The sequence below is a fragment of the Scomber scombrus genome, chromosome 1 (genome assembly GCF_963691925.1).
Source record: "Scomber scombrus chromosome 1, fScoSco1.1, whole genome shotgun sequence".
Lineage (NCBI taxonomy): Eukaryota > Metazoa > Chordata > Actinopteri > Scombriformes > Scombridae > Scomber > Scomber scombrus.
Genome location: NC_084970.1, coordinates 6,960,064 through 7,104,242, shown reverse-complemented (window position 1 = coordinate 7,104,242; position 144,179 = coordinate 6,960,064). Strand labels below are relative to the sequence as shown.

The 144,179-nt window shown below is 40.2% G+C and overlaps 1 protein-coding gene across 1 annotated transcript; it reads left to right on the top strand.

The window, feature by feature from the left end:
• Window positions 1-36,605: 36,605 nt before the first annotated feature.
• Window positions 36,606-94,607, top strand: adamts18 (ADAM metallopeptidase with thrombospondin type 1 motif, 18). Its single transcript, XM_062415051.1, has 24 exons — window positions 36,606-36,707; window positions 37,028-37,109; window positions 38,372-38,685; window positions 52,650-52,947; window positions 54,185-54,399; window positions 55,357-55,440; window positions 55,557-55,716; window positions 57,601-57,706; window positions 59,225-59,362; window positions 59,456-59,609; window positions 61,748-61,843; window positions 63,055-63,203; window positions 70,081-70,253; window positions 71,357-71,487; window positions 72,380-72,503; window positions 72,796-73,040; window positions 81,030-81,150; window positions 82,488-82,614; window positions 88,018-88,222; window positions 90,324-90,518; window positions 92,416-92,486; window positions 92,639-92,804; window positions 93,926-94,121; window positions 94,492-94,607. The coding sequence occupies exons 1-24, from the start codon at window positions 36,606-36,608 to the stop codon at window positions 94,605-94,607; spliced, it is 3,768 nt and encodes a 1,255-aa protein (XP_062271035.1).
• The last annotated feature ends 49,572 nt before the right edge of the window (window positions 94,608-144,179 follow it).

Genomic DNA, 144,179 nt, shown 5'->3' with positions numbered 1-144,179 from the left:
AGCTCAACAGGGAAACACAAAGAGGGAATTTGATGTTGAAAAGACTGTACATGTGTCAGATATCCTGATATGACTAACTCAGACTGCTGAAATCTCATATAAGCTTCACATCTACTTTTAAATGACAGTGTGGACACACTGGATTTTGTCCTTCATCACCTCCACTGAAAGCATTTGAAGAAGATCTTTTAACAGTCAGTATGAACAGGAGGAATGATTACAGCGAGGAAAAACCTCTTTCACTGTTCATATGGACACCTGACTGTTGTTTTAAGACACACAATGGGTGCATTAAGGTTTGATCTTCCACTGAAATATAGCGACTAAAAACGCCCAGCTTTTCTGTTAAGTCTTGTGTGCAGTAATGCTTACTGAATGTGGGAGAGAGTGTGTGAGATTAACAGGATGAAAAGATATTCCTATTCACACACTCCCTGTCCTCCCCGTCAGTCTATGTGTCAGGTTGGAAGCAACTGTAGATGCTATTACTCATATGAATATCCCAGCACCACCTTTCGGTCTGGATGCTTCCCAGACAAGTGTTGCTCTTCCTGGGGAAATTGAATCCTCTCCTCTGCTCAGAGCTTGGCCCAAGCGAGGGGTTAATGCTTTCTGCACATTGACAGAGGAGGACGGCAGGAGGTGAGGAAGGAAGGTGGAGAAAGACAGGGAGGAAGAAGGAGACGGCAGAAGATTAGCTGAGGAAATGTGAGAGGAGGTGGCAGACGTGCGGCATGACAGAGGGATGGTGTGTGGTGACGGGAAATTTGAAAGAGTAGGAGCAGGAAACAAGAAGAGGAGGAGGAGGAGGATGTATGACATTCATGTCCGACCTCCTGCTGTGTCTGTATCTCAGCAGCAGCAGTGGGTCCAAACTGAGGACTATGTGAAATCAGTGAGGAGAACGAGGGAAGTACCACAGCTCGTGACCCCATCAGAGAGAAACTCCTCACAACGGGGGGCTGACAGAGAGGAAAAGGGAGTGTGGGACAGAAGTGAATTCAAGTCAGGCAGAAGGCTGGAAAGAAACCTGGCTTGCTCCTCTCCGAGTCAGGGAGGATGTGGTTAACACGCAGGAACGCTACAGTAAATTTTACGATAAAGAGAGGAAAAGAATTCCTGAGACACGCAGTAGGAATGCTATTCCTTAGGCTCTTTGTTGTATTATCATAGAGAAATGTGTTATAGTGAGCTTCAGTTTGAGGATTATTTGATTGAGCAGTTTTGCACAAATAGAAGGATCCTTATTTAGTCTAATTATATGTTCGGTCCATGTCTGACTTTACAGCAGATAAAGTAATAGCGGCCACGTTTACAGCAGCAAATATCAGCTTTTTAGTCACGTTCTTACTTCTGTTTAAACCTGCCGTATGATTTCTTTTTCTCCAGCTCAACAGAGAGTTTTTAAGTTCTGCAGACTGAATCAAAGAACAGTGAAAGCACATGAATAAGATCAAAACTGTTCACGAGAATACTTCATCTTCAATTATACCGAAGTTCAATCAGTTCATTATGAGCCCTGCATAATTGTTCTTTGATAGTTTCTTAGATTTCTCTTTTTGCAGAGACACACAGGGTCTAACCATGCTGGCAGTTTAACTGTCATGTGTTTGAGTAAAGATATACTTCTTATATGTCAAAGTGCATGTGTTGGATTTCAACAACTTTCCCCATTTCCCTTGCTACAAGGATAGTGTCACATATAAGCAACATTTTCACTAATATAGGAAAAAATATCAAAAAGAAATGTTGCACTAATTATTTTTTACATTAACAGTGGATCAAATGACTATGTGTAATGTTAAAGGTGTTCTGATAAAGCTGTTTCACACCTGTCCAGCACTAAAGAGCAGAAGGTTAAAGTTAGCAACTGGCTTGAAAACACTATGTAGCATTTAAAAGCTAAATGGTAAATGGACTGTACTTATATAGCACTTTTCTAGTCCACTCAAAGCACTTCTACACTACATGTCACACTACACACATTCATACACTGTTGGCACAGCCATTGGGAGCAATTTGGGATTAAGTATCTTGCCCAAAGACACATCGACATGTGGACTGGAGGAGCCGGGAATGGCACTGCTGATCTTCCAATTAGTGTCTAAAGAGCCTGATATTTCACTCAAAAGTTGGTGGAGATTAAGCAGAGGCAGGTGGCCAGAAGCACATCTAACAAATGAATTTAAAAGTTCCTCCTTGTCTGACAAATGTGTAAATTCCCCAACATATTCACCACATCAACTTTATGAGGGGACAGTATGTCACGCTGTGTTTACAGCTTGTTGCACTGCCAATATGTGGCCATAAAAATCGATTAATGCAGGTTTAAGTCAATCTCATATTTGTACTGTATGAAAACGAATAAACTAATAACTAACAAAAGCATGCACAGTAGTTGTTCAGTGCATAGAGAAGACCTTTGCCTAAAAAAAACTTTGTATCATACAACCTACACACACAGAACAATACACATGTGTAATATATAGAAAACACCTTTGCCCTCTTCAGTGTGCGTGTTGTACATGCCACAATAACTATTGCAAAACCTACAGAGCAGCTGTTTTTACTTGCAGTGGCAAACAGTTGAAAAGGGCAGCTGAACTTCCACCTTTTTCCAGAGGTAAAATAGCTGAACTTGCCCTCTTACCTATCTGGTCAAACACAGGGTACATATATACGGCTACAGCTATGCATTTAGAGGGATAAAGAAAGAAAACACACTACATGGCAAGGTCAGGTCAAAGCTCAAAAACAAACAAGTTTATACTGCTAGTAGCAAAAACAATAAAGGTAATCATTAAAAATTTTGAATTGAATTGAATATTTCTACAAAGATGTAACACTGTAAGATTCTTAAAGGAGCTATAAAGGTGGATATTTCTTCCGTGCAGGCAGAGTCCAGTTCAGTGTGCACACAGTATGAATGGTGCTGAAACAAGGGACCCTGCACCCCTCCTCACACCCACACCCCACACCCCGACCATGCAGTACTAAGTCTACCCTATAAATCAGTGTCGCCCCGGGGCAGGACTGGCTGTCTGCTGAGCTATCCGTCTTCCCCAGCACCCACCAGGAAGGTGACATGCTGCTTCAAACGGCGTCACATCTGCTAGTGTCATGTTGGTGCTTGACCAACACCGTCAGCTGATCACAGCTCTTTTTTTTACATCCATTTCTCTTCTTATCCACACCATCTTTATCTCCGTCTGTCAGTTCATCTGTCTGTGTCGACCTCCCTGACTGACTGTCTTTCTGCTGCGCTGTGTGGTTCCCTCTGTATATATTTATGTTTAAGATGAAATGTGATAAAACTGGTACTGATCCCTGTGGGAGAACTGACGGGGGGAAAAAGTGACAGGAAAAAAGAAAAGCAGATAGCATGAATGAAAATAGAACACAAAATATATCATAGAATACACCAAAAACCACTTCTTTAAAACTTCTAAATTCATGTATTGGTATATGCATGAAGCCTACAGCATGTATATATATACAAAACTATACATATGGAATTATGTTGTAAACAAAAAAGTGTTAAACAAGAAAAATATCTTCTTTATTTTAGATTCCTCAAAATAGCCACTGTTTCCATTGTTAAGCTGTCATCAAAGCAAAAGCACCCACGAATGTAGTAGGTGCAACCAAACCTTTAACCTTTAACTACTTTTCCAACAGAAAATCCAAATGTTTGAGATTTCAGATGTAATTATTCTCTTTTTGTGTTGTGTGTGTATTCTGCAGTTGATCAGACCTCTGACACTACCAATGAAGGTCAACAAAACATCTGATAGATCAATAAAGCAGCACGGACATGCAGCCTTGTTTTTCTGCTTCTGGTTTACCTCCAAGCAATACCAAAAAGAGCCACAAGATGGTGATAGACAGCAACAAATTGAACAGTTGCAAACAGATGGCAGTGATGGTTCATAATTTGAAGTGCTGTATGACGCCTTGTACAATGATATCATTTGATATTAATGATGTGTAACAACAAAGACAATTATATAACCTAACACAAAATAAAGCCAAAACATATATTTCCTCCAGAGACAAAGAAAGGGACGTATCATTTTGTCAGAAGCTCATCTCTTTCAGGGTTTTGTTGACTTATGAGTGCAATGGTGTATACAAGCTATACTATTAAAAACACAAATAAAACAACTACACATTATCATTATTACAGCTGCTTTTAACCTGTATGTAAGCTGACCTGCAGTGTGTAGGCTTGTGTATATATTTTAGACTCTTATAGGTCTAAAGCATTAACCCCTCGCAGGTTATATGCAGGGGACCCGAGGGAAATTCAGCTTCTCTCATCCTGCCCTCTTCATTTGCTATACTGAAGTCAAATCAAGAAAATTAAGACAAAAAAGAAAATGGAGAAAAATATAACTGCAAAATCATATTTTCTGTTGAAATCTCTATAAATAAATAAATAAATAAAACATGCATAATAATAATAATAATATATGCTCTATAAATAAAGTTTATAGAGCCCTTTTCAAAATCCAAGTTACAAAGTGCTTTACAAGGCAGCAAAATACACAAATCATAAAACAATTACATTTTAAAAGAGAACAAATAAAAACAATTTAATGAGTAAAAATCAATTCAATGGAAGAAAAGGGCAAAAACAGACAAGCCATATTTAAAGGAGATAAAAGCAATTCAAGGAAAATTAAAACTCAAATCAAATCAGGAAAGGCTCTCTGATAAAAGTATGTTCTCTCCTTTTGCTACACTGACAACTTATATCCTCAAAATGCAAACGTGATCTGGGAAGTCACTTTCTTTCAAACAATCTGTGAGCACTGATAATGACATATTCTTGTATAAAGCTGTTTATAAATGATTATCCCAAATCTGTGTTCTTTCCTCCATCCCCACCAGCTTATTTCTCATGAAAGGATGAATCATGTTTTAAATAACTAAGTGCTATCAACCCATCCTCTGCTCCTCTTTATGCTTGAAACCTTTGTACGAACTTGTACTTTTATAGCTGCTTTTAACACATTGGACTATACCTTTGACGGGTTGTAAAAACATGAGTGGTGCTCAAACCAATTATATGATACAATTTTCTCTCAATCAATGACTTCTCCCCTCAGACAATCAACAGTGGTGTGCCTCAGGGCTCAGTCACCCTATTATTTATTTTAAACGCTTTCATGGATAACCATCATAATCACAACATGTTCAGTTATGCCATTCATTAGTTTTCGGTATTATGCATGATATTTAACTCTTTATGTCATATCAGATTACTATTATTAATGTCAACTGTGACTCTGGTAGCAACAGATGGATGACTTGGTTAAAAGTCTATTGGCTTTCTTCAGAGGAAACTGTTCACTTTCTACTCAGACACCCAAGTGTGTGTGTGTGTGTGTGTGTGTGTGTGTGTGTGTGTGTGTGTGTGTGTGTGCGTGTGTGTGTGTGCGTGTGTGTGTGTGTGTATGTGTGTCTGTCTGACCATGTGTGGCTACTATGTGTCCTTATTGCAGACACGGAAATGGTAGGCGGTGGATTAGGGGTGAGGACTAACAATTATTTGCACTGGTTTGTAACTGTTTTTCAAGGCTCTTCTGCCCCATTTTCTCTCACATGCAATAGTTTATGGGGGAGCATTTCCCATAATGCAAGTGGAACTCCAATATCCTGACATTCACATGGTGTAAGACTGCATACTGACCTCCATACAAGAAAAATAGACATCAATATATATTTATTGATTTTCAGAAGGCTACTAGATTGAAGAGATTGACCACGATTAGTAGTATCAGGCAGTTAGTTGATGAAAAAAACAGTATTTACATACTTAATATACTATTGTTTCAAACGTATATCTTGATAAATCATTTCCACCACAAACATGAAATCTGTCAAGCGTATGGAACCAAATCTGTTGCATGTCTGCAGCATTTGTTCCATGTTTCCAAGTCTGTAGAGAAGCAAAGTGTCTTTTTAGGCTAACTGGGATGCAGACAGTTGTATTTGTAACTGTCAAAATGATGCATTTGAAACCTGTAATATGCAATAGAGCTGAAAATGTTATGTTTGCAACACATGTTCAAATGCAATATCTGGTAGCTATTTTGTCAGCTAAGGACTTCTACAGTATCATACATCATTCTATTCTTCTGTCAGGAGAAACATCACATTTCGAGTTGAGAAATAAACTCCACGGTGAAACTAAGCTGATGTGTTCTTAAGTTAATGACTAATAAGCCCTCTCCTCCCTATGTACTGAGTACCAGAGAATGAGAGAATATGCCACATTTGCATCCCCTGCTTGCCTTGAACGTTTTAAGTGCTTTAATTTCCTGGTCCTGTGCACCCTGAGAATTGTCTGCTGCTAATTGGTTCTTTAGTGTGTATCAAAAGCGTAGCTGCTGTATGCATGCTCTAATAACAGCTTCATTATACACTGGTTCTTTGCGATGCACTTTTGTTGCTTTACAAAGCGCTGTTTGCCAACAAGGGTGGCCTTGAGGCAGCAGGAATGCTATGAATAACTGATTAAACGGCCGTGTTTACACTGGGGTTGTACAGCTGCCTGTACACTGCCAACACTGTGCAGCTTTTGATTGGAATAAAAGTGCTTCAATTACCATACCACTCAATGAAATTCTAATTTTCTTTGGACAGTTTTTCTTTTTAATCAAAAGGTCATTCACAGAATTCCTCTGAAATATGGACATCATCTTTACTTTATGTTGGTGTTTTTTATTTCAGAGGTCTCAAACCTCCTGCAATCTATAACATGATGAATTCACTCAGGTAGATTGTATAAGGACGATCTTTCTTTCTGTACATTGTGAACTGTAGTTTTGCTGCAGCATTTGTGTCCAAACATGCAGAGGCCTCAGTTTGAACTTTGTCTCCAAGAGCTGCAGCGGTGTCAAACATAAGCAGAGTGGCAGACCGCTGTTTGTGTATGTATATATACAATGCTTATGCATACATTGATCAAAAGCTTGCTGTGACATACTCCTATACTTATATTTTTGTGAGTGATCAGCATAACCAAATGTTGCCAGGAACCATACGTTTTAATGTATTTTTGTGTGCTTGAATCTGTGTTTATGTTTATACATAGGTAGTGGAGAGTATGAAATGTTATGTTGCACTGACTCATACTGTATATACTGTAAAAAACAATAGGAGGCCAATTTACCAGCTTGCAATTGATTTTACAAACTGTTTAAGCTATGTGAGCAGACCCCAACAGAAAACACTTCTGACCGCATCCAGGTACACCCATCAGTGATACTGGGTGACACACACATAGTCATAGGCTGAAAAGTTGCCAACATAGGGACCTTCTGCAAATGCACATCATTTATTAGCATAAGTCTAATCTAATATCTAATTATTTACATAAATGAGCTTCAACTGGAACTTAGAAATAGGGATGATAATAGTATACACTGCAAGAACACAGGAGATAGACATTAGCTAATGACTTTTATCTGATTTCTCTTAGTTCCCACACATTTTTTAAAATTTTGATTTTGATTTTTTATGTTTCAGTCAGTCAGTCAGTGCACAGAAATAGTCAAAGTGTGTTTTGTTGGGTTGGATTTGATTTGTAATCCAACATAAGAAATGCCAGAATATGGCAGCTTCTTGTGTGGTTTGAGTTTTTTTTCAAATGAGCATTCACTCATTTGACTGCAGGTCATGGCATATGTGTTTCTCTGTGTGTCATAGGCTATGTTTGGGGATACATTTCAGACTCAATACCAGTTAATTTGGGATGGCTTGTCCAATTGAAGACAAAGGCCATGTCTCCAACTGGGAAAATGCACATTTTTGGGTCAGCGGATAAGGTTAGGGTTATGGTCAGGCAAGTAGTGGTTATGGTTAAGGGAAGTAATTAAGTTTATATAATGTCTAAAATATGTGACCTAGGGCAGATGTGGGGATTTCTTTTATTAAAGGGGATGCTGACAGTCATAGAACTTCACACTTACATTTGATGGTTTCCTAGGTGATCTCATTAATGAAACAGTGCAGCCTCCACACTACATCATGGGTAGGAAGGAAATGAAAATAAGAAGCCCCCATCACATGTGATACAAATGTATTAATATATAAATTTGAATGCAACATAATAAAGAACTTGAACAGCCTATTCATTATATGTGCTTATAACTGACTTTGGTGACTTCTGTTTGTATTTTTCTACAATTTCTTTGCAAACTTGTTATATACTATATGTATATGTGTACTGAAAACATTTTTTTCTCATGGATGTGTTCTAAAAATATTTACTCTTGTATGGCACACATCTGTCTGTGTGGTATAGCAGGATGGATGTTGGAGGCTGGGCAAAATAATGCCTGCATGAGTGTGTTTCTGTGTCTGAGATGATGAAAATTGCATGGTTTGATGTTCGGCAGCGGTGTGTGGGAGGATGTGAGCGGACACGCTTGCCAGAGCACCCTCAATCCATGTAACCTCTCACTGTTGGCCCTCCACCTTGTAGCAGAACTTTTACATGGAGTATCTGTTTCACGTTTTCAGGCCAAGGACTTCGCGAAGGCTCATTACTGTATCCGTTCTTCGCTATAGAAAATTAGCAAAACACCCCGGGCAAGGGATACGAGTCTGGGCATTAACACTCCCACTGAACAGATTGATCATTAAAAAAACCATGCTGTAAAACAGAGTGTAAACAGTCATTACCCCGAGCGATGACTGAGTCGTAATTTTCACAGGGATTTGAGGAGATATTAGGTGGAAGTCTGGCATATTTAAACTCAATCCTTAGTTATAGTGAAAACAAATCTGAAAAGATTTGTAAACTTTTTGCAGCACATACACAGACACACAGACACACACACACACACACACACACACACACACACACACACAAACACACACACACACACACACACACACACACACACACACACACACACACTCTCCAAAGTGTTCACCATCAAGACCCAGCATGTCTTGATGTATACAGTAATTTAAAAAGGGTTGCTGCAGGCGGCAGCTTAGTTGAAAGGAAGAGCACTGATTTGAAAGAAAATTCCTTGTCCGCTTGGATGTAATGCACTTGAGTGCTGTGAGATATATGCTAAAGTTGAAAGTGGAGCTTGTTAGTTCCACAAATACAGGTCTGCTTTACGAGGGCGTCGCAAGCTTTGGGATGCACTCAGCTGAGCTAAGATTGTTAGAAACTTTTCTTCTTTACACTTAAGGCTGGGAAGTTAAAGATTAAGTGTAAAAGATTAGGATGTGCACAAATCTGCTGCGTCATGGATGGCTAATAAACAAGAGAAAAGCAATAGAAAACATCCTGACTGGAAACTTCACAAATTGGCAAGGGATGTGTGCAGCCCGAGACAGGAAGGCTCTGAAGCGGGTGATTAAAACCACCCAGAACATCATCGGTTTCCATGCACTGAGCATCAATGATATTGGTGAGGAGCCTGCACAGAGCCCAAAGGATACTAAAGACAATACCCATACCAGCCACAGCCTGTCTACTCCTGCCTGGCAAGAGATACAAAATGATCCTTTGTCATATACCACCAGACTACGGAGCAGCTTCTTTCCTCAGGCTGTGAGACTCCTTAATTCATCCTTTGCACTCTGTACAGTATAAAAATAGTTTTATTTTTTATGCATTTTATTTAATCCAGTCATATCATTTTTGTTTTTGTGAGTAGCATAAAGGGACTACAAACTACTTTTCCTTATACAACCTTGTGTTGTAAAATGATAATGATAAATGAATGTTGAATCTTGAAAAATTAGCCAAATAGTATATTTCTGTGTACACCTGTAATTGAAAACATATTCCTGCCAATTATAAAAGGTTTTTTTTCTTTTTTTTTCTCGGACATTCATAATATTTTCTGCAACAATATTCTGACAATAAATGAATCAATCATTTTTTTCATCTTTTTGCCTACGACATAGGGATTTATCTGACCAATCAGAATGCACTTTGCTGGACACTCAAACTTTCAACATTGCAGATGGTGTGATTGTTTTTGTAAGCTGCTTGGAATTTTTTTTTGGAGTATTGATGGTTCTGAAAGTAACTTCAGAGGAGCAGTTATCATGGGTATTTACAACCCAGTCTCTTCAATCTGCATACAAATAACAACATTACAAGTTCATGTTGCGAACAGTGCTACCCCAAGTCCAATTTTGCATGCATGTGATACGCCAATTCTTCCCATTAACTTGTGACCATGGTTTGGATTAAAACCACTTTGTTAGGTCTAAGGAAAGATCATTGTTTGGGTTAAAACAGTAAAAAGCCCCAGAGTCAAGGTAAAAATGTCCTGTTTAACAGCACTAAAATACCCTATATGACCAGTCCAGACATCACACATGTAAAGAATATCCAGTTTGTAGTCTCAAATACTGCTCACCTTTTGCTTGTCCAACTTTTTGTCAACAAACTATCAAGTCATCCGCCCATCTCCTCCTAAAAGGCCAAATTCACTATATAAATAAAACAGTCTCTTTATCTTGGCATCATTTAAAATGTGTCACTTCCCCTGTCACTCAAACATAACGGCACGAAATGTCATGCAAAAGGCTTAAAATGATAAGAAACTGCCATTTGATGAGTCCAGGCTGGTATTTATCTTTCCAAGAAATGGACGCTTAACTCTCTGAATGTAAGACCATTACACGAGAGGCACAAACTGGTTAATGCTAACTACACCTCAAACTCTCCCACATGACTTCCTAAAGTAGGTCAGAAAATGGCCATGGTAGAGCTTTAACTCCTTCACCAAGCAGTGAATCATTTTCACTTTCATTAATAAGAATCAGGACCACACTGTATTTCACAGAGCTATTTTATAGAACCTTAATGTGCACAACTGCATCATGTGCAATATTAAATTATTAATTAACCAATATTAAAATGTTAAATTTGCACCTAAAAATGTGTCCTTCCCAGTGTATAAAGATCATACACAATATCTCCTCTTGATATATGAGTTTATGAATTTGGGGGATTTAGGAATTTTAAAATACAGATGGTAGCATTTATATTTAGTTCTTACAAACTGTAGCTTTATGGTCAAAAGTTTTGATTTGGATTAAAATTTTGGTCAGAATAAATCACTCATCAGATAAAAAAAAAAAACCTGCAACTGTACAGCGTATAATTAATAATCTAAATTATGGTTCTTAACTGTTTCAGTTCCAGAGTCGGTCATGTTATTAATTACACCTGTGATATTTCTATGACAAGTCAAATACCTTTAACTGTGGAAAAGGCATCCAAAAAAAACGTTCCTGGTATTAAATTTCTAATAAACAAAATATTTTTTCAATGGTGACAGCCTACAGCAAAGTGTGCATCCTTGGAATGTACACAAGGATAAGGCTTGAGATGATGTCACGTCTAGAGCTGTAAGAGTGTGTCATTTTGCCTCCCCACTGTGAACTCAAAGAAAAAGAGAGATGGAGAGACTCAGCTGAGCAACAGAATGGCCACTCATTCACTCCAATCAGGGCGGAAAATCGAAAGACAAGAGACCCCTTCCCCTGCCCGCACACACATACACACACATATACCCACACATATACCCACACACACACACAAACACACACACACACACACACACACACACACACACACACACACACACACACACACACACACACACTTGTACACTGATGATGACTGGCTTCCTGTGGCCCTGGCAACAGTTCAAAGTGGTTGGTGTGATCAGACGAAACAAGTTAGGCCTCTATTGTAACAGATGACTAGAAGAGCCATGTCACCACTCTGAAGCTCCCCGCCACTCCGCTATATGGTGGGTGGGACTTGTCAAAGATGAGCTCATGTGCGTGGCGGTTGCTCTTTGTTGTCATTATTTACTGTTGCTGGTGTTTGGTTGCGCTGACATGCAGCTTCTTTGTGGACAGATGAGAAACCAGGAAAAGTCTGTAAAGCCACCAATGTTACTGTCAAGTTCGTCTCATCCTTTGGAAGTCAGAGGCTCCTATTGTTCTCAGCTCACGAAGACATACTGCTGCCTTCACTAATACATCATGTTCAGTGCATTGCAATTTAGCTCAAGCAGCGAGTAAAAGTTTTTGTCAGTCCCAAAAAATGAAAAAAATATCTTTGCAGTGTGTGAGAAGGGTATAGATACAATTAATCTTACCTTACATTTTTTTAATTTAATTTCAGTATAATGCAATGCAATATAAAGAATTTGGATTGATGTTTTTTTTTAACCACACAAATATAGCATATATACTTGAGATGCACTGAACAATGTTTGTCTGCTCTAACATAAATAAGCTATAAAAGTTAGCATGTTTGGCTAACTAACTTTAGCTAACTAAATTTTTACTTTAATTTCAATACAATGCAATGCAATATAGAAGAATTTGGATGGATGTTTCTTATTTTTACCCACACAGGTTTATAGCATATATACTGGAGATGCATTGAACAGTGTTTTTCTGCTCTAACATAAGCTACAAATGTTAGCATGTCTGGCTAACTAGCTTAGTAGTTTTAAATTAAATGTTACTTTAATTTCAATACAATGCAACACGATATATAAAGACTTCGGATAGTGATGTCTTTTTTCTTGTTTTTTTACCCACACAAATATAGCAATATTTGGGATGCCCTGAACAGTGCTTGTCTGCTCTAACAGAAGCTATAAATGTTAGCATGACTGGCTAACTAGCTAAATTGTTGTAAAATTTAATTTTTACTTTAATTTCAATACAATGCAATGTAGTAAAGAGTTTGGATGGTGGTTTCTTTTTTTTTTTAACCACACAAATATAGCAAATATATCTGAGATGCACAACAGTGTTCCCTGTGTCATCTTTCCCAGTGGGAATTGGCCCTGGATATCCTAGAGTACATGCTAACATTAGCAGCTCTGTCCTGCTCTATTTGGGGAAGTTTACAGGTTCAGGGACTCTAGCCAGACTTGTTATCCGCAACAGCATTACATTCACCAGATACATTAGATCTGAAAAGCCTTTTCTCTTGTAACGTTAAAGTGAAATTGTACCGCTTGAAATTACAAACAATAAAGCTTAAATCTTCTTGTCTTTCTTGTTCATGTACTGTATGTAAGCTGACGTTAAACATGATAACAGGGTTTTAAAAGAATGTAATACAATTCAGATAGATTTCCCTTACCATACCAATGTTTCTTTCCATCACTATCAAAGATGCTGACCTTTGTGCTTTAGCCTCAGAGTGCGATAGGATGTAAGAATGGAATGGAGTGAAAATGGATGAAAAGTTGGCTCCAAATATGAAAAATTCTAGCTACAGTAGCTGATAAAATCTGACAGTCGATGAAATGAGAAGCCTTCCTTTGTCTACCTCTGTCTGAAATCTGTCTGACCCATTACTTTGAAAATTAACTAAGAATTTCTTCCAGTGTTATCATTGTAAACTGATATGTGCAGTGTGAAAAAGAAAGCTCAACAGGCCTAATAACAGTAACCATAATCATAAAAATGAATAAGGTGGGCGGCTTAAGGAACGGTCAATTGAACAAAACTTTTAGCACAAAGGAGACATCTAGGTGGAGATATAATTATCTCTTCACATTCAATTTGGCAGAACAGAACTACTTTTGATATGGTTGCAGCTGCGGGGATTCTGGCATTATTAAGTCATGTTAGGACAAAAAGTAAAAAAACATGTCATATTTAAAAAGATGGATTATATTTCATCAAAGCAGCAGATACACTATAGCTCCTGTAAGCTGTTCGTGCACAGTATTTTGCAAAACAATGGCTTTGGGAGGTCAAAGCTTAATCTAGGTGCATCATAGCTGTATTTACAGTCTTCATATTACTTAAAGGGGATAGAAAAACACAAAATAACACCAATGTTTCTTTTTAAACTTGCCCTAACTGCAAGTTAGTTAAGAACTTGCTGTCTCTTGTAGAAACAGGAATAATGCACCATTATCAAATTGGTGGTTAAACTACCTTCATTAGTTGACTCTATGAAAGATTGCGGTATAGACCTCAAGCTATCTTGGCTGTAGTGTGTATGATGAGCCTCAGTTCTCTGTCTCTTTGATACTGATATTAAATCACGTTCAGCCCAAACCACTGAAGAGAGAAAACCTCCCACAATGCAGGAAACCTGAAGTTTCTCTCCAACAATAACTCACTGAACATCTTCTGAATGCTCCTTAAATCTGAATTAAAACATGTCCGATTTTATGTTCAGGTACTTCACATGAACAAGGGTGAATGGCAAGGTAATGACTAGATGAAATAGAGTCAACATGATGTTTTTCACACAGTGTTTTAATGTTCATGAGTCCTTTGGTGTCTCGGTGCTGCTGTTTAACTGGGAGTGAATTGGCTGTGGAATCTTAATTGAGAACTCATCTGTTAAGTGTGCTTTTACAGCTGCCTCGGCTCAGAGTGTTACAGTGATTTACTGATGAGAGACAAGACACATTTCTCTTGGTCTAAAACAAGACTTTCAGATGTGCCCTCTAAGCAGAGACACCAACTGCCTAAATCACATGATACAGAACATCTCCCCTGACACAGTAAACATATAACATTTCATACAATGAATACAAAACTGTCACAAAGGTTACATGTTATAGACATTAATTATACATATGAAAAGACTGTTTACATGTCCAATGGGATTCTGCCCACACTAGATGTTTCAGATTCTTCTCTAAAAGCTTATCATCTATACTGAGACACCAAGACAACAGGAGATATCTGTTCTTCCTCCTCTTAATTGTGCATTACAACCGCTAGTAGGAGCGGGCATTAAATGACGCACCTTTCTGACAAACACTTGGTCTCAGAAGTTTATGATACTATGAGACAAGATTTTTTTTTACAACTTGCATTATAAAGTAATATGAACAGAAGGACCTTGGTTAATATTAGACAAAAATGTGGTTTAGGTTAAATGTTAATAAATTGTGTCCCGTCACTGTTGACTTTTTCTATTGCCCGACATTGATCTTTCTTTAACCTTAACAAACATACCATAAAAAACCATAATCATGCTGTACTTTTTATGATCAGACATTGTATTGAAAAAGCGGATGGTGCTGGACGAGTTCAGTATAAAAACTTCACATTCACTAAAACCTTCTCCTAATTAGATGGCAGTATATTTCCCTCAAAATGTAGTGGCTATTGTAACTTAGTTTATAAACTTAATTTATAGGAAACAAGGTTTAAATGTAAATAGTCGCTCCCTTGCACCACATTAGTTTAATGTCAAAGTACTTCTTGCTAGTATCAATGCCATATAATTCTTATACCTTTCTTGCACTGTTCGCATGGAAGACATTCAGCTTATTTTTTACTTAAGTTGGCAGACAAAATGAGGCATAAGACATATATTTCAACTGTTACTTTGATCAAAAAAATGTCAAGTTTTCATATTTGTGCCCACTGCCACTTTCCTTAAACAGAGTGGAGGTCAGGAATTGGGACCCACCCTAAACAACATTTGCATTTAGACCTGCTTTCCACTCCACTGGCATTCAGTAAGGATTAAAATAAATGAATCCATCTGTGAGGAATCTGATCCCCGTGTTTCAGCTTTCTTAAAAACAGCTTGTGGACCAACTGCCTTTAACGTCTCTTGGATTTGATCTTATTGTGAATGTTTCCTTTCCGTCATCATTGTTCATATCCTCAAAAGAATCCCTGTCAGAATTCACAAATATCTCAGCATCCAACACAAAGAAAATTATCTTTGGTAATTGGCAAAGGCTTGTTCTGATTGTAGTTTATTACTGTGTTTTTGATGTTTCTCTGGCTGCACTGCATTTGGTCTTGCTGGCATGCCATACTTTGTATATCAGCAGGCAGGGAGATATGCTAAATGTTGCAAATCTATGAACTGATGGTCAAACAGTGGCAGGTAATGTAGCTGAAGCTGTGGGAACACTGAGTTGTATAAAGGTGTGCCAGGAACAGCTAAAAACCAATGTAGGTCAGAGATGCTAAGTCACTGCACTACATTACACGCAACCGACACTAAGACAAAACTTTAAATTCATCTTCACAACTTCTCAATTCAGCGCCATGATTTTTCCATTTGGATTCAACCATGCCAAGCCAAATGGAAAGCTGGTCATTGTTTACCATGCCGTTTGTAGACTAACAGTTGCCGTTTTGTTTTCTTGCCACACAAGCCTTCAATTCAGGTTGGCAAATTGCGAATGCGCCGTCCATCCTGCACAAGTCAGCACTGTACTGGTCGTGTTTTGAAGTCTTCTTCACTGTCACCGCCAAGCTTGATCAGCATACTGGCCTACCACAGAAACCTCAACTGTCACTGTGTCAGACTCCCAGCTACGTGACATCACTCATGTCAAGGTAAATGATGCACTTGCATTAATGCTGTTACTCTGTTTTGTTTTTGAATATGAAATACGAAAAAAGAAATCTAGTGACAAGCTTCCCCTGGATGCAGCAGAGATTCACAAAACTGCGCTATCAAGTGCTGTGTCCCATGATTGCTGTCTTGATATTGTTTTATTCATATACATTAGAAGACAGCATCTCATTGTCAAAAGCAACAACAAACTCCTCAGATTTGCCTGCAGGATAGACTCAACCCACTAAACAAGAGCAAGAAGGGAGAAGAGGGTTTTTTTCCAGCACCAGGGAGGTGAAGATGAAAAACACTTGTTGGCTGCTGTTTATCTGGATCTGTTGCTCAGTTCATTATGCAAACCCCAAGGCTATATGCAGATGATAAAAAAGATGTGAGTGTTGCATATTATTTCTGGAAATCAGTCTGCAAATAACTTCGCAACAATCTCACAGGCACCTGTTGAAAGCTTTATTTCGCATCCTTTTATTGGAGAAATGCTGTATTTTCTACTATTGGTTCACTTTGTTTCATCACTGACTTTAAGAGAACTTTCTGTGCTTGCCCGACCCCAAAAAACCTTGAGCTTTAGCTTTTGTTAACTCAGCAGGCTTGAGACCACATAGTGAAAAGACTGCATGGTGCAGCAATATCCTGCTCTGTATTGTGTAGGTTGAGTAGGGTCGGGCACAATGAAGAGTGTGCGTGTGTGTGTATGAGTGTGTGTGTGTAATCCCATTTGAAATGATCTCACCTCTCTTCAGGTCACTTCATCATTGAGGCCCTCCATCTTTTGTCCTCCCCTCTCCCTCGCTGTATTTCCTTCTGTGTTTTTCTTTTCATTGAAAAAGCAAATTGGCTTACCCAGCACACACACACACACACACACACACACACACACACACACACACACACACACACACACACACACACACACACACACACACACACACACACACACACACACACACGGAGTGAGAGGAGAGGAGATAGAAAAGTCAACATCGCCGGCAATAATCCAGCGCTATCCTCTTGGAGGATGGGGTGTCAGGGGTTTGTCTTTGCCCATTGTCCAGCTCTGGAGGCCCGAGACAGGGGAGGGTTTCCAGCTTCTGCCTCCAGACAATGGGGCCCTTGGAGGGGCCAGGACTGACAAAGTATGGCAAGGTCTCTGGTTCTGATAGAAGGGGTCAGAGAGGTCATTTGACCTCACAGCGCAACTTGTTTGACTTGTGCTTTTGGGTGTCAGAAAGTGATTGTTTTTGATTAAATTCTGTTTAAAGTTGAGTCAGGTGAAGCACAGGGGCTTGATGGACTGAACACATCCCGTCAAACATATCAGCATCAGAGATTTGGCCAATTATAGCTCTCCACAGCGTCCCAAGATTTCCTTAAACTAAAACTTCTCAAAGGCTTTTACAAAGATTTTTTCCCCTAATACAGCGATTTAAGTTTCAACTCTCAAACAAACTATGATCATTTTGCCAACCAGACATCATTTAACATAAAATAAATGACATCCCTGTGGTTTAAAGTTCTCTTATGCTCTCTGCTTCCCTTCTATTTTGTGGTGCATTTTACAAACAAGCAAAATTATAAATACATCAAAGAGTGGCCCTTCCACCCTCGGCCCGTCAGAGAAGCCACAAATTGAGATCCATATGGCCTCACAGAAGTCAAAGGATGAGATTATCCCTAGAAAGACAGGTTCTAAATACGGCAGGCAGACGTGCCTTCCCTCCGTCGCGCCCGGTGAACCTGCTGGTTTTTCTTCTCCTGGCCGCTTGGTGTACTTTTACAAGAGATGTTTATCCTTAAAAATGCTGGTTGAGCTGTAATTTTGGGTCGTCCATCCGTCTCTCTGTCTGTCTGTTGGTCTCTGGGGGAGAAAAGAGGTTGTGGCTGCTGACCACTCGCACAGACTTGGGGCTGAGCTGCTCACACAGCTTCTTCTCTGGTTGATACAGCAGCACTGATGTTACCATGAATCACCTTTGACGTGGTCAGGACACAGCTTCTGTTCAGTGGCTTTTACTGGAGGAAAAAAAAGCATAATTTCACAATGTCACTGTTTTATCAATAACACTGTGTCAATGTTATGTTAATTCACCAAACACCAAACCAAAAACTCTAATACAACTTATTTATTTCCAATTACTTTTTTAGATGTATTTCTGGAATTTTGAATCAATACCTTTTATGGTTCATAAAATTCAGTCCATTTAAAGGCAGAGTCAGTGATTTTGGAAAGAGCCTGTTCAGTACACTTTTTTTTCAAATTCAGTGAAAATCTCCTCACATTCTGCTAGCTACCGTTGTGTGTGTGCTTAAAAAAAATCTGGTGTTCATACACATTGCTGGTTCTGTAAATGGGAGACAAAGTAGCTTCAGACCGAGCCAAACAGCACAATTCCAGCCAAATAGCAGGGGGCAGTCATGCTTGTGCCCTGGACAGGGTGAAGTCATCAGAGCAGCTGTCTGTATGAGGACACAACAATCACCTGTCTCCAACACCCAATGAATGGTGGGAGAGAGAAACCGTAGCCAGCTCATGTTGAGAGTATTTTCACATGGAACAGATACGCTTCCATTTTATTAAATGTATCAATCCATACTAAATCAGAGACAGTCTCATGGAGACCCCCCACGTTTTTATTACGCAAGTCTGTGTCTTTTACGTTTAGTTAAGTGTAATCTGAGCAGGCAGCTGTTTAAATCACACAAATATCCAGCTGTTTTCAACTCATTAACCGTATCAATGAATCAATTGTGATAATGTGTGAGAGGAACACAAATGACGATTTCCTCTGAATTCCACCATATTTCTCTTTGTTATTGCCTTGGCAATGCATGTCCATTAAATTTCGGGGGGGGGGGGGGGGGGGGGGGGGGCGGACCTCCTGGAGGAGCATGAAGTGAGGGGTATATTTGTTTGTGTTCTGAGTTTAAATATTAACGACCTCTGTCCAGAATGACTGACTCTACCTTTAACAGCCAATTTATTTTAGACTTATTTCTGTAAACTGGGAGGAGGCCTTACAACAAAAAGATGGTAACATTTTCCAGAATGTTCCTAATCAGTCCAGCTTGATGCGCACTCATGAACACACATTCATATTTCCTTCAGGGTGAATGTGTGTACCAATTTCTATTGTTTTTGTGTTTGTGAGCCAAGGTCTTTAGCCACTGTAAATATAATGCTTACTGATTTCAGTAACATCTCAATAACAATCATATCAATTAGTGCCTGTTAGTGCCACAACAAGCAACAATTAGCCTGTGTGCTACAAACCTGCGCTCTGTCACGTCCACCGGGGAAGTAAGACTTGGCCTGTAGGAGGGCAGAGGGGGCAAGGGGGACACCAGGGCTGACTATGGGAAATCCCACTATGGAGGGCCAAGCCAATGGTCCTGCGCTGGTGGCGAGCCAACAGACAGTGGGCCCATGTGTTGACTGAGATGGGTTTGGGGTGGATGTGAAGGGGAAGGACAGACAGGAGGGACCTTGGCAGGCGGCACATCCCAGATGGAGAGAGATGAGTGCTGCCAGTTGTCACGTTGTGTTTGCAGCATGGTGGAAAACACAGAACCGCAAGTCTGGAGCTCCTGGCCAGACCTCATTATCCCATTTGAAGTGATTCACTAAAGTAGACTTTTCTCTGTAGCTGCTGTCACATGTCTCACTCTCACTCTCTGTTTTACTTGATGCTGTTTCGTCCTTTTTCTGTCTTTCTTTTACTGTATATTACTTGCATTGTTTTTCTACTTTGGCTAGTTATGTAGATGTGCAGAGGTGAATAAAATAATTAGAAGAACTAATGAAATGAAAAGTTAAAAGGGGGGGCGGGTGTCATACAAGCTTGCATGCTATAAAACAGCATTTTTCTGCTGCCCTGCTGTATACAGTATCTGAGTCATGTCTCTTGTGGTCTTCTTTGTCGGTGCAGTTTGTCTCTTTGGCATGATTCCATTATTTTCCAGACTGTTCTGACATATTAACTAAAATTTAAGCGTTACTGACAGGCGCGCATGTAATTTGGGCATAGTTGATATCTTCCTGTTGTCTTAGATGAAAAATTGACCCTAACGTGACCAGTGCTTGTCGGCAATGGCCAAGGTTCATTAAAAAAGATTGAATGCTACCTGATTTGGTCCAAACAGCTGCCGGATCCATCTTATGCGGTGCATGTTTTGTCTGTTATTGCCTGTCAGATCAAAAACAATGGAAACATCTGTGTTTCTTAGTCAAAGAAATACTAGATAGAGTCAGGGAGAAAAAGAAGAGGTGAGCCAATCTTTGTCTTCATATTTGATAAATTATTCTTACACGACTTGGTTTTGCCTTCAATCACTGTAAGTGAGACAAATGAAACACAGTTGGAGAGAGGATTATATGTGTTGCACCTGAATTAAAACAGACATCAAACTGCAATTCAAGATTCACGTTCCAGTGAATATTTCCTTGATCAAAATGCAGATTGCAACATCCCCGTGTAATGGTTGTGATGTGCAAGACTGAGCAACACACCATCTGTTCTTGATACACCGCTATTCTGATAACTTTTATAGTGAATGATTTATGTGCTTTATGACCACATTTACCCTTTGAAACTTGGAGCTTTCGTTTCCCACATCTCTATGCTGCTTTGCTGCTCTCAGCTCCTGTGCATCAGCTTAACAACTTCATACAAACAACCAAAAGTTGCCGCTTTCTGTACTCCTGACGGGTGCGCTTCACAAACAGCACTGTCAGGAGTAGACCATCAAAAGCCAGGAGTGGTGAAGATCTGCAGTGATTTAGTGGCAATTATATCACTAAACTGGGATTTCAACTCACACTTTTTTATTCCTTTGAAATGACATTGTGATGATGCCTGAGATTTTCATTTAACAGGTGTGAGACGTTACAAAAGATTCTACAACCGATCTCTCTCCCTTCAGTTCCAGTCATCTCTTCATGGTCCCTATAATAAATGCATAAAAAAGGTATCAGTACTATGTCACTCTCATCTTTGTGATTTGTATCCTCCTTTGTATCGAAAACAAGACACAGGTTTGTTAAAACATTGCTTTACAGCACTACAAGTGGTTGTAAATTTGACACTGCACCTTTAAGTATATAGTGTTTGGAGATGCAATACATTTACTCTTATTATCATGTTGGTCAAATATTTTTATGTCCAAGGTGTATAAATTGTATCTATATCTCTCCTGTCCTCCTCTAAAGCTACATGACTGGTGTATAATTTGTAGCTCTGAGGCAGCAGTCTAACACATGAATCTTTCTCTGGACACATCTGCTTTGTTTCGTCTCTTTTGTACTTAAGTCAAAATGTCTTTGTGAAGTACAGAGAACTTCAATTTTATATTTCAAAGAGCAGAGACCCCACCAAAGGTCTCACGTAGGGTCATTGCTATTATAGTACATCCATAAAGCACCTACTGTCTGTAAAACATTTCCAAGTACCTTTAGAGAGATGGTGCAGAAGACACAGATTAGGCTCCGCTTATATCATACTGACATGCAACTGATGAATTCACTGACTATTCTTCACTTCTCTCTTACTCCGCTCCTTTTTCTTTACTGCTCACATGTTTAAATTGCCATTTCTCACTTTAAAATAGTAAATGTTACAAGTCTTTATCATTGACCTTGTGAGTCGTTTTTAACCTATTTTAACCATTGAGGGAGCAGAACGAACTCAAATCAAACAGCAAGAAGACTTGATAAGCGGTTTCCTACTTGCAACATGCAAGAGCAACATGGCAGGTGATTTGGAGGTCTCTACACAACTGTTCAAAGTCAGTCCAATAATTTCCGACATTTCAGTTTTGGTTCAGTTGCACAAATCATGAAAAGAAAGTCTGGAGTCTGGGGTCTCTTTAGCTTACTGGGTGCCAATCATGTACTTAAGCTCTCCACCCCTTTGCACTGGTATCATTTTTAAGCAATTTTGTACAGGACTCCCACTCTCATATGTATTGACATGAATAATGTGTCAAATCCATTGATCAGTTGACTTATTTTAGTGTTTCAGAACTCAGTGTACTATATCTTTATTAAAATGATATTCACGCAAAATCTTCCCTTTCAGTATTTACCAAAACAAACTGCTTGACAGCTTTATATGCAGTTTCCTACTTGCAATGTGCAAGAGCAACATGGCAGGTGATTTGGAGGTCTCTACACAAATGTTCAAAGTCAGTCCAATATTTGCTGACCTAACAGCTTTGGTTAAGTCACCCAAATCAAGAAAAGAATGTCCGGAGTCTCTTTAGCATACTGGGTATCAATTGTGTACTTCAGCGCTCAACCATTTTGAATGGTATCGATTTGACACCATGCAACATGTTGTTTCTTAAGCAAATTTGGTGCAGGACTGCCACTGTTATATGGACTGAAACAAATCATGTGTCCAATCCATTGATCAGCTCAGTGTTCTCTATCTTTATTTAAAATCATATTCACACAAAATATTCCCTTTTAGTATTTATGCAGGCTATAGTATGTAGGCATAGCTGTTAAATGTAGGTTGTTTCTTTGTCATCAGAGAACAGTGACTGTGGTAAGTTTGAATTCCACCTCATCTGCAGCATAATCCACCTCTCACCTGTCCACTGACAAGAGCTGAAAGTTCCCTGACTGAAAGACACTTTATTGACTCAAGGCAAGAGGTTTTATTTCACTTCCTCTTTAATATGTCAGTTTATGTGTACTCAGGTTTTTACGTCATCTCTCAGGCAGGTACTGCATTGCATTGTAACCTGCCTCACCCATTAATAGGAGACAGATAAAAAAAAGGAACACAGTCTGCTCCAGAGGTGTTGAAAAGACCTAGATATGAATGGAATAGTGCTGACTAGGAGGTTTTGCCAAACATTAGCTCTTTTTATCACTTGTCACCTGACGCCTGCAACTCTTTGTCTGAGTAAAGCCATTAAGCAGGTATCTGAGGCTGCCAGGGTGCCGTGTGACACAAAACAAATGCCCTCTGTTATTCTTTACCTGCGGCTCCTGGGGGAGATGGAATGAGGTAATGCTGCTCCGCTTACATGATGTGCACATGCTGAAAAATGCTTTCACGTACATGCAGCCATTCTGATTTTCTTTAAACACACACAAGCACACCCAAACCTATAGCCTGATGGAAAACAGAGGGGATGGACTGTCCCATGTCAACATTTTCTTATAGGAAAAATTCTACTCAGTGAGTCTGCAACAGAGGCTTCACTGCAGCTGCTGGTTCTTTGACCAAATCTGCCTGCTCTTATCTCCAGCTCAGGCATGCCCTCTTCTCTAGGAGCATTAAGATATCAAAGGATTACCCCTATAGTCAACCTCGTAAATATTTTGGTCCAATAAGGGTTTATTAAGGGCTTCCTATTTTCATTTGAGAGTAGATGAGGGGAAGGGTTGACAGCACAGCTGCTTGGATTTTCTTTCATTGGTATATTTTATACCTCTCAGCCTCACCGTCATCCTTCTCATCACTGACACAATACTTGGCTTAATACACTATTAAGTCATCTCTTGACAGTATTTTCTAGCTCTGCCAAATTTGTGTTTGTCTAAGTATAGTGATATCTGTGTGTTTGTGTGTGTGTGTTTGTGTGTGTGTGTGTGATTTAGTAAAGGCAAAACTCGAAATGATTTGTTATCTGAAAAGCAGAACTTGAATTTATTGCAGTAGTTTTAAGAGTAAAATGTTTACAGATGGGATTTTGCATTTTCTTTTTGTGCCAGGTTTTTTTTTTTTCTTAAGCAAGATTTCTGGGATGCTTTTCTTTCCAAATGCAAACAGTGAGTCAGTCAGTGGTTTTGTGGCTGAGCAGAATCTCACAAAGCTTTTAAATTTGAGATATACTGTGTATACTGTATACTGTATTAATGGTAACAAGGGTGTAACTGGAGAACAGATTAAAAACATGGTTTGTTCAAAGGTATTTTCAAAATGACACATGTGTTTGATTCCTGGGTGGCTGAATCTGAAAGTCTTTAGCAAGAAAACTTGAGATGCCTTTCAAAGTCACGTTTTAACATACGCCGACATCATTGCACTGACACGATGCCATTAATTCACTTCAGACGTCTGCTTCATTGAACTGTTGTCTACCAGCTGAGGCATTTAGCAAGAGGGAACCTTTAGGACACAGTATGCTTCACACAAATGAGTTTTACAGCATGTTGGTCAGCCAAATCTAAAGACAAGGGTCTGTGGGGGGCAACAAGCACTTAGACTGCCCAAGTACCTATGCACCTTTACTGCTTTAAGAGTGTTGTTTTCTTGTGTCTGTTTTCAGTGTTTCTTACCAAAATATCATGTATATCTGGTCTAAAAAACGTGCAATGTCAACTTTTAAAATATTTTATATTGTGCATTATTTACATCCATGTTTGCTTGCTAGCAGTCTTCCTCTATTTGCCTGTGTTGTCATTTTTCAGCTTTGAGTATGTGCTCTGTGCATAGCATTGTAGGACTAGTGTCCATCAACACATAAACACTCAAAAGTCAAGCAACTTTGTGGTGCTGTGATGGTAGAAGGACATTTTACGACTGTAAATGAAACACCTCTCGTCTTTTTTGAGGTTTCTTTGCTGCCGGCTGATTTACTAGGCTACTGCCTCATCACAACAACTCTACAAGAAGGAACCCCTTTGATACAGATCAGGGAGATTTTTCGCAATAACATGGCATCAGCCCTGTAAAAGGGGGGTAATGGAGAGTGTAGTATGTGTGAATGTGTTTTGTGTGTGGGAAGCCTGCCATATACAGTGAGACCCCAGGGCAGCACCAGACCGTATCTAATGGGAATTAAACAGCGTATTAAAACATCGCTCGGTCATCTCTCTGCCCATCCCCATCACAGCAGTTGGAAACTTCCTATGCTTGCCTACTGAACAAGTTTGGGCTGTAAATTTCATCAAAGGACTGAGGGATGTATACTTTGAGTTGTGAGTGTGGCATAAATTCAGTGGTATGTGCAGAAATACTTGACATCTTACAAGGCAGTACCTGGCAGTGTTCTGTCAGGTACATACAGAAGATAAGGAACTAAACCTATGTTTTTGCCCACTTGGGGGCAGTGCCACAAGTTGTAAACACAACACTGACACACCGATCTTTGAGAGTGAATCCAAACAGTAAAGTTGCAGGACTTTAAACCAAAACAATGAGCTAAAAGACACTAAAACTCTAGATAGAGCTGAACAAAACTCTTGTTGTCTGTGAGTACTTACTGAACTTTCACAGTCAGACTGTCAGCTAAAAATTAAAAAAGATCTTTACGACTCTGAAATGAGTTAACAGTTAACAGTTATTGTGCACATCAAATACCTTGTCACTGATTTACTCTTCTTACTTTTATTACAGTAACCTTTATTTATTGAACCTATGTCAAAACAATTTTACAAATTGCTTTATGAGAGAAATAAATGGATGGGAGTGTCAGAAATATGTGCCTCACCAATATTTATCATTAGCCAGGTAATAGAAACTGAATGGATCAATACTGGAGCTGAGAGCTTTTTGTCCAAGTATCAGTTATATATTCTAGTTGGTAGGCCTTTAAAAAATGTATGTTCTTTAGTACTGAGTTTTTACACTCAGTCACACCAAGACCATAGATTTTCTCTGAAGTTTGTCTTTCTGTGGGCAGTGTTAGTTTTTTGTTTGTCAGTTATGGTGGCTATCACATCTCATTCAAACTGTCTCCTTTTTCTTGTGTTTATTCCAAACAAACCGCAAACATCTCTTCCTGTGTTCAAGCAGTATTTTCCCAGTAAGACAGTATCTTCAATCAATGTAGGTCTGTGGAACAAAAGTGGTTATTTCAGTTCCCGCTGTACTGCAGGGAAAAGTGTGTGTGCACATCTGTGTCTGACTTAAGAGTGTATACGGCGGATACTTCACACACTTTTCACAATGAATTTAAAGCAGAGAGATATGAAAAAAATAATAATCTAAAAAATACCCTGGCCTGGTGCCAGAGACTTCATTCTGCCCAGCAACAAACAAAGAATCACATCAAACACACACTCCGGGGCAGTTAGCACCTTCACTGACATGGACCCACTTGACGTCATCAAAGCCAGAAATCCTAGGTGCTGATGGGATAGGAAATGGTCTCTCTGGTTCTCCCCCGACTCCTGGCACCTGGCTGACAACTGATGACATCTCCTTTTTTCATGTAATGATCCCCTTGACTTCAAAGTGAAAGTAGGGGAATCCCACCTCACACAAACACACACACAAACACACGTGTACACAAAGAATAAGGATACGCATTCATCTATTTTTCTCTCTTCCCAGTGTCAAGGTATGAGATGATTATAGCTGTCATTTCCTTTTAGTAAATATTCTTTAGATGTTAAACACTCTATTACAGGGTTTCTGGAAATGCCTGTTTTATGTCATTAACAGTATATGAAACTTTAGAGCTTTAACAACAAAGCAAAGAACAGACGAATGCACTGATCTCAAACAACTCTGGATGAATGCATTGTGTATTATATATTTAAAAAAGAACTGTTTCATGGTCTTTCTTTCTGCTTTTTCGATATACAAATTGAAAAATATTCCCATTGTAAATAATATTAAGAAACTACCTAATATCATTTGTTCTAATTAACCATTTGCTACGCTCCACCTAGCCATACTGCTACAAGATTTCCATTCTTGCATGCTACATATAATTTACAGTGGCACAAATGACCACTAGTAATTTTGAGTAATTTCTGAAATAATTTAGATTTTAGAGAGCGGTAGACAAAAGCAGGTTCATAATCCCTTGCCAAAAAACTGTTGCTTTTAGTTAGCATATCAGCTGTAGCTAGTGAGTGAATTGAGCTAACGTTAGCTCCAAAAACACTGTCTCCAACTGACTTTTTAATGTTTCCTGCCAAGCAGTTTTGAAAGATTTTTGGCTACAAACAGTACATATTACAATATCTGTATTATTACATATATACAGATATTGTACTGAGACTGATGCTAAAGCTAACAGGCACAGGGAAAAACTCTGCATCTTCTCCTGTTAGAGATCCATGTAGATCTGTACACAATGCAGTGTAGTGCTGGTTAGTATTGTAAGTATTATGGGTATGATAAGGAACAATGTAAGACTTTTTTTGTTCTAATATAAACCCCATGGTTGCTTAGCTCACATATTTGTTTTCAAATCTTATGTTTTCACTTTTAAAGTTGCAAAAGTAAAAATTTATTGGATGAAAGACTAACAAATGTGTTCAGCAAATATAACGCTACCTTGCGTAATGTTGGCTGGGGTTGCTGGAGTGCAAACCTCTCCAAATCTGCCAGAAAGCAGAGATTATTTTCACCCTAAATTCTGATAGCCTCCAGGACCTCACCGTGTGTATGTTAGTGCATGATGAACAGGTTTTTTAAAGTAATCTGTAAACCCACAAACTGATGTAGATATGTACTTGGACAACCGCTGTTTGGGAAGGAGTTCAGCAATCCGCCAACGTGCATGATTCATTGTTTACCCATAAAAGATAATACTTTAGACTTGTCACCTTCCTCTCAGCAAAAGACAAACACGTCCAAGATCCTTTTCATAAGCCTGTAAAGTGAGGTCAGATATTCACCATCGAGTCATATAACCTAAGCTCTGCTCGTCTCTCCAACCTGATAGATGACTGATATCGCAGATGCTGTTTCAGAATTCTAGATGGGCCATCTGTGAGCTAACCTATAGCATTTCACATCTTTGATTCCAGTGGGGGGGCAGAGAGAGACGCCAGAAGGCCTGACTGCAGAAGAGCGACTCAGTAAAAGATGAAGCTATCAATAACACTGACTAATACTGGAAACACACACTCATTGAGACATACCTGAATACATACACATTCATCACGGCCTTGGATCTAAACTAAAATGTGAAAATAAACTTGTATTCTCATCCTACTAAATACATTTTCAAAATGAGTAATGTGACCTGTTTTTGATGGAATTCTATATTGTAATACCAATCAAACTCTTACACACAACTGTATGTGTTCCCGGTCTATTTCTTCCCACATCGAGGAAAAGATAACACAGGGCTACAAAGGACAAGATGTGAGTGACAGGCAAACAGATGCCTGCCACTGTGTCAACCGCTGACACAGCCAAAAATAATCTAGAGAACTGACAGAAATTCACCCCAAAATGATACAGGCAGCAGGGAAATTATAAGCTCTTAAAAATAGAGACCAGATACAGGCAGAGAGGACAGGACAGGAGAGAAGACGAACATCTGACGCTTCTGCATTCTGGAGCCCGTACTGGAAAAAAGCCGTACCACATGACAGGCAAAATGAACAAAGAAGAGCAAAGTGAAAGGGGGAGAAAACTAGGGAAAAGCTGACATATTCCCCACGGAACAACTTGCTCCTCTTCAGGCTTCACTGAAGTGTTTGAATGTTCAGTAAATAAATCCTGCGTCTGATTAGAGTGCATCCATGTTCTCAGCCAATGCTGCACCCAACTTTGAAGGATGAGTAACTCTGAAGTAGGGTATGCATAAGTGGTAACAAGTGTTGCCAGTGCACTTGGACCAACACTGCCAAGTTCGTGGACTAAACCACATACTCACTCACAAGGTGGGGGACAACCTGTAGCCCTTAAGGCAACGTAAAAATATTCTGAAGGTGCTAGCAACATTAAGCACTTTGCCATTCATCAATCAATGTGACATTCATTTTTTATGATGTACCAGAAATGACTTAGAAATAATAGAGCTGGCAGCCTCTCTCAGTCTACATCATTTGCTAATATTATAGATTATGTGCCACCAGGTTGGGATACAGTGGGGTACACTGCTGTGAGACTATTGGATCTAAAGAAGCTGTGGTCAGCTGCAAATCCATGAAAACTGGCCTTTGAAGATCCACAACTGGATTGCTTCAGATTATTTCAAGTCTATTTTACTGTAGTACAACACTCAGATGACATAAGTACGACGAAAAAGGAAATCTTCCAAAGTTACAGCCTTGTTCGTATGAAAATGCCTTTGTCTTTTCCTTGCTGAACTGAAGTGGAGACTTGTAGTTGTGTGTTCAGGACTAAATAGTGATAGTTGTAGTGATAAACTTACTGCTATGACAAAGATCCTCACCTAATTTGGCTAACTGACACTGCTCAGACCTCATATTAAGGCCAGTTGAACTTAAGGGGGACTTTAAGTTGAGTTGGACTCAAAAATGTGTTTTGAAGTTGGATGTTTGCCCTTCACTGTGCAGAATTTGACACTAGAAGGCTGTTTTCACATTCATCTGCTGATGGGGGAAAGTTTTTCTACGTTCACCTTAAATCTGAGTTTAAGACATGTACTATATCTACAAGCATGATTTGCGACACTGCAGCTAAGCCAGTCGTGGTCCAGTATGTGACTTACACAAGTGTGATGTGGAAACTTGGACACTCCAGCACACATATACTGAGTATGGACTTTACAGTTAAGTAGGAGACATCTTGAGTTCAGCAATTAAACCTTTGGAATAAAAAAATCTTTGCATAGTCATAGATTTGATGTAGGTTTTTTCAATCAGGGAGAATAAATAGATCTTTTTCTGGGAAAAAACATATGAGACACAAAGTAATATTCAAAGCAGTTTATTTGCATATGTCTGGAGGGTATTTTTTAAAAATGTGTTTTTCCATGGAAAGAGCACCGTGGATCTTGTCTCCCATGTCTTACAGTAGCCATAGGACAAATTATTACAGTGAGCCAAAACTCTTTCTTCCAAAGTAGTGTACCTATGACGTGATTATCATATTAAGATGGACTGGAAAATGTAAAACCTATCCTTTAAACAGCACACATTACTGTTAAAATTATTATAGTCAGATGAGATTAATACTTGATATGTATCATCATAGATGAGACTAAGCTTCTGTGTTTACACTAACATAACATGGAGACCATGTTAACCATCAAACTGAAGCGCTTCGAGGGCCACCTCTTCAATTCTTACATTATGTTACCCTTTGAGTTCACGTATGTTTGTTGAAGGTATACTAATGCAGCCTACCGGTTCTGAGATACCATCAACTTGTCCTAACTCTGGTTTTTCTCATGTCGTGTTCCCAGGACAAAAGGCTCAAGGGATAGATCGCATCTCAGTGTGGTCTCTAAATCTTACAATCTATTTCCATCCCTGGCCTGAAAACCCAACTGCTTAGATTTCCAGCTGCAACCAGATATGTTGTATGGCTTTTGGGGAAACAAACAACAGACTGGCCTGACAGACCCGGGTAACTCAACAACCCAACTGGGGGAGAGACATAGTGAAAGAATGACGGAGAGAGAGCAAGACTGCTGAGGGCTTCAGACAGTTGGTTTAGCATGCCATAAATAAGCACATCGTCTTTCAACACAGTGGCACTGTGCAACGAGCTGTGGTGTACCGGGGTGTAACACTGCTCAGATTTAAAAACATCTGCAAGCCACCACCAGCATTACAAACTACATTTTCAAGGGGAAGGACAGAGAAGCATCCGTGCTGACACAAACAGCTAGAAACAAAGGGCAGGAACCACTTCAGCCACAAATTGGTTCTCAGCCTACAGTTCTTCTTAATTTTTCTTTCTTTATGTTGTGTTTCTTGGTGTGACATGGAACCAAATAGGTGGGCCGGGGAAGAGTAATCAGGTAGTCAGACGGAGTGTCAAACACAGGCAGCTTATACAACAATTCAGGGACCTTTTGCAGAACTGCGGAAACAGTGTGGTTGTGTTTCTGCACTAACTCTACATCACACTGTGCACATGACAGTGCAATTACCCTCCAAAGTACAGTACAGGAAATTTTCCAGCAACCTCAAATCACTGACACTTATACCACTTATGCCAAGTGCAGGGCCACCAAAATTGTGTCTTACATCTTAATCACATCCAGACGCTGTAATGAACCAATGAAGTATAATATCATCATATGGGTGTCTCTTCTCATGGAGAAGTTTGTTCCATAATATGACATCTTCTATTGGAAAAAAGTGAAATGATTTGTATGGTATTGAAAGCACAATATTACATAATCCATATTAACATTGCAAAGGACAGCTGGTAAATTCTCTCTCACATAACTCTTACCCTTTAACAAGCTAAGAAGGTGCCCCTGTAGATCTGCCAGTGTTTTTGTTAGACCACACCAAGAAATGGCTAATAAAAGCAAACTTGACATGTTGACTTCAATGTCAGAAAGAGTAATAGCACGATGACACAATTACGCGCTGATGTCCAGTTTACCCCCATCTTTCCAAGGTTTTGCTTCTGGATCTGCTGTATCTGTTAAGGTTTTCAGCATAAATACAGAAAATACAGCGTGTGTGTGTGTGCTGGCTTTGGACTTGCAGGCTGAGTAATACAAAGTAATGCAATGAGTAATGTAAATATTTCTTCGATCAGAAATTGAGTAATGAATAATGCATTACATTTTTCAAGTAACTTGCCCAACACTGCTGCTAATATGTTCCTGATGCTTTTGTTGTGTCTCCTGCTTGCTTTAGCATGCAATATGGGATGCACAGCCTTTTTGAGATGCTTACAGCAACTTTTCTTATGTTAATACGAATGATGGGATGCACGGTAGGTCAATTGAAAACACATACTGGGTCATTTGAAGGCATTTAATGTGCATACGAGCTAGCAGTTCTCCAGGTACTATGAGTGCATGTCCATCAGGAGTAGGATTGCCATAACAGCCTGTTTGCTGTTAAGAGTGTTGACTTGGTCTTCACTTTGGTCTTTTGTTTACTTCTACCTGCAAGACTTTCTGGACATTTGTTTTGTGGGTTCTGGAGAGATGAATCTGTTACCCAGCACAGCTGATGTCACTGTCAATACAATCTGTTGTATCCCTTGGAATTACATGTAGTATATTGGACAAGTTTGCACCTCACGATGTACACATTCAGAACCAATGCAAAAAGAAGCGACTGCTGATTTTCATGCAGGAGACAGGAGCTTGCGTCCGGTCACAGGCCTGCAATCAACCTTCAACCTTTTTTACTACCTCTAACCACAATTACTCCCTAACCATAACCAATGGTTGTTTTAGCTGGCTAACCCCAAACCTTAATCATACCTTATTTGCCATAACCACAATTTTACCCTACCTTAACCACACAATACAAAGCAATATTTTTTGAAAAATGTTGGCATTGGATGTAAAACAAACTGACAAACCTGCAAATTTGTCCAATATCAACATAATGACTGACCCCTCCCATCCCTCTCACCACCTCTTTGCACTGTTGCCATCGGGAAGGTGGCTCCAGAGCATCCGTGCAAAATGTCATTGACTTTGCAATAGCTTTTTCCCCCATGCCATCAGAACTCTTAACACCCTCCGCATGCTGTCCTCCATCTCTACCTCCAACACCATGAGATGACACATCTGGACACAAATCCACCAGCACTTAAATACATTCACACTACTGTCCTATAACCGAATTGCACAAGTAAACCCATCAGCACTTTACTTTAAAAGCTGCTCTTTTTATGATTTTATTTTATTTTTTAAAATGTTTTTTAAATGTTTTTTTAATGTTTTAAATGTCTTTGTTTGTCTGTTTTTAAATGTGGAAATGACTGATCGGTCAAGAACTGCATTTTGCTTCTGTGTATGCTGAGTATATTTGGAAGTGACAATAAAATTGATTCTGATTCTGATTCGTGTATTGGTAATAGGGACTATGCATTGTGGAACAGTGTTGAATTCTGTGTTGCACACCATCAAAGAAACTTGTGTTTGTTGATCATCTCACCTCGTTTAAGTTCGATTTTATCTGCATGATACAACCCATCATCAGGATCAATACATGCATAGGTTTGAATATGTATATGATACTAGTTGCAAGATTAGATTAAATAACATTAGACTTAGATTTAGACTGGGTCTTTATTGTCATTGTTAAAAGCAATGAAAGTCAGTTTAGCAGCTCTTCAGCAGTGTGCAGCTTAGAGAAGTAACATAATATAATTCAAATTAAGTTAAGACAGCATCTACACAAAGGCAAGTGCTATAAAAAAACATTAAAAAAACACAATAAACAATATAATGTGCTTTAAAACTATCACAATGAAGTGCCCCTGCAGCTCCCTGTAATAATATTATAGGTCTAATAGCGTAGCTGATACAAAAAAAAATCTACAAAGGGTGATTTGGTCAGTATATTCTAAACACAGGATTAAGCAGCAGACATTCTTAAGCCCCATGAGAATATTGAGGGGTTATTGATGATGTTGCACTCGGGCAGCACTTTGTGCCCTGCCAGAAAAACTGGCAAGAGCTGTGAGAAGCCTTATTATGCTCGACGGAGTGTGAATATCTGTGTAGTGAGTTGGCTGTACACTTCAGCTGTGCGTCTGTCGGTGCATTCCACTTACCTATCCAGGTGTTTGCCAGCCACCGGAATGAGAAAGTGCTACTGCGGGACCACCTGTTCACAACAATTAGGATTACACTTATGCTTTAACAATAGCAGCCAGTGAAGTCAGTGAAGTGTTCTTTTAAAAGGTCAGATTTAGCCATACGACTCTTAAACGCTTCATTGTGTCTCCATTTTGGCTGATTTAATTGACTTGTGGAACACTGCTGCAAAAAGGAAGAGCTGAGTAAAGCACAGTGCTGCATTCAGGTGTTGTCAGAAATATCAGGATATTTAGTTGAGTGACCCTGGAAAGTCCATGCTTGCAGAAAACGTTCTAAAAAATGTGAATGCTATAAATTTTAGGCACAGCAAATCACTATCTAATAGAAAACTTTATAGAAAACACATGCTGAGCACAATTACAATAAACACTGTGCTTGTTTTTAGCTATGGTCTGTGCATCTGGCCTCATTTGTTCTTGTTTTGGGCACATTCTTTATTCAGGGAATTGTTGCATTGTTTTTGACAGTGTGTTGGTATAATGTGATGAAAGCATAATTTCATTCTCATCCCTAACATAAAACATTCTGCTGCCAGCTCCACAGCTGCAGATGAAACAGTGGTTGATATGGTCCGACATACTTCAGGCACTCCTTCAAATGATCATGTTATGCTATAATGGTTAAATATTGAAGCCCTAAGCAGCATTCATGAAATCTGCATCACTTTTTAGTTTGTGCAGTCCAGCCACAACAATCTGCAATACAAAGAAGTAGGAAATAAAATATCCTGTGTGTAAAATGTGTGTAGACTGAAGCAAAGTTGTAGAACAATAAATCTAAAAGTTTCCATTGCGCATGAACTGTGACCAAAGTGTGGGCATAACACACCCTGATGAAAACTTGTTTTTCATGTTGATGTTGATGTTTGCAGTAAGTTTACAGCACCGGGTTTTGTTCATATTTACAAAAACAATCTCTATTTAAGTGCAGCATATTTAAACAATTTTAAATTGTCCAAAATGTTGTAAAGACTACATCGACTGGAAAAAACAGGAGAGACAAAAATCAATAGGGTGTGTTCAACATATGGTCAAAAGCTCCAGAAAACATATGTAGTAAGTGGACCTTGAAAGTAAAACTACATATTTTCTATCAATGACAGCAATTGTTTTGTCAGTTGCAGTTTCATGGTGAAGATGATCTTTCAAGCTTGATTCATAATTCAACATGGATGAGGAGTCTCACAGATGGTAAGAATCATGGTAAGATTTAATATCTACATTTCCAATCTCAATATGCTTATAGTGATGACCACGTGAGACAGTAGAAAAGCTGAAAAAAAGAAGAAGAAGAGGAGAAGAACCTACCTTCACACAATATGGCGGACATAGACGCAGACATCTTTACCTCAGGCTCCGCAACTGACAGGAAGTCATGTGACATTTGCAGAGGACGTCCGCCTTATTCGTGTGTTTATTCTCTGTAAAGTAGCAGATGGAGAAAGCTGAATTAATTTGATTCTTACAAAAGATTAATAAATTGATTTAAAACATTACATGACACAGTTAAAAAAGTGGCAACTTTCCAAAGACTTTATATTGTTATTTTGTTATTCGTCCAATTCCTATCTTTTCAGATTAACATATTGTATAAAGTCTTTAAAAGTCATTACGAGAGTCAGTTCACTAGATATAGGCCTATGAAATTATGTTTTAAATCTGTCTGCTACTTTACAATAAACACATGAAGAAGACAAACATCCACTGTGAATTCAGGTTCAGGTTCAGGTTACTTTATTGATACCCGTGGGTAAATTTGTTTTGCAGTAAGATGATGTCATCCAACTTCAAGTCAAATGACTTCATGTCTAGTCATAATAAGAAAGCTGCTAAAACTCATGAGTTATGTACTTTGCTTTATATTTTTTAAGCGAAACCCCTACTGGCTGCTATGTTGTTATATATTAACGACTGTGTGTTTGTATTGTTCTATTGTCTCTTTGTAATGTTTCCTATACATCAATAAAATATGTATACAAAAAAAACAAAAAAGAAACTTCATGTCTAGTCGTCTACGCCCACCATTTTGTCTGCAGTATAGTACTCTGGGAATAAATGGACCTTGAGTTGATATTATTTTGTCATTTGTCAATCTAGCACTTTAACTCCATGCTTCTAAATTTATAAACCAAAACATTTCTTGTAAGAGCACTACCATCGGGCCAATCTATATATATTTTTGTTGACTGAAAATTGATATGAAATCTGACTTAAAGTCTTTAAAGTATAGAACAGGTTGCCGGCTTGTAGTCAGTCATTGTTCTAATTTATGTTTTTCCCACTTCATTCTGACAATATATATTTACAAAACCATAAGAAAACAACTCATTAAACTTCAAACATAAATGTCCGAGCGGCACCTGAAGGCAGCAGCCGTCCCTGCCAAGAGGGGGAATCTCTTTTTCTTCTTTTATCTACGCGTGGAAATGATGCAGGGCGCTGATTGGCTGCCGGCCGCTGACTACTGCTCCATCCTGCAGGCCGACTCTCACAGAGCCAGACTGCTCAGTCAGCGCTCCTCCCGGTGCTCCCCGACACTGCTACCTGCTGCTGCTCCTCCTCACTCACTCACATACTCACTCGCACACACACACACACTCATACACACGTACACACGCATACACACACTCACACACAAACACTCATGAGTGCGCACCACCGGCTGCTGCAACCTGCCGACTTCACCTGAGCGAGCAAAGAACAGAAACACCAAACAATGCGTGCATATTACATTATGCGACACCGCAGGTTATTACTACTTTTGCGCTCTTTTAGGAGGTAACGGAGGAGTTGTAAGCTTGCATGTCATCATCATGGATTGCTTTTTTCTTCTGATATGGACTTTACCCATCCCGCTGGTCGGCTGCACCTCAGTCAAGCTCCTCTCCACTCTCTTGTCCTGGAATATTATCAAGGCATGTGGCACTTAATTAGAAATGCACACACTCTTCCATCCAACACCTGCACCTATCTAGTATTTTGGACTAAAACAATACAAAACAGTTGTCTCTTTTCAGCATGTGTTTATATCAATAACAACACTGCACTGTGCACTGCTGTAGTGAGTTATGTTGAAAAGTGAGACAAGTGATGGTCATCCCAAATTAAAACTAAAATGCAACTCATGTTTCAACAGAGGGACTTCATTTATCACCTTTATGGCTTCCACTCCTTCCAGTGCTTGCAACCTGTTGCTACCTGTCCAATTATTCCTTTTTTTTTTTTTTTTTTGCAGACGCTGCACATTTACTGCTCACACTCCTCCCACACCGTTTCGGCCAGCTATTATTCCAGCAGCAGCCACGGATTAAATCATGGTGAGTACTTGTCTTTTTGGCATCTATTAATGTTTCTTCCAGCTGGCATGAATCTATGCTTGTAGAGAGAAAGAGAGAGAGAGATTTGGAATTAAGTGAGATATATAGCAGTTGTGGGCTGACCAGTGGGGAAGACCATGATCTTCAAAGAACCAATTAGGAATATTGCAATTGAAGTGTCAAATAGGGTGGCATATCTCAAGTTTATGAGGTAAAAAATGTATTTATTATGTGCTGACACTGCTGCAGTAGCGAGCAGTGAGTGCAGTGCACACTCAGGGATTCCCTCTTGGCTGCTTTGTCCTGTAGAAACCGTGGAAGCAAGTGGAGATGATTTGTATGCTTTGATTTACTGAGTGAAGAAGGGAGGTGGACTTCTCCCAGCAGACACTGCAAAGGAGGGTGATGAACATGTAGAAAACCTTTGTTGAGTCAACAAGGCTGAAAAAGAGAGAGGAAACAATGCAAGAAGGAAACTTCTGGAATTGTTATAAAGTCTGCCTTTACTATCATAAAGTGCCTCCCTCTACTCTACTGTATTGAAATGGATAGTGAATAAATAATTTTTTGCATTTTATTAGACTGGAACATCATGACAACTGCATGAAATCGGGACATCATATATTTACAACCTCTGGTTCTAAAGATTTGACCCATATCTGACATGCATGGAAGTATGATGTTGGCGTTCAAGGCTTCTTTTAAAAAAACATCTGTGATCCATATGATGTGCTGTGCTCTGGGCAGCAGTTGAGCACTGAGCCCTTCATCCGAACACAAGCTTGTCAGTTTAGTCTCAGTGATTTTGTTTCCAGTAGACAGTTCTGAAACCGGTTGGTGATGATGTACGTTGTGTTACTGGGTGCGTTTGTGGGTAGAACTGGCTTAATGTGACCAGGTCAATTCTAAATTTGATATCATAGCTTTTTTCAACAATCTAAAGTTTCTTCAGTTATAAAACCAGGATGAAAAGCAATTACTAGATGTTGTCTTTTGAATAAAGGCTGCCAGTTCTTCTTTCTTATACCTGGAAACCTTTATTTTCACACTGTAACAATAGTGTCACTGTCACTCTGTCCACTCACAAGAGCTAAATGCCAATGCTCACAATTCTCTTTGGCCAGATACATTCTGGAATTGTTGGAAATATAACTGGAGCAGAAGGAGATGAAGCAGGATGTCAGAAATTGTGTACGCCAAAGAACAACTCAAGTCACAAAGCAGCTTTCTTTCAACTTTTTGTCTATTCCTGACCTCCCCAGACTATGTGTTTGTAACCCCGGTGGAGGTGGATGCTGAGGGAGGATACCTGACCCACGATGTGACCCGGCGAGGCCATCGCAGCAGGAGGTCCCTCTCTTCGTCTTTGCACTACCGGCTTTCTGCCTTCGGGCAAGACATGCACCTGGACCTGCGTCCGTCCTCTGTGATCGGCCCGGGGTTCACTGTGCAGACTCTGGGCTCGGATGGCGTCGCCAAGGTGATCGAAGATGCAGGGTTTGACAACTGCTTGTATCAGGGATTTATCCGCAACCTGTCTGCCTCCTCAGCAGCCATATCGACCTGTTCCGGGCTGGTAAGTGTCTGTCAGCCACATCTTGGTTCTTTTGAGCTCCTGTTGGCATTACAAGCTCTTGTCATGTGAAAAAAACACTATGCTTGTTCTATATTTGTTACTAAAATTGATTACACGGTTATCCCCTTCAGTGGATTACAAGGTTTCTCCATGTTTTTGAGAAAATTCTTCATCCCTTGGGTGGATGAAACTTTTCCAAACCATTTGAAATTACTTCAAAAACACTAATAAGAATACTGGAAATGAAACACTTTTACTTAAAAGAGTTTGGGCTCAATCATATCTCAAACTCCTTGCCTTTATGACTTCAGAAGCCTTTGTTCTTTTAATAACCAGATTGTTTTGATGCAGTATTGTTGGTACAATTGAGACCTTTGTTATACTATGGATGAACTGCAAAATGACATCATTGCCCATGAGAGTAAGCATCGGGTTCCAGTACTTTGTCAAGCACTTCTTTGAACATTGGGAGGAGTGGAATAAAAGAGAATGTGAAAAGAGAGGACAGGGGAGAAACTACACTGATGTAAGAGCACGAAGAAAGGCCATAATTCAGTTAAACTGTTAATTGTAGAGCCAGCATCCAGAGCACAACCTCAGGAAGACTATGGTTAACATGATGTGGGTATTTGTCAAGTGTACTCGCTTCAAAATTAACATCATCATCTGGTTTTTGTGAGAACTAATTTTACTAGCTTGTTGCAGACCATGTGTTCGCACATAGATCTACATTAAAAGGGACCTGGTGAACAGTCAGCCCATCAGTCCAGCTGTTCACACCAGTCCTAAAAGTGGAGGACTGGTTTGTTTCGCCTTTCGCAAGTGTCTTCATCACATTTTCCATGTTGTTGCCTTGTTTATGCATTTATGCTAAGTTTTGGTCACTGCTATTTCCAATTTCCTGCAGACACCACACCCATTGGTGTAGTGGGTCAATGAATATTAATGGAAAAGTTCATTTTGCAGAAATATGCATATTTCTTTCTTTTGGACAGCAAGTGGAGAAGATTAACCTGTGAGTTTAGAACAGAGCCGGAGCCAGAATGTATTTAGCATAAACACTGGAAGCAGCTAACCTTTCAATGCGAAAAACCCCCCCAAAAAAACAAACCACACCAACATCTCTAAATCTTACTAATGTGTCATATCTCATTTGTTTAACATAAAAGGTTATTTTGTGGTCGTGGCAATAGCTGAAGATGCTTCATAGAAGTACCTGGCCGATGAACCAACTGTTGTTTGTCATTAAGTATCACTTCACTTAAGTGTCATTTTTACATTTATGCTAATTTATGAGTTAAATAAACAAAATACATGTTAAGTAGTCTTCTTTAGAAGGGCTTGTACAGAGACAGATTAGCTAGCTGTTTCCTGCTGCCTCCAATGCTAAGCTAGCTACTATTGGTGCTTTCCAGTGGTACTCTGAAGTCGGAATTCCCAGTAGGAAATTTCAACATGAGTGCCCCCCTAAGTTGGATTTCCAACCTGGAAAATCGGATGAACCTCACGAGCTCCAACCTCAATATCAAAAATGGCAGCCCTGTGCATCAACAGTGTGAAAGTTGTAGTAGTATCCTGTTTATTAGCAGTTTTGTCTTATTTGTGTCTCATTAAACCAGTTGTACACAAAGCACTTTCCAACTTCTATCTGTGGACATATTGCTACATATTTGTATACACAAAATACAGCAATATGCGTTTTTATCAACTGGTATTGCTATCAATGGCTAACCTGGCTAGAACTGGTTTCTGACTTCTAAATTGGAACGATTCAAACTCAGGTGTGACGTCATTCCCGAGTCCGACTTCGAACCCTTCAAGGTAAATGGAACGCAGCATAACCTACAGACATGAGGCTGATATTGATCTTTTCTTCTAACACTAAGAAGACAATAAAGCGATAAAGCATAAATCCCAAACTTTTTATCATGCGCTGAACTTTCTGAGAAAAAGCAAATCACAGACACATTTGTGACGTCATAATTCCTCACTTAGTCACAACATACCTGCTCTCGGCAGTGATGCCATGCTAAGGCTTTAAGTATGGATTTATTGATTAACACAGTTGTGAACGCCTCACATTCAAGATACAGTTGTTTTTCTCCTGAAACCACAGGGACTCTGTAATTACAGGATCCTCTGCTTTCATTTGTGGTTTATGTCACGACTGAACCCTCTGGCCACACACACACACACACACACACACACACACACACACACACACACACACACACACACACACACACATACACACACACATTCCTTGACACATCCCACACCAGCCTGGACCAGATGGACACACTACACCTCCATAAAAGCCGTACCTCCATTTATCATCCAGCCTTCATACCTCCTCTTACCTCCTCCTCCTGTGCTCGCCCTGCTCTTTTGTCCTCTGTTTGCCCTGCCTCTACATCTCCTCTTGTTCGCAGCAATTAAAGCCAGGGTGAAGTTTGAGCCGCCTGGCTGGCACTGCTAATCTTCGCATTGTCCCTTTCATTAGGCTAGCTCCCACTCACAATAAAACACCACTGACCCGTTCTCTTAAAAGCGCTGCGAGAACACAATGTGATTGGGTCGTGATTGCATTTGAATGGGCCGCGACGAACGCTTTGATCTATTTTTTACTCCTCCCAAGCTTTTGCCTAGTTTTTTTTTTTTTTTTGGTCTTCTTCCTCTCCCGAGTGTGACTGCAGGGCCATGTCGGATGGTCACTCAGCCCGTTAAGTGCACTCATGTTTTTATATCTCAGGCAGATGAACAGCATTGTTCGAAAAATAGAAGGGGAATGAATAAAATGAGATGTAACAAGTGCATCAAAAAGGGAGATCTGGGCCTTATCCTCCTCTTTCTGTCTGTTTCTCTTAGTCCATCATGGTCTGTGTGTGTGTGTATGTGTGTGTGTGTGTGTGTGTGTATGTGTGTCTTGTTTTTGTGTGTGTGTGTGTGTGTGTGTGTTGTTAGAACGCTGTGAGGCTTAGAACAACGAAAGCAGTTAACCCCTGCTTTTCATCCAGCCCTCTGTCCAGAATATTTGGATTAAGTACAAATGAGGAACGACCCATTCAAGTCTGCTTGATGCAGCGACGGGGGTTAAGAAAGAGATTAAGGTGGGATTAAAAACAATGCGAGAGAAGAAAGTAAGGAAAAGAGAAGAACACGATAAAATCCAGGGGGTAAAGAGAAAAAACGAGACACGAGAGAGAAAAGAAAAAAAGCAAAGAGGGTGAAATAATGAATGAGAAGCGGGCCGGGACTGCAGGGGTAGAGAGAGAAAGTGTTGTGCAAGAATAATGTGAATTCATTGTCTGGGGTAGAAGCTCCCAGGGAGGCTGGATGGTCTCTTTATAGAGAGTTGGAGAGATAGACTCTGTTTAGTCAAAGGGCTTTGGAGGAGAAATGGGGTGAGAGCAAGAGAGGGGGAGAAAGAAAAGAACGAGAGCTTCGTCGTTCTTCATGTCATTGTCTCCATTCAACAGACAGCAGGAAAGAGGAGGGTAGGGGAAGAGAAAGTGTCTGAAACAGGATTTTTTTTTTGGACTTCAATCTGCTTTTTAATAGTGGCAGAGGTGTCAGCACCAGCTACTGGGCCAAACCAGGATCTAAACATTCACCATGGCCCAGGTCAAGCAGATGGAAGTGGGATTCAGCTGTTTAAATGAAGGGTGAGATGGTATTAAGAGCAGGACAGGATGGATGACTGGCAAAGAGGGATTTTCAACTGTAAATCCCTATTAATTAAACATGGTGTTATTTGTTGGTTTTAATTACTTTCTCTGTCCTAATAAAACAGCATGCTCGTGTTTTTTTGATTGAAATGAAGCTGTCAGTCTCTCTTTTGCATGAGAGATGAAAGCATGTTGTGTCATATGTAATGTTCTCTGATTTGTAAGAGAGAAGGAGGAGGGAGGGGGGAGTCCTCTTTAAGTTTGCTTTCTTCTTTTGAGGTTTTTCTCATCGGAGGTCGCTGTGCTGGTTGACCCCAATCCTCTCTGCTTGGGTGTAGGGAGGTGGGTGGGCGGGCGTGTGGGGGTTTGCGTCAACCTGGGCTCTCACAGGTTCTTACTGTGTAGTGCAAGTTCAGAGCTGCTCGCCACTCATGTGAATGCAGAGCAGGGGAGTGATTTACAGCCCTCCCTTCTGCGCTCCCAGCCTCTTCCAGGGCAGGATTCTTCTTTCGGGGGTGATGAGGGCGGATCTGAGTCCTTCACTACCAAGCCAGTACGAGAAGTCCCTGTTGTGAGAGAAGCAGTCAGAATATATAGAATATTCAGAAATTTGACTCCTTTTTTTTCTTGCAGTTTTTGAATGAATCATTGACAAACACAGTGATCTTAGGCGTCACAATATTGAGAATATTGTAATATTTTTCAAATATTGCATATTTGATATATTAAGGGCTGTGACTGTGATCATTTTAACCATCGATCAATCTGTCAATTATTTTTTTCTCCTAATCAATTACTTGTTTAGACTTTACAATGTCAGAAAATAGTGAAATCTAGCCCATTACACTTTCCAAGACCTGAAAATACACCTTCATATTTAAATATTTGCCAGATCAATCATCTGAAAGTAAAAAATATTCAATTTACAAAAGGAGCAAATTGTCAGATTGGAGAAACTTGAACTCTTTGTGGATGATGAATAACTTACCTCATTAGAATAGATACAAATAATTGATTAATCTACACATTTTCCCCACAAATTTTAAGATATACTGCATCATTTGCATTAAACTTTAAACATACAGTATAATATATATTGGGAAAGAACCTCAAAAGCAATACCTTGTGAGAAATCTGTACAGCATCAAATAATCTCATTTAAAAAGTTCTATTCTCGTCTCACTTTGCTGTGGAGACATAACAAGCAGGCTTTCAGAAGTACACTAGCTGCAATAGTCCTGACGTTCCCTGTGGCTGCTATAAATTACAAATCATTATTCACGACTTAGCAACATTTCATTGTTGGATTCTTCCCGCGTCAGCCTGGCTGTTTCAGGTCACCGCAGAGATGACCATGACCTTTCCCAAGCCCCTGAGGGCCAGGTCAGGTACAGGTTGGGCTCTCTGGAAACTGAGCTCTCGGGTTCAGTGTTCAATAGGTGCATTTCACCGGATCAGTTTTCCGTACAGAACTGTCTGAGTCTTCATCGCTTACAAGTTGATACAGCACAAGAAAAATGTCAGTTTCCTTCCCTGACATTTCAATAGTATCATGTCTTCAATCCTTTAGAGCTTCTAATAATGTAAGCTCAGTAAACATTACAATTTAACCCCAATTGTGTGTGGTGACATTTTAAAAAGTGGTTTGACTTAAGTGAGCTCGGGAGACTTCTCGGATGTTTGTCAGGGGTTGGCCTAATGACCTGGCCCCCCCAGGTATCACAGTTTATAGCTTAAATCTATGTGTGTGCACCCATGTGTGAGAGGGAAAAAAACACCAGTGGAAGTGTCAATACACACTTCCTTTCTTCTCCCCCTTTCCAGCCCCCTTCATCTTTTCAGGCAGCTCAGATCAAACCTTCTGTCTGAAGGCTGTAGCTGACACGGTGCCGCGTGTTGCAGCGACAAGCGGTGACTGTTTTGAAGAGGGAGCGTAACCTACGACCTCTGTCTGTCTCTACTGAGCACAGGACTTCCTGTGGTGTGAAAAAGACACTCGCTCCTTTCCCGGGCTCTGCTTTTGATGCTGGATGTACTGTTGTCTCCGAAGGGGTTTGTGGTTTGTAGAAGACATCAAATTGTGAATATATGAGTTGTTGAACTCTATTGCTTGTTTGGAAAATGTGACATCTTCTCTTGCACAACTGTTGCTGCCTTCAAAGCCCCTTGTTTTTTATTCTTTGTAAAATTGAATATGTGTTTCAGGAATAATTGATTTTAAAAAAAGGCAGTTTTAGTCCAAGACAGCAATATGGTATTTTAAAATGACGTGCAAATAACTGAAAAAGTGTCTGTAAACTACATCTGGAAAATAAAGAGTATTTAGCCAAAAAGCACACATTCGCTCACTCACTTATTGGTTTGAATATTTAACATGTGTAGATGGTGTAATCCTATTAGACTCCTCGTGGAGCTGAGACAATATATGATTACTCATCCGCTGGGCTGGGAAAAAGAAACAACATATGATGTGTTTGTGTGTGTCTATGTGAGAATGTCAGTGTGCTTCAGATCCCTCAGGTCTTGCAGACTTAAAATGACACTTGAATGACTGATTTCCAGCTGGTGCTTAGGCCATTTGTACCTGTCCGTTTTCTGTAAAGGCCAACAAATTGGAATGTCTCCCCGCTACAATATGCCTCTCTGGCCATAATTCAGCCACTGGGCTGGGTCACAGTGGAGCTCAGAGCTTGGCGCTACAAGAGGAGAGTGGCCCGGAGCCGTTCCCTGGTGGTCTGGACGCTGACAGTGATGTAGTGCCCAGTGTTAGATGCCAGCAGGAGAGAGGGGTTAGGCTCTCAGCATGGGTGTGGGATGCTGTGTGTGTGAAAGGGAGAGAAAACCCCCCCGAGAGTCTGTGTATGTGTGTGTGTCCTTTCTGGTCTGTACAAGGTCTTTCTCACACAAGACTAATGGCCAGTGTTGATGTCTTGAAGTGGATGCTGCAACTTGAACAAACAGAGCCCATACATCAAATCTGACCTACTATTGTCACCACTGCACTACATTCACTAGTGCTGTGACAAAACAGTCCAGGCTAATAGTAAACTTGGTGCTGCCAGGACTCACAGGCCGATTGGTGGGTTATTAAAGCATGATAGCTGTACTTTTAGATTGTTTTATAGAGTTTTTCGAGTCTTTGTTGGCCAGGACAGAAGCTAATGTAATGCTGTTTACTATTTAAGAGCTAGCCCTCAATTGGCGTTGTAGTGTGGCAACCTTTCAGCCTCAACTGTCACCTCAAAGACTCCACGTCTCCAGTATTCCAGCTCTAAGGAAAACTACATTTTGGATAAATGATGAGAGGGGATGCCTGGAAAAGGTTTCCAAATATACTGCCCTTTTGAAAAAGTGTAAACTAGAGGGGGTACAGAATTTTGGGTTGGATATGTTGAGCAGGAGTTTGTAGTTATTTCAACAAGGGACCACATTAGGGTACCTGCTCATGGTATCTATAGTCGTAATTGTTTTTAATGCACTGTATGCATACATGTTACATGTTGGCAGGCAAAGGGAAAGATTATTCATCAATGCAGATCATGCCCCGGCTATTGTTCAGCACTTGATCACAAAATCACTTGACAAATTTGTCCCATCTCCTCTCAGAAAGCACACTGCCTCCATCACTACTAACATATTGGCAAACAGTGCAGTTCAGTGGTGAAACATATAGTAGAAGTCAAAGTGGGAAAACAATTTACAGAGCACTTGGAGCTTTTCACACCTGTTTACACCTGGCAATCGCTGCAGAAAGCGAGCGTGACGGATTTTCAGTTTCAGAGAAACTAGGCAGCGTACGCCCCACTTTTTACAACCTTCTGAATGTGCCTGTCAGAAGAAGCATGCGACCAGCCCGAGGGCCTGCGTATGCTCAAAAAGAACTTTAAACGATGCGTCGCCTGACCATGTTTAAAGGTAAAAGTGTTTTTCCGAATATCCAAACTCAAAGACAAAGTGAAAAGATGGTCGTCATAGAAAGTGGGAAGATGCAATAATTGGATAAATATGCGGTGCACATTTTCAGACAATCTCTCCTGGAAGGCGTTCATAGTCTTGTACTTGGTTGTAAACATTAAAAGTGACAAAAATAATAAAGAATGACAAGAGGGCTTAAGAGAAGTTCAAACTCTTCTTATTTTCTCATGTCTGGCCAATCATTGCATGAAGTGGGTGTGAATGTCGGCTTGTTGGTTTAAGAAAATAACAGAATTTATCGAATGTATCCCTCCCAATTCTGACATTGAAATGGTTTGGGGTGAAGAGGTTTGGAAATGGTGCTCAACAATCTAACAAGCACTTTGGTTTAATCATTCTGACAACCTGATGTTCATGTGTTGGTGCTCACTGAAGATGTGACCTGGTCTACCATGTTGATAGCTGACCTGAAGCCTAGAACTGGTTTCATTGGGCTTCTATGCTGTCTTTACATTGGAAACGTACTGTTCTTACAGGTACATCATCTCTTCATACCAAAGCTAAGTAATGTCAGACCGTTTTTGTAAATGTAAGACCTTTTTTAATTTAGGGGGTACAATCAGAAGTTAAATCATTGACTGAATCAACTCTTTTTTTCCACCCACTGTTTTCCTTTTCCTGTCCTTTACAACCTCAAGTTCAGTCAGCTCCTCTGGGTGTTAGGGTGTGACTTCCCATCTCACCCATGACACCTCCACCTATCCAGCCCTAGGTGCAATCACTGAGCTGGACTATCTTTGCTGGAAAACTGAAAAGGTTGCTATCGCACTAATCTCCAACACATTTATGTGCATTTCAACACAATTAAGAACCTTAAAGTTCATTTAAATTTCATATCTCACATCATTTGCATCACATCAGCAGCAGTTCATTTCTAAGTCAATAAAAGTGTTAGAGCTGTACTGTAACCCAGTTAGAGTGCAATTAACAACACTTTGAAGGAGGACATTTCCATTTGTATGGGCTGGTGAGGGAGTAGTCCTCCTGTTCCCTGCTGTGTCTACACGGGATAACGAGTGGGACCATGCCCAAAGGCTCTTGATGACAAAGGACTCATCCAACACCATCAGTTTCTGTCTTTGTGAGTGTCCACCTCTGCTGTGTTCCCCAGACATGCTCAAAGGGTGTCAGTAGGTTGTTCAAAGACAATTAGTGATGCCAAACAAGGACTGAAATACCTTGGGCTATTGAGACATTGTGATCCTAATCAGTAGTACATGATGAGGGTTATCTAGACATGCTATCACTAATGGAGCGATTATAAATGGCAGCGCTGCTGTTCATCAATCTTTTGTGTTTCCATGAATGCTCCTGAGAAACAGTCATTTGAAGTTATGGGAGAAGAAACTTAGCCGATGCTTATGCCCTGTCATTGCTTCTTGGCTCTTTTCTACGGTGCTGTTTTCTTTTAGAAGATCCAAAATTACTTGTCTCTACCCTTTTCTTACCCCATTCTAAATACACATAATTCACTCAAGCAAACTATAATTATTCAGATGATGATTCTATTGAATAAGTTAGATGCCTGAGGGGCCTCTCTGCTCCTGTCTGATCCCCCCCCCTTCTCTCACCACACACTGTGTTCACGTGATTCTCCGCTGAGCTGGAGTGCAGATGTGCTTCAGAGCTCGGTAATCACCAGCTTGGGGCTTCTCGCCGCTCAGCCCTAGTCTTTAACAGCATGTAAGCACTTACTCATTTGCCTTATAATATCATGGTAGGAAACCTTAAAAGAGGCAGCAGTTTATACAGAGACAAGCTAAAGATGCCGTCTCCCCTGACATAAACCGTTATGTTGCCAATGTGACACACAGGTTTGGTTGAGAGTCGTTCCATTAAGTTGTTGTGGTGGCTTACATAAAAAGAAGAGTTTCTTCTCATGTAGAAAATAGTCTCATTGCTGATCAGAGCTAAAAAAAGCTCTGAAAAAGTCAACCTGTAATCTGACTGTGTGAATATGAGCTTGAGTGAGTCAGAAAAATGTGTGAATCTGCATGTAAACGTGGGAGGAAAGTAAACCGGTGTTTAGCAGACAGAGCTCATCCCTTTAATCTAGCCAAGTCTTACAAGTGTTAATGTAGAGAGATAACTAGAGGACTGCCGTATCAACGCTGCAGCTGGCCTTTCTCTACTTCTGAGATAGAACCGCAAAACTCTGTGAAACTCTATACAGCTCATCTTACACATTGCACATCATTAAACGGATTACAGCTCGCTACCTGATCACCATTTGTCTCTTCTTTGGGGTTTTCTTACGAAAAAGAGGCAGCCAACGAAAAGAAGTTTCATTCCGTGAATAATGTAGACCTACAACCTGCAAGATGCATGATTAAAAATATCCATCCTTGGGGCAATGTTTTTTTGTAACTTTGGTGTTTTGGACTACATTAGCTGTCAACTAAACAGTGTATTCAGTAATTTGACATCTTTGACTGCACCTGTGTTAACTGACTTGTGGCCAGTAGAAACAGGATTTAGATGCAGATCATCTTGCAGGTGTAGACTCCAGGGCACTGGAAACAAGCTGTAGACACAACATTAACAAACTATCATGCATTAAATTAATTTGGAAGATGTATTAGCAAACAGTTGTTTATTTACTCATCGAGCACATATGAAGCAATTCCAATTCCCTCTCCTGTTCTGTACTCCCTCAACCCCTGAGGGAAATATCTGGGTCTTTAACTGCTAAATGCTCCACTATGTTCACCCACTTGCCTGGTATATTTAGTTTTGTAGTGTACAGTAGGAGAGTTTTTTTAATGCAGGAAACAGTTGAACGCTGTGGCCTAAAACAACACCTCCCTCATACCAATACCATACCAATACCTCATACTTAAACAATAGATTTTAAGTGTACAAGCAAATACTACATTTTAGTTAACTTATTCAAAAGTTCCACAAAAGTTATATTACAGCACTGCAAGAAAGTGCTTGTTGTCCCTTTAATGGGGTTCAGGCCAGATGGAGAAATGAGCAGAGGGTCTGCAGTAGAGATGACTTTGCTAGATGTAAAAAACAGCAGAGTACCAAGAGTGTCTTTAACCTTCTCATATTGTCTCCAATATCAACATCCTCTACACACTTGAAAACACAAGCAGCCCGTGCTGACCACTCGCAATTCTACCAGCCTCCAATGCATGTCTGTAGCTGGTGAAGCCCCAATTTGTGGTAATATTTTTTAAAAGAGGCCCACATCAGCACCAGTGTAACCTACAGTATCCCCTTAACACACAACTGCAAATCAACCGTTACATCACAATTTTAGGGCTGATGAAGTTCTACTTGGAGCAACAGTTGGTTGTATTTTACTTGTTTTGACAAGTCTCAAAGGCAAACTGTTAAAAAACTGTTAAACTGTTAAAAAGATGAAACATCACAGTTGAAATACATTGTGGATTCACAGTACAGAGCACTAAGTAAATCTCCTAATGTTTAATTTATTAGTTTTTCTGTCTTTGGAATTCACTAAAACACACAGAACAGGCTAACAAAAGAAAATTAAAATAGTACAAACACGCACGCTCGCTCACACACACACACACGTGCGTGCAGCACCATTATTACGTTCCCTGCAGATGGAATTAATTTCCTGTCATTATCATTACTGACACCTCCATCTGCTAACTGCTGGAAAAGAAAGTGGACAGCTGGCAGATGTGGTGACGCAGCAAAAGAAGGAAAAAGAGAGAGAGAGAGAGAGAGAGAGAGAGAAAGAGAGAGAGAGAGAGAGAGAGAGAGAGAGAGAGAGAGAGAGAGAGAGAGAGAGAGAGAAGGAGATGTAAGGAATGTGAGTTGTAAGTTAATTAAGTTAACTTCAGACAGTTGAACCTCTTATAGTTTTATTGTTGGAAGTGGTGGCTGCCAGGTTGGGGGTAAGTCAGTAATTACACCACCTTTGTATGGAGGAAAAGTACATGATATATACTGCATAAAGACAATCTTAAGATTTGATACGTTTAAAAAGCTTAATTAAATGATATTTTAATATGGTAAGGTTCTACCTGAGAGGGAAAAAAGTTCCCTTGAAACAAATGAAATTATTGTCTATGTCTCCAGGATACTTACACTGATATCATTAGACAGAAAGAGCTGTCAGATAATAAAAAATGTAAATGATTTCATCTCCAAAAGAGGAATATTTGATGAGGTGTATGATTTTGCAGGTCAGGTCTGTTGTAAATGCCAGACAGAAAGACCAATGAAAAGATGGGCAAACAAGAGGTGACAGCAATGTGCACTGATGGAAGACGCCTCCTTTGACCTCTGCGAGCTTCGTTTTGAATTCCAATCTATTTTGGGAAGCTGCACTTCATTTTTTTTGCCAAGGACAGGCTCTCTCTTCTTAATTCAAGTCACTGATTTGATATATTTTATTCATAACACTGTGGGGGAAGTTTTCTTTCCACCCTGTGCTTGCAGGTTCAGCCTTGCTGGAGCAGGTAGCTGTGAAGCATCTCGCTCAAGGTTGTTTTTGGCAAGTATTGATGTGCTGGGGTTCAAACCATTGACACTGCAGTTGGAGAACAAACCTCCCAACCACTAGACCATGTGGACCTAAGATGTAGTCAATATAATGAATTCTGACAGTTAACTTCCTGTAAAACTTCCCTTCGCACTGTGAAGATTGATGGGAGGAGAAGATGATTTATGGACAGATGCAAGGATGTCCTGGCAGCTGGATGGTTAGAGGACTGAATAAATGGCTATATGTATGAGTGGATGTATGGCTAGATGGATGGATGGATGGATGTATGGCTGGATGTTAGTATGGCTGGATGGATGGATGGATGGATGGATGTATGGCTGGATGTTAGTATGGCTGGCTGGATGGATGGATGGATGGATGGATAGGGCTGATGATGGCAGCCTGCCATGTATCCAGGCACTGTTTTGACAACAAGAGCCTCACCATGGCTTCCCTTTTGTCCTGCCTCTGTTTATTTTGCTACCTGCTAGTCTGGGGGGAATGGGGTCACATCGACAGGATCAGGGTCCTGGTTCACAGACTCTCGCTGACACACACACACACGCACACACTTCATTAAGTTGCTGGGGAAGTCGATGACACACGAACACATACAAAAGGGTCAGGGGTCATTGGGTCAAGGGGTTTATTTGTGTGTGTTACTATGTTCAGTGAATGTTTTAGACATATCTCTGTATGCGCATATGATTGATTGCACAGCTATTTTGTGTACATTTGGCGAGTCGTAGAGTGAATTAGGTAACATTCCGTGGTCAGACGGAATGTTTAAGGTTCAGTAGCTCAGCCGCTGAGTTCGGAGGGCAGCTAAGGCCACTCGACTAAAATAAGGACCCAAAAGACTGAGGTGGTCTCCTGCTGTGACACTTAACACTGAGTCTGTGGAAAAAAACCTGCAAACAAACATGTCATTCATTCATTCATTCAAATTTTGCCTAATTGAAGTGAAGTCAAATTATGTGTTGATATGATGAGTGAAGTGCAGTTCATGTCCACAAGCTTGTGCCATCCACCAATAAAGATGATATTATATAAAACTTTAGTTGACTATTTCAAAGTTGAAAATATAATGGATTATTGGCAAGGTTGTGAATAAAACAATCACTTTATGTTGGTTTAGAGCACTGAATCATAATTGTATTGTTGCATTAACTAATCTCAAAATTCAATTAAATATTGAAAAATAAGAATTGTATAACACTCCTTTATTTGAAAAAAAAAGTAGATATTTTATCAGAAACAAAGGCAGGAACACAATATTTTAATTGAAAGGGTAGAAAAAAATATGCTAACAGCAAGTAATGCTTTGTGTAACTCAGATTTAATTGTTTCTGGTGGTACACACAGCTTTGATTGTCTTTCACATTTGCAGATAGTAGGATGGAGTCTGGGTTGTAGCTATAGGTGGAACTGGGCTACTTCAGGTACATTTAAACTGTAGTAAAGAGTGGGTAGCTGTGTGCTATCAAAGGCCAATGTGTGACTGCATCATGTTACTGCATATCATTATGAAGGCTAGTAGCTAAAAGCAGTAACTTAAGAAACATAACATGATGTAACATTTACACCACAAAAAAAACAGATTCACACACAACAACCCCAAGAAAACTTTGGTACATTTCACTTTTGTTCATGTTCTAATTATATTTGAAACTTTTGACCCTGTGAATAAAAATACACTATTTTAAACAATGAAAACAAATTGCTCTGCTCAGTGGGTTTAGTCCATTCCTGTCAAATATCTGTTCCACTTATCTGAAACAATTTTGAGGGGTTTTGTGAATAATTCATGGTCTTTACTCATTGTTTATGCCTGCCTTATGTGTGTTTTCCAGTCAGGTTTGATCCGTGTGTCTCAGGAGGAGTATTTGATTGCACCGCTACCACAGCACCTGGCCACACAACACAACTACAGCGCCCCCGATAGTCACCACCCGCATGTAGTCTACAAACGCTCAGCGGAACACATTGTCCACAGCAGATCTGGCAACCCATCTAGCCACAGTTCTTCCACACTTGTCAACCCATATCTCCATCATCATCAGCATAATCAGCAGCAGCAACAGCAGCATCACCATGACTACCAACATGGAAAACTACAGAGGCAACACTACTGCGGACGCCGCAAGCAATGTATGTAAGGGAACCTTATATTCCTTATACTTGTTAAACTGAAAAGTCTTTATTGAAGTTTTGTATAAATTGTACTAAAATGCATTAATTGTTTAATCACAACAGAATTTTAAAAAATGTATTCATTCTTTAAAACAGTGTTAAATGATTGTGCTTTTTTTAGATGGTATATTGTATGTTAGACAGAAGTTATACCCTGCACATAGTGGACACTATGCACCAATGTCTTTGCATATCTACACATAGTTAAACTTGCATGCAGCTACATTATGGTTACATTTTATGATTAAACTTGTTAAATGTAAAAAAAAAAAAAGTATTTAATTACATAACTTAATCAGTATTTTACATAAAACATACATTTTAGTGGATGAAGTGAATGGAGAAATATGCATGACATCCTCAGAAATAAAACCTGCAGGAAAAGTCATATTAAAATCTTGAAATTAAAAGGAAAAAAAACCCAATATCTCATTTTGTGAAAAATCTTTTCTTACCTTACCTTATCACACCAATTTATAATGTGATCTGTAATATGGGAATATAATTTAGGACGGTTAGGAAGCAATTATACCAACAATAAAATATGACAACACCTGCAGAGATATTATTTTTAGACTGAAGTCAATGATTAGTGTTCCACTATTAATTACCACTATTATTTAATTAAATATGATTTGACCGTTTTCATGCTGAGGAGGATATGCAGGGTAGAAAAGCTTTGAAGTGTGAGTTAGAACATGATAATGATCTAGCACTATTACATTTAGTATGTGGTAATATAAAGTCACAGCATTATGGTAATATTATTAACACTTCATACCAATAGTTTTGTTACATTTTTTATAGAGCAGTTATACCTAAACTATTCAGGCTATTGAAATCTATATACTTAATATGTGGATTCATGTGTATTTAGTGTTCAGTATTTGTGTGTTGCACCCATTGTAATGGCACAAAACCAGCCTGAGGCTACCCATCCCTCTGGCCCGTGCATGGTTTTATCTTTCTTTCTCGTGGTGAGAGGTAGGAAGCAACGTGGGGAGTGAATTTCCTGGCCTTTCAACACTCGCGCCCTGCCTGTACTCTTATCACCCGGCACGAGCCAGGAAAAAGACAGTTCATCCATTTGACCCTCACTGCCAAGTTCACTCTCTTTCTCTCTGTGTCTTTGTCTCTCCCTCGTGCCCTCTCTGCCTCTCCTCCCTTCCGTCCTTTCCCCTTTTTGCCCTCATAGACGCTCCCAGGCCTCCTGCTGAGGACAGTTTCATCATGCCGGATGAGTTTGTGATGCCCGAGGCAGAAGGGCCAGGAAGGGCAAAGAGATCGCCCATCAACTCCAACAGGGTTGGAGGTCTGAATGTGGAGACCCTGGTGGTGGCAGACAGGAAGATGTTGGAGAAACACGGCAGAGACAACGTCACCACCTATGTCCTCACCGTCATGAATATGGTGAGGGTGGGAGAAGAGAAGGAAGTAGGAAAAATTTAATGTAAAGATAGTTTGTTGACACTAAAGGCTAGAAGAGGCAGAGAAAACCAGTGGTATTACTAGTCTTCCCCCAGCTTTTGTTCTATCTTTGTCTTCTTCTTAAATGGGAGACTCTTGATGGACTGAGCTAGCACTAATGTTTGCTAGCTTGTTTGCAATGTTGCTTTTATGAGTTTTTAATTAAAGAAATGTACAACTGAGCAGGAATTGGTTCTTAAAGATGGCAATTGTTGTGGCATTGAGCTGTTTCTTCAGTCAGACATTTTGGGTTGAGTTGGTGTAGGTGTTGGAGTTGGTGGAAGTCTTTAGCTTAGTGAAGGACAGAAACTCACAATGAATGGAGGCTTAAATGGAGTCTTCAAAATCTTATTAACCAGAAGTTATCATGTTTTAGAGGGAGGTTAGCTTTCTACACTGTTTGTACTCTGTTTCTAGTTTGTTTCTCTTACAATGATCATTTTTACAAAGTTGTAGGCTTTTTTTTAAAAACCACAATTTCCCTTTGCTGATTGGAGTTTAGCTAACTTTCCAAGGACAGTCATGTTATATCGCCTTTTCACTGTTAACCTTCGTGTGCAGTACGAGTAGACAAGCTAGCGGGGTTACTGGAAAGTTGCTAGCTTAGCTTACTCCTGCTGCTCCTGCAAGGTGTTGACATTCTCTCACCGTTTGTGGTCTAAAATGTTGTAGGGCATTAATATCTTTATTTATTTACTTATTTTTTTGGGTGCAAGACATTTTCATGGCATAAAAAGTGGAGTTTGTTCTCCTTTTGTACCTGTAAATGAACCCAGATAAGAGTAATGCATATGTCCTACCTTTTTCTCTCTTGAGAAGGACAGCATATCATAGTCAGATATCCATGAATATTAGATTTGGCACTTTGATGTATTACCAACAATTTCCCCTCTGTTGCAGGTCTCCAGTCTTTTCAAAGACGGCACCATTGGGACGGACATCAACATAGTGGTGGTTAGCTTGCTACTGCTGGAACAGGATCCTGTGAGTGGATTCACACTGTTATTCTACAAAAATTATTGTTGTTTTGCACTGGGTACTGATGATTGATTTATTCGCTGAGTCACTCTATATCTCCTTTCCTCTCCCTTCACTTCCAGCTGGGCTTGACTATAAATCACCATGCAGACCAGTCCCTCAACAGTTTCTGTCAGTGGCAGTCAGGTTTGGTGGGGAAAGGTGGTAAACGGCACGACCATGCTGTTCTTCTCACCGGGCTAGACATCTGCTCCTGGAAGAACGAACCCTGTGACACGCTGGGTAAGACAGCGTTTGGCTAACCTTAACGAGCTAAATGCCAGACTTCCTATTTCTCAGTCAAGCGGGAAACAGCACATCCCACTGATTGGCTGTCAGGATGATGAGTTTATTACGAGATGTTTGGGGCTGTCTCTACTGGTTACCCCTTACATGACATAAATGCTAGTTTGGGCATGTAGGTGTAGGGGTGCATTGTGGATGTAAATATTGCAACAAAAAGTGAAGGAAGTATGACAGGGGAAAGCAGAAGAGATTGTAAAGTGCAGCAAGGCAAATATTTGTCACTGTGAGCTAATGTTACACTTTACTGCAGTGTCATAAACCCAAGCATATGGGACTTTTTGGCTTGTGACTATCTAGATGCAGGCAGGAAATATGGAGAGAAGGGAAATGACATGGAGCCAAGGGCGTCTTCACCATTAAGCTAAATGAACACCCTGTCTGATTCTCTATACCTTTAGGATACAGCTTTGACCTGTGATGGGAGCCAAAAGACAGAACTTCTGATGAAGTAGATTTAAAATTACTGCTGCTCATTCAAAATGTCGCCAGAGGTTAAAAGTTAGTTTTCTGTTTTTATGAAAGAGAAACATCAACTCTGTTAAAGGGGAACTCCACAATTTTTACAAATCAAAAGCTCACTAAAACTGTATTGTGAAAAAAGTTGTATAAAGCCTTTTTCTGCCTCAATGTATGTCACTTAAGGCCAGGTTCCGGCTGAGGACTACAAGTTTAAAAGAATCTGAGGGTGTGGAGATAGAAAAAAGCAACATTACCAGACTAGGCCTTTGATTAACTGTCACTTTGTGGGGGAGTTTATTAATAAAGCATCCTACCATGGCTGTCACTCAAATCTGTGTAAAAACACCATGGTCTGGACACGCAAGATGAAAAATCTACAATAAAGTAACACATGTCCCAGCATGGTGACCAATGTTGGATTTAAGGATGAGCTTATGTTCAGCTTACACATAAATCTTAAGTCTTGTAGGAACAAAAGGCAGCTGGAACAACAACACAGTAGCCAACTAATGTTGGCAAATATCATAATCTTATTAGATTTAGTTCAATTTTCTGTTAAAATAAAGATAAAAACACCACATATACTCAAGCTTTTGTCAAGCATCCACATTAAGTACTTTGTTTGATTATAATTTATTTTAAAAGTTCAGAATTGTTGACTGACTGTATGAAACATCTGTTTGTCTGTAAAAAGACCTGAGACAAAGAAAATGTTAAACTGAGCTGAGTTTGAGGTTTTATGGAGGAGCAGCAGCACTCACACTTTATGTTTGACCCAAATTCTGTTAGTATTGTTACACTTTAACATCTGGCTCCTTAAGTCACAGTCACATACATTAACCACATATTAATGTTTCTGCTGAACATGTCCTTATTCTCCGGGTCCAATGGGAGACATGGCTGCCAGAAAATATGAAAAATAAAAAAAACAAAAAACAGCGACCACTTCTGAATATTTTCATCAACTTGTCAGTTAAATCCCACATCTAGGATCAGTTGTCTTTCTCCCAGCTCTGTCAGGTCCACCGTCAGCAGTTGTATGCTAAACTGGCCATCAAAGTCAAAGAACGATCTCAGGATAACGCAGCAAAGGCTTGTGATGAGCACTTTGCAGCTGGTGTGAAATCCCCCCTTCAAGCATGCATGCACGCGATTGTGCATTGTGACATTTGCTGCACGCCAAATCTGTCAAAGTTGAAAAGCAAGAATGTGCTCAGATACAGCACCGAGAAACAGACGTGAGATTTTGATGTTATAGAGTTGAGGTTTGATGTGTGTTTCTCTCTTTAAAAAAAAAAAAATAGCCAAGTATTCCATAACACCCAACATATTATCTGTCACCTTCTTTGTCTATCTCTGCAGGTTTTGCTCCCATCAGTGGCATGTGCAGTAAATACAGGAGTTGTACCATCAATGAGGACACAGGACTGGGTTTGGCTTTCACCATCGCTCATGAGTCTGGACACAAGTATGTTACACATAGGTTTGGGAAGGTTACTTTGGAAATGTAATAAGTTACAGATTACTAGTTACCCTATTTAAAATATAATAAGTAATGTAATTTATGTCAATTACCCTATCAAGTAATGTAACTTACATTTGATTACTTTTTGATTACTTTTCTCATTTTCTAAAGAATGTTTCCCACACACCAAAATCTAAGTTCAGTTGTTTTTCATGGATACTGACATGATTTATAAGGGAGATCATTTCTTATAAAGTAAGATTTATCTCTCATTTGAAAATGTATTCATTAGTTCATGAAGATTTTGGAATATAAAATAAAGATATTTGATGAAAAAGGCATAAATCTGGCATGGGCTTATTTGGTACTGTGACACCATTTAAGCCCAAGTCATGATTTATTTACAGCATAAATAAAAATATTGTTTTCAAAGGATTAAAAACAGCAATATACATATTCAGTAACATGTTAAATATTAAAAAATGATGAAAAACCCTCCTGAGCAAAACTGACTTCAGATGTAACCCCCGTTTTAATCATCAACATTTCATAAGTAACTAATTTAATTACAATTACATTTATTTTGTAATTAAATGACGTAACACTGTTACATGTAACTAGTTACTCCACACTGGTTACACAAAGAGTGCATCATGCCAACGTTAATAACTCATGTTGAAATGACTGATGCAGGACTGTTTGTGTACAGCACATCACCCACAGTACGTTTCAGTAATAAAGCTGCTTTCACTGTCAAAGTCGGCAAAAACATTGGCACAAATAGCACTCGTATACTTAAAACAGATGAAACTGTGTCAGAATTTGTCATTTTAGAGCGGCGCGCCACACCAGTCAGTGTATTGGCCTTGAGCTGCAAGTGGATGTAATGAATCTATATTAAATGAAATAAATATGGTCTGATTTAAAGAAACAAATACACAGTGAACTAAGAGCATTACGTTAAAGCGCTACTTCATCCACTCCGTGACACTTTATGAGAGTATAATGGAAAGTGCCTCGGGCCGCATGGTTCTGTGTTTATGTTTATGCGTTTCCATTGAGATAGGAAGCAGTTTATGTTTGATCTTTGTAGATTTCAAGTTGCGGTAAACCACTGTCTGTCTTTCTGGCATGCTTTCAACACAAACTAGGGGGGCAAAGTGATGTTTTCTTAGGTGATAATATATCAGATTATCGATAAGACACAACATCCTAATGAATGTAGACACATAAACTGAGAACATGCCCAGAAACATGTTGACTTAAGGACTGAAACTGTTAATTATGGACAAATTAGGATAAAAGTAATTGCTAAAACATATGAGCATCAGCAAGCACGGTGTAGTTAGTGAGATTTTGTGATTCAATGCAACACACTATATTTTTATTTCATTATATGGCGTAACATAAAAAGGTGGATAAACAATGACATCAGCCTGATCAATATCAATAACAATGTTTCGATGTCTGGTTAGGAGGGATTGTAGTCCTTTAAATCACCTTTTATACATTTTCCTCCAGTTTTGGAATGATTCATGATGGGGAGGGGAACCCTTGCCGCAAAACAGAGGGCAACATAATGTCTCCCACTCTGGCTGGAAACAACGGGGTCTTCTCCTGGTCCACCTGCAGTCGTCAGTACCTCAGCCGCTTCCTTGGGTAAGCCTCATCATTACATGCATTCCATTTACCATTTGTCAGTTGTTGTTGCCGTGTTCCTGACTGATGCGGGTGGTTTGCTGTGTTCACCAGAACAGCCCAGGCATCCTGCCTGGTGGACGAGCCCAAGCAGATCGGTCAGTACAAGTACCCCGAACAGCTTCCCGGGCAGCTGTATGACGCAGACACACAGTGCAAGTGGCAGTTTGGCTCCAAAGCCAAACTGTGCAGCCTTGATTTTGTCAAGGTAAGTTACTCACTCTGTACATTATTAGTATGATTTTCCCTTTACTCATTTTAATTCCTTTATTGAAACAGGATGGCCTCTAAAGCGCTTTTTACACGTCATGTCAAGAGTCTCATGTTTGGATTAACTCCCGATGAGATTGAATTCACTTTGGTTACAATTAGCCACATATATGCATCTGTGTGTGCCAGAACATGAAACTGATTACAATCCATCTCAGTTTTCTAGGGCTACTTGCAAGTCAAGGTCAGCCCTACACCAGTACAGAGGGACCTGGCTACTGCCAAAAAACACCAGAAGAACAACTTGTGATCTTTAGCAGTTTAGTTAAAACAGTAAGAGTTAAGCTAGTAAACTGCCGACTACCTCTGAACAAGTAAACACTTGAGTGAATCGCATTTATGCACTAGGGAGCGTTTTGTACAACCCTTAGTGTTCAAATTACTGGATCAGTTTTTTTTCTGTCGCTTTAATGAGGCAGAGAGAACGACAGCTAACTTATGTGTAACATTAGCCGCTATCATCACAAGGAAAGACCCTGCGGAGGCTTTTTCCACAGACCACTTACTGACTTATGTACACTTGGGAAGAGTAAAGATTACGTATGCCTCTTGGAGAGACGGATGCCTTTACAACTTTCCAACATTTGACGAGAACACGTCTCAGATCGACTCCTGCGGTGGTCTGAACAATTGGATTTCAGTCTGTCTGTTTCTTGGGCACGTTTTACACTTTATTGAAATTGGATCCACCCAAAGACCTGCTGAGTTAGTACGTGTTAATGGGGTTTAAATAGTTTTCAAGGGAGTCCTGGCCAATAATGGAAACACAGTTTTGTTACACAAACCAACAAAGACATTCTAAGGCAGAAGAATAAGGAGAAGAGGAGGGATCATTCCCACACTAGATCATTATAACTAACTCTGTCCTGTGTACAGAGCGATCTATAGCAGCTGAATTGTCCCAGTTTTCCTGCACCCCAACAATCCTAAATCAGGTTTATTCATGTGCCCCTTTTGGCTAAGCTGAGACTTAACTAGATGAGTCTCCAGTAATGAGACAGAGCCCCCAAATCATATGGGGCCTGGAATTGCCTGCTTTACAGCGGTAATGATGCAGTGCTAAATTGGCACTTTATTAATTAGCATGATCTTTTCAAAACAACTTAGAACCCCCCGCATTTGACCGTCTATTAAAATGCATTCCTTTACTTGCAACCCCCAAGCCTTCTAGACTTGGTATAAGCCTTTATGTTAGGTGCATTCATTGCTGTTGATTCACATGTAAATGCTGTTTAAAATACTATGCACACCCCACATCCCCCCCCGCAGATTGTAATTGCTGGGAAATCGACTCGGCCAAATCGTATATATGACGGATTAGCGCAAATGACATCATCGTGGCTATTCATGACTTTTCTAAATCCCTGCTATGTTTCCCTAACAGAAGATCAAATACTACATCTGCATTTCTTAGACTTGTGTGCAAAGCCAGTGGGTGGTAAATTAACTTACACACTGATTAACAGTGGATTTGAGGCTGCCTTTCACACTTATTTCTTTATGGGGTTTCTTTTTTTGTGTGTGTGTCCCTGATGGGCTCATGTAGAATGATTTTAGCCTGCTGGTGTGGCTGTCAGCCACCTGCTCGGTGTCAGAGAAGTAGATCAGCATGAGGACAAAGATTCAAATTCACACACATGCACACACACACATACACATCTCTCTCCTGCTCTTACCCTCCCTCCTTCCTCTCTCGTTGCCAGTTTCAGTTGGGCGGGTTGCCAGACTCTGCCGCCTGTCTCTCGACCCGGGCTCTCCCTCTGTGCTCACTCGCTCGCTCTGTCTCTGTATTGTTGGGTCAGATGACACATACAATTAAAGGCCGTTTCATTAAAGAAGTACAGTGATTAGATTTGACACTGAGGCCTTGTGGGGAAGCTTATTTGCCTGTTATCAGGGGCTTATCGAGCTGTGCGATGGTGGTCCCGGCATGAAGCAGGTGCTGTCGGTCAGGGGGAGAGGAAAGAGTGAAGAATCAGTGCGTGCTCATAAGAAAAAGGATGGCTATAATAAACACCATATATGATATGATATGACATCCCCCACCTGTGTGTTTGTGTGTGTCTTCTTTGACAGGACATCTGCAAGTCGCTGTGGTGTCACCGCACAGGTCACCGGTGTGAGACTAAGTTCATGCCCGCTGCAGAAGGCACCAACTGTGGTCCTGACATGGTGAGGAAAGGTCTTCTGTTCCTCATCCTTCTGACGGGCACTTCCACTCTCTGTTGCACTAATTAGACACCAATAGACATTTTAAAATGACTGATAAATGGGTAAATATGGGCTTAAGGGTGTCTTATTGGACGCTTTTGCACATGTATGAGCATAAACATCAGAATTAGGAGGGAAAACAAACAAAACATCTGCTGAAAATGGGTGAAAACTTGATACAAACACACTACTTAAAGGATAATTCCACCTATTTTTGATAGTTCTAAAGAAATCTGACCAGGTAAGAAACAAGAAAAGTCAGAAAACAAACCACAGAGGACAGATTTTAAAATTATTACCCAAACTGTTCACTGTAACCAGCCATCGCCTCCCTTTTTTAACTTTGACCTACAGTACCTGCTATAGCTTTACAGTTTTCTTATGCAAAGACGGACTATTACCGGCATTTGGTTTAGACAATCTGGCTAAACTGTTAGCATGTTTGCAACCTGTCTCGACGTCTGACAGCTCGTTTCTTGCCCTGTGTTTTTTCTTTCGACATAGCCGACTTTGCCGTTATGTTCCCACATCTCAGCAATTACCTCCACGAGTTAAATATTTTCATAACTGATAGAAATAATGTCCATGAATATAAGACCCAAGTTGTAATAAACTAGAATTACCCTTTAAGTTGACATATTGTCACTCTCCTGAGCCAAAGTAAACCTTGCAATTTTTTAAATCCAGAGAAGACAACTCAAAGTAGATTATATTACAGTAACTGGCTGCTTATTTAATTCAAAGCACTACAGCAGAATCAATAAATACTTAATAAAATATCCATCCTTGCCACTTGTGCATGCACGTACCTGCAGGAGCATTTTGTGCTCTGTTAACTCTCCCAGCTGGACTCAGAACAGCTGCACCTCTTCATATATCGAAAGATGATATTTAGACCGAGAGAGAGGTGCTGATGTGTGTGAGTGCGGGCCTTGGCTTGGATTGGCTCGGGTGTGGTGCACAGTCTATGCGTGTGTGTGTGTGTGTGTGCATGTGTTTTTTGGCTTTAGCTAAAGAGTCTGGGTGTCCAGGTGTGGTGCTGGGCGTTTGTCCAAACCAGGAAACTCAGGCAAGACGCCCGGGCTGAAGCTAAAGTATTGATAAGAAAGTTATTTATGTGCCTCTTTTTTCTCCTCTCTTCGTTCATTTCCACCTTTCTCTCTTTTCTCCAGTGGTGTCGGAGGGGTCAGTGTGTTAAATATGGGGAGCACGGTCCCAGAGCTGTCCACGGCCAGTGGTCAGCCTGGTCCCAATGGTCCGATTGCTCCAGAACCTGCGGAGGAGGGGTCATGTACAGGGAGCGCTCCTGCACCAGCCCGAGGTAGACACACTTGCACTCACGTAATCTGCTATTAATCTTTCTTTTTGACGCTATTAAAAACATTAACTAGCCAAACACATAACAAAGTGATTCATGTTGTCACACGGCTGCTTCTACAATAAAAACTCCAGTCGCAGTTTGGGCCAGAAAGCAGTTCTTGAAGGCATCGTTTCCCCAAAATCCTTCCTTTCTGAACACCTGAAAGCGCTGTCTGCCAGGTATCTGTCAGCGACGCAGACATGCACACACATACTGTACATACGCGCACACACACAGATAACCGCTCTCATCAGTCAGGCTGACAGTCCAGACAGACAGACTATCTCTCCCCATGCTCCAGACAAGGAAAACCTCCTAATAGCATGCTCTTTTTCTCTAAAAGCCGCCAAGACAGTCAGAGAACGTCCCCCATTGCTGCTCACTCACACAAACATAATTCTACATAACTCTTCAGACCCACATCCCACAGTGAATATCTCTTTGTTAGCCGAGTGCTCGGTGCATGTCATTACACGCACGTGAGAGATTTCCAGTTTTAATGTGGCGTTTCATAACAGACACACAATCCTTCATTTTTATTCCCCAGAACACATAGGAGATTTATTAGATGTTTTTACACCTTTATTTTCTCATATACACTAGATTTCTGGATTTATTCTTGTTGTTCTGTCACTATGGTGCGACCACTTTATTGATTTTCTTGGCCCGCAACAACACCAGCACTTTAAATTTGGATGCAGGATGTCTGCAGTGGGATATTTAGAGGAAGGATTAATTTCCTCATCACTCATGCCATTACAGCCTCTCTGCTGCCGCTACGAAGTATGTGTTGTCCACTGACTGATTTTAGTATTTTTATTCTCAAATTACATTACACATGATGAACACTGACATTATTTTACAGTTGTTTGAAATGATTGATTTTGTTGTTAATTATGTTAAGGTTGCTACGTATTCTCTAGGAGTGATTGTTTGAACTAGCGACTTCTCCATAACAGGAACAGTCATGACGGGGATGGTGGAACCAATTAACAGTGTTTTTATTTTCTCACTCGTGCGAGCACAGCGTCGTGCGAACAGAAAAACGAAAGTCAACACAGATTCCTAGCACCTCTAATTTTTGTCACTGTTGCGTCTCTAGCCAGCTGTCAAATGAATTTTAAGCATGCTTGATAATTTAGCAAATTACAGTTCTGGAGGAGTTTATTCCTGGAAAAGATGTGATTTTCACTTAGGTAGATTTCTAAAGAATCACCTTGTTGTACTTGGCGGGAACATCAGTGCTATATGAAACACACATTCATGCATGAGCACACACACTCACATACATAAAGTTTCCAGCAAAATCATGACTAATGGATAATATCCAAAGCCAGTGTACATGTTGATTGGTGCACAGATCTCAAACTTCATCACAGAGGATCCACTGATTGGTTTGTACTCTACACTGTACTATTAATGATTGCCATCATTTAAAAATTAGTCATTGGAGGTTAGATCATAGTGGCATGTCATATCCAATCCTACATGTATGCACAGAGACTGTGTGTTTCTGTGTGTGTTAAAGTGCTGGTAAGATGTTTTTGACAGTGACAGGGATACTGTGCACGCAGTCACTGTCTTAATTACTGCTGCCGCTATGTATTGTATGTACACCAATCAGAGTTGACATATGTGGTCTTCATCTCTTCTCACACAGTCATTTAGTCATTTTTTTACAACATCACCAACTGACATTTCAGCTGCTTATAGTGCACACACTTCTGCTTCAAGTGAAATTTCAATTTTTCCCCCCAAATCGAGCCAAGTGACATCTCAGCTGCTTTCATTCCTCACTCTTCAAATGACAACTGAACTGCTCTCAGCACTCGCACATCAACTGACATTTTCACTGCTTTCATTTCTTATCGTTTAACTGAGAGTTTTTCTGCTTTCAGTGATTGCACCTCAAACCCTTTCAAGTCTCAGGTCTTCACCTGTGCATAAATAGGGTTTCCATCAGCATGGGTCAGTCTGCTTTTAACCATCCCAAGACAACACGGACAACCACCTAACACTATCTCTTCCATAGAACCTTATCATGTACTCTACCAGATGGCCCTCTGGTAGAGTACACTACCAGAGGGCACTTAAACGCATCAGTTTTTCAGTATTGTCAAGTTTAACTTTCAGAAGTCATTGTTGGGACACTTTCATTCCTCTTCAATAACAATAGGCATTTAATCATCTTAAAATGAAATAAAATTGTATTTGACTTTAACTCACCAATATGATTCGAAGCAGGACTTTAAGGAAATGCATTATGTTAATGGGCTGATATACATAGGCCTTTTATTAAGATAACATGAGCCCCTTACATATTAAGATAACATGTTTGCACTTACATATTAACAAGAACATTTTAATAAAAATGAGAATAACACAATTCAAGTGTATAACTGTAGCGTTACACGCATCCAAGTCTATTCATCTCATATACTTTAACACTGTTTCTTCAGCTCTTTTCAGAACTTTGAACTGATGCTTCAACTTTAATCAGGGCTTACATGTAAATTGCGATGTCAACTTGATTCAGTGCGTACACACAAAACAGGAACTGCTACTCCTTTCATACCTTCACTATTAACTTAATTTATTCTGGTAACTGTATTACGCCTGACGCCTCATCTATGACTTCTATGAATTTTCAACCTCGAGCACACTTACATTTCTTCATGCCTTTTCTAGTTTCATAAAGCCTTTTTTCATCACATCCACTCCATTAAGGAGTCAGTTCAGATATTCAGAGACTTCTACTATATCACTCTCTTCACTCCGCTGGCCTCATCACTGCTTACTTAACAGTGAGGCAGACACTGATGTGGCTGTTCTGTCCGTCACAGCTGACTCGTCTCTTAATCCCTCTGAGGGATCAAAGACGTTTTCTGAGGCAGACCAGCCCTCATATGATACACATTATACACCATGACTGGCAGACCAAAAAGGGCCACAGAGCCCTTTAAACCAGGTTATCTGTCAACTTCGTTTATCATTCCTGTGGCACTAAAGAGTGCTTAATAGCAGCAGCCTCTGAAAAATGGGTTGATGCTGCTAAACGGTAAGTTATGGGGTCAGTGGGACACCGAGGAGAAGGAGAGATGGAAGGAGCTAAATATCAGTTTCAGTAAAGCCAAGCCATGATATAATTATCAAAGGTGTTGTCAGATCAGTCACTAATCTGATGGGAAAACAAGAACATTATATGTTTTTTATGTTTTAGTACACTTTCTCATCCCCATCACTATCCTCAACCCTTCCACCCCTACACACACTTGCTGCTGTACCCCTTCATACACACTTTGACTTAATCCTAGCTGCATACCCCGGAGTCACGTTGTACACAGTGACTCATGAGATTCAGAGTCTGTTTGTGTGCGACTGTCCCCGATAATCGCGGAGATTATTTTGGCAGGGCCCCTCTGCTCCTAATCTGAAGAGAACAAAATGGATTAGCCCGAATCTGATTGCTTGTCTCTGTTATCATCCATACCCCTAAACTGGACCGTCTGAGGGATGTTCTCCTCAAATCTCATGACAGATCACTGAAATCTACTGTAAATCTTAACACTTAAAGATTCTAAACCAAATTGATGGGTTTTATGTCCAACTTGCAATGTGTGAACATGTGTGCATTTGTAACTAGAGATGAATCTCTATATAACTTTAAATACTATCATCTTATATTTCCTGTGTGTCTAAAAATGTCTAACTCGCTTTATAAAAATTGACATTGTGCTGCACTCTTTGTAGTCCTGCCCAAGGCTTTGACACTGTTGATCTTGATGCTTTATTAAATAGGCTGCTCCCCAGATATTTGATAAGGGTGTACCACAAGGATCAATTTTAGGCCCTCTGCTTTTTACTCAATAGGTCGATAATATCTGTTCCAATCCAACCTGCCAACTGAACATTATCCATTGCTGACTGCAGCGGCTCTGCAGCAAACTAGACCTTCTGTAGGTTACTGTCTGCTTTTGATGAGAAGTAGTATTTTAAAGCTGGAGTGTGGAACTATTCCATATAAATGAATGTCTGTTACATTGAAGCCCTTGCCAAACAAGGTCACACAATGGTGATTAAGCTTATCATTACAAGATAAATCTCTGTATTTCACAGTATACAAAGTTTTTCTCTTCTTGCTTGTAATGATTTTAATCTCAAATATACAAATCAGTTCAGATTTTCAACAAAATCTGTTCAGTTGGAGCTTGAGCCTACAAATCAAATAGCTTCTTGAACATTTTCACCTCTGCTCTGCTACAAAATCATCACTCAGCAGGAGGGGTCTTAAAAATCATTCATTTGATTCCGCACAAACTCATCCATTTTACGACTCAAGCATGTATCTCTTTCTCAGGCTATTAAAAGAGTTCTATTGGATCAGCTGGTTAAAGCCTTCCTTTCTAGGAGTTACTCCAAGATGGAAAATGAATCTTCTCCCCTTTCCCCTCCCCTCCACATCGCTCCTTGCTCCTCCATTCCCCCGTAGACCACCTGCCAGATCAAACACAGTCAACCTAATCCTCACCAACAAGCCTGGGAGATTAGGTTCACGATCTTGACCTGGTTTTGTGTGGTGCACATTTTGTCACACACTCATATTATAGGGAATGGGGGTTGATGGTGCTTAGATAGAGTCCTGTTTTGAGGAGTCTCCTGGTAGACTTGTAAAGGTGTTTTATAGGGGTTAGGCCCTTAGCACAGTAGCAGAATGTGGGTGTATTTACATGTGTGTGAAATACAGAGAGAGAGAGAGGGGCAGGGAGACAACAGGTGACCCAAGAATAAGACAAGACTAGACATCGTGACCTCTGACCTAAAGAAGTTCGGTCTCAGCTTCTGTTGCCAGGCAGATTTACCAGACTCCTGGGACATTTAAGCAACCTTAAAGACCTTTAGGGCTGCATTGGAGTTAGGTGTACAGACAGAAGAGGAGTAACTGAAACACAAACCGAAAACTTGTCATATCTGGTTTCTGTCTTGTTTTGGAAGTAGATTTACAGTCTTGATGATACTGGATGATCTAGGGAGACAGGAGGAGATGGGAAGAGAGGGCAAAGTAGAAAAGAAGTACAGAAATCTACAGTGTTGTGAAACTCAGGGGCAGCCTCTTCAGACAGCCCACTCCAAAATAATCCATCAAGTGCATTCAGTTCCATTCTGATGTAAACAGCTCCTCTTCAATGATCGCCTCTGATCAGAGCGCCTTGACTGACAGAGTATACGGTGTAGTCCCCTGCTGGCCCGCCGTAAGCACATTACCATATGGGCCGCGTTTGTCTGCTGCTAAGTCTTAATAGGATCAGGCCTATGAAAACCTGCGCCAAATCCACCCCCCCCCCCACTGAGGGAGGCAAGATCGGCACAGAGCAGATTTACACACACACACACACACACACACACACACACACACACACACACACACACACACACACACACACACACACACACACACACACACACACACACACACACCTTGAATGGCGCTCCATCACTCCTGGCAGCTCAGTCACTGTTTGATTGAGTCCAGGTCTGAACAGAGGAGGTGAATGGTGGGAGTTTAAGAAAAATGCAGTGAATTAGTTCTGATTGTTGCTGACATTCATTTTATGCAGACATTTTCAACATTGTTGCTGGTGAAGCAAATTCAAAAGACATATGCCTCTGGTTGCATTGTTCTCCTGGTGTTTACTGTTTCTATTAGGGACTTTTTCAGTTCCCTTGCCCAAGGATTTCATTACATAGTAACACTTAGTGAATTGTTTTTATTAGACATGCTTGATCCGCATGGTTCCTCAGTCTGTGTGTGTCTATGTGTGTGTGCAAACCACTTTGGGTAAATGGTGTAAATAGCTAAACTCAATTTTCTCTGTTGGTGGTTGTGCTTGAATTCCTGGCATGAGTTTAAAGGCCTGGGAAGTCTGACATGACTCCTTAATACTCACTATACATGTCAAGATCCTACTTGTCTTTTTTCTAGCAAGTGGTGATTGCTTTCATTATTTTTTATGGAATATTAAAGGCCCATTACCTCATGTTCTGTAGCATATATTCTTGTGTAATTAAAGAAGTGTTGATTTAGCATGGTGGGAAAACATCTGACATGGCATGCAAGCTTATTTTTGACAGCACATACATGAGCTTTAATCCTGTTAATCCAAAACCTTTTATACTTTGATCAGGGTTAGCAGTGTTCTGTCAAAAGTTTTGAGTTATATTTTAGGTTCATTTTTATTTGGTTAAATTATGATGTTTTTGATTTGGCTGTCTTCCAACAACCCTGGGTCAGGATCAACACACTGATTTGGGGATACCAACGTGAAAGTCTTTTATTTTTGAGAAATATGCCAATCTTTGTTTATTCAAAGTGTAAAAAAATGGTCTTGTCTTCACGGTGAGGTTGCTAGGCTACCAGCAGAGATGCTAGGAAGAGCTATGCTAGCTGTTTCTGCCTGTTTACAGTCTTTAAGCTAAATTAAGATACCTAGCTACTTGCTGTAGCTTCATGTTTAATGGAGAGACACGGGAGAGGTATTGACATATGAATCCCTGATAAATACACAAAATAAGGGTATTTTCCAAAATATCTGAGTATTTGAACATGTACAGGTGTATCTCATTAAATGGTTCCTAATGAGTACAAGCAGCACATGCACTATTCTGTCTATTCTAATCAGCTAGCTTCATCTCTTTTCTGAAATAAACTTACATTTGAGCACTTGGTTTAGTGTTCTAAATAGAGATGTTCATTGAGTTACTGACACATTGGTAACAATCCATTGGCAATAAAACACACTTATCCGCCTGGCTTCTCTCTCCTTCTTCCTCACTCATCCAGGCCACAGAACAATGGTAAATTTTGCTCGGGCTCCAGCCGTCTCAACCAGCTGTGTAATAACAGGCCGTGCCCCCTCAATGCAGTGGACTTCAGGGCCCAGCAATGTGCCGAGTACAACAGCAAGCCCTTCCGAGGATGGTACTACAAGTGGAAGCCCTACACCAAAGTGGACGGTAAGGTGATTAGTTGATTAGACTGTGAAGAATCTGCTCAGTCCTTGAACACTTGAGTTGAGGGCGTGTTTGTTGCTCTATGGAGGATTGTAGAAACTGTGGGAAAATTCTTAGATAAGGTCACAGTGAGTGAAATTCACTTAACATGGTTCTTTTGTCAGCAAATGTAGAAGATCAAAACTACTTTTTCCCCCCAAATCCTTCTTTGAGATGTTATTTTTTTGTGAATTAAGAGATTTTCTATCTTTAAATCACTGAGTGCTTCCGGAGGATTATGAACACGTCCCATGATTTAATGCATTCTTGGCACATAATGCACAAGAAAATACATTTAATTGTTCAAACACAACACAGTGACACTAAATAAACTTAAAATTGCAGATTGCTCAGGGCAAGCTCTTTCTTGTCTTAATTCTGCTCATCTATTATATTCTACTCTGCTGCACTCTACTAATTCAAATCTCTTTGAAACAGTGTTTCTGTAATGCCAACTTCTATTTACTGCTGCAATGATTACGGCCAGAAAGCTGGAGGAAACTATCACTCTGTGTAATATGCATGGGAGACATGTAGACACCTGCACCCTCTGACACAGTGGGGATAGATTTAAAAAGGAAGCCTGCGGGCCAGCTTTGTAACATAGAGTGAGGGAGAGAGAGGGAGAGTGCAGTGAAGGAGAGCAGTGTTTGGCCGTCTTCCCAGGCCTGTTTAAGCTGTTGATGAATGGGGGGTGATGTAGAGAGGAACAGATTCTGAACTGCCTTCTGGGACCTTGGGCCAAGTCACCTTCACCGTCATTTATTTTAATCAAAGGCGGCTGTAGAGGCTTGTCTGTGATAACTGATCTGAACTACAAAATAAACCTGTAGCCCCACATGAATACCCTTGGGTGCATTCATTGTCAGTTCCTGTCTTTTCCAATTCAGAAGGAGCTGCACATACTGTATGTGTAACAGGTTGCAGTAGCTACTGTAACTTCAAATAAACCAGATCACAGAAGAACTTGAGTAAATCAGAATTCCCTCTACAACTAACACATTTGTCTGATGCCACCACTTGTTGGTGCCATTTTTAAAGTGTGTATATATACTTTCTGTTTGCAGATGAAGACATCTGTAAGCTGTACTGCATTGCAGAGGACTTTGACTTCTTCTTCGCCATGTCCAGCAAGGTCAAAGATGGCACCTCTTGCTCTGACCACAAAGGAGACATCTGCATTGACGGAGTGTGCGAGGTACACTGGCTTTATTAATTCAAGCTGCACAATGAAACTATTCTTCTCAAGTGGTAATGGGAGATAAATGTTGCATGACGTAGTTTTTCGACTTGACAGTACATGGCAATGGCTTTGCATGCTTGACTATCTCAAGGTCATAGGAGAGGCACAGATGAGAGGTAGCAAGAATCAAGTGCATTTTTAGACACCGCTGTAAGACCTGGTCAACTGCACTGTTTTGTGGCTATTTGTGTGATGTGCTATTTTTGTGTGGCTTTAATTGGCACAGGCACACTCACACAGACTATAAAATCAACACTTTAATATGTGATGTTTGCCTTTTTGAGACTTTTATCACTCCAGTACACATGCTAACATGTATTTCCGAACTTGAATGAAGACATTCAAGTGCAAATGTCTATTAGATCTTTAAGAGCCAACTCCTTGTGTTGTGCTAATATTACTGCAGTTCAATAAATGATTATAGCTGACATTTTGGTGCGTGCACATTCAGCTCCACATCCAAATGAGAGGTTTAGATAATTGGGTTAAACAGGGGATTTATATAAAACCTGTCTGGTTGTCTAAACCAGTCATGTTGCTGGCCAAACGTGCTGTACTGTAAAGGAAGTAATTATTGCCAATATATCATGTAATTGCTTTTACAACATATGAGGGCATAAAAAAAAGGTGGGGAGTATTTTTTTCTGCAAGCAAAAAAGGGTACTGTGTGTCCTAGCATGTGTCTACCTCAGACTATTAATTGCAGAACTAAAAACCTGTAGAAGCAGGTTTTAAAACCTGGGCTTCTTGACAAGGTTGATGGACAGTCTCTTTAATGTATTACTGTATTTTGTCTGTTTTTCTTAATTTCCTAGCACTAAACAAAGGTATCTGTTTGTGTATGTAGACTGTGGGCTGTGACCAGATTCTGGGTTCCAAGGCTTCTCTGGATGCCTGTGGAGTCTGTAAGGGAGACAACTCTACTTGCAAGTTCTTCAAGGGACAATACTCCCTTCAGCACAGGGCTAACGGTAAGCCTGTCTTTGTCTTAGTTTGTAGCATAGACTAAGTACTTCTGCAGGATAAAGGGAGACTTTAGTGAACACTGTGTAAAACCCTGCACCACATGAACCTCATCCCACTTTATTATGGATTGTTCCACTTCATTTATGTGCTGTAACACAAAAAGACTAGAGACGTGGTTCAGTGCATACAGACTTTGTCTATGTGGATGGCTATCTTGACTGTGTAATAAACCATACAGAAATATCTAAGCATGATTTAGCCTGACTTTCTTCCATTTCTCTCCATTTTTTGTACTAGAGTATTACTCCATGGTAACAGTCCCAGCTGGTGCACGAAGCATTCGCGTTCAAGAAATGGAGGTCTCCACCAGCTACCTGGCAGTTCGCTCCTTGAAGAGGAAGTACTACCTGACTGGGGACTGGACAGTGGACTGGCCCGGAAAGTTCCACTTTGGTGGGACTGTGTTCGACTACCAGCGTTCTTTCAACAAGCCAGAGAGCCTGTATGCCGCTGGACCTACTAATGAGACGCTGGTGTTTGAAGTAAGCCGCCACTGCTCGGGTGACGTCCGTTTATAGCAATTGACAGTGACAGGGTCCCTGGCAGAGCCGCCGCGCCTCTTTTTTTTAATGTCTGGACAGGACGAGACCTAGATGAAGACAGAAGTTAGGGTGGGGGAAGGCAGAGTGGTGGAGAGATCAGGGGTGGTTGCAGCTGCCTGTAATGCTGCTGTGGGGGATTGATTTTTCAGGGTGATTGGTTACATCAGGGATGTTGGGTTTGAGGGGGGGGGTTAAAGGCTTTAATCTGAATAAGCTTTTGGGGGCATGATAGCCTGTTTGAACCCCCACATTGAATGTCCAAAACTGTCATCTTTTTGAGCGAGAAAGGGAGAGAAAGACAATAAAAGAATAAAATAAAAGAGGGTAAGAGGTGAAGTAGAAGAAGACAAAAGCTTCATGACATAACAAGGATGAATTCAAATCAAAGCAAACTGTTTAAAGGGTCCGTTCATACAGAATACACTGTCAAAATTTTCCATATGGACTGATTCTTAAGTAGAACAGAAAATAGCAACAAGAGCAGAAATCTAGAGGGCAAATATCATAAAATCTGGACAAATTAAACCAAAAGCCTGTATCCACAGATGCCAGTAAAATATTTTTTTTTCTTATTCTGGTTCAGATTCCTTTAAGCTTTAATTGAGTGACAGAGAGAATAGTGTGGACGTCAGGCAGAGGGAAATACAGCACAATTAGTCTAAATCAGCCTTTGTATAGCCCCTTGTTTATATGCGGTACAGTCTCTTGGTACTGGCAGTTCTAGTGTAAACACAGAGTCACGTGCTCGTCTACATACACGTATTCAAAGCCATGGATGTGGCCCCTGTGGCCACTGACCTCAAAAGCTCTTTGTTGCAGACATGTGATTCAAGGCTAATAGAGCGAGAAAAATCCCTAAGTCAACTGCCCTTTAGAGTCGGGTTTGAAACGTATAAAATCAGATGGTTCTTTAAGTGAGATGTTCAGCATATTAGAGTTTGTGATTTATGAGCTGATGGTACTCTTTTTGTGTCAGAAGCCAGAGCCTGGAAGGGAGGGCGAGTGTTTACCCATCATGAAGCAGCTGAATGTGACGCTGGACAGGCATATCCTCCTGACAGCAAAACTAGCCTAGTCATTCACCTTTTGACTTTGTAGGTTTAAGTGAATGGTATTGGGATGTGTGGGATGTTCTTCCCACATAACTTTGTCAGCAAAAGCATTTATTTTCTCTTCAACTCTGAACCCTAGGCGTCGAAACAGAAGTGGAAACCAGGTGAAGACTGATAGTCATGTAAAAGCTAGTCTTCTCTCAGTCCCCTGGGCTACTGACATACTGTAGTTAAAAGCAGGAATGATTGGCCACTAAATCCAGGAGAAATACCATGGTGATATTTCCTAAAGTGCTTCACTGGTCTCTTGTTGGGCCATCAGGAAAATGTGTTTGTTTTGGTTGCTATTTTAGAAAAGAGGCTTCTGTTTGTGGGCAGTTTAGCAGAATAGCTGCTGTTGTTGGCATTTGAACGGCCCATTGTGCAAGATGAATGCTTGCAGAGATGCAGCTTCTATTATTGTCATTCCCAGAAGAGGTTGTAGGGTAGATTAACCATGATAGAATCATTTATCCCCTATCGTGGTTGTTTCTAAGAAAATTCTGCCTTCTACATTGAGTATGGGAAATTTGGGGGGTAAAAATTTGGGGATTTTTTTGAAACTTAAATCTTTTTGGTTTTTAGTCATGGTAATGGTGTGGCTTGAGGAATGTCGGTCTGTTGGTCAGTCGACCACTTTGGTCCAGACTGAAATATCCCAACAACTACTGGATGGATTACCATGAAACTTGGTACAAATGTCCATGGTTCCCAGAAGATGAATCCTCATGACCGAGGGATATGTACTTTTCTTCTAGCGCCACCAGCAGGTCAAGGTTTTCACTTATCCTGAGAAATACATTAACATCTATTACATGGATTAGCACAACATTTTTACACAGACATCTATGGGTTCTAGATCCAATCCCAGTACCTGCAAACCAATCAGCCTCAGCTCTATTTGGTGGGTGGTGCTAATTATGACATGTTTGCATGCTAACACGTCAAACTATGATGGTGAAGATGGTAAACACTTAAGCATGTAAGCATCGTCTATGTGAGCATGTTGTCATGCTTGAGATAGCATTTACCTTAAAGTCATGCCTGTACAGCTTCACAGAGGTACTAGCATTGCTGTCTTGTTTTGCATTTGGCCTTTGTTCCCGTTGGTAATAATAACAGTGTTTTACCAAGTTTATTGCTGAGATCTGGGAACATGGCAACGTCGCTAAAAAGAAGTTACATGGGGCAAGAAACATGAGTATTCAAATGAGCAGGGAGGTTTTAAAAAACGTCCAGGTTAGTCAAACCTATTAGAAAAGAAAATGAAACTGAAAGGTTCAGACAGACTTCCTGTCTTTGACCCACATTGACCCATGTTCATATGTGTGTGTGCTTACTTTCTAATTTCACTTCCAAAATGTAAATAACCTGGCAAAACTGTTGATTGTCTGATTGTCTAACTACTGTTTCTCTTGCCCTGTTGGACTTAGCAATGTTACCATATTCACAGAACTCAGCAATTCCTTTAGTGAAATAAGGGCAAAACCACAAAAAGAAGATGCACAAAAAGACATTTTAACAATCTGAAATGTATCCTTTGAAGTAGGAAGCGTGCTAAAGACTTTCTGTCTGTGTGTCCCAGTCATACATCTGTCCAGCAGAGCACTCAGCGGTAGCATGCTGCTGATCTGCAGATGACACAAGCATAATCTCTATAAGTATGTCCTGTAATTACAAAAAGGAGAAAGGGGTTGATAGAGAGAAAAAGAGAAAGAGGGAGGGGGGGCCAGTGAGATTAAAAGATTAAGCATTCTGCAATTGAACTCTTTGGATGTGAGAAGTTAAGGTCAGAGCATAGGGACTTAAACTGCAAATGAAAAGCGCCAAATGAAGGAAAGCGGGTAGAGTTTTTTTTTTCACTGCTTATCTTCATCTGTTTCACACATTCTACTTAACTGGCACTGTCACAGAAAAACTGCTAGGAGGGGAGGGCGCATGCACTGATCCCCTCCAGACTCTTACTCAGCTTAAAACACTCAAAGAAAAACAAATGTTGGGGAGTGTGAGCGTAAACTGCGACAAGGTGTTCACATCTGCACAGCTGCTCAGCTGGTCGGGGGAAAGTAGGGAGGAGGAGGAGGAGGGTGAAGAAGTAGCTAAGAAGAGGAGGAGGGAACAGACATAACATATGGCTGCCTCAGGAGGTCTCAGTGGATACCAAGTAGGATTATTCCCCCTGAGCTGACATTCTTGTTGTATGGCATGGCGAGGTCATGCCAGTCCAGGGCAAAGCATTGTGGGTGAGATTGATATCTATGTCCGCCACATTGTAATTCATCATCATCTCATCTGACTTGATGAGCAGTGAGGTTGTTGGGTGGAGAAAACCAAGACACTTTTTCTATTAACCTAAATAACACAGGTAAATATTTGTACGTCATTACAAAATAAGAGCCATTTATGCAGCTCAAACATCTGCTAATACAATTTTCTGATCCAAAGAAAAGAGGATAATTGAAGTCAAATGAGCTCAGTGCAGCTGTATTTTGTGTCTGTGCTAAAACATATTATTTTCCCAGCTTGTTTGTACCACCCTCAAGCGGCCAAAATACCAGTTAATGCAGGATAAAGGTAGAGTCTGTGATTCTGGAGAAAGATTGTTGATATTTGAGCAAAACACACAAACAAATACACTCCTCCCTTCGTGCTTTTTCAGAAGCTCAGTCCCCCAGTTTCATGGAATTGCATTGCCATGGCAACAACCAAAAGTAAAATATGGTGGAATCCACCGCAATGAGACTGTTGTATCTCATGTTGTGTCTCATGTGAGCACAGCAGCACCTTCGTCTCTAAGGTGTTTTTTGCATGCCTAATGTCTCATCAAGTAATCAGGGTTCTTTAAGATGGCTCCTGAAATGAACTGGGATATTTTTAGGTGGGCGCTCCTTCCATTTTCACATGAAGATTAGTTTATTTATCATGATCAGTGTGCTCAGTGAGCGTGAAAGCAATTGCTCAATGTCCCTCTGGCTTTAGAGGAGCTTTGTAAAGTCTTAAAAAATAACCCTGCTTTAAAAACTTGGGGTGCGGAATCTAATAGAAGAAGGTACTGAGTTGCATTATGGGATTCTATGTTAACTGGCCATGGTATCTCTCTTCCACTAGTCAACGGGTGTTGGAGATGGAAGACTATCATCTCCTCACACAGACAAATGCACTGATGACTTCCCCCTGTCCTGTGGATGAGCATGAACCCTGTTACTGATTGGCTGGAATGTTATTTGGTTCAAATGTATTTGTTTGGTCTGATCTAATTATTTTGAATACTATACAATAATAATAAAATTTCCTCTCCAAGGTGTTTTTGTGCACACCTGTCTCATGAGGTAATCAGGATCCTTTCAGGTTGCTCTTGAACTGAAACTGGGTTATATTTAGGCAGGCACTCCTTCCATTTTCACATGAAGATTAGTTTATTTATCATGAGATGTGCTGCTCAGTCAACAATTGCTCAATGTCTTCTATTGCTTTAGAGGAGCTTTGTAAAGTCTAAGAAAATAACCCTGCTTTAAAAATCTAATAGAAGAAGGTATTGAGTTGCATTATGGCAAGTGTAAGATTCAGCTTTTTTGCAGCTTGAGCTTGAGACTAAACATGAGGATATATTAGCCTTTGCTGCACCAATTTAAACTTTTTCTTTTTAAATTGTCTCTACAAGTTCCCCAACTTTATGAAAGTTGTCCTTATACCATTTCACTTGAAAATGGAAACCAATTAGTTTCCTTTTGACACTAACATTTCTGAAATTGTATAATAACCATATGATTAAAGTGTGTGAAAACTCACTACTTCACTTTGCACCCAATCTCTACATGCAATATTCATTGCAGTTTGTGTTGTCAGTGAAGATTAGGTTCAGTCATTAGCTGACTATAGAGCTTAGGTACATTTTTATGTATGTATGTGTTGTGACTAAAATCACAGCTGTATTTTGGTGCTGCAGTTCAGTTGCTTTGACTACCAAGAATTTCACAAGACCAGTGTAAGTCCTGTCCATGATACAGTATTAAGGAGCTGTTGGGTAGCTTGAAAAAGCATGAAGTCATCATTGCTGTCGTGACTGACTAGATCGTGGGATTTTGGTTTTGTTGATTTTGTTGATTTGGGTAGGTCGAATATTAATCTTTCTTCTTACTGGTTTTGGTGTTTCATTGTCTGTCAGATGATGAGCTATGGCTGCAGTTGTCCCAGACTGAACAACTGGAAAGGAGACAGGTTTGGATATGTCTGAAAGTATTGTATTGTTTGAAAATGAGTCTCTCTCCTGGGAGACAATGTTAACGCTGTGGTTGGTTGGGTGTATTCAACATTATGTTTGGCTTCAGAAAGGGACATCAGTTATTTAGAAAACTTGAAGGTCCACTACCGAACACTGTTTTTTATAGCTGCTGGTTCACACCACTGGTGATTGTTTGGTGAAAGAACAACAATGTTGGTAAGAGTTGGTTTGCTTGGATAAGCATAAAGTCCCGGTGTGGTTAGTGGTGCAGTTGTTTTGTGGAAAAGGGTTTGTGTTGGTTTGGGTGGATATCATCCGTAAAGGAAATGTGGGTGTTAAAGTGTAGCCAGTTCCCATGCAGTTTAGTTGAGGTAAGGACCACAATTTCATCATTTTAGGCTAAACATCCTGAAATTTAGAGGGGGCACTGAGGCAGTGAAAGAACAAATGGTAAACTGTGGTTTGGCCTTTTGGCTTGCGGCCAAGAACACGTTAGTAATGTGACTGACAAAGGTAGCTTGGTAACTTTCTAATAAGACTATACATTTGCATTTGATCTTAAGGAACATTAGACAGAACCTGATAGTGTTTAGTAGGCAAGATTAAGTGTCATGTGGCCATTGGTAATTGATGGTGATGGACTCTAGAAGACATTGCACTGTTAGCCTTGTGTGGAATTAATGAAATCTTTGGATTTAGGTGATATTATCAGTGCTTGGTGGTATGAACAAAATCAAAAGGCTATCTATTTCTGCACTTGAATGCACTTGCTTTCAGATTTACATAACATTCTCTCATCAGTGTAGAATGATATGCACAGCAGGTTTCAGCAAGCAAGCCTAATTCAAGCTTTTGCCAAGTTTTGAATGACATCACTACAGATAACAGATTACAAAAGTAGATAAGCTTGTTTCAATGGGACATTATGTGAATGTTCATGTGCCTGCCTCTGTCAGAGAATCTGGACATGCCCACATGGTAAAATGTAAGTTTTTCCTTCCAGCTTTTAACAAGTCTGCAGGTACTTAAACTCAGTATACAGATGTGTTTGTCTCACATTAGACATATTCTTGCTCCTCTCTTGATACGCACTTTTTCGCTCCTATTTGATACTGGGCTGACTGTACTCATGGAATAGTTAACAAGCAGCAAAAAGGTGATTGGTCCAGTCAGTGGAAGCGCCCCAGGACTGTTGAATGTGGATCGAACCCAGGAGGTACTTGGCTTTCTAAGTTGGAGGGTTGATGGTGGATTCTTTTGTACTTTAGGACGTGCCCAAAGAAAATACACTTGTCAAAGCTCATTATTGCAAATATTGATAGACTGACATGTTTGTCAGATATTGGACTGGAAGTTGACAGTTGGACATAACACAATTTGCCAAATGGATGGAGGATTAATACCCACCCAACCTGAACTAAACTGAGTTGGGCTGTGAGAGAGACATAACTATACTGAAAACAATCCACCACAGTGTTTTGAAACGGTTTAAAATGACACACTATAACCAGGGTATGTAAAATGCATCTCAAACTAAATTCTTCATCATGTCAGTGAATCCTCAGAGGGTTGCTTTAATGATAGCCTGTTGCTTCTCCTGTAATGGGTACGTCTGCTTTCATTCATCTGTTAATCTCTGCTTGACTTGAGTGTCCAAATAAATCGTGCAAAAAAAAGGTAACTTAGAATCACCAGTCAGTTTAGAGGATGTGGTAAAAAGGAGCAAACTCTTGAAAGAAAATGGAAATTGTCCCTCACATGTGCACTGTACCGCCCAAATAAAGTGACCTTATAATAGTGTGGTCAACCAGTTTGGACTAAAGAGGGGAAAAAACGTTCCTTAATGTTTCTAGAGCCTTTTGGTTAGTAGGTAGCACTGAGCAACAGCTCAGTGGGACTTGAATGGCTGAAGCATCCTGCCACGTCCTCTCTAGGGTTACCTTTAGTCTAAAATAGAAAACCCCTCACTAAGAGTTATTTATACATTTTGACTTTGAATTGATTAGTTATTTCAGTTATTTGTCAAAAACCAAACATCCACTAGTTCCAGCCTTTCAAATGTGAAGATTTGCCGTTTTTTTCCTATTTGCTACCACTTTGAACTCAATATCTGAGTTTCGTGTGCGTTTTCTGTTGGTCTGACAAAATGTATCTCTATTTACTGACATGTTATAAATGAAATACATGGGAAAAAATCACATTCATCAGTATTGAAAATAATTATTAAATGCAGTCCTGTGGGTTTGCCGAAAAGTTGAAAAATGAATAATACTGACCACAAGTGAAACGCTCTCTAACAACTCCCTGGGTTGCAATTGCTGACCACTGGTATGTGTTAAAGGCCTCTATTGTGTTTTATGATTGATATGTGAACTTGACATGATTCTTCACCTTTCAGTTTACACTGGTAGCCTAGAGATTACAGGGAGGACGGTTGCTGGTCTGATTCCCTAAAGCATCCGGGAAAAGGTAGTCTTAGTGGAAAACTCTTGGACAATCAAAGCGTAGCTAAAACAGGGTGATGCTCGGTATGCTTTCCCTGGATGAATAAAGGTTAAAAAAACAGACTGTAGAGTATGTGACACATTTCTGACTGACTGTGTCGTTGCCTGACAGATCCTCCTGCAGGGAAAGAACCCGGGTGTGGTGTGGGAGTACACGCTGCCTCGCACTGAGAGGAAACCCGACTACAGCTGGGGTGTGGTGCGATCTGACTGCTCTGCTCCATGTGCTGGAGGTGAGACTGTGTGTTTGTGTCTGTATGTAGACCTGTACATGAGTATTTGAGGGAATAAACTGCAAGAATGTTGTGTGTGTATTGTGTTTTGTACATTAATTGACCGTTTGACCCTTCAACGATTGTCCAATCCCAGCTTAGCAACCTTAACTAGGCACAGCAGGCCTGTCAAGCTTTAGATTTCTCTACATGTTGACATGGTGTGCATAGGGCTGCAGTAAGAGCAATACACTACATCTAAAGAGTTTGGAGGGCGGTGTCCTTTTACCTTCCTGCGTACAGTAGTAATGTTAGAGGAAGTTAAATGCTCAAGCACATCGAGCCAGAATGACTTGAGAAAGAGTTAAGTTTGCCAAATAAAACTCTTGTTAAGTTAAGGGTGAAAACATTATATTCAAACAAATATGTAGGCCAGCAGCCAAACAGGGACATTAAAAGTCTTGAGAAGATCTTTCCTTACTTATAATACTTAAAACTAGAATACAAGAACAATTATGACTGACTTTTTCTCATGACATGCAGCTTTAGCCTCAATATTTCAGCACAGTATCATGTATGTAGCCATCCAATGCATATTTAAGACTCGCTTTACAAGATTCTCATTTTAAAACGAGTAAACTGGAAACATAAAAAAGTCAGACGGAGGCTAGCAGTTAGCTACAACTACCAAAATCTGCCAGAGGTTGTCATTTCAGGCCAACAAAATCAACTGTCACTGGCATGAAATGAACGCCTGCTTTTGTCTACCTCTGTCTGAAATCAAGGGCCCATTTTTCAATAAAAATCTTCCATCTTTATCAGTATAAATTGTGAGTTGTTTAAGAACAAGGAGCTTGCCAGGCATTGTGATTAGAAATAAGTGTGTAATGTATATGCATATCTATCTGAATGTTTGTGTCTGTATGTGTCGTTAGATTGTGCAGAATTCCCTTCTGCTACAGTGTGGTTCAGGAAGTGTGTTAAGGCTAATGAAAAGCACCTTTGTCAACTGAGAAGTTTCGACTGTGTTGGTCCCCAAAGACTCACAGTAACCCTCTCTGCTTACTTGTCAGTGGATGGAGTGTGTTTGCCTGACTGTGGTCCTTGTTACTCTGCTCTCCTCTGTCTCAAGAGGCTGCAACAGCCAGCAGGCAGTTATACAGACTGAGCTAACACAGAGATCCTCATCCATCTCTCTCTGGCTTCGAATATAGTCTGAAAGAGGAATCAAATTTAAAGTTATAATAAACAATTTTGAGTTCTATATTGCAGGCATGAAAGCTGAACATGTCAAATTGCCTGTAAGAACTACATAAACTCTCTCTCTCTTTCATTCTATCTGCCTTTCTCCCCTTCAGGCCGTATTTCTACCAAGGCTATCTGTCTGCAGGACCAGAAGTTGCAGGTCAACTCCACCATGTGTAATCCCCACACCAGACCAACACTGGGCTCCCATCTCTGCAACACTCAGCCCTGCCCTGCATAGTAAGTGCTGCTGTATTTCTTGCTGTACACTTGGCTGTGGGATATGTGGCATGTGTCTTTATGTTGCCAAATTTTCAGGAACCTAAGGCACTGTTTTATTACAGGCACACACACTCACCGTGGTTGAGCAGTCTAGAGTTTGCCTGTGGTCCATTTGCTGTGGCCAGCCACTACTCTGCTCAGCCTTGTGTTCCTCTCTTCTCTCCATCCTCGCACTCTTTAATTTTTTCCCATTTTTCCCCCCATTTTCCTTTTAGAGAAAACACATGAAAGTCCTCCCTATCTTCTGTCTTTTTGAATTAGTTTCTGCTTATTGCAGTGTTCTCTGCAGCTGTATGTCCATCTGAGTGACAAGCACATTTTAATCATGGTATCATGACAAATTCATATAATTATTTCTCATCTTCATGTCACTGATGTCCATCCTTGTTCCATTTAATTTAAACATCCTCCAGAGCGGCTGGCAAGCAGACCATTAAAGATGAATCTGAAAGTTCTTATTGTAGACAATCATAACCAGTAGTTGAACCCAGAACCAGACATATAAAATATACACAATCTTTTTTATCACATGCAATTACTGTGAACCATCTGACACATTTTAAGAATGTATTATTTTAAGCACAGTTCAGCTTTAGCTACTACCAGTGGGGTCACTGAGGTCGTGCCCTCGATAATATTTCTGGGACTCTGGGATTCTGAGCTTACACATATTGGATGTGTGTAATGTTAGACTGTTGGATCTTAAAGTATGATTCAATTTTTATTAACCTTTTACTGTTTCAGGCAAATAAAAGTCTACAGCCATACTGGTGGCTCAGTGAGGCTGTATAGTCACGGCTTAGGCTTTGATCTAATTACTGATGTCACCATGCTAACATGTTCACAATAATAATGATAAAATGCTGATGGTAAGCAGGGTAAAAAAAGGTACCAGTGACTCTGGTGATCCCTTTCCTTTTCTTACATGGGTGTGGTTTTGTTTGGAAATTTGGACTTGGGTATTTTCTAAAATCCTGGCTACGACCCTGTGAGAAGCATCTTATTTCAGTCTGACCCCGAGACATGAACCTCAACCAATTTAGTGACTGTTTTTGTCCTGAAGTAAATACAAGATGACATTTCCAAGTTTTGAATGGACCTTTTACTCAAGCCAAACACTTGAGTATCATCATCCCTTTCGTACATTCTCATGTCCCTACAGACGAAGCTTCCTGTCTCACTCTGAAGAAGCGAAGATCATGCCCATGTTTGATCTCTGTTGTCTAGACATTGCGCTTCATGGCATGCATTTTTAAAGGAGTGTGCGCATTTGGGGACCGGTGCAGCAAGCAAAGGAGGAAACCAGGCTAAAGTGCAGTGGAGTAACAAGTTGAAACAGCAACTGAATAAAATGCCTCTCTCCTATGTAGGCCTTTGGCTGAGGGAACTGGAGCTAGCTTGATTTACAGCACTGCTCCAAAGAACAGGCAGGGAACCGTGTCTTGGGTTCAAAGAGAGTACACACACACACTCGCACAAATGCACACACACACGGGCGGTATGCGCATTTACAGGGCAGATGCACACATATTTTCCAAATGTATGACGCAGAAATAATGTATTGGGGATCCAAACCATGAGGTAAAAATAGAAATACAAGCTGCTTGCGTGTAATTTTAAGGTCATTTTGTCCAACGTCGGCCATGCCGCAACAAGTTCAGACTGAACTTTCTCCTGTGTCAGGGGTTGAACAAGCCAGGCAGCTATCGGTTACACCTCCAACATACAGCCTCTGTTTCTCACTAAGTTTCCCACCACCCGAGAGGACATTTCCTGGCCCTAATCTTGGGCATACCATTTCTCTTATCTCGGCGAAAGGTATAAAACAGCCTCGCCGCATGTCCCGACCTCCCCCCAACTTTTGTTTGAGGGGGAAAAAATGGTACGACCCATATAAATAACATCAGTGCAGGTTGTCCATTCAGGAAAATAAGCAGTGTTTGACACCCATGGATTTTATTGTACAGTAGCTGACACCGTTTCTCAGCTGGTTGCGTGTACGGCCCAATTTATGGGTGCTGCGCGGGAAGAAAAATTGAGTTGAGTGAGCAGCATGAAAGCTTTAATGACTGCATTAAGACTTCCAGGATGTATGGGCACGCATTCAAGGGCCCAACAGAGAAAAGGAAAATTGACAATGAGGTGGGATGCGTTTGTGCTCTATATATGCGTGTGTGTGTCTGACAGGAGGGGGAATGCAAAAGTGGCTGCTTATCTCTGCTGTGTGTATCTCGGGCGCTGACAGGCCTATCCATGTTTTATTGTGCAGAGACGGCAAGATTCCCACAGGGACCGACCAGTCTAGCCATACAGAGCCAGTCAAACCCCACCAGCCTCCCCTCCTCCCCCCACACTCCATTTCACATATACTCCCTTTTGCTTCACTCCCCGTGTTGCTGTGAGCCTGTCAGGGAAAATGGGAATGCTTGACTGTGGTGTTGCAGCAGTTTTCTGGGCATAAAAAAAAAAAGGGGGGGGGGGGGGGGGGGACGCAAGGAGAATTTTTAAGAAGTCAATCTCCCAGCCCAGCGTGCAGTTAGGAGGAGATATGGCCATATCTTATAGATTTTCCTTAAAAGTTTGTCTTGTGTTCCCCACAGCTCAGCCCCTATCCCCACCTCCCTCCACCCCTTCATCCTCTCTACCTCTGTACTTCTCTTCCTCTGCTGTTTGAAGTTACCTTGTTCTTTTTCTTGACGGAGGCCATCTGTAGAGTCACTTATAGCAGGTCGGGGTTTTCTCTTTATGCATCACGCGCTGGCAAATGTGGACAAATACAAGTGCTGTATCTGTGCTAGAGAAGATATATAGAATGACTTATATTATTAACCCAGTATATAACAAAGAGTAAAACATGTCTTTACTAAAAGTGAAGAATTTAACACATTTATCAAGCAGCTTACTCTAACTTACAACAAAGTGTAAGAGTAACATTTAAGAGCAGCTCACAAGTGTCTCACATGATTAATCACATGCATTAAGCACACGTGTGGCAGATATAGAGCAGATAGAGAGAAACAATATATATAAATGTGTGTGAAATTAACATCTCCAGTATCAATTACCATCTGAAATAAATGAACAACAATCTAATATAGTATATGGTATAAAAATATTAATAGGGATGCAAAATAAGGAGAAGGAGAAATAAAAATGTAAACAAAGAAAAACAATCTGGAGGAGGAAAGAGATTTTTCATGTGGTAAATGAGGTCAGAGACAGCATGCAACAAAGGGAAGATAAGCTTCATTCTTATTGTTTAGGTCCAAGACTAATTTAAATAAATGAATTAAAAAAAAATAAAACTACGGTAATGTTCTGTCTGTGTTGCAAAGCAGCAGCTTCAAATGGTGGGCTAAACACTGTTTCCTCAATTTACATGTTACTTCAGATAATACATTGACCAATGACATCTTACCTCAAAATTTAAATCTAAATTTAAGGTGATTTTTAACTAATAAGAGAATTTAAAATCTTACGTTTTCAAGTAAGAGTAAATGTGAATTCTTTCGATTTTTATCTTTTATTTAAGTCCACATTTTCACTCGAAGCAGATTTCGATTTTAATGCTGACATCCAAAAACAGCAGGCGTCAACATGACCAAACATTACGAAGAATAGGTGGATATATTGGAGAGAAGTGCTTAAAAAAAGAAATAATGCTACAATGTTTTCTTTTTTCAAGCAAAATGAGTACAGACGAGAAAATCTCTAAGTACACGAAACCACTCAAATGTAAAAATGTAAAACGTGGCTTTGAAAAAAAAAAAAAAAAAATCCATCATTTTGCTATGAGTCCTGCTTTGTGGAAATATGGCAACCTGTTTGGCTAAGGTAGTCATTTTGGTATATTATATACAGAATAACTCAAGTAGAACTTAACCGCTGGCCTCCAATCAAATTCAATATTAGGTTAAGAATAAATGTTCGTTCATTAGTGGTAACTGGTCAGCAGCCATACAAGTAGGCTGGCTAAAAATGCAACGGCGAGTTTCTCAGAAACTCCCCTGCAGTATTGCACTGTTCTACCTCAAAATATGTCAGTTATTGAAACATTTCAGAGATACAAATTACAGTTAGGTCAGTGGCGGTTTGCAGCGAAGCGGAGTGGCACTTCAGCCACTTTTCCCCAATGATATATTGTTATTTATAAGCTAGGGAAAACAGAGGGAAAAAAAAGCAAACAACCCCCACGCCAAAAAGTCCAAACCGATGCTTTCGGGTCCCAATGGTTCACATCTTTCCTGTTTCAAAATTGTAGTTTAGTCCCGCTGCTTCATTTTTTTTCTGCGGGGTTTGAAAGAGAATGAAAGCATTTTTCTTCCCCTGCAGCAGGTCGGCGGCGCAGGGAGGAATGGGTCTTTGCGGTAGCATGTCGTCTCAAAACTGGACTGAGCCATCTGCCCATCTCTCCATCTCTCCTCTTCTAAGCCTGCGGTTGTCAGACCACTCATTTGCTGTAATCTCCCCCTTCAGCCCCGATGCCAAGACAGAAGCTATTTCAGAAACAGCAGTAGCCTTTCATCAGTGGCAAAGCTGGATTTCAGAGACACCAAAGGAGAGGAGAAGACGGGAGAGGCACAAAAGATGGAGAAAAAAGAGACGAGATTAGAAATAAGATGACGGGAGGAGAGAGGACAGGTGAAAAGCAGGAGTGAAAAGAGGAATGAAGAGAACATGAAAGGACAAAAGAAAGGAGAGAGGGAGTGCAGTCCAACATCTGTCTGTAGCCTTACTGTATGTTGTGTATTGCGGTTGGCCCTGGAGACCTGGGAAAGCTGTTATGGAGAGCTGTATATACAATATGATTTTCATGTTTAGTTTCAGATACGAATAGTGTGGATAGAGACGGATAAGAGTTTGTTGCCAAAGGAATATATACTCCGGCCTGTGTGTTTTCTTTGTCCCCAACTACCAATATGTGCACTGACAAAGATCAATGTGCAAAAATATTTCAAGTATGTTAAAAGCAGGTCAGAGTTTTCTATGTCCCAGTTTCACAACTTTTAAGAAAAGCAAGACAAGTCATATCTCTCTTTGTATTTGGAGCTTTTAACCACTTAATAACAAGAGGTTTTCTTAGTGATAGTAATCGTAGTAATTTAGGGTGAAATTATGATTTTCTGTGTGTGTGTTTGGGTCCAAAACTAGTGTCGCAGTGTAGAGTTTGGACCTGTGGTTGGGTATCCTGATTAGGAGCTCAGTCATGTGGTTGGTATCCTGATGACAGAGGCTGGGTTTACTCTGTCATAGCTCCATATAGTATGTCTGTGCAAATGCATGCATGTACAAAATTGCATTTCGTACATACTATCCTTCACTAATGACTATGTTAACCGTTGGGCCTCCCTCTACTTACAGTTGGGCGACAGGAGACTGGGGATCTTGCAGCCGGACGTGTGGAGGAGGTCAGCAGACGAGGACGCTGCGCTGCCTGAGGAAGGTGACCTACCAGAGGGAAGAGGTGGTGGCGCACTCCCTCTGTCCCGTCATCTCTCCAGCTCAGGTCCAGCCCTGCCACACCCAGGCCTGCCCTCCCGAGTGGAGCACCGGATCCTGGTCACAGGTGGGTTCATCCACAGGGTGAACATTTTAGACAAAACATTTAATAATGTTCTTGCTCAAAAAGACAAAAGAACAAAGACTTCTAATAATTTAATAATCAGTATGATGCTGAGTGTATGGCTGTTGCCATAATAAGCTGTAAGTACTCTATGCAAAGTCTAGAGTTTGATTCCAAATAGATGCAAACCTAACGTATATCATTCACAACTTTGACATTAAAAATCTTTATTTTGAGGCTATGCTGTACACAAATAAATTAAAAGTTATTTGTCTTGATTCACTTAGTTGTAGTAGGTCTTATTTTTAGGAGAGATTTTGATGTCATAGTAGGAAAAGCACAGGTTACTAATAACATGAACAAGGACTCATCAAGGATGTTCTATTCTATAAGTGTCCCTGTAAACCATGATAGTGAAACAGTGAGCCAGCGTGCACACTACCAGGACCCTGAAACTGAAGCAACTGTGTGGAATTCAACCATCATTCATGATTTAGACCTGTGTTTTTTCTGTGTTCTGTGATAAAGGCTCACAGTAACTTCTATACTAGCTTTTCAAGCATGGTGACATGCTGACAGAGAGTTTAGTAAGAAAATAGGTTTCAGTCCATGTTGATCATACTATATATATATACCTTCTCTTCTTTGTTTGTTTTGAAATCTATGTTTTTACTGTTGGGGTTGACTGACATGTCTGCTCTCTGTCACAATTAAGTTAATGGGCTGAAAGTCATGTAGAGCCTTTCCAGCCTCACCTTCAGCTGAAACACAGTGACATGTTTAGATGTCTGCATGACAGAAAGACACACTGAGAGGAGATGTGGCACACACACACATACACACACATAGACTTTCCTATGCAAGCTGTGAGATGTCTCATTCGGGCAAAAACAAACACTCTGCTGCCCTCTGTTGGACATGTGGCAAACAGAAGAAAAAAAATCAATTCAGTACACAAAGAGCAAAAAAGGGAAAGAAAGAAAGAGCCACGTTCACATTTTTTATGAATGTGGATAATAAGTGGTCATTAGTTTTCTCTCTTTAGTCTTACATTTTAACATGAATTGACTGAGAATGAACTTTACCTCTAGTAATCAAATCATTTTATGTATTTATGGTTGTAAGCAGTCACCCAACAATTTTAACAAATAGAATAGAAATATAAATAACATTCCATTATGTTATTTAATTCTATGGCTATTAACCAAGTATGACTGGACGGTTTTGGCTGGTTCCTCAGTAACCTCAGTGCATCAAACACATGACAGCATTTTATTTGCTTATTTTCCTGTGTACAAAATTAATGGCTTGGCAGCAGATCTGATGATTTGTCAAACTTTCTGGAATGATTAGCTTATGTGACCTGCACAAGCTGCACAGCCCCGACACTGAGCTGTCATTCAGCTGCCATTCTTTAAGACAGTCGTGTCATGTTGTCCCCTTGTCGGCAAGAGTTCAGTCGGCGGTCAGGTAGAGACGAAGCCAGTCTCTCTGAAAAGATCAATCGGACCTTGTGACAAAAGGACAAAATGAGGCAGGTTGGGGCGTGTGTGTGTGTGTATGTGTGTGTACGTGTGGGGTTATGCATGAAGATGGATAAGCACAGATGTGTATGTGTGTTTTTGTCTAATAAATGAATGCGATGCGGTTGCATTAACTGCTCTGACGGCTGCGGTCGTCAGTCCCAGCGGAGCAGTTTGACTCTGTTGTCCATCTCTCTGCAGTTCACGTGGAGTTTACAGCAGCACGATCTGCTGTCTGTGGACACTTTGATGGGTTGGGGTCACATTCATCTCCGAGCTACGCTTTATTGTGTTTAATGTTAGGCCATAATGAGCTGTCATCAAACCGGTGACCTTCTGTTTGCTTGTCCACCATGTGGTGAATTACAAATGCATTTACAGTGTCCGTTCCAAGGATTTAACCTCTCATAATATGGCATATAGTGCTTAAATGTAAGGAGAGCTGAAGGTTAAAACGGCATGAGGTTAAGTTACAGTATGTGGGAATGTATTGTATGTGTGCTCCTTTACACCTTGCTTTTTAAAGTGACAACCCTCCTGAGTACTCTTCTCTGTCTTATGACTTTTTCTTTGACTCACAGTGCTCGAAGACCTGTGGCCGTGGAATGAGGAAGCGAAGCGTGTTTTGCCGCAGCACCGATCCCGTGGCCAAAGCGGTGGTGGTGCCCGACAGCATGTGTAGACAGCACCACAAACCCAAAGCCCAAGAGACCTGCGTCCTACGGCGCTGTCCCAAGAACGAAAGGCTGCAGTGGATCCCCACTTCCTGGGGAGAGGTAGGGAAAAAAACCGACGTGAAACTCAAGGAGCAGAAGCGACAAAAATAAATTGTGTTGTTTTCAATCAAGTCATTTTGAGGAGAGATCCACCCTGAGGCACTTGGAAACTGTCTCTGGTGGTGCACCTCGCATTTTTTCGGTCCATTCTTGCGTCTGCTCTAAATGTAGAAGTTATCAACTCATACTGAAACAAAATCGCGAATGCAAAGGCGTTTCTCAATTGTTCCCATTTTTCTAAAACACTCGCAATCATACAGGAAAACATCCATCACAGGACAGAGAAAGCAGTTTCACAGCCAGCAGCATCAATAGACCAGAATGCAATGCAACATCAAGATGTGTTTTGAGTGAGGACGGAGACTCTTGCTTCATCTGGACTGGAAAAACAATCAGCAAAGCTCAAATTCACATCCCTTCTCTGAGGTTGTTGAAAGGCACAGCGGCAAATGTTGGGAATGTTGGAAGTAGATGAGGCAGGTTGTAGAAAAATTAGATAAGTGAAAATGAATAATCAAATAAATTATAATACTTTATCTTAAAGTAACATGGACTCTGAAATTAATTGGTTAGCAGATGGAAAGAAAATTGCCTACAATTATTTCTGCTTTTTCTTTTTAGGTAATTTATCAAAGTAAAAATGCAGTGAAAGATTCAGCTTGTGAAATGTGAGGATTTTGCCACGTTTCACATTTTCATCACAGTAAATTGGTTTTGAATTATTGGTTGGACAAAATGAGATAATAATTTGTAAAGTTCTCTCTCTTGACTTGTGGTTGGCGTTTTATACACTAAACTATGAATTCATTAAAAATAAGAAAAGAACAAAAAAAATGTTACAGTACTAAAAGCAGCTCTCAGTGCTCTACACTTATTATACTGATATTTATGACAGACTCTACAATAAAAAACATGTGTATGGAGCATGCAGACTGAGTGAATATAATAATTGGCCATCATTTGCAAATAGCAGCCTGTCGACAGCCACTTATCTTCCTCCCTCGTAGAGAAGAAGCAGGTCAATCTGCTGAAGTGCCCACGTTATTTTACCAGCTTTTGCTCAGCAATCTTGCCAGTTTACCCCTGAGAATACGCTTCTTCCTGCTGGTGAATTATGTCATAAGATATTATACTCCATCAAGGATTTGCTTATAATTTTGAACACATGCTGGCTCAGCACAAAGCTAATTAGTGTCCTTAAGACTTAGATTTTAGACACATAACACGGCTCTTGCTGGAGAACAATATGTGTATTTTGCATTGATCAATCATGTTTTATTTGTGTTTTTATTAAGTACTTGATGGCATCACCATGTTGGCCATTAATCATACAGTTCAACAAGCAAAAATCTTCTTATCTGCCTTGGTGGTGTAAAGTACTATTTGCTCTTATTTTTGTAAAGTGAATATGGAATCAAAACAATATTACAAAAACACACACACACACACACACACACACACACATATATATCATCACTGTAGAAACCTTGTATCTCCATATTTTATCATTTTTATTCCTTTTCGAAAAAATCATTGCTATTGGTCATCCTTTACGGCTGTCTGTGGGTTTCTACAAACATTTAGCCAATGAAAAGTATTAAAAAGAGTTTCTGACTAAATGTTGTTACTCCATTGCATCCACTGGATTTTTCATTTCCTGAAAAGTAACAATTTTGGGCACACAAGGTTTGTGCCCGCCGGCGACAATATACACTGTCTTCTCATCAAAAATAATGACTGAAAAATTACTATGTGGAGCACTTTGTATTTTGGCTCTAGTACTACAACGATAAGTGACCTTGTGTGATGTCTGCTGCTATGGGAACCGTCCGCATTACAGACACACGCACACAGTTCATCTTCTAAAATTGTCCCTCCTGCCTGCACTCTGTTTCAGTGCTCCAGGTCTTGTGGCTCAGGCATCCAGAAGAGAGAGCTTCGCTGCGGGGAGAGAGACTTACAGGGAGGGTATGTGCCTGCGGCTGCACACCAACACATCCGTCATGCTTTAATAGATCTGCACAGACACTTAAGACCCACTGTGTCAGTCTTGTATTATCTATTTACTGTCCTTTCCAATTTTTTTGAAAATTGCCTCCCCTCCCTCCTCTCCCACACAGGTATGTGGAGTTCCCCATACGGAGGTGCAGGAATATGGCCAAACCTTTGGTGGACCTCCAGCAGTCCTGCAACCAAGGTCCGTGTGTGGAGGTCCCCCGAGTCCTCCCTGGCAGGACCACCTCTAGTGCCGTGGTCTTAGGCTGGTACTCGTCTCCTTGGCAACAGGTGCTTTTGCTCTTACTTTGATCTACATGGGAGACTTTTGAACTATTGTACATATGCACTCCAGCTGAAAGTCTTCCAATTTGGAGCTTTTATTCACTGGTGACACCTCCAGGCGGGTGAACACTGTCAGAATATATGTCTGCCACAAAAAAACGATGTAATGGTGGCGCAAAACATACCTCAAGGTCCACTTTCTAGCTTATTCCTGAACTTTTAAACATATCTCATGGCCTTCCTCACCAGATGGAGTTTGCTGTGTTGTCATAGAGATCGCTCAGTCATCAGCATGTGATCTAAGTGTGGAATTTTGGTGATCATGGATAGACAGTTAGAGAAAGATATACATATTAGCCACATCATTCAATTGTGTGATCAGCTGCTTTCCTTCTAAGCTTAAAAAAAAGAACTGTTCTTCAGATGAACAACATTTATTTTTCATCTCTCACCTCATTGCTTTTTGTTTACAAGGCCCTTTTCTCTGGGCGGCCCTGGCATGAGGACGCCAACACAATATCTGAGCCAGAACTCTGATCAATACAAGACATATGACCATGAGTGGCTTTTGTTCACCAACATCTTTTGTTTCCCCAAACCTCAAAGGCGGACTGCACAGTGTAGGTGGTGCTAGTTCACAGGCGTAGCTTAGTTCTTAGCCCAGAGTGAGGAGTAGGCCTCAGATGTAATCCAAAAGCTCGAGTCTGCTCCAGAGCCTATCAGGGCCTATGTGTTATATCATCTTTTATGCAAAAAGTCTTAAGGGCAACCTCTTATAGCACAGTGTCTTATTCCGCTTGATCTCGAGCTTGTGATCCTTGTATGTCTCCACCAGAGAAGATATCTCCTGACAGCTAGCTGGAGGGCAAGTACATGCTGTATGGGATGTTTGTTTTCTTCATCTGTTCTTTGTCTCTGCATAGACTTTTCCTCCATGCTTTCCCCTCCTTCCTCTCTTCCATTTATGATGATTCCCTTTCCTCCGTGCGCTTCAGCATTTGATCTCCTTCTCCTATTTATAACGCCGTGCCCACCCCTCTCATTTCTCTTCTTTCTAACTCTACCCTTCTTTTTAATCCTGTATTTCTGCTTCTGTTTGTCTCTCGCCTCCGTGGTTTTTGTCTCAGTGCTCCGTGTCCTGTGGCGGAGGGGTCCAGACTCGGTCCATCCAGTGTCTCCGGCAAGGTCGCCCTGCAGCTGGCTGCCTGCCCCACCATAGGCCCATCATCTCCAGGGCGTGCAATACACACTTCTGCCCCGCTGCTCCTCCGGCTCTAGCACCACACCCCAGCCGGGTCACAGCTGCTGGGCCTATAGCAAAAGGTAAATTCCTTAGAGGGAAAAAAGATTGTTCATCCTGTTAAATTGAACTATAACCCTGACATTACATGAACTTTATGGAATGGTTCCTTTCATCTTTCCTGCTCTTCCTCAGTCTCTATATCTTGATGGGTTCATGTTCATGTCCCGCTGAGGATTAAGCTTAATAACATTGGTTAACCCTAAGTTTTTATCTGGCATCATCATGTGATGTTTTGATCATTATAAATGACAATCCCTAGATTTTGGAGTGTTGGTTGGTCAACTTGAAGACGTCACCTTGATTTCTGAAAAACTGAAATGACCCAGTTATAAAAAAAAAAACCTTGTTTTTGCAGAAAAATGTGCCTGATCCTGTGTTTTCTCTCTACAGGTGAACAATGTGTGGATCATTTCAGCTGGTGCCACTTGGTTCCCCAGCACGGCGTTTGTAACCACAAGTTCTATGGACAGCAGTGCTGCAAGTCCTGCTCCAGCAAGAGGCCATAGAGCTGCGATACCTCTCGACAAGTGGATACGAGCCTCGGGAGGAAATGACACCACAGAGGCCATTTTGGAGGCAATAACTCACAACACACAGAACTGTGCTCAACAGCGTGTGTTGTCTTCCTGGAGTACTTGACTAATGATTTTTGTAAAGAAGTAGAAGAGAGAGATACCTCTTCTTTTTTTTTTAAGAAGGCAAGGTGGCTGTTGACGCTCATCTGCCAAAGTGGTGTCAAGTCATTGATTGGAACTGCAAAGACAGTGCAAAGCACAGCATCTGAAGACATGTTGATGTATAATAATATATACTGTCTTGTCATTTTGTTGAGTGTGTCCCTTTTGAAACCTCCGAAAGTGCAAAGCCATCAAGAGAACGGTAAAGGACAATAGCGTTTGTAGCTTGCTTATATGTTGTATATTTAAAGGCGTCTGATTTCATATGCCTTTATTTAACTTATTATGGTTCCTAATATATGATTTTACATTTTGTCAGTTGTACAGTGGATCTGTGACGTTAATTCTATGTTTGGATATTGCATAAGATCGTGCAGTCACTCGTGTATCCACCTTATGAGATTTTATATGAGGCATTAGTAATCAATGGTCAAATGTCCTTTGCACTTCTCCTCCACACTCTCTCTGCTTGTTATGTTTACTGCTGCTGAATCATACCGGGATACATTTTTTTCCCTGTGCATTCCATTCATGTTAACGCTATGAAAAAAGTTCAAAATTTGTGTATGTAAAACATTTTATCCCGTCACGTTGTAAGTGATCGTTTTTATCTCACTTGTATCGTTATGGTAAAGCAACTTGATCGTCTAACTGTCTTTCTTTTCTTCCCTGCATACTCTCTATCGATCAAAGCCACAACAAGGTGAACAGTGTGCAAACGTTGCCTGCAGGCCAGGGGGAGATCAGAGTAGGGCAAACAGGGAGAGAAGAGGATGATTGTAGGGTGAGCGTGGGTGCACTCTAGATAGCAAGAGGTTTTGCTTGTTGAAAAAAAAACGTGTAGGTGTGTTACAAGTCTGATCAAAATGTAACTCTGGTGTGGCAGAGATTTGGCTGGTGGACTTCAGATAAGTGATGGTACAGTCATATTCAGTTTGGTGTTGATGAACCACTACATGACTCACCAAACAGCAAAAAATGGTCTGAGGGCTTAACTTGACTCGTTGCAAACAAATGATTGTTTTTCAAGACTTAATTTAAGATTATTCTTTATGTCTCATTGTATCTACAACTGTTCTACTTCTGCAACATCCATATCTATCCTGGTAAGTGGGCAATTACAGGTTAAAAGATGTCAACAAGTCAAACTGGGCTGAATGTGGAAGATTTTTTTTAGCTGTTTAGGTAACATGAAATTTGGTTTCAACAGTGTTTAAATGACTATTTCAATGTGAGGCAGGACCTAACTGTACAGTATAATATGGAATATGATAACTAACATTTTTTTTCTTAACGAAACAAATTTTCATGAACATTTATTCATGTTTTTATATTTTGGTGTCATGTAGCAGCTGGAGTAAAATGCATCCCAGTCACAGCATAGATACACTTTCTAAATGAAACCAATCAGCTTTTGAGGAAATTTACTCAATTAAGTTAATTAAGAAGTGTTTTTTTATGAAGTCAAAACTAAAATTAATTATATTTCATGTAAAAAAAAATATGATCAAACACTTCATAAAATGATGAATACAAAAACAGTTTTTGTATATAATACAAACACTCTCTTCAACTCCTGAGGTAAATATCTGGCTCTTTAGCTGCAAACTGTGCCACTATCACCAGCTAGTCATTTATTTTGTCTACTGTTTGCTTTTGAGCAGTTAGCATTCTGTGTGCGTTTCAGAGGCTTTTCACTGAAAAACAGCTTTCTGCTGCTTGAAAATGAAACTGATGAGATCAATAAAGTTGGAGGCCAAAGAACCCAAACAAAACGATAGCCATTTGTGTGGCCGCTCAGTGGGGATCTGTTTGCATCGTTATTGGAAACCTAAGATATTTGGTAACTTTTTGCCCCTCTCAAAACTTTCATAACTTGGAGCGTGCTGAGATTTATGCTACCAAACACTGTTTTTCTTATGGTGATTATGCCACCCTTTCTCGCGCTGCAGGGGCTGCAATTGCTCTTTAATCAACCCGTCTGCATGAATCCTGGAGCCTGAAGTCCCCACATCTTCTTGGCTGCATGCTGTTTACTGGCATGCTGTGAGGCAGACACCACAAGCTGGGGCCCATACACAAAAATATGAAGGCTCAGCTAATATACACAAATATGCCATGTTCACTGAGCATCAGGTTGGCTGTGAAGGTGTGTGTTTACTGTGCTTGAACGCCTGGGGGTGAGTGTGTGCTTTTGTAAGTTGTGTGTGCATGCATGTTTTGCATTCTTTCCTGGATGCATGTGTTTACTGGTTGCATTCATGCATTCACAAGTGCGTGTGTGTGTATGTGCGTGTGTGTCTTAAAAGGGGTGTGAGTGTGTTGGTACAATACATATGTATGTACCAACAACCCAGCTTATGATGTCTACCTCTCAGTGGGGCAGCAATTTTACCTCTGAGATGATGTGAGAATTTCTATTTCTCCATCCTGCTTTCAGTTCCAGATGGGACTCAATTTTGCCATCCATATTGGTTCATAATGGAATATTTCGATTATCTTAGCATGGGGAACCACACCGACTCCAAGCAAGAGAAATAAGAGGACTAAGCCTCGAATAAAGAGACAAAAAGTGGTATTTTTGTTTGGTGCCCTTGCTTGGATTTTGATCTGTATGTACATGTTGGGATGGAATTTTATCTCCGATATTTTTTTATTGTCAACCAAATTAAACTACCGGTCAAAAGTTTTAGAACACTGCAAGCTTACGATCTTTTTTCTTAAGGTAGTTGTGGCATAGCTTGGACTTATGTATAATGTATGATGAACCTCTGACCAACTACGTGCATACCAGAGGGTACTGCATGGTGCTGCAGAATGCTGTGGTAGCCGACCCTGGATCCAGAAAAACAGCCCCAGACCATCATGCTTCCTCCTCCATATTTGACAGTTAATGTCACACACTGAGGAACCATCCTTTCTACTCCATGTTTAACAGTTAATGTCACACACTGAGGAACCATCCTTTCGCCTACTCGACGGCGTACAAAACTCCTGCGTGATTATTTTAATGCATATTTTAAATTTTAATTCATCAGTCCATAACACCTTCTTCCAGTCTTCAGTAGTCCATTGGTGGTGTTTCATGGCCCAGGCAAGCCTCTTCTTCTTATGCTTGCTGCAACTCGACCTGTCAAACCTGCAACTGGAAGTCTTCTCTTCACAGTTGAAACTGAGACTTGCTTACTACGACCAATATGAAGCTGTGCTTGAAGCTGTTGTCCTGTGAGCCACCTATCACGCAAGCTGTTGACTCTCAGAAACTTGTCTTCTGACTCTGTTGTGGCTTTGGGTCTGCCAGACCTCTTTCTTTCAGTTTCCCCCAGTTTCTGAGTGAAACTGTACTCACTGACACCTTGACTTTCTTCGCAATCTCTCTGTAGGAAAGACCTACATTTTTTAGTGTTTTTGAATAATTTTCAGTTTTGGGTAACCTTATCTTTCTTTTTTTTTAACCTCTGGCAGTTCACCACTTACCTTTGTGCCATTTCAAGCTATTCATTGGACTTAAACTGCTTGAATTTCAATAAAAAAATGGAAACATTGGGGTGTTCCAAAACTTTTGACCGGTAGTGTATGTCTATAGCATTAAGAGTTAAAAACTACTAAGTCATTTTACTAGTTTTTTAATCAGATTAGTCCTTATTTGCAATATAATTGCATCTCAGACTGCCTTTTTATTTGTTTTATTTTACAGATACTGATTATATTGATGAGTTTTAAAGGTTTTACTCAAAAGAAAGAAGAGTTTTGTAGACAAACATCTCTATATTGTTCAGTGTAAAGTATTACAAAAACAATTTTTGGGTATTGGTACTGGCACTCTTTTGGGAAAATTAAATCATCCATTAACTCACCATGTAGTGGTCGACTGAAGTGCTCAAATGGTCTATTGGCCAGTTTGTCCACCACTTTGGTGCAGAGTGAAATATCTCAACCCCCATTAACTGGATGCTCATGAATTTGTATACCAACACTCATGGCTCCCTGACAATGTATCCTAATGAGTTTGATGAATCCCTGACTTCACCTCTAGCCTCAACCATGAGGTTGACAATTTTGGTTTTGAATCAAATATTCCACCAATGGTTGGTTGGGCAGCCATGAAATTTGATTCACTCTCACTCAACATCATTACAATAACTTTGGCGAACCTTTTATTGTCTATACAATGCCTTTATCAGAATATTTAATTTGTCAAATACTTTATTACTAAACTCTCTGCAGCCTCAGCTGTACTTTGTGCTAAAAATGTTAACGTACTGACACCGAAAACTAGAAGAACATGGTAAACATTACACATGCTAACCATCATTATTGACAGTATCGTCACTGATCAGATGTTAGCAGCTGATGTTAACATGCAGAGGGACTTTTGTGCCTCTCCAGTTCAGCCTCACAGCCACTAGCATGGCTGTATGCTCTTAGTCTCATTCAAAATTCCTCCTACATCACATTTGTTTCCATCAACGATGTAACAACCTTCCACTATAAGAAAACCTTGACTAAAGCAAAATAAGTGCAGCAGTTTAGCCTCCTTGGAAAGAGGGTACACTCACTGCACACTGAGCCAAAGTAGATGCCCTGGTCTGTCAACTCCAAAATAGGCCTGTCTCTCTTAATACCTTCCCTACCCAGTCTGATCGATGCAGGTATTTCTTTCCTGTTTTCAACATGTTCTCGAGGTCTATCTTTTTTTTTTCTTTCCTCCAGCTGGCAAAGTACCAGTGGTTGTCGGTCCAGCTGTAAGTCAGGGTCGGCTGTTATTTCCAGCCTCAACATTCCTCCACTAGCCGACTGTCAGGCAGCACGGCTAAGACGGTCGTTTGTGTGCACCCGGTGTGCAGTGAACCTTGATAGGACCCCTCACAACTGACAGTCAGCCTAATCACATCTTAACAGAGTTCCATCTTTGTATGTGTGTGTGTGTGTCTGTGTTTGGACTGAGAGAAAGTGAGAGTGATCTCTCTATTTCTTGCAGGGCTTACTCCGAGGGCAGGCTTCAGAACAAGTGAGAGCTGTCATATTTCAACGCCATCAGTACCTCTGTATCAGGCAGAGTTCACTGAGCACGTGCCCACACATACAAAAAGATAAAAGACACACACTCTTACCCCTATTCTCATTCCCCCCCGCCCCAGATTTCTTTCATCCCTCTTTCTCTCACTCTCACTCAAACACACACACACACACACACACACACACACACACACACACACACACACACACACACACACACACACACACACACACACACACACATAGGGTGAGTGGCTGCCTGCACAGGGGGAGCGCCTGGTATTTGCTGCAGGGTTATTGCAGGTAGATCACGGCATTGGCAGGGCTTTAGAGGTGTGCGGTTGCGTGGGAGTCGCAGTGTGGGGCTCATTTGTTGCTGCCAGGCGTCTCCTCCAACGTTAAGAGATCTGCCCCTTGCAGATCTCCATGATTAACAGCTCAGAAGACAACTGACAGCTCTGCGTCAAGCCAAGCCTTTGTGTCTCTGTCACGCTGGATGATTTAAGAGTCGGGTAAAGACCCATGGATATCTCGCTCGCACCTTGCTAAACCTCCTCGGCTCTACTGAACCCTCGCTCCGATCCTCGCCCATCGTACTCTCCCAGCCTCCCCCTCATTAGCCTCCTCTCCTATCCATCTCCATCTGTTTTTCTGACGTCATTTTCTTCACCTCGTCTCCCTCTCCTCTTCTCTAAACATCGCAGTCATCCTCCTCCAGCCTGATTCTCACCTTTTTCTCTCACTCCCTCTGTCTCATTAGGCTTTTTTTAAACTCTTGAGAGCACCCAGGCTTTTAGAGCACCCAAATCACTGTATAACCTCACCTACTGTCAGTTGTGTCAATCAGCCACACACTGTACATAAGCAAGTCTTCAAGTCTCTAAACTGGAGATGATCTATTCTCAGAAAGAGAGTGAAAGTCCTTCTGACCCTGCTTGATGAGGATTCTGTTTTTATTGATCAGTTGCAACATTTTGCACAGAGAATACTGCATCATGTCATCCCTGTTTGCCACAGAGCGCACTGCAGCAAGTGTCACTATTCCCATCGGCTGCTCGAGCACCACTCTTACAAAAATGTGTTCCACCAGTTCATTTTTGTTTGACTGTCAGCCACACACAGATGTACAAATTCACTAACCAGCATTACGGCACATCTCCTCTGATCCTCCCCTCAGTACATATTTATTTCAGGACCTTGACAGTTGACAATTTCTTTCTCCCTGGTCCATAAAAGCTCACTATCTCTCACCCTCTCTGGAGTATAAAGGTCGACATACCAGCTACTTTTTCTGAGCATCCCCGCTCACATTAATCGAGTAAAAAGCTTTTACTTCATGTTAGGTCTTTGGGAGAATGCGCCTTCACCAGTATTTGTTTGTGGTGCTAAACCAAAGTCATATAGTTCCAACACTGAATACCCAGAGGTAAAAAGGTTGCCCACACACACACAAACACACACATATCTTCAGGACAAAGTTTTACTATTTTCTCCTATAGAGGCTATGAATATTATTGATCTGTGTGTTTGCTGCAACTCTGTCTCATCTGTCTTCCTTTGAGCGGCTTCGGCTTCTCATCATTTTCCCCTGGAATGTAAGAATTGATTAGGATCCTCGGGGTCCTGTAGGCACCAGCTGCAGCAGTGTCCACCTGCCTGTTAACCCTCCGACCTTGAGGAAACAGCGTCCAAGTAGCTGATAAAAGGACTGTGCTTCCTGCTTGTCTCTCTCTTTCTCTCTCTCTCTCTCTCTCTCTCTCTCTCTGTGTCCTTCTTGTCTTTGCCTTGTCCTCTCCCCTTGCTGTTGTGTTTGTTCTGTATGTGTATGCATGAGAATTAATCAGCGTAACACAGAAAGCTCATCTGTTTCCCTCTGTGAGCCGTTGATGTTTTGTCCCACCCTCCCTGATGCCTCTCTTTCCCGGAGACGCATTTCTTTCGCTTGACATCAATTTATTCATATAAAGCCATATACAGTGCTTGTACACACATATATACACATGTGCACACAGCAGGAACCGGCTCAAAGCTGCCATACACACTGAAGGACATGCTGAAGAAATGCTCTGTGTGGAAAGACAGATCAGTTCCTGGTCTCGCCACCAGAGGGCAATGCTCACCCAATAATTCATCAGTATGGCATTGTTTTGTCTTCCTCTCCCTCCGCATTTTAAAGCACATTTTAAATGCAAATTACAAACAACAACATAAACAAGAACAACAAAATAAATCATATTCTCACACCTGAGATGGTAGATACATGTAAATAGATTTCCCTTGATTTCCTTGTACCTCAAACAAAAGCATTGACTCTTCTGACCTCTGTCACCTAGTTAAACATCATCTCACCACAACTATATGCGCACTCCCCTAACTTCATTTCGATCGACGTCATTTCAATATTTGTTTTCTCACACATTCATATTTTATTGATGAACTGCGCGCTCTCGCCGGCCACGGGGAATACAATTGCAACAACAGATATGTAAATTCCAAACCTATCAATTTTTCAGACTTTTTTTTTTTTTTTTTTTTTTTACTTTTTTTGGTCAGAATGCCAGCCGAATCTCACAGGCCATCCTTCATTTTTGCCCCTTGCGGATAAGAAGATGAATAGGTGAAAACAAGCCAGGCCTGATTTTTTTAAGACCACCAGTGATTTCTGGGAGTAAATGAAGTGCTCTCCAGTATGTTGAGGGCAAGGCTGAATTATAAATAATCGGGGGGGGGGGGGCATCATCAGACAGAGAAAAACAAGGTCAGAACTATTACCAATTAACTATTACTTTTTTGTGCAAGGCAAGCAACAAAAGTGTTGTGCTAGAGAAAAAAGGGGGGGCGTGGAGGATGGCGAGGGCATGGAGTGTTCTCCTTCATTGTAGGGAAACGGCTAGGGAGCGTGTTTGTAGGTAATTGGCCAAGGTTACAAACCTCGATAAATCAAAGCCCTGCTCACGCTTCAAACAAGGACACAGCAGTGATCACATTACAACAGATGTATTATTTTAAGAAAGATACTTTTCCTGCTGACGTCCTCATACATAATGACTGTACTTCCCACCACTGGCTAGCAGCACTCCCCATTACTTGACCTCCCACTGTATGTTCTATTGTACTGAGTGGCGCACGTAACAGATGAAGAGCCCCCACATAAAGACTTTCATTATATCGAGGCCTTTATGAGACCGAACAGATTGCATTTTGACAGGAACAGCCCTTACGCTTGAGGTAAAAGCATGTGAAGTCCTTTTCAGAAGGAGATTGGCTTCCGTTGTCAAGGTGCTATCTATGGAGAGCATGTCTAGATGTTTTGAATCATACCGGAAAAGACAAATTCTCCACAAATGCTGGTTTAAAGATGATCTTTGGCAGATCAGATCAGACAGATCAGAATAACTTGATAAAAATGTTAAAAGTTGAGCTAAAATGGCATCTGGCAAGCCGAGGCAAGTTTAGACGGAGTCAGATTTACCTCTGCGTCTCATCTTTCATCAGTCTCACATCGCTTAAATAACTCAGATGCACAGTGACTTGTGCGCCTTTTAAATCTCTCAGAACAAAAAGACCTACGATATTTACAGAAAGCTTCAGAAAACACTCATAAAAAGAGTCCATCTGTGTGTTTTCTAGTGTACAGTATAATGCTTTCATCCCAAATCAGCAAAAAAAAAAAGAGGAAAAAAAGGATTGATGTGATATTTCAAACAGAGCAAGCAGAAGCTCTTCACTACAGTTCACTTGTACAGCACCAATCAAAAGTGTGGACACATTTTCTCAGTCAAGGGAACAGGAAAGTGTGTTCAAACTTTTGACTGTGTGTATGTGCTGGTGTATCGCTGTGTGTGTGTGTGTGTGTGTGTGCTTGTGCATGCGTGACTACATATGTGCACACATGCAGTCGTAGTTGCGTTAGAATAAATCACAACTTTCCTTAAGACAATAGTGACAACTGCGAGTAGATCTCGACCGCTTAAGCGTCTGTGGCTGTCAGAAACGGCTCCAAAACGGAGAGATTTTTATACAGACAGAGAGAGAGAACGAGACAGACAGACAGAGACCGGAGTGAGAGAGAGGAGGCTGACAGATTTCAGTGACAATGTGCCTCACAGCCACTTCCTCAGTGCTTTTTTACCCAGCGCCTCTGGTGAAGTACACACATGAAAGCGAAGGAGGCAATGCATGCAGCCAAAACGGTGAATGGCACCATTACAGATACAAAACAACTGTCACCTGAAGCTGGAGTCAGCGGATTTGACGCTTTACCTCACTTTACCTTCAGCACAATGTTTACAGTGAACTTAAATATTGAAAATATGACAAGTATAGAACCAAAAAAACCCCACTCTCTTACACACGTCCGTGCAACTCTAGTATCAACCCAGTAAATAAATCTCATCTTACAAATGGCCCTGCTTATTAGACGTAGCACTTGTAGCAGCCTGGAGTATTCTCTAAATACACCCCCACCTCTCTTTTGTTCTCTCCGGAGTTGTATGAACCTGTCTACAGCAATCACAACTACAATAGATACGAAACCAAATGAAGCAAATCAATCAAACCGCCCTCTCCCTCTTCCTCTTCCACCCTCCCCGAACCTCTCGTGCTCCCACCAGCTGAGAGATAAAATGGGAAAGTTTGCCTCCGTTCAGGTCGGGTTTCCTTCGGAGAGCGGTGGGATCGTGAGTAAGGAAGCAGCTAGAGGTGGGCAGGTGTGCCTGGCTGTGCTGGTGCTGGAGGTTCAGTTTCCCTGTTACCTTTGCTACACCTCAGCTAATCATCTCACTCAGTGGTTGGTCCACCCGGCAGGATCCTCAGATACCTCGTTCCTCCCTCTGCCCTCCCAGTGTTGGCCTCAATTAGTGGGGAATTAAAGTCCTGCTTCGCGGATGGGATTCATGGGGGACGGCGCTCCTTAATTACAGCAGCTCTCTGTGTGCTGCTGGGGACTGATTGCGAGGCAAGACATCCCACAACCCCCAGTGCCACCCTGGCCCTATTTGGTGGTGTCTGGAATACAGTGTTGTTAAAATCAGCAGGCAGATGCAGATTAGTTATTCAGCTGATACAATGGCGCAGAGCTACAAGTGTCACTGTATTTTTTTAATTTTCTTATTCTGCTGCCTACAACAAGTCCAGGGAGAGAAGAGTCTTTTCTTTCTTTCTTTTTTCCCTTTAAATCCAAAAACAGTCAACAAAACAGCTGTGAGATGAGTTTTGTTTTGTTGCAGTTTTTATTTTATTTTATTTTTTACAAAGATTACAAAAAATAATGAACAGACTTTTAGATTTTCCCTCAACGATTATTGTGGATAATTGCCTGTAGTTTTTGTATTGTGACTGTAGAAATTCACTCATTTACAATCAGTCTACCCTTATAAAGGCTTTGTGAATGGTTTATAATGTGCTTTTTAATTAGGTTGTGAACCCTTTCTAAATCATTAATAAGCTGTTATAACTCATTGGCAAAAAAAAGGGTGACTGACTAATTGCTTGCCAAATAATGATCCCATATTTATCTGTATTGCTAAATCTCAGATTGGATTCTTAGCTTCAGGCATATGAGCATTTATTTATGAGTTACAAACAATTTTAATTAACATTTTTTTACTAAAAGAAAGTCTTATTGTAAAGTGTGTAAAAGACATCACCATTTACTAATGAGTTGTTAACATTTATAACTCCCAAATGGGAGCCTTATTATAAAGTGTAAAACATGTCACCATTTACTAATAAATGATTAACATTTAGATGAGAGAAGAATCTGTTGATTGACAAAGGGACAACACTGCAAGATCTGATATCCTATTTAACCTAGATGAATAAAAATGCAGTAGTATAGCCTACCTTTATCTTGCCAAATAGTGACCCCAATAGTGAAGATAGGTTATAACTCATTTACAACTGTTAATTAATAGTTTATGAAGTGTTTACAGTCTAATTAATATCTCATTTACAACCATTTATAAAACCTTTACGGGTAGTCTTATTGTAAAGTGGTAACATGCATTCAACATATACTATAAACTATGAAAATGTCCTCTTTAGATTGAATCCACGACACTGTTCGAAATTTTCTTTTAATTGTATTTTTACTCTACTTTTGTGCATGTGTTTAGCATTTGTGTAATGATACAAGTTCCGAGAAGTAATTTTATGAATTCTTCTCACTGTTTATTGCCTCTCAGTCAGTGCTGATGGTGATATTTGGTTTAATGCACTATCCCCATTGCTAAACATGTCAAATGCAGATCATGTTTGCCGGAGGGGCTCTGCCTTTTCTTTTGGCTAGGGATCCCAATTTTTGGTCTTATTACATTTTCTTGCTATTGGATTTTAATGAGAGTTTATGAAAGAACAGTTTAGTTTACAACTAAATTCTACTGTACGCTATGTAAGAGTCTGAAAGCACATTACGTTGACACTGATGCTCATTCGAGCTCACCATGCCTAATGAGATAGTTGTGCTGCCTGTCATGCTGTAGCCTCAAGTACCAAACCAACGGCCGTGGTCGAGAGAGCTCATCTCAACTCCCCTCTGCTACATCTGCCCTGAAAAGGTACTTTGATTTTGTGCAAATGAGAAAACTAAAGCTTAACACAGGTACTGTAAGTGTTTACAAAAACTAAAATGCACCGTGTCACCTTTGAGTAATGGCCTCTTGCCCAAAACCAAAACTCCTTGTAGTGTTAGATCAGATCAAACTCAAGCAGTTTCACATAGAGTGTTTTACAGTTGTTTTTTCACACTTACAAGCTTAGTGTGTATGGCATGAAGGCTATTTACCTTTACTACATATACTGAATGCCAAACTGATTTTCGACACAATTCAAAAAGTATTACATTTTACTTTTTAAAGAATGTAATTAATCTTAAATTACCTTAATATTAACTTTATATTTAATGTATTTCATGCAATATGAATAATTAAATGTAGACTTCATATTATTAAGTAACATTATCTGAAGGCCCTGCTGACCCCAGGGTTGGGAATGGATATTTTTGACAAATAAGTATAACACTTTCATGTTCTGACAATTTAAATGAATAAATGAATATATTCTCTTTAGATAGATTACATTAAAAAAATCCCTGTCTGCTTGACTGTTACAGGGATATATTTGAATATGTATTTCTTGATTGTGTGATATACTTAGAATCAAGAGTTAAGACAAAATCAGAGAATCTAGAGAAGTAAACATGTACAACAGTGTGATTACATCTCATCTCATATCAGAAATAGGAAATAAATGTTATAATACAAGATTATATTTCTGTCCTTACACTCTATATTCCATTGACTAAGCTGCCACAAATGGATACTCGAGAGCTTTGTATGCGGAAATAAAGCACCGCCTGAACCTACACTTGTGTACTCGCCGGGTCTGTCACTTCTGATGGTTTGATATGCATTCTTTATTTGGGGAGGGCAGAAAATTACCCAGCCTGTTTCCACAACCCACATCTCAATGTGGCTTTTTGCGAAAAAGGTTGGAATAATTGCTCTTTGTGTCTGCACCTGTGTGATACCGAAAAGGCAAGAAAACCCTTCCTGAATTTCTATGAAAAAGCCCAGAAGAGCCACTTGTGGCATGGTGGCAGCGCCGGGCTGAAGTGGCTGCAATATTCCGAAATTAGCAATGATAGCTGAATACTCAGAGAGGCAAGTGGGTACACATCTCCTTATGTTATTTTTACATTTCATTTCAAAAAGTCAAAGAGAGGAGAGCGAGAGGGAGGCATCCATAAAATGTATCATTTGAATTTTGGTAGCATCCACCTTACATTACATGAGAATATACAAGATACATAACAAACCTCTGCAATAAATGTCACTCCACCACACCCCAAATTTGTATTCTGAAGTAGTATATTCTTGTCATAGCACATATCCCCCCTTGGAATAGCCTTTGGTGAATTAACTAAACTATTACAAAGAAGAGGCTCAGCCCCTGCCTCACAAACAGCAAAGATGGCCTATTTCTCTTTCACCAGGGAGCCACATACAGACTGTATCCACTGCATGGCTCAGACAAATGTCACCAAGCTGCCTTTCACATTGGATTTTGCACTTGTATCAATAGTTAGGGAGGTCTCATAAATCAGCCGAGACAAGTTTTTCCCAATCTTCTCAGAGCTTTAGATTTACAGTTGTGTCAGCGGTGGCATGACAAATGAGGACCATTGTCACTTTTGAGGAAAAATGCAGTGAAAAGAGAGAACATCAAAAGACAGATGGATATACTTTGAAAAGAGAAGGAGCGGAGGGGGGCGGGAAAGAGAATTCAGGATGAAGAAGGAGGGGGAATGCTGAGACAATGCCAGATCAATCGGACTGTTTTTCTGGCTTTCCTCCACCTATTGACCCCCGGCTTCAATGAATATCGGCGAGTTGTGATTCATGTCAGAGAAAATAATGTAGGGTGGACGTGCGTATACATGTAGGGTCCGTGACAGTGTATTCATGTGCATATGGCTGCATACATGTGTGAGTTATCATCACCATTCACAGATGAGTGATGGACAAGAAAAACAACAGATGCTATGACTAAAAGCACGACAACATCAGAGGTAGAAATAAATGTAATGCCTAATTGGGTGTGTGCAACATACTCTTACAGATAGTAACTCTGGTGTATGGCATGCCAATCAGCAAATAATTTGAATTTGTGTGTGAAATGAGACGGTGGAATGAAGATGTGAGGAGACAGAATGAAACGTATTCGCTCAAACACAATAATGACATTGCATTGGTACCGTCCCATAATGTGGTCCTACAACACGGGTCATAGGTCGCGACAGTGAATCCAAATAATCAAGGTAATGAGAAATCAGGTGGCAATGATTTAATGTTGAAATAATTAAGGCATGTTTAGCTTAAAGTAAAACTCTACGGACTTGTAAAGCAGGCGACCTCAAGCATTTTTTTTATGGAGTGAGGGTCATTTCTCTGGTTCTCTGTTGTAATGTAATTTTGTCATTAGCATATTTTAGCAAACATAGCTCAAGGCAGATACCATTGTCCTTTCTTATTTTTTTTTTAACATTTTCCCTTATTAAAAAAGAATAGTTTGCAGTGAAGATGCTAACAGGAAACACCTGGATAGAAATAACCAAACAGTACATATTAGAGAGCTTGACATTATTATAAACAGTAGGATACCATGTGTTACATCAATATACATCATGTGTATTGGTGGATGTGTACTCTATGTTCAGAGTGCCTATTTAACATCTGGCACATCAGATGACAGTTATCATTCTATATAAACTTCCCCCATTGACCAATGGGCATCGTCCTTGTTAAATGAAATAGAAGAATGAAATACATTTAAAAAACTAAGAAATATTAATAAAAACATGGGAAGGTGAATAATGTTGTCCATTATGGCACTATGTGTGAATTGCTTAAGAATAATAGGTAATATGTTTTAGCTCTATTTTTAAATTACGGATGAATCACTGTATTTAATTTTGGTGGTTCATTTTTAGCAGTGAAGTGAATAATCACATTCATTTCAGGTTCTGTAAGAGTGCCAACTGTCTCTTTCAGCTTCAGTACCCATCAGTGATCATTGTACCTGCATGACACACAGTAAAAATGGCTCTCTCTGTCATTTTGAGGTGTTAGTTGACAGCCACCTTTGTACTGGTCAGATATGAGGTCATTAGCAGAGCAGCCTGTATTTTGGGTCTCAGTATGTTGATGGATGTCACCATAGTAAAGGGCATGAGTGGAAAATAAAAGTTAAATGTAAGCTTTTATAGCCAGTTGAAAGAAGCTACATGTATTCTACTAAACATACTGTGAGCTTTTAAGTTAAAAGCAAAATGTTCTGGTATACTGGAAGTGATGTGTTTCTTTTTTTCCCCCTCATAGTTGAGCAGAGCATCCTTTTAAGGAATCATCAGTGGGTGGTCCAAGGACATAGAGGTCAGAGCAGTGGCCGCTGTTTGATTGACAAGTGATGTCTGGATATAGACACTGCAGTGACACCACAGCACAGTGCTGCAGATGGTGACAAAATAAAAACATGGAATGTATAGACGAACTGAGTGAAGGAGAGCGAGTGAATAAAATGAATGAATGTGAGTGGATTACTTTCTGGATCCATGATGTAGGTATTTAAACTCACCACAGCATCTAGCAACTAATACACAATATTTACACATGCACTAAATTATTTTCTGCCTAGTTGGGGCCCGCAGCAATAATATCTCCTTATACATTTTATATAGGGAATGTTTTAGCAATCAGTTGCTTATTTAGACACCAAGCAGACACAGAGCAACATTAACATTCATTTGAAGCTGCCTGTCCACCTGATGAATATATGTTCAGTATTCATGCTCTTTTTAGTTCTGCTTCTGACTCCTAAGGGAAAACATTTGGCTCTCCAGCTGCTGAATACACCTTCCTGTCTCATTTCTCCAACTAGTTGTTAGCAACTTTGTATGTGTGTCTCATGGTGCTGGTGGTGCGAGCGTACAGTGGGTTTTCACTGAAAACAGCTACCTGCTGGGGCTGAAAATAACACTATGAGAGCAGTGAGAGTGAACCAAAACAGTAAAGTTGTGGGCTGGAAAACGAAAACGGTGACCCGAAAGAAAGGCTCCCTGGAGATGCAGAGTCCCACATTATCTGTGGGTTTGTCACTATGAGCGGCCCCTTTCACATTTTACAGTCATTTAATCCATTGTTAATATAAAAAAATGTTTATTATAGCAGCTTTAAAGAGCCAGATCAGCCAATTACCAACACTGAAATAAAAACCATGGTATCCATGCAGATAGTTTTATTAAGTGGATTTAATTTGTCATGGTTTTTTGAGCTATCCACCTCTTAAACTGTTGCAACCTTGATGGAGCTGAATGAGACGTTGTTGCCGTTGCTGAAAGCTTTTTAAAAAATTCCATTTGATTCAATTTCACCCTCGGTGTATTGGGGCTGCAGCAGAACACTCACAGACTGTCAAAACCTCAACTAAAACTATCTGCATGGCTGTATACCTCTAGGGGGTTTGGTTTGACTGACCTTTTAAATACAGAATCCTGTTGATTACTTCAACCCGTGAGAGAAAAATCAAAGCGGCAGCGTGCCTCATTCACAGAAAGGATTCACGGAGGAACAGGCAAGTAAAGCACTGCCATTCAGCCATAATTAAATGCTGACACAAGTCTTCTTGAGCAACATCCTCAAAACAGTCCAAAGGTGGCTGTTGTCACTGCCGTGTCAGAGTAATGCCACTCTCAGTTTTTCCTCTTTGACACCCTCTGTTTAATTCTGAAAGCGGCGATGTTAAGGCTTTGGCAGTTGAGACAAAAAATGAGGGGGAGGGAAGCAACGGGTTTGTAAGCAGCACAAAATTAAAATGTCATTATGTATCTCTATTCTTAGCTGAGAAGACTGCTGCAGGAATCTCCCACATCGCTGGCATTGTTCATTGTTGAGAAGTGGCGTGCGGTTTCACAAAAGTTCACCATTTTCATGTACATCCCAGAAGAGACTGATGTGCCATTGTAGTGCGACATCAGTTCCAACAGGATTTTAATACTGTGTTCACAGAATATAACACACATGAGTGCACAGGCAACTCCTTCTAATAATAGTCAAAGCTGTGAAAAGGATTATCTAAGCAAGATAAGGGCAAGGTATGGAGATGTCAGTGTCAGGTTTACCGACATAAAAATGATCATTTTGGTGAACTCTTGTAACATTGTAATGCAAAAACTTAATAAATACCATAAACTGGATTGTGGTTGAAAGGATGAATGATTTCCATGTTTCTAGGCTCATACACCAATCAGTCATTGGGCAAATGTTTGCCCCATGTGGTGCAATTGATTATGGGCTGCTTTAACAAAACAACACTTTCAAGTTAGGGACATTTGCTAATCTTGTAAAGCACTGTTGGCGGTGACTATTTTGATTCAGCATGAATCAATTCAAATCACACACTTCAAAATTGTATTGAGATAGAAAGAAAAACAAATCATTGGCAGGGCACGCGGGTGAACATACAAAATGTTACTGCATTTATAACCTTTGTGTTTTCTTATTGATTTGTATATTTCTCAGAATAGGCACTTGGTATAATTAGTGATGCTTCTGCAGGTCAATCAGTGAGGACAAACTTGATGTTGATAAAAAAGATGTGTGCATGTCTTCTTTGAAGAGGCAATATAGGACAGCTCTCTCCAAGCACAGCTGATTTTGATAACCAAGTTTTAGTCACCTCAAGCACCATTAGCAGGTTGCTATCTTAGGTGTTTGGTGATATGTTTTGACCACTTTTGGAAGGATTGCTATGAAATTTGAATATGAATATCCTCCTTTAGTGCCATCAGCAAGTTGACATTTGTGGTTCTGAGTGAAATTTCACAACTGTTGGATGGATTAAAAGGTGCAGTCCAGTACTGCTTTATGTATCCAACTGTTTAGTTTTCTTCATAAAGAAGATGAAATACTCACAGAGCTGCTAACATAGCTGTAGACTCTTACACCATGTCTACACAGAAAATGTAGTGTGAGCAGCATGTTTAGCAGAGCAGCAGCGAGCATTAATGTACAGTTTTGAGCGTAAGTCAATATACACAGTATCAGTTTAAAGTTTGGACACACTTTTTCCATTCACTTGAATAACAAAGTGTTTAAAGTTTCAACTGTAACTGTATATGACTATAAGACTGACCAAATACACAATGACTAGGGGGCAGGGGGTAGATTTGAAGCCTAACACATGACTAGTTATATGGGCTGTATTGATTAACATAAAAGTGTACTGTTCTGTTAACTGTTCTGTAATCATGTTGTTGTACAAGCATTAGTTAGTTACAAAACATCTGTGTTGGTGGCATGACTTTTCGGTTGACTTTAAGCCATATTCCTGGTGTGAAACAACTTCCACCCTGCTACTGGCACTGGTGCTACTGGCATCAGGCGTAACCATAGGCCTAGGCCAGCCAATCTGCTGTCTACCCCAGCTCATGTTGCAGAGAGCTCACAAAACCAGCAAGATTTTTCGGTGCTATTTTCTCTGTATTACCATAGAATCAGGCTGTCAGTTAAGGCTTGTATTTTCAGCTCTAGTCGAATCCTCCTCCTCCCTCCCTCCCTCTGTCCCCTAGGCTGTGTTGCGGGCGTAAAAAGCAGCCTGTTGAGCAGCCATCAGTCTGCTGGCATTTGATCAATGCCCAGGTCCCTTTGTGCTGCTAAGCGACAGATAAAAGAGACTGTTATCAGCTCCACAGCATCAGCTGCAGATAGCTACGTTGCAGTAGCTGAATGGGCCAGTGGAGGGGGGGGGGGGGTTACACCTCAGCAAAGAGTCGAAGAGGAGAATCATGGAGGGAGGGGGGTAAGACGGGGCATCGCAGCGTAGGTCAGGCGCCTTGATACAGGGTTTTACAGCTGTCACAAGCCCTCTGGAGAGAACCAAAGAAGGGGAGGAGAGGAGGGGAATGACGGAGAATGAAAGGGAGACAAAGATTATGGAGAGAAATGGTGTAACAGCCACCCTGAACCTGCTGGAGAGGGAATTGGATACTGATTGAACTACACTGTCAGCCAAGAGCACACGGTCAAAACATGAGGCACGTACAGGCAACGCGAGTGTGTGGTGAGACATCAAGCAGAATCACACACATATTCAAGCAAAAACTATACGTAGGTATAAATATATGCAAACACACTCATATTACAAAGCATTTATTTATCTGCATTACGCGCCTGCCTTGTTATCACTAAATGAAAACGACCCGACTCACAGTTATCCCAATCTGCTTTTCGGCGAACGTTCACAGTCTCCAGCCTCATCAAACAGTGCCCCCTCCTCTTTGAAGAGTCAATAAGGAGCATTGATTGGTATGTTTATAAGATCTCTTTTCACCGTCATTCTGTTGACAATTTTGTCAACACCCTCTTCTGTTTGAAGGAGACAAATATATTCAATTTATGGCACCACTTTGACTAAAGCAAACACAAAACTTTAGACTTGTAAACAGCCTAATGGATTGAAGTGTCCAATTCTGCAAAGCGACGGATGGTACAAATGAGCGACACTGAAGAATAAAACGGATTCTGAAGCAGCGCGTGACAAGCAGAGTAATGACACGATGCTTAGAGGGCTTTCTTTTTTGATGTGGATTACTGGAAGCGACAAAGAAAACAATGGTATGACAAAAGGCTGACAAGACGGCACATATCAGCTGCTATTAAAGACCCTGAAGCGCCGACAGAAATAGTTTCTCACTCCCCCTAATTTACTGGAGGATGGGAGGTGAGGAGAAAGTTTGGAAAATCGTTTCACGAGACGTCTGCATTTTATCAGCCGTAGCATCGTGCGAGGAAATGAGTGGAATGCAAAAATGCTCTAATTCCTGCAGGGGTGAGCTTTAATAAGGTAGGCGGACTGCCTGGGGGCTCCGACTTAGAGGACCAAAAAGTGAAATATAATAGTGGGCATTTCAAACAAGATGGAATGTAAAGCATTATTTCTAAAACTCTAAAAAAGAAACCTCGTTTTTGTTGCTAACCCTGAAACAACAAGCGGGGCCAGAGTTACTCACGTTTTCCTGCAGGCATCCACTCACTTGTTAGATGACGGCACTGCTGCCCCGTCCTTCCCCCGACCTTCATTAAAACTGTGCCAAAGATAATGATCATAACACCAGAAAACAGCGTTGAAGAAAGAAGAGAGAAGGTGCAGTGGTAGAAGAAGATTCTTTAAGTATAAAAGTGGCACTAGGGTGTAGAAAAACATGCTTGTGAATAAATAAAGTCTTGAATTCAACGTTTTTAAATAACTTAAGTAAAAATATGGAAGTATTATCAACAAAATGTAAAGTATAGAAAGTACTACTATTCGGTTGGTATGCTGTAAGCACTATCTATCTATCTATCTATCTATCTATCTATCTATCTATCTATCTATCTATCTATCTATCTATCTATCTATCTATCTATCTATCTATCTATCTATCTATCTATGTCGCATCATATTTCATTAGTTGATATGTTTTTTATTTAAACTTTTAACCCTCAAATTTAGTAGAAGAGAAATATAAAGTAAATACTTAATTATACTCAAGTTCTGTTAGGAGCATTTAAGCTATTCCAGAGGGAAATGTAGATGTTAGCCCTAGGTTAAGTTAGAAAAGGACTAGTTTGTACAAATATGTCCAACAAGGTCTGAAGGCAAATGTGTTTATAGCTTTTTTTAATTCCCTCATTAAAAGGAGGAGTAAAAAGCTGAATGTCATAGAAAGGGGCAGATGTTTAAATACGGTGATAGTGGCGCACATATTCAGACCGTCTCCCCGAAGGCATTCGAGTGGGTTATTAACACAGAAAATGTAATGCATGAAAAAAAAAGGATCTTAAGAGAGATGTTCACACCTTGCTTACGTTCTCACCTCCGCACAGCTGACCAATCTGGACACGAAGTGGGTGTGAATGTGGGATTGAGTTACAGAAATTGCTGGATGCTGTCCGCCTCTCATATGCGTGTGTCAGGGGGGTTTACAAAGCTGTTTGACTATCTGAGAAGCACTTCTGATGAAGTGTACCGGCTGTATTATCTGACAGCTTGGCAGATTTTTCTCACAAATAAGTACGATGCAATATTATAGCTGAAACTATCCAGGCCTTTATAAAGTATTTAAAATGAGGTCAACCTTTAACAGAGTGAATGTAAGTACATGGTGCTGATAATGCATTTATTTAGTGCAATTTTGTACATAGGTTTTTACTGTAAACACACTATTTTTAGTGTGGTAACAGTACCAAAAAATAGAGAAACCTTGCAAAAATCCCCCATATATATTCATATTCCTCTTTTCACAAACAGTATTGCGGAAAAAGTGGCAATAATTACCTTTTAATCATCTGTAACCATGATATTCACAGTTGCAATTGCTAGGTAGCCTAATTTTCACCCATTTAAGCAGCAACCCACTTGACAGCTTGCTTCCCCCATTTTCTAAGATGTGCTCTGATTGATTCTGTGTAAGAGCTGGAAAAGGTAGGAGGTAAAGACAGGTGTGTGTGTGTATTTGTGTGTGTGTGTGTGTGTGTGTGGTAGTCTCCCTGGAGGGGAGTGTCAGCAGGTACCCTCACAGCCAAGAGAAACTTTCTTGCAAATTCTGCTACAGACAGTTGTTAGTAAAAAAAAAAAAAAGCCAGGACACGAACACTCTCTTTTGTATTTATCTGCCTTTTCAGAGCTTTTGTTTCTCAGTTTTTGCCTCCTTCTTGTCTTTGTCTCCCGCTTTCCTTCTGTCTCTCTCTGACTTGTCTCTGTGTCTCTCACCCATCTCTCGCTGTTGTCTGTTTTCTTCTGTGAATATTAAATGGCCTTGAGTGTCTGTCATCAGGAAGCCCACACTCATCCAGATGTATGCTTGTGTGTCCATACATCCAGGATTTATTGCATGGAAGCAGTTTGTGCCTGATGGAGGCAGTTTGAAAGCAGGACAGGGAGGGTTCAGGCATAATTTTACAAGCCTGTTTAATAAGACTTTAGTCAAAACTGTGTGTTTTTGTGTGTGAGTGTTCCCTCCTGTATGTCTGTTGCATTGCAGATCAGCTGTTAGATGATACGCCCATGAAACAAGCAGAGGATTAAACTTACAGGAGCACAGCATCATTAACTGTGTATAGTTAAATGTTAATGGGTGTACCGCTGCCTTTGAGCACAGACGGAGGAAAGTGTAAAAGTGCAAGAGCACTAAAGGGCGAAGAGAGGGCGAGAGAAGCGAGAAGTCTCACGGTTTTCACTTTTATTTATTCAGAGAGGACTAACTGGGGGAGCTTGCTCTTTTTCAGCAACCTTCAGCATCACACTCATACACATATTCAGACCTGGGAGCTGCCCCGAGTCTGCTTCTGCTGGCAGCACCACCGCCTACAGGCATTTAAGAGGTGGTTATAGAGGGAAGGAAGTGCATTAATTTGTTCACTTCCCCCAAATCCAAAATGTCCTAACTTGACAGGAGATTCAAACAAGCTCACAGGATTACCTTGCTTAAATGTAAGCTAAGCCTGAGTCATCATATAATTTGCTGCCTCACCTTCTACATCCAACATCCTTAACCAATGCTTACCTCTACCGACACCTCAGGGATAAGTGTTAACTTAGTGACATAGAAATGCTTAACAGTGGCCCGTGGGCCAAAGGTGGCAATTGGAAAATCATGCTGAATGCTAAAACATAGTGTAACAGTAGAACAAGCAGAGACAACTCATAACATCATTGAACTCAATCAGTAATGTCTGTTTTGCTTTTCCGCCTTAAGTCAAGTGAATTTTTCAGTAAAGAGATAGGAAGATATAAGAGCCAAACATTTGGTCCCTCTCCATTCAGTATAATAACCTATGGACTAACCAAATCGATAATTAGAATGTAATCAATTTATGTATGGAAGTATTTATGGGAATATACTTATCATATTCAGGTGTAAAGCTGCGGGGATAATGTGAACATGAGTGTAACTAGCTAATTTTCCAAGCAGCAGAAGTGGAAATAAATACCTAAATACCTGTAGCAAGCAAAACATCTACACAGACTTACCTCTCAAAGTTAAAGGAGACAGAAAAATGACTGGCAGACTGACCTTGCAGCTGTCCTCAGAGAAGAAATCTCCACCATCAGTGAAGCTGTCGACCTGGATAACTCAGAAACCTGAAGTGAAGACATGGGACTGAACTCACCTGATATCCCAATGCAACTTGTTCCAGGGCAACATGTTTAGCCAGAATGTAACTGGTGTCCACCAATGGCACCTTCCAAGGAAAATCCACCTGAAGTACAGAAAGTAAGTGAGAACATAGTATGAAATGAAGACCCTTCTATGCAGATTCAGACCCTAGTTTGGACATTGCCTCCAACAATGAAGTGGACACAAAACAGTCAGATCTACAAAAGTCAAGCTCCTCTCGTGTGTATTTGAAATTCCTGGGCTCTACCTGCTTTTGGCATTGTTGAAGATAGAGATGACCTGTTTGTATACTTTACAATGCAAGATTATGGTGAGAAACCCTTGGTTTATCTTCAACTGCTGCAAGTGATGCTGAACACCACCTTCAGGAGGGGAAGCGCATTTGTTTACTTGACTGGCAGCTTTTAAGATAGTTTCTTAGAGGTAGCTTTGGGCAACACCTTGATATCTGAACTGCAGCAAGAACAAAATAAACAGAACCCACCTACCTTTGCAGAACTTCTGTTACTCCACGCGGTGGAAGACAAGTGGACCTCCAAAGCATCCTGCAGAAAACAGTTCTTCAGTTTTTCAGTGAAACCGTGCTCATGTAGATCCTGAAAATATATGACATCTACAGTAACTTGGAAAATAGCGCTTCTCAAAGATTACTGACAATCAGTTAAGCAGAGCTGGGGTAATTGATCTGTTGATGTTAATTCACCAGAATTTGATTTTCAATTCCCCTATACCGCCTCTCACCCCATCATTAGAGAGGGGTGAGAGGCAGTAGAGGAGCATTGGGCATTGGTGATCATTGAAGCAGTGGGAAGACTAACCAAGACAGTTTTCACACAGGGAAACACAGCAGAGGGGTAAACAGCAGAAACACTAGGAATGAGGGTGAGGCACAGCTGGACCAGTGCAGTAATCATTTTTAAAAAGCCTGCTTTGAATATATGCAAAACAGTTATGGTTAAATGATATTTCACTATTTGACATTTTCTTTTTCTTCTTCTTGTAAAACATATTTGTGTAAGTGCAAGTCAGTGCCAAGCAAAACACTGTATACTGATGATAGACAAGAAATCACACTTAGCTTTAAAAGAAACAACCACAATCATGCCACCGCATATAATATTATGAGTATAAAACGATCATCGTTCATCACTGCTGGCTGTTCATGTTTGACAGCCAATGACAGTTTAAGTGTCTCCTTTCCTGGCCAGCATCTGCTGCCATACTGTACAGTACAAGTCAACGTGGCCTGGAGCAGTTTTGTCCTCTCATGTGAACTGCAGTCATAGACTTTCCATCTCCAGGAGGGAACAAACTCCCTGACTGGATTTAGAAATAGAGAACAAGGTGTAAGGAACACCACCACACAACTTGTAACAGCTTTTAAACACTCACAAAACAATACATCTCACCAGAGAACGAATCTGTCACTAAAGAAGCTGCCAAATCAGACAATGACTGTCTTCAAAATGTATTGCCTCTGTGCTGACAGCAGCTCTTGGATTCATAATTTATTTGGTTGGCTATTTAATTCCATACTCCTTAAACAAAGAACATATGGAACATAAGTTGATTTTATGGTACAGTACATGACAGTAAACCCACAAATCTTACTGTCAATACAGTTATAATATAACACATTTTGAATAACACCAAGAGTTAGTTTTAATGGTAACTTAAGAAAACTTCCAAGCAGTTTTTGCCAGATTTGACTGAGCCTCTAACCTGCTCAAACAGTTTGTAGCCACAGTTAGTCAGCCTGTCACTTTGCCAGAAATACTTCAACAACTATTGGATGGATTGCCAGGGAATTTTATGCAGCCATTAATGGTCCCCAATCTGGCGGACTTCGGTAATACCCTGGGCCCTGACACTGACATCTGAGTCATACCTCATATGTAGCACAGACATGTGCATATATTTTTAGATTCAGTGTGGATTAGACTTTTCAGGGATATCATTATTTGAATCTGAGTAAACACTTATTTGCTTAGAAATCACAGAAAAAAAGAGGAAGAATTATCACATTTTTAAATTTTCTTCTGAGTAATCCAGTGATTGATGTCTGAACATTTCAAACAGGAAGTGATGATGATATGTAATCACTTCCTATAACAGCACAGCAATAGCTGGAAATAATTTACTCCACCTTTTCTATTTACTGAACTTAGGAAGTTATAAAGTCCTCAGTCATAACATCACTTATGACATAACATCAACACAGTCTATGATAGCAATTAAGGATACAAAGGCTTCACTTTTGTAAAAATAATTGCTTAAAACACATTTTAAATAATATTAATTATACACACTGCATGTACAAAAACAAAGTGCAATCTGTTAGAACTGTAAGGTATAAACTCATGTATGAAAGTACAATTCAGGGTTCTCTGTATCATACTCCATCCCATCTCTCGTCTTCCATCTCCATCCCTCTCAAATGCTCCCCTGTGGACTTGTTGTTTGTGGTATAAGAAGACTAGGGATGCTGTTGCTTCGTTCATCATCAGCTGAGTTTGTGACAGTATCATTGCATCATTTGGCCAAGGTGCTCAGCAAAAGGGGGGCTAATAGGTGGATCAAGAGGGAGTACCTCTGTTACATGTATTGTGCAATTGTTAAGAAAAGGAAGGTACACACTGATTTACCCCCATTTCCATGTCAATGAACTCCTTGTACAATCCAAACTTCTGTGAATGGAACCATGAGTTCAAACATTTTGTACATGGATTTGGAGCCATGGCTGCCTTTTTTCCTGCTGGAAGATTGTTTGTCATGAAACAAATATATCTTCTTTTGCATGATCCAGCTTAGTATAACATCTGGGAGACACTCAGCATGGGGCTGTTAAAATGATCAAATAGTTTGCAGAAGGCATTGCCGATGAGATTATGTATGTGGGCCATGCGTGTTCCTGCATGTTACATGTAGTGAGCTGGGGAACAGTTACTGCAGTGCAGCATTGAATGCCATCTTTATGTATGCTGCATTATTGTCTTATGCTGTATTCTTGTAGACACTTAACGATGGGTAGGCCAAGATCCTCACAGATTCATCCTTCTCAAGTGGTGCAATGAAGATGTTCAGCACACATCTTCCATCTATATATGGAGTCTCAACAAATATCACAGCAATGGGTTTTCTTGGAAGATGTCTTCAGCTCATTCCAGGTTGAGCACATAGAATGGCTTCTCCATTGACTACTCTCTCCTTCAACAATGTCATCATTGCAGGATGGTTGCTCTTTGAAGGTGAAATATCGACTGCCGTGTAAGTGGTATAGAGATATATATACACACACCTTTTTACCATTAACCTGTTTATGATCTGACCAGCAGGCTACTCATCTTGACTCTTTAAGCACTCGCCACTGATTTCGATGTTGTCACTTCGTCGATGGTGATTTGTCTATGTTGATGTTGGGGGCCTGAAACCAATTTCCAATGTTTCGTGGTAGAAAACTAGCTCTCCAGTGAGGACTTCTGTTGATGTTCTACTACAAAGTTGCACGAAGCGAGACAGTTTGCCTCCAATTTTTGTTTAAAACCTTTGGAAATTGTTTTGCATGGTCTTTTGCTGTTATTTTCGTTGTTTGTCTTCTTCATCGGGTAATTTTGCCTGAATGTGCGATCCGATGACGTGTCACGTCGGTTGTTTTGATTCGGCTGACTCAGAGAAAGAGTGAACGTGCATCAAAAGCATTAAAAGGGCACTTCAAACTGCCTTGACACCTTGTTTCAATTTTTTTAACATCAAATGAGGACCAAGCAACCAAAGCTGTTTTTTCTGCAGCTGAAAGAGAAAGAGATAGCGCAAGTAAGCCGAGAGTGGAAGAGAAAGAGAGAGAGAGAGAGAGAGAGAAGGAAGGAGAGGGAACGGTGGTAGAGACAACACAGCAGTGAATGACAGAAATAAAACATTATTTCCTGATTGTTTCACGGCAGTTACATTCTAAAGCACAAATAATTAACAATAAAACACTCAACAGATGATTTACTGCAGAGACAGATGCTCTTAGTTTCATTTTCCTCGTCTGCACTTCTCCTTTTCATCCATTTATTGCATGCGGCTAATGCAGCAGTAAATACAAAGAACAACAAGACAAATCTGTGTTGGTTCTGTCGTGTTGGCATTTCAAATCTGATGCCTGCAGGAGCATCAAATGACGCGCATCAAATGAGGTGCGTCAATTATCGCTTTCAGTCTGTTCGGGCCTTCAGAATCTTCTTATATTTCTAGAACAGCGACAATCCCCTTTATCCATGTATACAGAGTTATATATTATTGCAGATTAATGGTATATATCTAATTTAACATACAGATATTTGTGTTGATAATACAAAAAACTAAAAGGCATTCATGAGAGGATATGGACTGCTGAGGCTAATATTCACTTCTGTATAGTCTGATTATATCTTGTTTGTTTTTTATTCCAGGCAGTGGAGATACCACTTCATATCCCTAAGTTATTTTTTCCCCCATTTTCATGAATCCTTTATGTCTCTTTTACTTAGTGCTTAATGTACATATAAATAAATAATAGAGACTAACCCCTTTACAACAGATCATATTTGCAGAACTAAATCCCAGATCTCTGGAAGCCTCTGAATTAAAAGTAAAAGGCCTTCTTTGCTACTTTTCCCCCCCTCAATTTCCAAAGAGTGGGAGAGATGAAATCAAATCTTCTCTGTGATATATCAAAGCCTAATAACTACACTCAAGCACGGAAGACTACGCTAATCCACAAAGTAAAGTGAATCTCCAGGTACTGAATTATTTCTGCAGTTTTGATTTTTTGATATTAGGAGACATTTTTCTCTTGTTTGTAGGTCCAACATCTGTGCCCCCTGATACACACATGCACACACACACACACACACACACACACACACACACGTTCATACAGACACATGCCCAGCAACCTTTGACTCCTCTTCCATAACACTGTGAGACCTTTGCAGTTTGTCTATCGCTTTGGAGCAACCTTTCTCCAACACTCACACAGCTCAACACTGCTGCACCTGAGACCACATCTTGATTCTCTCCCTCCTGTTCCCTTCCTCCTCCTGTTGATAGCACTTAGACACACAGAGTATATCCGTCTACTGTTGGAGCCATGCAAGAGCTGTGAGGGATACTGTAAACTTCTTCCCTTTCTCTACAGGGATGAGTCGTTGTGAGAGAGCAACTCCATTTTCATGACAGTAATTCAATATCTCATAGGGAAGGAAATGAAAACTTAAGACCTCAAATGAACTGATGCAAGCACATATCAGTAGAGAAATCTAAGATTATTTGCCAAACCTTTTAATCACGGTGATGTGACAAATTTAAGTAACGCACATCTCATCTTTAGGCCATTTTGCACACATTTCTGTGTCCGATTGGATGCTTTATGTATAGCGTTCTTGTAAATACGCAGCTAAATACAGATAACTTAATATCACTTATCTGCTCATCGTGGCTACAAAGGAGATTGGCAGCAGAATATTTCAGGTCTGTGAAACACTGGTAAATATAAGGAGTGGATAAGAACTGCGGTTTCTTTGTAGCATCAGCCATCACACTGAAAGATAACTATCACAGAAAATCCCCTCAGTACCCATGCTATATGTTTATTAAACCCACAGTGTGTAACATTTATATGTCCTTAGAACATCTTTCAAATGATTCTGATATAAAATAGACAATCCTGGGAAACATTGATGCAGCATGTGTACTGCTTTTAACCCAGTGTGCTTTGCAGTCTGGCAGAGCCTCTTGATAATACAACTGGGGGATGCCAAAGTAAAAAAAAAAAAAAAAAAATCAATTCCCATTATTAATGCATTTAACAAAGCTACCCCTCTCTCCCTCGACAAAATACTTCTACAACTACTACTGCCATTCCCTTTATTACCATAAGGTACAAAGTGTTCATCCATTTGCTAGTGGTTATCATTCAAATAGTTTCATTTAGTTAAGTTCAGTAGTTACAGACTGTGTAGTTAGTTCCCTTTTTTATTGGCTAAACAATCATATCACAGGACACATTTCACATAGTGTGTACATGTGTGGATACATCGCTGTTCTTAACACCAGGATGTTCACCACTGTTGATAACTGTTTTCAGTTCAGTAGTGAGTTCAGTCAATTGCTGGTCCAAGCTATTATACGCAATCCAGAATAAAACGGGGTTCTTTAGAAGTGTTGTTTCCTGGGTTAACAGAAAACAATCATTTCTGTGGCTTTTGCACTTTTGGTAAGCTTTTCAACAGGAAGTAATGTACTTTGTATCACCATCAAGCTGCCAACAATGCAATCAGTCACCACTGAGGGAGGCCTGTTGCTAAAAATCTACTGTCAAAGTCAATAATGACCTAGAACAGTTGGTTCGGTTCGAATATTCAATGTTAAAAATTAGTTCCTATATTGTACTGAACACCTTTAGGGGTCTTTCTTGAACATTAGCATTGTGCATTAGAGAGGTAGAGGTAGACAAGAAAGGCTAAGATTACACTTCATTAAAATACAACTTCCTATAAGCTGTGATAATAATATGTTGCAGTGAAGTGCCACTTTACTGTTGAATGTGTTTCCTGTCACCTTTGCAAAATAGCAGCTTACACAATATTACACAGTTGGTGCTGAACATAGCTATTTCGGTTGATATGGCTCACTTTTACTTACTCAATCCAACCTGTTAATAAGGAATAATGATAGGGCAGGTAGAATCACCAGAGATTATTGCTAACGGCATTTGGCCATGCACACCATCTGCAATAATGATATTAATGGGCAGGCTGGGAGATGCGGGAATTTCTGCTGAGTAAATTCTTAAATCAATATCATATTCATTAACCATCTCATGTTCACACCCTCTAGCAGCTGTGGTCAGAGGAACTTGTTTATATATGTGTGCAGATATGTGTGCAGGCATGTGTCCCTGTGTGTGTGTGTGTGTGTGTGTGTGTGTGTGTGTGTGTGTGTGTGTGTGTGTGTGTGTGTGTGTGTGTGTGTGTGTGTGTGTGTGTGTGTGTGGGGTCCAGGTATTCCTCATGTTGTGGGGACTTAAATCTGTTTACACAGCCATGTTAAATGGACTCGCCTCCCTTATGGGGACAAAAAGTATTCCCCTTAATGTAAATCAATAATTTAAGGGTGAAGACTTGGTTTAAAGTTAAGATTAGTTTTAGGTTATGTTAAGGTTAGGGTAATGGTTAGGTTTGGGCAAGTAGTTGTTACGGATAAGGCTAGGATTAGTCTCCAGGAAATACATGTAAGTCAATGTAATGTCCTCTGTAGTGATGAAAACATGACTGTGTGTGTGTGTGTATGTGTGTGTGTATCTCAGACGTGTCCTCACCGCTTCTACATCTTTCCGCTATCTTCTTTCCTAACCCTGCGCCTCACCAGCAGCTCTTCTATCTGTCATGGTCTAGGGAAAGCATGACATAATGACCATTTTCATAATTATGTCCCTCCCCCTCCACCACCCAACTCCATACAATCCTTGAGGGTGTTAGAAGACAACCTCACCTTCCAACACACACACACACACACACACACACACACACACACACACACACACACACATACAGAACCCGCCGTTTGATTCTGCTTCCACCGGGGGAGCATCAATTTGCTTGACGGTTACACACTCAGACTATAAAGGCCCAGCCTGCAACTAGCAGCGGCCCATCCTTTAACAATTACAGATAACAAGATCAACATTGGAAATGAAAAGTCATCAGAGTTCCCTTTCAGCCTGGGCGTGAGTGACCGTATCGGCCCTCTTCATCTCTGTGTTAACCTTGGCTTTGTGTGTGCTCGAGCACGCTGCGTCTTCGTTGGCATTAAAATCAAGGTGGTGGCAGGGGACGGAGGTGGAGAGGGGGATAGGAGTAGTAGCAGTAGGCAACACTTTACCCTCCCCACCTATACACACACACTCACACACAAACCTCAAAAATGCTTTCGTGTTTGTCATTTTTCCAGCCCCCACACCCCCCTCCCCAGTTCTCTCTCATTTTTCCCCCAGCTCCATCTGCTGGGGTTGAAAAGGTTTTAATTTTCGATCCAATCACTGCTCTTTGGCTCGTAATGTGGCAGCATACTGTAGCCATAAAGAGCAGGGTTGTAATGTTTGTGTGGGCCCGGGTGTTAAATGCTACCTGTCCCTGTTAAGCCTGTCTGGCCATACAGATAGCCTCCACTCACAGGCATTAGGCACAACTGGAATAGTTCTCATCTGCTGCAGGGAGCATGGTCGCGTCTGATAATAAGGTGTTGATAGAGGGCATTAACTTGATGGCTTCTGCAGCCTGATATACCAACAGTCCGTGGGCAAGGGCAGATTCAGGGAGAGACAGAGAGTCAGAGACAGCAGACAGTCACACGTCACTTCATATATCAATCATTCATTTGATTTGCTTCTGTACAACCAACATGTTGAATTGATTTACTCGCAGATCTGAATCAGAATTTTACAGGGGTGGCCTCTGGGTCCAGGGTGGACTCTGCTTTCTAAGGTTCAACAAAAGCTGACACCCATGCAAAAATGAAAATGATATTGTTAGTTGGCTCCCGTTGAAGAAAAACAGAGCACAAAGCAGAGCAGTGAATGTGACAATAGCACAAACACTCTTATCTTTCCAACTTGGCAAAGACCTGAGTGCTGACTGGCTACTCTTGCAATTATGGACTTAATTGCAACCTTGTTGTTTATTCATTCAGCGCTATTATGTGACAAAGCATTCATGCTATTTCATGATTTGAAAGGGATATTATGTGATGTATTCAGCTTTTTTAAATTCAGTTACCTATTTAGGCACACTGCAGGCTAAATCTGAAAAACATCTGTGAAAATCATGTGCCTCCACACTAAAGTTTTTGTAAAGATCTCCGTTCTCAATGAAATGCCTCCTCCTCTTGTGGTCAGCAAATTGCAAAACTGTGCAAAGCCAACATCTGGTGAGGAGTGGAACAAACAGTCTGTTTACTCTGCTCTGGTTAAACTTCCGTTCTGTCTCCTTCTCCTCTCCATCATGATCCACACTGTGTTTTAAAATAGTCAAACTCATAATTCTGTTCCTCTCATCTACATAGTTTACCGTTTTGGTTGTCAACAAGATGGTGATTTATAAATGCTGCCTGTTAACCAGGTGAACAGAGAGTCGTGAAGAGCCTTTTTTTAATATGCACCTTATTAAATTTGGCTCCACTCTAAAAAAAAAAGTTCTAATGATAACCGTGACAGCTCCAGATTCGGTCTCATTTGTCAGACAAATGTAATTTACATCTTTATGACAACAGCTTTTTTTTTGAATGACCAATTGTGCTGATATTTAAAATACGTGATGACATAAAAGTAAGAGAGGACAGGAAGTTGTCTCCTTTAAAATTCAAGGTATTTTCACATTTATCCACTGCTTCCTTCTCAGGCATGAAAAACACCTGCACAGTGTGTATTTTGTAGGTAAATATGGGCAGCACCACCCAGTGGACTCAAAGACATAATTAGGCGTCTTATGCAATGTGTGCTTCCAAAAGTGCCGTTGCTACAAAGGTACGATTACCCTGAAAATGAACTGATCTCGTCCTGAGATGCTTTGCAATTTTTTACGAAGATGAAGTTGCAACAATTGGTCAAAAAGAGGAGAGGCGGAGACAAAGACTAAAATAGAGAAGTAAATATTGGAGAGGAAATGGTGAGAATGATAAAAACAGATAAGACCATAAAACGTTGGAGAGGTTCAGAGTGAAGACAGTGCATAGAGAGAGAGAGAGAAATAAGCAAATAAAGACAAAAAAAAAAGGCGAGGAGAAGGAGAAAAAAAAACAGCACAAACAGACACAGTGAAAAATGCTCCTCTCTCGTTTCAGTGTCTGGGCCATTCAGAAATCTGATAAGCACACATCCTCTAAAGCACTGCCGCCTCCACTTCCATCTCGACAGACTTAAGGGAGAACACGGCGCACAGTGTTTATCACCCCATTGCTGTCATTAGGAATCACACAGATTAGCCTTGACATTCTCGCAGATGAGAGGGGTAACAAAGGGAGTGAGCTATTAGCATGCTAATGCACATCAAAAGAGTTCAGAGTGGTCCTTTCATCCAGGCTTAAGCCCTCTATTCTGGTGAAAAGCTCACGCATAATACATTTTCTGACTCACCTGTGAGCAGGTCTGTGTGTGTGACTGTATGCATCTTTGCATGTGTGTGTGTGCATGTATTTGCATGTGTGTGCCTGTTAATTCGCATGTTTAAGGTGGTTTCTTATTGCCAATGAATGGGGCTACTTAACAGTGACAGAGACAATGCTGTAAGGCCAAATGACAAAAAAAAGCTCAACTGTTCACATCACCAGCTATTTGCAATGGTCATTAAGCAGGCAAATCTCTTATTATTTGCCTGTTACTGCTGCCTGTTAGTCTGCCTTTCTTTCTCTCACAAGGTGGCAGTGTACCGCCTTGGTTTCTTTGCTCCACAGGGAGAGAACCTGGCTCATGGACACGATCAAGTCTCTTTGTTTGGACTTTGAAGTGAGAGAGGTATCAGTTGAAGCATACAAAAGCTGATAGTATAGCTTCTTTCAATCCTAATAATGTGCTGCAAAGAGTTGAGTGTAGTCTTATTGATTGGACAACTTGGGCTGAATGAGAAACAATGGCTTTTTTAAGAGAGTGTGTGATTGTGTGTGTGTGCGTAGACAGTGTCAAAGAGTGTGCATCTCATTGAGCGCATGCATGAGTTTGTGCATGCACAGACGTGAACATACTATTTATATGGGTGCACATGTGCTTCAATTGTGCTTTGAGTGATACGCAAGCACCATTGTTTCGTGTTACTTTGCATTGATAATTTCGAGCATCATCCTTTGTTCACGCAGCTGCATCGTTTGTTGAAAATGAGGACAACACGCTTCAAATCCCTCGCTACCCTCACATGGCTGTAAAAAAAAAAAAAAAAAAAAAAAAGTGGGAAAAAAAAGAAGGAAGAGGATGGCATATTCAAAAAAAGCTTCAACATGCAATTCTTTAAGTATGAGTCTAATCCTCAGCCTATTTCTCATCTTCTAGGATAAATGGGAATTAAAAGCCTTTAGTCAAATGAGTCCATTATTTAGGCCTCTTAACAGCAATCCTGGCCTTTGAATATATCTTCAGTGGCTCTCCACAAAGAGCATGTGATCCATATTGTGGCTGAATAACGCTGATATACAATGAGATGGCAAGTGCCTGGATATACTGTACACCAAGCCAGGGAAATAAGGCACGCTCTTGGGAAAGATCAAATAGGGGAGTCTGTAAGATCCAGCAGTCTCACACAGCAGCTAAACGGTGGTCTGTGGAAACAAGATGGGGGGAAAAAATGTGCTGCTCATCATGAAGCCTCTGTGTTGTTTTCTGACTTTGCAACAGAGCTCAAAACAAATAAGGAGGAATATTTTGTACTTCGAATATTCCATAAATTTATTAAATGAAATAACGTTACCATTAGCTAGCTTTCACTTTCCTTGTAGAATATAAACTTAATAGCTCCTAAATGTTGGACATAATAAAAAAGACTAATTGTTTCGACAGTAGTACTTAAGGTTTGATGACTCAAAAAATATGTCCAGGAATAGTTTAATTCTTTTCCTGACAAATAAAAACTGTGCACAATAACTGCATAATAATAATACCTTATATATTTCCCTACATAAAAAGTAAGAGGGGATTGTAAGCATGAGACTTTAAGCCAAGAGAGAGCAATCTGTAACTTTTCTTTTTAAAGATGCTCCACTGTGGATAAGCAGATGACCTCCATTAATTCTACTGACTGAGGTACCCGCAGACCCCAGAGCTATACATTTTTGTCATATCTCAGAGGTGTTTTATTCTGTCATTACAATTTTTCATGACTTTGTTAATCAATTTGTTCCTAAAGATGTCTTATCATTGTTTTTCTGTTTCTGTTTTAATTAGCGCTTAAAAAAAAAAGGGGTCCATGTTTACAATGGGTCCTAATTTAAAGTATCACACATTATCACTATCAGTGGAAAAATTGTACTTGGGATAAAAGCTGCATTTTGTATCAAAGAAAAGTATATGTTTTAATTTGACACATTATGCACAATCTGTTTTTGTGTGTGTCATATGACATTAATTACATAACTAATAATGTTTTGAGAATGTGTGTTAAATATGTTGGTAGGATGAGAAACCAGATGACAATAGAGATAAAAATAGAAAGGTGGGAGATAAGAGGCTCAACCTGCAGTATAATAGAAAAAAATCCAGATAATGGCACAAGAACCAGAGTGGAAGGGGGGGGACCATAAAGGGGCCACTTTGTTTTTTATGGTGCGATATGATCTGTCTGCTACATATCACACTCCAAATGTTGACACTCTGGTCTCCTTATGAGACGAGCTGACCAACATCTCTTTCTCTCCTTGTCTTTATGTGTTTTTCTTTCTCCTTTCTCTCTTTTTGTTTTGCCCAAAAAGCCCACCACCTAACTGCTGGTCAGCTGCCATCAATCCGGAACCCAAGTACAAAAGTATCGACTTTTCCTTGTCAGCCTCCACAGATAAATGCTGGCTTATTATTTTGGTTCAGCCCCCAAATATCTAGACACATAGTCCAGGGACTCTTGGCTCTATTGATTAACCATTAAAAAGCTGGCTAGCCTTTGGCTGTGTGTCCTGTAGAGTGCAAAGGGGCAAAACACACACAGAGGTGTTGATGGTGAAAGCAGTTTCTACCCTGCATTGGCTGTGGTGCTTGACCTTTCAACTGGACACGATTCAGCACTGCGTTTCCTGAAGGAGATCTTGAGGAGCATCTTCTGCTTCCTGGAAGTACTCGGAGCATCTTCAGTATATACACTGATTCTCTTTTCATGAACACTCAAGTGCCTGTAGTTATAAGCCAATATGACAGTGTAACAGTCATCCAGTCAATATCATAATTACCTCTAGCATTTGTAAGTAGTGTCGCACCAGATAGGCTGTGATATGAATGATCATCACTGTGGTGCATTTCATGGATTCCATCACTACTGAAGTCATTTATCACTGTAACATCATGCATTTTTCAATATCATTCATCCTAAAATAGTTTTGTATACATTACACACTAAAAGCAGAAAAATATTCATAAATGTATGTTTTTTATATCAATATTTTTCAGAGTGAATATTCCCGTGTAATTCCTTTTTTTCAATGTTTAGAATGTTTGATGTTTGATGAGATTCAGAACATAGAATCGACAAGGTTTTACTTTAAGGTCCTTTACAGCAACATCTGCTAGCTTGCTGCTATCTTGTCTCGCCATAGTTAGCATGAATTAGTCAAAACATAAAGAGAGCTAACTGGGATAACTAGCGACTCGTTTTGATGAGCAAAAGTCAACTGATTAAATCCAGCTCATGCATGTCCCAACAAACATATGGCTAAATAAAAGGGACTGAACAAACCTTTTTTTAACTATTGCTGAACGAAAACAACCCAATGCATACTATTGGTATTAGCCATCATAAAAATGCACAATTACAGTATGCTGACTTTATTGACAGCTCGATGTATCCAACGGTAAGCCTACACCATGATGCCCCTCAGGGATGCACCCAAAAAAATTGCCCTCCTAACCATGTATAGCTTACAGTATAAGTCATTTTCAGTGTTGGGGTATGCTGTATTTGGAGAGCTTTTGGAGACATTTTAAGTTTATTTTGGATAGATATTGTAATGCACCATCTGCTGGATATGCTCTGTAGGCCTATCCTTAAGTCATTACTCTGAATCAATTGTGTCCATCAACCTAAAATGTTATTCACACATTCCAGACATGTTAAGGAAGAGGCAATGTGAAGGGGCCCTCCGTGAAAGGAGAAAAAAAAAAATTTAAAAAATATTATCATTATTATTATTATTTTGGTCGGGCTCCACAGAAATAGACACATTCTCTTGATGTTGATAACTATTTTCGCTTTCATGCAAAACCTAGTTTGTTCAAAGTGTAATATGAGGTTTCCACCTGACTGCAGCATTATCTATAAAATAAATGCTGTTTCCAAGAAAATCAAGTTGTATGATTGACTGTTTTATTTGTCTAATTCTGTCTGTGTGATGATTGGTCAACAGGTCACAATGCACTGTGGTTAGTTTGTTTCAACTAGTGTGCGGGAAAATTGATCACTTAGCGGAAAAAGGACAGCGCCGGCTTTAACCAAAAGCTCAGTGGGGAAACCAAAAGAAAGAAAAAAAAGAAAAGGAGAAGAAAGAAGGGACTGCAATAAAAATTGTCCCGCGAATAAAGTTGTACTTGCAGTAAGAAGGCTTTCTACGCTCTCTTTGATGGCTCAAGTCTGAGTTTGTAAAGGAGCTGGACTTTTAGCACCTGATCTCTGAGTTTGTAAAGAAAAAGGCAAGAGAGAAGAATCTCTAATGGTAAGAACTATTATTCTGTCTGTTTAGTAATATTATCTGTTGTGATTGACCAGATAATGTATTACTTTATATATATATATTGTTGTGGATGAGTTTATTTGATAACATTTGTTTCGAATCACTGTATGATGCTGCTATAGGCCTATAGCACATATATGTGGGAGTTGAGTTGTCATGTGCATTATATGGTGGCCTTCACAGTGTGCGAAGTTGCCTTGCTCACTTAGTGACCCTTCAGCTGTGCTGTGTGATTATTGTATACTCAGTCACATGTATCAGTAATAACTGTTGTGCTGGTTGCTTGGGTGATTTTCAGTGAACACTGATATTACCATACATGAGCCATACACTGCCTTGAGATGATTTAATCCATTGTATCCTTGTCTTGTGAGTGAAATGAGAGTATTTCAGCACTTAGTTCATTGAAGCGTACAGGCATACCTGCTCCCAGCTCAGTTGAACTTCTTATTTAGCTTTTGACCATTACGTATGTGATTTGACATGTCAGCTTGACTGGAAACTCAAACTAATTAAGGTGGATTTTAATGGCCAGGGTGGGTAACCCTCATGTCACCAATACAATCTAATGTTTTTTCTTATGTGGCTGTTCGAGCTCTCAAACTCTCATACCCAAAAACAAAAACATATGTATTTGTGCTACATGCAAGCAACATTTCCTTTACTTGTATTGGTAAGCAATGGTTTTGTGGTTGTCTGTGATAACAAAAGCTGAAATGATACATTTATCTTTGATGAAGGCCATCAGCTCTCCAGAGAAAAAGTTAATGAGTTAACATGGGAGAAAAACTAGTTCTGCCTGACATCACATGAGAGCTTATCCAAATCATCACTTGCTCTTCGTCCAGCCACAGCCAGCGGATGATCATTTTGCTCAGCACCTTTGACCGATTGGGCCAGGGGGGATTATAGAACCCATCACATCCCATCTATTCCCTTGTAGCTCCCCTTCAGCCACTCTCCTGCCTGTGACTTGGCAGACATGCAAATGATCCTGTCAATATCGCCCTCGCCTGCACCCCACAGCCCCCAACCCTGCAAATAAGTCATGCCCATTTGCTGAAATAGGGGGCTGTGACCTGGGCTGGCTGTCAAACCGAATACTGCTTCTCCTCAGTCACTCTGGAGATAGCACTGACATCTCAACTAAAGGATGGGAAGGGGAAGGGGAAGGAGAGAGAAAGATTTATGTTTGGCTGCATTTATTCATGGGATAATAAGAGCCACTTTGGCAGTGTTTAGAGAAAAAACATTACAAATATATTATAATTCCATGTCTATACAAATGCATATGTAGAGGAAAACAATGGCGTCCACATGTCTGTTCCAGTTTAACTAAGCCTGGATGAAAATGATGGAAGTTTTTCTAATTGTGAGGAATAATCTGTGCCAGTAGAGGATTTACTGCACATATGTATGTAACTCATTGCACTTACTATAGTACCGAACTGTAATATTGCTAGATAATATTCAGTTGAGACTTTTCTTTCTATAAATCTAGAAAAAATACCACATTTCTACAAATGTTTCACTTTTATTGAAAATAAATGTTAGAAATACCTCATTTGAATTCATATTAAAGCCCCTCAGTCAATATTCTGTCAAAGCAGTGATTTGAGTAATCTTTATGGATCTCAGTATCTGCACCAAATCTGCACATTTTCTCACATTTTAAGATGCAGATGTGCTCAAGCTTACTCAAGTTGAGCATCTTTGACGATGTGTCTTTAAGTTATTCCTGAGATTTTCAAAAGGATTTAAAGTTCCAGCTGGTTGAGTCAAAGACTTCTCATATGTGTTGTCAGAAGACATTCAAGTGTAGATTCACTTGAATGCTTAGGAATATTGTCGTAGACATGAATTATTTCCCAAATGTATGGTTTTTGACAGATTCTTTTGAATATGCTTTGATCAATTCATTGTTCTGGCTTTTGTTTCAAGCTTCCCAATTTAGGGAAGACTGATGCATCTTAGTACGGATGGTGACCAGTTTACAACAGATGCCATGTTTAACATTCAGGACTTCAGTACTTGCTAAAAGATCTCCCAACTAAACTTTTTAACCCTGCAATTGTGGCTTAGTGATCTGTAGCTTCTTTGTCTAAGCCCTAACATTCTTTGGTCAAAACTGCTGAGTTTCGTCAGTAAATCATCTCTATAAATAATTCCGTATTTCAGCTTCTGTAGTAGCTTGAATTAAGGGATCACAATGTCTACTGGACCATCCATTTGTCCATCATTTTCTATTCTATTGTGGGAGTTTAATGGCACTGTATAGTCCATATAAAAAAAAGTCTTGTACTCAAAGTTTAGTGCACTAGGTAGGAAATAGGGAGTTATTTTGGACATAGCTTTGATAGTAAAATATGCTCTGGAGACATATTGATATTTAGCTGTAATATACTGTACTGTGCAGTTTAAGGGACTTCCTAATATTTAACATATTATTCATATTTTTTCCATAAGAGCTGGATAAGCATGGAGAGACCAAGTAACCATGGGCCAAATGAATAAAGCTGCTATTGCACCCAATTAGCTGCTAAGGCCATTCCAGCTCAGTGCCACCACACTGTAAATGTGACACGGGCTTGACACCAGGACAGTAAAGAGGCTGGCCAATGACTGCTTAGCTTTAAGGGCTGCGATGTTGACTTTCAATGAGCTAAACAGAGCGGGGCACCTTGAGGGGTGTGTGTATTTGTGTGAAGAAGGTGGGGGGGGGGGGTTACCTCGGTTTACCGGGCACTCTGCCTTCAGAAACAGCCTTGTCTTCACCTCGGAACAACAGGAGACATGACAGCCATACGGTCCCTCTGCAGCTGGCTAATTGTCTGCAACATGACTGTGGAGTGGCTGCTTCAAACCCTCCACCCGCCCTTTCCTTTACGACTGTGTTGATGGTAAAAAGAGGAGACGTGGACGTAGTGTGTAAAAAAAGGTCGATGGTCAGAAATAACAATAACCATTTAAGTTCAGCTATAAGGTGTTATTCTCCTGCTGAGGTGCCACATAGCAGAAAATTAAGGTGTAGTCCAACATTATGTGCACTCAAAAAAGAGGCTGTGTCCACAGTCATTCCCTATTTGCTGTCAAGCACACTATATTTATCCTCTGCCATTTTATTTGAATGTTCAAATTCTAAGTGCAAAATACATGCACCATATAGGCCCTTAAAAATCTCCACGATGGAATGAAAAAAAAAAAGTGTCCATGGCAACTACTCTACTTTTTGCAAGAAAACAATGCAATGCTGCACATTTGATAAATGTCTAAATAACAGTTGAAGACACTGTACCTGTAATTGAAAGGTGCAAAATGACTTTAATCATTGATTATATTGTGCAATGACGCATTACAATAATACGATTTTTATTTCTGTAATCCCAATAATGCTCCTTTACTCTGACAATTTGGCAAAACGTATTTGCCATAATGGAAGGTTGATATCAGTTTAATCTCTCTGTGTTCAGTGAACACTGGTCCAGTAGGTTCTTGCATAGTGCGTGGGCTAGAGGTGTTTGTACATAGTTAACTGCTCCCAAAAGAGGGGAAAAAGGACTCCAGGTAATTTAAAAGTTGCCTTATTTGCATACTTTCCCTTCCTAGCTGTCCTGCTTATGTAACCCCCAGATGAGGTTCCATTCAGGAATCAGCTGGTTTAGTTCAGAGTAGCAGGTTGTGAGAACAAAGCAGCTTCACTGACCAGAAGTTGGTATTTTAAGCCTGTAATGGATATGGTTTGATCAGAAGTTACTATATGTATTGTTTATTAGAAAACTATTTACAGAGAACAGCCTCCTAATTGAGTTTCAGATCAATGTTTTTGATCACCAAACAAAAAGAATTATCGGACATTTTATACATTAAGTTTTACATGAGCTTGAACTGTAGAAGAACTTTAGCAGGTTTGACACTTAAATGAAGAGGGTTGCCAATCAGTCAGGTTTGACAAATAATAATTATAAAATGGAAAGAAAACAGCTCCATCCAACCATACAAAACAATAAAGAAATATTTGTGTGTGCATGTGAAAGACTCATCTTACACTCTCATAGTTTAATCCACTTCATTGAGTCAAAATTAAAATAGCGTCTGTAGTCACAGTTCAGTAATTGCGATTATTAACAATATATACACCAGGTACTCATGGTACTGTTGACCAGTTAGTCAGTTATCAGTCAGGTTGTTATGGCTTCCTATGCTGAGCAGCTGGGTTTGTCTGACTACTAAAGGTTAAACTTCCCATCAACCAAATCATATTCATTGTTTTCGCACCCACATCACACATACTCCCGGATAGATTTCTTTCTTGTGGATAATAGGCTTTTATCAAAGGTTAAGTCATGCGAGAACCACTGCATTGTTATATCGGACCACACCTCCACCTCTACGGAGATCAACTTATCCAGAAGCTATGTTCCATCTAGGCAATGGCACTTTAATTCCCCCCTGGTGTCCAATGATACTTTTAAGGAGTTCCTTACTTTGGATATTTTTGAAAATAATAAAACCTCAGATGTCTCCCAGTCCACTGTGTTAACGGTGTCAGATAATCTTCTGTTTCCCATGCCAAAAAGTCAGAAGCAGTTAAATTGTCTGAGACCTTTGAGGAAATTCTACAATTAGACAATCAGAATGCAACAGCCCCATCCCCGACTCCGTATAATAGACTCCTTCACCTCCAGGCCAAATTTGATATGTTATCAACAAGTAAGGCTGGATTAGTTCTGCTTAAACCTAGACAATGTATTTTTGAGACGGGAGACAAAGCAAATGAATGATCAAGCTTGTTCAGCTGCAGTTTCTAAACTAATCACTACAATAAAATCAGTCACTGATGTTGTTCTTCCAGATACAAGAGATATAAACAAAACCTTTTTAAACTTATAAACTTCTATGTTATGCTTAACATCTATTCAATCTTTACTCCTCTGAATGCCCTCCAGATATCTGGGGCCACGACAATCCTCTGGATAATATATGCTACCCGGTACTAGATGAAATGCTTTCCAGCAGCCTTGGTGGACCAATTCACTTCTTGAGATCCAAGAAGCTATAAAACTAATTCAAAATGGCAAAATGGCAATAAGACATTTTCTCACTTTATAAGCCCCAAATTACAAAGTATGTATAATGAATAATTTTTGAATGGTCGGCTGCAAGAAACATTATCTCAAGCTCTTATCTCCCTGTTGCTTAAGAAAGATAAGGACCTGCTTCTTTTTAGCAGCTGGATACCAATCTTGCTTCTCAATGTGGACCAAAAGATTTTAGCCAAAGTCTTTTATAACCATCTCCGAGTGCTCCCTGACTTGATATCACCTGATCAAACAGGCTTTATTCACAGAAGGCATTCTTTTTTTAACACAAGGCAATTGCTTGACATAATTCACAAACCAGGCTCTGAATCCCCTAAAATTGACCTTCCGCTGGACATAGAGAAGGCCTTCGATAGAGTAGAGGAGGAATTGCCTTTTTTTATTCTGGGAAAAATGGCATTTAGTAAAGATTTTATCTTGTGGATTAAACTTTGAAAGCCACTGTAGCTTCAGTTATCAGTAATGATTTAAATACAGATTTCCTTCCTCTCAAACATGGCACGAAAAAAGGCTGCCCTCTATCCCAATTGCTGCTTGCAATCACTATTGAAGCCTTAGTTATTTGGCTTCGCAGTGAGGCAAGGTTTGAGGGTATTATGAGAGGTGGGGTGACCCACAAAGTGTCATTGTATGTGGATGATTTACTATTGTATATATACAATCCAACCTCTTCCATTTCTATTATTATGTCTATACTGGAGCAGTTTGGTAAATGTTAAGGATATAAACTTAACTTTCAGAAAAAGGAACTTAACTATAGCCACAAAAAATCCCCATTCACTCATTCCTTTTAAATAGATGGATAGTGGTTTTCTTCATTGCTAAATCATTCCCTCGTATTAAACATTGTAAAGACGATTATTTTCCTTTCTATAGGGAAACAAACGTTGGTGCATTAAAAAAGTGTATCTCCAATGGCCTAAGTTGATGGATGGGATGGTCCTAGCAAATGGTCTTAATCACTAGTGGGCATGCAATATTCAGAAGCATCTCTACTGGTCCAATCCAGGGAACACTTGTGTTTGGGCACAGATTAAGATGTTTCCCCTGATGTTTTCTCTTTATTCTTTAGTGGTTTTAGGATTACTACTTGTTTCTGTCAGTTCTATACACACTGTTAAACACACTATAAAGATTTGGACATGATCCAGGAGGCACTTTGGTCTTAAAAGACCATCCTCTCATTCCCCAATATGTCATAATCACCTGTTTAAACCACTGTGTACTGATCTCCTCTTTCAAACCTGTTTTCACCAGGAAATGAGAACTGTTGACTATCTGTACAGCAAAAGGATTTCCTTATCATTTTCAGAGTTGTCTGAGAGACTCATTTTGCCTGGATCTCATCTATGTCACTACTTCCAAATTATACATTTCTTACAAAATCAATTTGCAGAATGTTCAACCTACTACTCATTCTGAAATTGATTCTATTTTATCTTTGAAACCTCAATGCTAAGAGACTAATTTCAATTATATACATTGAAATAGATTACATTAAACCAAAACCCTTAATAATCTTAATGTTGCTTGGGAGCAGGTTTTAGGGGTGGAACTGACAGACAGGACGTAGAAGATTGTGTTTTGGCTTGTTCACAGGTCCTCAATATGTGTCTTATACAATATAAGATTCACATTTATTACACTAATGCTAGAATAGCAAGGTAACTGTTGTAGACAATCACCTGTCAACCTGCTCCACATGCTCTGGACATGTCCTCACTTATTTGAATCCTGGACAGACGCTTTAAAATCCTTTAGGGATATATCTGGTGTGGATGTTCTAACTGATCCTCTTATGGTTGTGTTCGGCACTCCCTCCTAATCAAATTGTGTTTTACCTCTTTTAGCTAGACATCTCATACTTCTTAAATAGAAACACGTATCGCCACCCACCCACAGCAGATGGATCAAGGATGTATTATATTACATCAAGCTTGAGAATATTGGATTTTCCCTGGAAGGTTCACTAGGAAACTTGGACACCATTTCTGGACTATGTAAAGACCTTAACAGTTGTTCCAGAGGATAAGGACAACTACAGCCATTGAATGTTAGATAGAATGTTCTGCACAAACACACGAACACCCACACACACACGCACACACACACTGTTTTCTTAGGGGTCCATGCACAGACTACAGGAACCCTGTTGTTACTGTAATGGCATGACTTGGAGGTTTACACAGAGCTGTTTACCTTATTTTGCCAAAACTTGATGCTCATGTGTGGCCTGTAGGCTCAACAAAATAGGCATCTGCCTTTAATTGGGACCCAGTACTTCATGGTGACTGGGGTTAAGATCTTGCCAGCGGCATAACAGTCTTAAATTCCATCAAATTCAGCTTTTGCCCGATGGCATTGAAACTCTATACACAACACTATGGCAATTTTGTCTTTGATCTGACAATGCCATCTGTGCGACATGCGACATACAGGAGTTTTGTGCATTGCTGTTTGCAGATATATTTGTTTTTTTAGTTTTTTTATTCTAAACTTTCCCATTACCTATTTTGTATTTGTTGTTCTCAACACTTCTTCCTGTTTATTTCTGCTGTGGGAATGGGAGGGAGGGAGAGAGGGAGGGGATGCATATGTATGATTATCTGTGTCATGTTGAAATAATTGCAAATGTAATGAACAGATTTTAAAAGAGTAGCCTATACTGTATTTAAAAAATATATTTTAAACAAATCTGTTGAGATATTAAACATATATAGTATATATATATACGCAAAGAAAATTAAAACATGACAGAAAACAAAGGAAAATATTCAGCTGAAAAACATAATCAACATTAAAAGAGAAGAGACGAGAAACTGTGGAAAGCAGTTCAATTAAAGAAGCTGCATGAAATAACCTTTAAGAGAACGGAGATAAATGCAAATTGCCCTCAGAAGAAAGTAACACATGTGTTTACATGTCAGACTGTCAGTAAGGATGGGGAAATAAACAGGAAGAGAGGGAAGAGAGAAAGCGTCTGGCCGGCTGTGGCTGCTGGTGGGAATATACCAGCGTCAGGTTTAACCTTCAAACTAACAATGCAATAAACTGATCAAAGCCAATGACCTACTTTCCCTTGCCTAATTCAATCTAGCCTAAATTTACCTTGAGGGTAAGAAAATGAGTCCCAGAAAAATGAGGAATCCCTGGAGAAGAAGCATGATGTTGAGGAAGATGCTACACAGCAAAGGCCAAAGTGCTAAAATCTCAGAATTTTGATGAACTGAGTAGAATTTTAAACGCTTTGGAGTAGAAAAGGTATGAAGTATACTTCTCGGCCTGCACCAGAATCTCTCTTTGGTGTTGCTTCTATGCGTAGTGTTGGTGTGAATGTGTTACAGTGTTTATCCTGGGATGATGGACTATCTGTAGACTCAGTCTGTCCCATCATTTTTGAAAGATTTTCTTGTTAGAGCGAAGCCATAATAGTTCAAATTTGATGTTCAACAACAAAGTTATCAAAAGTGTTGTAGCTTTTTCCACCAACTTCACAGGACTGTGGGTAAGAAACAACCAAGTAAATAATGCAGAAATCTCAAGTTTGTCTACTTTTTTAATTCTCATAAAGGATTTTGTATGGTCATCATGGAAATCACACAATTTGAAAATAGCAATTTTTAGGCCTAGAGGAGCTTTGGAAAAGTAAATAAATGCAGAATAGAAAAACGTATGGAAATTTGCTTAACAAACAACTGTAACATATAGATGTGGTTCAGTTAAGGTCGACTAAGAAAATTCTGTATTGGTTAAACAATGCTGTAATGCTCGGGCAGATCACTCACGCCATTTAATGGTATATGTTGTTTTCTGTGTGGCGTAGTGCCACACTCTGACCTGAGTTGCAGCTTGTACTTTGATGAGATGTAAATTCAGTGCTAGGGAAATGCCAATTTAATAATGTCTGGCTTCACTTAGACAAGTATAAGGCATGGCTTGAGAAAGACAGGACCTGGGACATGCAAAATGTGGACTGTGTAGTGAGACGTTTGACATTTAGAACATAGGAGAGGCAGCGCTAACTAGCCATGCTCAAAGAGCTAAGCACCAGGCTGCAGCTGCTGCACACGAATCAACTCTCAACCCCATCACCAGCCTTTCCACCCTGGTGACCACCGTGACAGCCACTGCCAGCTGCAGTGCTTCCCTATTGTCCGCCATCAATCAAGGGACCATTTCGTGTGTACTAACTGCAGAGGCACTGTGGGCAAGAAAGGTAGCTAAATTTCACTATTCTTACAAGTCATCTGAAGACAAAATCTAGCTTTTTCAGGCCATGTTCCTTGACAGCCAGATAATTATGCAGTGAACATAAGTGCTCATATGTACTTTTGGACTGGCTCATTATTTTTGAGAATCTGATTTTTTCTAAAGTATCTAAGTAAAGATTGTATGTCATGTTATTTTATGAAAGCCTGAACCACTATTCACAGACTAAGCAGTTAGACATACATGCTATGAGATGGGCCTGCGGTGAAGACTTAATTCATCGGCTCAGAGTGTATGGTCTATTCACCTGCTGAAAGTATAGCTGAGAAAATGGAGGACTTGCTTTCAAAGGTTGTAACCACAAATCTCTGTCCAAATCTCAATGGAAATTTTGGCATGGATTTGTATTCTGATTTTTAATGTACACATAGATGTTTTAGAGAATGTATGGTCATGTCCATTGACTATACCAACTAAAGCCCACACCCTTCTCTGGGATAGATAGAGATATCAAGGGACCATGATACAATGACACCAATATAAATACTGGTATTTTGCCTAACCCTAATTCAGTGTAGCAAGCACATCTTTAAGGATTTCATTTGCATGGTTTGGAGAATAGATAAACTTAGTATGCCCTAACTTGGAAAAGCAATATATCAATAATACACAATGTCATTTACTCCCACAGGTGTATTTCACCTATGGAAAAAAGAACACTGTATACATTAAGGATAGTAACTCCTTTCCCCTCTCTAAAAGATCCCTTCTCCAAAAAAGCTACGAGAGTATATATTTCAAAGTATGGTTAATGTTTCCAAACACTTCAAGTTATAGCAATCAGAGCTTTTGTTGTTTCTTAGGAGGCTTCTTAATTACCAACATTGGTAGGTGTGCAGGCAACCAGGGGGCAATTAAGAGTCTTGAAAATAACATCCATTGCAGGATTGAAATCAGTGTGTTGCATTTGAGAGTCTTACACTTCTTTTCTACACTTCTCTATATTGATTTATACTGAAACTATTCTTTATGCATTTTTTTAATGTTGTCTTAAAACACTATGTTGTTTGCAGTCAGCAATGAGGGCTACATTGCCTGGAAGCTTAAAAACACATGGCCAGAACTCGGCAGTCAGGGTAGGAGACGGAGCTCATACCTCAGACAGCAGCAGACCAAAGTTGGAGACATAACAGGCCAAAGAGCAGCAGATGGAGGGAGACAAGTGTCGCAAGGCCATATATCTATTGAGACACAGCACCGATGATGAACAGCACTTCATGACAATGAGAGCAACCTTCCAGCACAGACAAAAGTTGATCCGTGATTCTGAGTAAATCAGCACAGACTTACAGTGTTTCTGAGGTTCCTTGACAGAAAGGGCATCGTAAGTTCACATTAATAATGTTTACAGTGTATTCTCTGTAAAGAACAGCTGTGCAAAACCCTGTGCTTTACTGCCTCATCCAGTCTGCGGAGGAAAACACATTTATTGACAAGAGCTTTTTGAATTTTAATATTGATGTTTCAAGGGCGTTTGTCGGGTAAATTTCATGCTGAAAGCAAGTGTTCTCCCCCTTTCTTCTCAGCTTGGGATGGTGCCATGGCCTCACTGCTACTGCTGGTCTACCTCCTGCTACCACCACCAAGTGGAAAGAAGGGAGCTGTGAAAATCAGTATCCGGGAAGCTGTGGGCCAAGCTGGCCTGTCAGGTTTCATAAGGTCAGTGTGTCCTGATTTCCATTTTTATCTATCCAATAGGCAATAGTGTAATACACACTCTAACAACAAACATTTTGGCCAGCTATCATGCCTTCCACTCCAAACAAAGGAACTATACAGGGGTATTGACTCGTAGGTAGACATTCATATAATGGGGTCGCATGACTGTTCAACATACATACTGAATAGAGTAAATTATAGAGTAAAAATAGCGAAAATAAGAAAATAGTTAAGTAGGTTTAGTTCATCTGTCCATCCAGAAATATAACACTTCACAATTAATGCCCCACAAATACTGGAATAAATGACAAGAATTGACATGTAAGCACAATTGTCAATTTTCCACAACTACTTCTTGTTCTAAGGAGTTTAGTTGAAGCGTCTCGTTTAATCCTTCAGGATGAACAGTGTGGAGGCAATACATCCTTCTTGATATGCATTGCAGCACTTTCTTTTCAAAGTCACCTCCACATCAAGGCCTTGTGATTCTTTGGATACCAGAGAATTTCAAGTCTGATACTTTATGGCTCGCCTCCTTGAAGTGCCTAGTCACTGGAGAGTGGGGTTCACTTCTTCTGACTGCAGTCTTGAAACTGTTTATTCTTATTTTCAGTTGTCTTGCCAATGTATTGGAGTTTGCATGGGCCTTTGATAAGGTAAACAACATTGATGATTTGATGTTTTATTCTCTTTCTGTGACTGTCCTACAAAAACATTGATTGCATTATCACATACTGAACAGATCCTGCATGGAAAAAATCAGTCTGTGCCATCAAAGCTCATTCTGACAATCAAAATGGGATGTACTGTGAAGTTATATATTTTTTAATATTTATCTTAAAATCATGTGACAGCCTTCAGGATCACTGTCGTGCAGACCATAGGAGGCAGCCCTACATCATGCCAGTTCAGACGACAAGAAACAGCATCATGTTGGATGATGAGTTCCTTCCCTGCAGGCCTTACACAACATACTGTACACATTTGTACAGACCACCATCAACAACATTGATGTAGGTCTTTCTCACAAAACTCTCTCCCAAGGAAATCTTACAAAGATTTTTGTGTATTTTAGAGATCACTCCCTTTTCTCTGAAAAACCAAAGTCACTCCAAATGCAGATATTCTACCATGACTTTGAAAGGATTTAAGCATGGTATCCATAAGGTTAGAAGTATATACTTTGTTTTATCTCCAAAGATAAAC

Excerpts from the sequence above, each read along its gene's own strand:
- adamts18 (XM_062415051.1), top strand. The coding sequence starts at position 36,606 with ATGGATTGCTTTTTTCTTCTGATATGGACTTTACCCATCCCGCTGGTC. Across the intron at positions 59,610-61,747 it reads GCAGCCTTGATTTTGTCAAG|GACATCTGCAAGTCGCTGTG; the intron begins GTAAGTTACTCA and ends CTTCTTTGACAG. Across the intron at positions 88,223-90,323 it reads GCACCGGATCCTGGTCACAG|TGCTCGAAGACCTGTGGCCG; the intron begins GTGGGTTCATCC and ends TTTGACTCACAG.